The 144,179-nt window shown below is 39.9% G+C and overlaps 6 protein-coding genes, 2 long non-coding RNA genes, 2 other non-coding genes and 3 pseudogenes across 12 annotated transcripts; 7 read left to right on the plus strand and 6 right to left on the minus strand.

Annotated features, from left to right (window-relative positions):
- The first annotated feature begins 13,410 nt into the window (after window positions 1–13,410).
- On the plus strand, window positions 13,411–15,081 carry LOC104421218 (annotated as a pseudogene).
- Window positions 15,082–20,179: 5,098 nt separating this feature from the next.
- On the minus strand, window positions 20,180–24,243 carry LOC104423381 (annotated as a pseudogene).
- Window positions 24,244–27,357: 3,114 nt separating this feature from the next.
- Window positions 27,358–27,450, plus strand: TRNAY-GUA. Its single transcript has 2 exons — window positions 27,358–27,394; window positions 27,415–27,450. It is a non-coding gene; the product is annotated as a tRNA-Tyr (tRNA).
- A 3,610-nt stretch (window positions 27,451–31,060) lies between these two features.
- LOC120288956 lies at window positions 31,061–31,668 on the plus strand. Its single transcript, XR_005546885.1, has 3 exons — window positions 31,061–31,147; window positions 31,237–31,433; window positions 31,563–31,668. It is a non-coding gene; the product is annotated as an uncharacterized LOC120288956 (long non-coding RNA).
- A 1,510-nt stretch (window positions 31,669–33,178) lies between these two features.
- LOC104424158 lies at window positions 33,179–37,440 on the minus strand (annotated as a pseudogene).
- A 13,688-nt stretch (window positions 37,441–51,128) lies between these two features.
- On the minus strand, window positions 51,129–84,218 carry LOC104423382 (serine carboxypeptidase-like). Its single transcript, XM_018864277.2, has 12 exons — window positions 83,939–84,218; window positions 83,707–83,840; window positions 83,475–83,612; window positions 82,224–82,369; window positions 54,142–54,310; window positions 52,640–52,759; window positions 52,356–52,499; window positions 52,120–52,270; window positions 51,927–52,015; window positions 51,574–51,829; window positions 51,344–51,477; window positions 51,129–51,251 (listed from the first exon to the last, which is right to left on the minus strand). Exons 1-12 carry the CDS (start codon window positions 84,216–84,218, stop codon window positions 51,129–51,131), a joined length of 1,884 nt encoding a protein of 627 aa, XP_018719822.2.
- On the plus strand, window positions 60,400–64,119 carry LOC104421219. The gene is made up of 6 exons (XM_039303671.1): window positions 60,400–61,044; window positions 62,399–62,473; window positions 62,841–62,885; window positions 63,000–63,089; window positions 63,247–63,348; window positions 63,493–64,119. Exons 1-6 carry the CDS (start codon window positions 60,712–60,714, stop codon window positions 63,670–63,672), a joined length of 825 nt encoding a protein of 274 aa, XP_039159605.1. The 5' UTR covers window positions 60,400–60,711; the 3' UTR covers window positions 63,673–64,119.
- Window positions 84,219–98,832: 14,614 nt separating the features above from the next.
- Window positions 98,833–102,814, minus strand: LOC104421220 (alpha-L-fucosidase 1). 2 transcript variants are annotated; one of them, XM_039304000.1, is made up of 5 exons: window positions 102,474–102,814; window positions 101,903–102,397; window positions 101,230–101,466; window positions 99,297–99,893; window positions 98,833–99,216 (listed from the first exon to the last, which is right to left on the minus strand). In XM_039304000.1, exons 1-5 carry the CDS (start codon window positions 102,482–102,484, stop codon window positions 99,135–99,137), a joined length of 1,422 nt encoding a protein of 473 aa, XP_039159934.1. In that variant the 5' UTR covers window positions 102,485–102,814; the 3' UTR covers window positions 98,833–99,134. The 2 variants fall into 2 exon arrangements, with proteins under 2 accessions (XP_039159934.1, XP_010031404.2); XM_010033102.3 differs by having other exon boundaries at window positions 98,833–99,893; window positions 102,474–102,812.
- Window positions 102,815–107,009: 4,195 nt separating this feature from the next.
- Window positions 107,010–107,874, plus strand: LOC104421222. Its single transcript, XR_001981982.2, has 2 exons — window positions 107,010–107,123; window positions 107,241–107,874. It is a non-coding gene; the product is annotated as an uncharacterized LOC104421222 (long non-coding RNA).
- On the minus strand, window positions 107,722–110,852 carry LOC104421221 (serine carboxypeptidase-like). The gene is made up of 9 exons (XM_010033104.2): window positions 110,476–110,852; window positions 109,970–110,138; window positions 109,480–109,599; window positions 109,195–109,338; window positions 108,955–109,105; window positions 108,750–108,838; window positions 108,396–108,654; window positions 108,163–108,296; window positions 107,722–108,020 (listed from the first exon to the last, which is right to left on the minus strand). The coding sequence occupies exons 1-9, from the start codon at window positions 110,817–110,819 to the stop codon at window positions 107,898–107,900; spliced, it is 1,533 nt and encodes a 510-aa protein (XP_010031406.2). The 5' UTR covers window positions 110,820–110,852; the 3' UTR covers window positions 107,722–107,897.
- An 11,951-nt stretch (window positions 110,853–122,803) lies between these two features.
- On the plus strand, window positions 122,804–125,105 carry LOC104421223 (xyloglucan endotransglucosylase/hydrolase protein 31). Of its 2 annotated transcripts, XM_010033106.3 has the most exons (5): window positions 122,804–123,112; window positions 123,643–123,743; window positions 124,023–124,240; window positions 124,481–124,862; window positions 124,935–125,105. In XM_010033106.3, the coding sequence occupies exons 1-4, from the start codon at window positions 122,875–122,877 to the stop codon at window positions 124,833–124,835; spliced, it is 912 nt and encodes a 303-aa protein (XP_010031408.2). In that variant the 5' UTR covers window positions 122,804–122,874; the 3' UTR covers window positions 124,836–124,862; window positions 124,935–125,105. The 2 variants fall into 2 exon arrangements, with proteins under 2 accessions (XP_010031408.2, XP_010031407.2); XM_010033105.3 differs by having other exon boundaries at window positions 124,481–125,105.
- A 646-nt stretch (window positions 125,106–125,751) lies between these two features.
- TRNAY-GUA lies at window positions 125,752–125,844 on the plus strand. The gene is made up of 2 exons: window positions 125,752–125,788; window positions 125,809–125,844. It is a non-coding gene; the product is annotated as a tRNA-Tyr (tRNA).
- Window positions 125,845–128,673: 2,829 nt separating this feature from the next.
- LOC104421224 (probable glucuronoxylan glucuronosyltransferase IRX7) lies at window positions 128,674–131,727 on the minus strand. Its single transcript, XM_010033107.3, has 4 exons — window positions 130,967–131,727; window positions 130,502–130,860; window positions 130,033–130,286; window positions 128,674–129,723 (listed from the first exon to the last, which is right to left on the minus strand). The coding sequence occupies exons 1-4, from the start codon at window positions 131,295–131,297 to the stop codon at window positions 129,258–129,260; spliced, it is 1,410 nt and encodes a 469-aa protein (XP_010031409.2). The 5' UTR covers window positions 131,298–131,727; the 3' UTR covers window positions 128,674–129,257.
- Window positions 131,728–144,179: the final 12,452 nt, after the last annotated feature.

Genomic DNA, 144,179 nt, shown 5'->3' on the forward strand with positions numbered 1-144,179 from the left:
GGGAAAACAGGGGATTCGACGGGTACCACTACAGGGCATGATCCAGAGCATGACTAATCCGGGGCAACCCAAAGATGGTGTGGCTGCATAAATATATCCTCCACTGATAAGAATTGTCGATGATCCGATGTTGATATTGATGACTCATGTGCAGATGCCATCTTCTGGAAAGGGAATACATCTTCAAGGAAGACAACATCTCGGCTAACAAAGAAGCTGATAGTGCTAGTAAGTACACCTAGAAGGGGGATGGATAGGTGTTCTAAAATTCTCGCAAGACTTTAGTAAATTAATTCGCAAACTGAAGATATAAATGATTATAAGCAATTATATAAAGCTGCAAATTAATGAAAGGAGTTCAAGAAAAGAGAATTGAGACACAAGGTTTATAGTATTTCGGCTTAGACCAAGCCTACGTCCACTCTCCCGCGCTGACGGCCTACTAGCTGGAATTCACTATGAATCAAAAGAGATTTTATAGTCCGCATGTCCTTGACTTCACAACGTAGAAAGACTACTACACTTTCTCAAGGTTTCACAAGTATTTAATCTCTCTTTTGAGTACAGAAGGTAAGCTCAGCAATTAAGATAGCAAAGAACTAGGAGCTTCAGACTTTAGAATTTTTCTATCACACCTCTTCTCGAATAGCTTGAACATCCTCCTTATATACTCCTTCATGCCTATTCAACCGTTAGCACTTTCCAAAGAGTTCATCCAATCAACGTCCTCCTTATATACTCCTTCATGCCTATTCAACCGTTAACACTTTCCAAAAGAGTTCATCCAATCAACCCGTTGGACAGAATCACTCAAGCAAATCTCGAGTTATTTAAGGAGTGAGATGATAGCCCGCCAATCCTGTTCGCCCATACAATCAGGATTTAGGTTTCCATAAGTAGAACTTTCCAAGTCTACTTCGTCAATCAACGGTTTAATTATTCGAATTGATTTCGATAAGAATAACCAATTGCAAGATACTATTTCCAGCTGTAAGATCTTCAAACCAAACGAACCGAATCCTTGAGAATAATCTTTGCTTTGGATAGGCCTTCTCTTCGTCGGTCTAGAAACTATTAGTAATGGTAGACTTTAAATCTTGAGTCCAGACGTCTTCAGACTTTGACAATAGAGTCTACAAGCATTCAGACTAGATTAATGGAAACATTTTGTCAACTTCAAAATAATACGGGAGTTTTCTCCAATAGTAGGGACCTGTAGATATCTCCATAATGCGATAACCCTTCTGCAAAGCTGGATATCCCATAAAGATGCATTGAAGAGCACAAGGATCCATTTTAGATGATGTCTCATATTTGTCACATAGCAAAGACAGCTGTCGTGGCCTATTTTTCGAGTGCACTACCTAAAACTAGGTTAATGGACTACTAAGTCTTTAAACTTAGCTCGAGCTCTCCCAAACCCATACCAATTCGCGACTTAATGTTCAAATATTTAGCATGCAAAAGATTATTAATTAGGCGTCGCCACTAATCGGTTTATGGTAGGTCAATTAGACACCTAAGTAAAATAATGAGAGAGTTATTTTACTACTACGAACCAGAGATTAAGGGTACGGGGACTTGGTTATACTAGATTTCCCTAAAGCCCTTTCAGTACCATTCTTTTTATTTTCAAAAATATTTTTTGCAGGCAACTTGGGTTTATTTTAACCTAAATCTCTATCATGCAAAATGGTGATCACGCGGATGCTCAGTCACTATTAAACAATCAATGAAAAATACACAAATAAATAAATAAAATTAAACACACAAAGCAAACAATTACTTTTTGGGTTTTCTTGAAAATTAGAATTCTTTTATAAAAATGCATTTTTTAACTAAATGACTTAACCTTATTAATATGCAAATTCTAATTAAATGGGCTTATTATGCAAACTAGTTTTTATGCACCTCATGACCTAACTTCATTAATGAACAAATTCTGATTAAATGATCCTATTATGCGAATTAGTTAACATGCACCTAGTATTTTTGTATTTTTTTATTGAAATTCAAAAGTAATAAAAACCCTAATTAAACTATCTAAAAAGGGATAATTTTCTAATTTATTCTAGGAATTAATTTGACTTACACCTTATCCTATCTTAGAAAACTATTTTTTGAAAAATGAGATAATTAAAATGTACGAACATTATCTAAAACATTAATTTAGGTCCAACCCTAACTTATTTCTAAAAATGCAACCCTAAAAATGTAATCCTAAGAAAATTCTAATTTACTAAACCTACATGTCTGATTTACTAAACCTATATGCTCATGCAGAATTTTGATTTTTTGATTTTCTGATTTTTTTAGTTTTTTTTAAGATAAGTAATTATTAAATAAATATTAAATCTAAGCTATCAACAAAATAAAGGATTAAAATAATCGGAAAAAAAATATGTTGTCTCACAGGTCAAATTAACGATTATTTTAACCTTAATTATCACGACAAATAGATCAAAATAATTAAAAATCTGATCTGAAGTCTTACGGATCAAATTAATAATTATAATGATTTAACAATTAAAATTCTACCAAAAAGCCCAAAAATTAATATAATTAAAAGAATAATTCGATGTCTCTCGGATTAAATTAATAATTATATTAATTCCAGATAAAATCCTAGCGGATAATGTCAGAATATGCATAAAATGAACACTGACCCAATGTTACAACTTAAGCAATAATAACAAAACCAAAAAAATAAACAAATAAATAAAAATAGAATAAAATAATCAACCTAAGATGGGTACTCAAGGGAGGAAAAGATGACGCGTTGATGGGCGAACGGACTGGCAATAGCAACGGGCAGCGTTCGTGGCGTCGATGAAGCGGGCTAGCACGAAGGTGTGGCACGGCGACCAGTAGGCATCAGGCTAAGGCAGACCGGTAGGTGTCGGGTGGATCGGCACAAGCTGAAGTGTGGCGGAGGCACGGATCACTGAAGGGGGAACGCCGAGCTAAGGTGAGCAGTGTGGCGTTGCTGGTTCAGAAGTGTTGCCGATGTGGTGGCGGTTGAAGGCGTCAGGAATGGTGGCGAGCAGGCGAAGGGGAGCCGGAGGCGAGCTGCTACAGGTGGATGCGCAGGCGGTGGTGCTGTTGTGCGCTGGCAAAGTGGTGTTGGCTGAGGGACGGCTTGCTGCTAGCGTCGGGTTAGCAGATCACAGATAGAAGAAGGGCAGCAACAGCTTCGCCGAGATCTCGTGAGTTGTAGGTGAGGCGGACGTGACGGTGGCTGGCGAAATGGCGTCGCGGCGTCTGGCAAGGCAACAGAGCAGCGGTGCAAGCTCCTGTGGCATCGGGCAAAGGTCACAGGCAAGGCGAAGCAAGCTTGCGGGTGAGGGGAGCTCCGGCGGTGGCGCAAGCAGAGGCAGGCGTCGACGTTGGGTCACGGCTACTGGCGTCAACGACGGAGGCAACAAAAGTGATGAGCGGACAAAAATGCTGGTGCAATGACGTCGACTGAGTGGGGGTGGACCATCAAGTTGCTGGGCGCAAGTTGCAAGCGTTACGGGGCTGGCGGCTGCTAACGTCACAGGGAAGGTCGAGTGGCGATGATACAGCAAGCAACGTCAGGTGGGTGTCGAGCGGTGACGGCAGGGACGACGACATGGCGTCGGGCACTGGGTCGCGATTGGAGCTCGGACGCAGGCGACGGCAGCGGTGTGGAGGCAGTGCTGCGAGTGCTCAAGCGAAGGTGGCGTCAGCAGCAGGGCTTCAACGCGAGCAAGCGAGGGGCGTCAGGCACAACGACGGCGAGCACGTCGGGGCAGTCGTTGGGCGTCGAGTGCGGTCGCTGGACGTCAGGTACGGCGGTGCTCGGAGATCGCAGGTTCGGTGGCGCTACAAGAGTCCAAGGAAGAAGACAATCTTCTTCTTTTAAAAGTTTTTCTCTCTCTACACAATGGACTTTTTCTTATGCTGCTGCTAGCTTCTTTCTTTTCCTCTGCAATTTGTCTAAGGGGAAAAGAAAAAACACTTCTTGGACGACAGAAGGGAGGGGGCTTCCTCTCTTTTTTTTTTTTTTTTTTACTTTCTCTCACTTTTCTTTCTTCTCTTCTCTCATGATTGCACTTCTTTCTTCACGAAATTCTTTACGAACTTTTCTCTCAATTTTTTTTTGAATTCCTCCCCCCTTTGCTCGAAAATTTTTTGTCTCCTTTTATAATGATTCCGACCACCCTCTTCTATGGTAATTTTCAAGCTTCCTTTTTCCATTTCCTTAATTCATGTAAATTGGAGCAAAATCTTGTAATCGGTTTGATTTTTCCTTGGATGTTTCGATTCCTTTCTTTTTATCAAACTCCTTACTTTTTATTCATCTGATTTCTTTGATTGAGAATTTGCTTCCATATTTACTATGATTTAAATATTCACCGAAGAAAGAATGGTTAATCATAATTTCTACATTCCATTCATAATCAAATCAATTGATCCTTCCCTTATTTTCCTTTTTTTTATGCTATGCAAATTTTATTTCTTTCGGATCACCAAAATTTAGGTGTCAACAACAGCCAAAAACCCGAAGATGATCAATCGTCGGTTCTTTGCCAAAAAGCATTCCAAAAGGGGTGCGTCCTTCTAATATTCTAGTTGGCATGTGATTAATTAAATAGGCTACCGTGACCACACAATCTCCCAAAAAACATTCAGGAATGGAAGCTTGATATTTTAGTGCTCGGGCAACTTCTAAAAGATATCGATGTTTACGTTCGACAACACCATTCTGTTGGGGAGTGTAAGCACAAGAACTCTCATGGAGTATACCTTGAGATGATAGACTAGATTGACATTCATGGGAGAAAAATTCACCGCCATTATCTGTTCAAATCCTTTGAACACCTTTATTGAATTGATTTTTTTATCATGGACAAGAATTTCGACAAATGTGAAAAAGTCTAACTCTTGGATTGCATGAGAAATATCCAAGTAGCACGAGAGTAATCATCAACTATAGTGAGAAAAAAAACAGGCTCCATCACGGTGTGGTGTATGGTAAGGACCCTAAATGTCCATATGAATTAATGAGAAGGCACTGATGGCACGAGAGGTGCTATTTTGAAATGGTGCTCGTGTTTGTTTTGCCAAATGGCATATCTTACAATTAGGACAAGGAAAACGAGCACTATGACCAAGACGCTTATGAGAAAGGGAATTTTATTTCTAGTGATAACATTACAAGATATGGATAAATCGGAATTTCCAGAAAGATTGACCCAAAAATAGAGCCCTTATTCCATTCTACCCAAGCTCATTAGTTTCCCGGTCGAAAGGTCCTGAAAGGATCAATTTTTAGAATTGAAATTGGCTTGACAATGATTGTCCTCACAAACTTTGGAAACTAATATGAGATTAAATTCGAACTCAGGAATGTATAGCACATTTCTTAGGACAATACTTTTGCTAAGGTATACAATCCCAATTTTTCTAACACCAGTGACATTTCCATTTGGAAGGCGAACCGATATAGAGGATTTAGGCTTTGTGTGGACATCATAAAATAAACATTCATTGCAAACTAAGTGGTCACCGGCGCTGTATCAATAATCCATGTTTCGCATAATGAATTACCGAAAAATTGGCACTCTTGTCAACGGTTCTCAACTGATTTAGTGCCTTCATAATTTGCTCATATTGATCCTGGGTAAGTGGCTGATGAGCTGGATTATTTCCATATGCAGATACCTGATAAGCAGAAAATTCTTTCCCTTTCCTTTCTTTGTCAGCAGGCTTACCATGTAATTTCCAACATGTTTCAATAGTGTGATGCGGACGACGTCAATATCCATGATACTTACCCTTGAATTTAGAATTTTGTCCTCCCCCTATATATAATTCAGCACCATAGGGAAGCGAACAGGGGCCGTTGGATTTGTGTGAGCGGCACTAATCTGGACCGTCAGATCGCACAGCATAAGAGCCATCGGATCCATGTGGGTGGCGCTGATCAGGGGCGTCAAATCGCGTGGCATAAGGGCCGTCAGATGCTCTTCCACGCCTATAATCCCCACCGTCAATTTGGAGAGCACGGGTACCGTCTGATCCCTACTTCTAATCTTGATTGTTGGATCGGTAAGTTCTAGGGTTCCCAAAGAAGTCTTCTTCTTCCTCTCTGTCGTGACCTAAATTCCGAGTGCACCACCTAGGTTTTAGGCTAATGGACTGCTAAGCCTAGACTTAGCTCGGGCTCTCCCAAACCCATACCAATTCGCGACTTTAGGTTCAAGTTTTTAAACATGCAGATGAATTTTTTTAAAGAGTCGCCACTAATCGATTTTCGGTAGGTCGATTAGACACCTAAGTAAAATAATGGGAACCAGAGACTAAGGGTACGGGGACTTTGTTACATTAGATTTCTCTAATGCTCTTTCGATACCATTTCTTTTTAATTTCAAAAATGTTTTTGCAGTCAACTTAGATTTATTTTAACTTAGATCTCTATCATGCAAAAAGGTGATCACACGAATACTCAATCACTATTAAACATTCGATAAATAAAATAAATTGCATCACACAAAACAAACAATTTTTGTTGGGTTTTCTTGAAATTAGAAATTTATCATAAAACATGCATTTTAACTACATAACCTAATTTTGCTAACAAACTATTTCTAATTAAATACACCTATTATGCAAACTAATTAACATGCACCTAATATTTTTGTATTTTTCTTATAAAAATTCGGAATTAATAAAAACCTTAATTAACTATCTAAAATGAATAATTTTCTAATATATTTTAGGGATTAATTTGACTTAAACCCTATCCTATCTTAGAAAACTATTTTTTAAAGAAAAATGAGATTATCTAAATGTGCAAGCATTATCTAAAATCAATCCTAATCTATTCCAAAAATTATCTAGAAATGCAATCCTAAAAATGCAATCCTAACCAACACACTCTAATGCAAGATTTGATTTTTTTGATTTTTTTGATTTTTATGTTTTTTAGAGTTTTTCCAAGACAAGCAATTATGAAATTGCATCTAAACTAATCAAGATATCTACCAAATAAAGGATTAAAATAATCGAAAAATAACATGTTGTCTCACAGGTTAAATTAATGATTACTCTAACCCTAAACATCACGACAAAAAGTTCAAAATAATTAAAAATCTGATCCGAAGTCTTACGAATCAAATTAATAACTATAATGATTTAACAATTAAAATACTATCAAAATACCCAAAAATTAATATAATTAAAAAAATGATCCGACGTCTTACGGACCAAATTAATAATTACAATAATCTTGAACAAAACCCTTGCGGATAATGCCTACAAGATTCATGGGTATTGACATCCAATATTCCAATTTAAATAACTAAAATTAATAAAATAAATGAAAAATAAAAATAAAAATAAAATAAACAACCTAAATTGATTTTCTCTTCTTCTTTTTTTTTTTACACGAGACTTGGCAAGTGGTTCGCCGAGGGTGATGGGCATGGTCGTCGGAGGTCCGGCGAGGGCCGGTGGGCAGCGACAAGCGGAGGTTCGGGTGCAAGGGTGACACGGGCAGCTGGCTTCAAGTGCGAGTGGATCAGACAAGCAGAGGTACTGCGGTGCGAAGGCAGCGCGGTCAGCTAGTGCAGCAGCATCGAGGGCAGCAGAGGCTTCACAAGTGTCGTAGAAGGGCTGAGGGCGAATCGCGATGGTGCAGCGACGTTGGGTCATCGGCAAAGGAGATCGGAGGCGGAGGCATGGCGGAGCTGTCGAACGCTGGGTTGGGCAGATAGCATCAAAACAGGGGCTGTAGCGAGAGGCAGAACTTCAAACAGAGTAGGGGCAACGAAGCATCAAACGAAGGCGTCAACACAGGGGTGCGGTGGCGGGGCTGGGTCGTGGCTACGCCGGCAGTGGTGCGGGCTCGCCTGCGATTCGGTCAATAGGCGAAGACAAGAGGAAGATGAACTGTTTTTTTTTTCACTTTTCCTTTTCTTTTTTTTCTACTAATCGACGTCTCTTCCTCTCTGCCCCTTTTACTTTTCTGCAAAAGCTTGACTTTTCTCACTTTTTACTTTTGTTTTTTTCTCCTTCGACAAAGAGAAGCCCCCTTTTTCGATCTCCGTACACACCCTTTTATAGGCAAAACAAAATGTGATCTTTCCGTGAATATTTCATCCCACGAAGATTGCCTATAACCTCCCGATGACAAAAAATGCTTATCTCATGAATATTCTCCCATGATTTCATCATCTATTGCTAGAGATAAGATTGCAATGCGATTTTCTTAAATTTCAAAAATTCACCGTAATATCACATCAAACCTCCATTTAGATAATTTATGTCATAAAAAAAAAAGGGCTCGTGCCAATTTGATTGTTTCACATGAGGCTTAGTCCGATCTGTTAATTTAAAACTCAAAACCACTAATTCAACCCATCCGCCACTAGTCCAACAAATAAAATGCAAAACATGCAAATTAAAAATAAATGTACCTAAATTTATATGCTATGCAATTAACATTTTTCAGGGATAAAATTACCCCTAATTTTCTATGCAATAAATAAATTGCCGGATTGTCAAAACTTAGGTGTCAACACTCTCCTCCATTTGTGACCCAGAGCTGCTTCCTTGCTATGACGCTCGAAAAACGCCATGGGAGCGACCCAAGTTCTTTCCGATTCGCAAGCATGATGCTTTCTCCTCCCCTCTCTTGTTCGATGGTCACGAGGCGCTGGTTTTCTTCTTGGACAGCAAGTTCAAAAACGCGACCAAGCAGCGGCACCGGCTTCATGGCAAGGATCCGAGAGCGGAAAGGTATCCAACTATCATTTAGGGCTAATAGGAAGCGAATTACTTTCTCCCTTTCCTTAATCTCTCGTACTTCCTAATTGTTGTCTCGGGCCTTCGAGCTGCCCCTCCACGGCTTCGAGCTCGTTCCAAAGGGCTGATAGGCGGTTGAAGCAAGCAGTAACCGAGAGGTTCCCTTGCTTCAATTCCGTGAGGGCTTGGGTCAAAGAAAAAACTTTAACCAGATCAAGTTTCCCATACATTTCCCTAATGTTTTCCCACATCGTTTTTGCATCTTCTGTAGGAGGAAGTCTGGCGACGACCTCTGCCGCCACACAATTCTCTAACCAGGTTCGTACTAAGTGGTTGCACCTCCGCCAGTGGCGTTGCATGTGGTCGTCGACAGGAAGAGGGACGGATCCGTCAAGGAATCCGTCCTTGTCTTTTGTAACGAGTGCCCGGCGGAAGTCCCTTGCCCATGTCGAGTAATGATCCGGTCTAGCAAGTTGAAGCGTGATTAACTTTAATTCGAGGCTGTCAGCTGGTGAAATATAAAGCGGGTCGCCAGGTTCTGGACCCAGGGAGACGAAATCTGGATCTTCAGTTGGGTTCGGCTGTTGTTGTGGAGCCCACTGTTGGCCGGATCCGGGAGTCCACTGACTAGTTCCGGCAGCCCATGGCCTCTGGAAAAGGGCCCATGGCAATGGGATTGTAACTGGGAACCGACTCGTGATTGGAGCCGCCGGCTGTTGAGCAATTTGCTCAACTTCTTCCGAGACCTGGTCGGGTACAATGCTTTCTCCTCCCCTCTCTTGTTCGGTGGTCGCGAGGTGCTGGTTTTCTTCTTGGACAGCAAGTTCAACAATGCGGCTAAGCGATGGCACTGGCTTCATGGCGACGATCCGCGAGCGAAAAGGCATCCAACTCTCATTTAGGGCGAATAGGAAGCAAAGTAGCTTCTCCCTTTCCCTGAGTGTTGTCTCTGAGCCTTGGAGCTGCCCCTCCACTCTGAGCTGCCCCTCCACGGCTTCAAGCCGCCCCTCCACGACTTCGAGCTCGTTCCAAAGGGCTGATAGGCGGTTGAAGCAAGCGGTAATCGAGAGGTTCCCTTGCTTAAATTCCACAAGGGCTTGGGTCAAAGATAAAACTTTAACACGATCAAGTTTCACATACATTTCCCTAATGTTTTCCCACATCGTTTTTGCATCTTCTGTAGGAGGAAGTCTGGCGGCGACCTCTGCCGTCACACAATTCCCTAACCAGGTTCGTACTAAGTGGTTGCACCTCCGCCAATGGCGTTGCATGCGGTCATCGACCGGAAAAGGGACGGATCCGTCAAGGAATCCATCCTTGTCTTTTGTAACGAGTGCCCGGCGGATGTCCCTTGCCCATGTCGAGTAATGATCCGGTCCAGCAAGTTGAAGCGTGATTAACTTCAATTCAAGGCTGTCAACTGGTGAAATATAAAGCGGGTCACCAGGTTCTGGACCCGAGAAGGCGAAATCTGGATCTTCAGTTGGGTTCAGCTGTTGTTGTGGAGCCCGTTGTTGGCCGAATCCGGGAGTCCGTTGACTAGTTCCGGTGGCCCATAGCCTCAGAAAAGGGGCGATGGCCATTGGATTGTAGCTGAGACCTGGCTCGTGATTGGAGCTGCTGGGTTTTGAGTAGTTTGCTCAACTTCTTCCGAGACCTGGTCGGATGCGGGTAGGATTTCTTTACCGTCTGGGTTCTGCATGTTGCATGTAGTGTTGAATTCCTGTCGATGTGCTGATTTTGTTTTGCAGGTACTGATTTGCAGCAACAAATCAGAAAACAATCGAAGGCAATAAATAAATAAATAAAAACGCAAGGCGGATCAAGAACAGAGATCTAACCCTCTTTTGAGATGATGAAAAAGGAATTCCCACTCAGTGTGTCAATTTGTTTTGCAAGAAAAGCGTTGCAACAACAACGTTGAAAAACATCCGAGGGCAATTCGAATGATTTTGCGGAAGCTATATCAGAACCGAATGCTCTGATACCATGACAAGATTCATGAAATTGGAGAGGAATTTTTTTATTCTGTATTACTCTGCATATCAATGTACATGTATTTGTAGTACAGTAAAAGAATCAGAAAATATTTACACAATATTAATTTTCCTAAAATAAATCGTATCTACGATTATCTATGATTTGCTGAATCAATCTTTCAGACTAAATCAGATTCCTCCTCCAACAAGATTTGTCTGATTTTTGTTACCATTTGATACGACTGTTTTCATGTATCATTCCTTTTTTGGAAGAGAGAAATAGTGTCCACATTTATTGCCTGAGATACATTCCCAAATTTGCCGCATGTCCTTTTATTGTGTAGGTTTTAGTTGCCAATTAATCATCAATGGCAGATTGTTGTAAAAAAGGCACTTAGCTTAGCAATACTCCCTAGATTTCCTTCTTTTTGTTGCTTATGGAATGAATCTGGACAGAGTGGTGATTATGTCTTTACAAATGAATTTTATTTGTACCCAAAAAAATTCGTAAAATAGACCATGAAGGCAAGGGTTTGGTTTTTGCAGCTTATAAAGTTGTTGACGTGGGATTATCAAATTACACGGAAGACAATCGACTCATAAGCTCAACTCGATCCTCACTCAATTAACCAAGCCTGATGTTTATACAAGTAAAGGGAGATTTCGACGACAACATGATACAGTGAATTCAACGAAGAGCAAGAGAGATACAGTTCCTAGAAATTGAAATATAAAGGCTCATTCAATTGAGTCAAAAACTGACCCCAAAAAAAAATGGAGTCAGAAGGATTTGTTTCCTATTTGAATAGGTTTCCTTATTTGACCAAATTTCTTAATATAATGTTTCCTAATTGAACGTCTACTAATTTATTATTTCCTAATTTAATGTTTCCAAGTTTAATATTTCCTAATTTAACGTTCGTACAATTAAAAGTTTCCTCGTTTAATGTCTTAGTCTATCTATAAACAGGAAGTGCATTCTCAGTTGTAAGGCTGCGTATTTGAGTTGTAGTTCTTAATGCAATCCAATGGTGATCAACCTTCAGAATCTTTTTCAAAGTCTATTGGAACATTCTTTCATGCCTAGGTGGTGGAATTCATCCAAAAGTTATTTTCTCGCAAATACAACAAATACTTTCTTTCCATCAAACGCATTCAGCATTCTCACCCACTCACCAAGCAAAATTAGGAAGCATTAATTAAGAACCTTTGCTAAGGTTGCCGGAAAAATCTTTTGTCAAACAAGCTTAAAGGGATAGTAAAGACACTCGTAAGTATTTGCCAAGATTATTTGAAGGAGACAAGCCTCCCACAGTGCTGACATCGAGAATTTTGTGCCGAGGGATATTCATAGAACAAAAAAAAAATTAGATTTAGTAGTTCTAACCTTCTAACTTGAAGCATTGTTAGAAGGAGTCAAGACACTGTTTAATAACTTGCATTTGATCAATAGAGCCTTCAGCAAATAAAATGAGATCATTCGCAAACATTAATTGAGATCATAGGACTTTCTATTTTCCAAAGTTTCGCGCATTTCCCCTCTTGCACAGGCCCTGCAAATCCTTCCTCTTGCACAGACTCTGCAGATCCTTCGTTAATCCCACCCAGGTACTTCGGCTGAAGGCATGGCGAATTCTTCCGCTTTCGCTTTTTCTGCTGTTTTGTCCGTCTGCACTGGAGATTTGGTATTGATCGCATGCTCTGTTTGTGTGCGCGTTATCCTCAGCTTCATCTTGCGATACAAAATGGGTTCTCTTCTGCGGGTCCGAGTGCGACATTTTCCTTCTCTCGTATTGCTGGTGTGTGCTAAATTTTAGCAGCATAGCTATCCTAAGGTTGATCTTAGACGACCGATTTCTTACCAATGTCCTCTAGGGTTTTTATGAAAATGTTGATCCAGCACCTTGATACCAACAGAAGAGTTTGGTAAATATAGAAAAGCGTATTTCTAAAGTATTTCTAATCGTAACTAAATCTTCCATTTTTTTTTTCTTTTTCAATAGGAAAGATTGGAGCAAAATAGCTATAAATTAATAAAATTAAAAGATGATTTTAGTTTACTAGAAGCATTGACATATTCTATTTTTTAGTTCGGTGGAAACAAAATACTTTTCCCAAGGATTGTTTCAAATAGAAATAGAGAACGAAGTAACTAGGAATATTGTTAGAATACCCTATTCCCTATTCTAGAGGGATTGTCTAGAAAGCAATTTTTTTTTTTGAATTGAAATGCATTCAAACGAGCGGCATTTAATTATCGATCGTTTGTATGTGGATAATATGTACGTTTGCTGGATCTGCATATATAGACCGGCTTGTCTTCTCTGTGTTCCGTTGTGGTTTGTCTCAATACAAAGAAGCAAGAAGCATGAGAGATTATATCATTACAAAGAAAGTTTAGGTTCATAGCTTTTCATGCCATCGCTTCGCTAATGTATAATGCCCTGTTTGCCATCATGGGGAAATCAAAATGAAACACGCAGTTCACATAAAACGGAGGAACTTTTGCCTGGCATTTTACTGTCGATATGGGATTGATATAGATATTAGGCTTCGGCATGATGACTCTGTCAGAAAAGTAACCGTTTCTTATGATCATCGCTGTTTTCACCATCTCCCTGACTACAGAATTGTTGTCAATATCGGGTTTCACAGTGCGATGAAGACTTTCCTCTTTGACCTCAGAGTCTGTCAATGAAGGCCACCCAGACAAGATCTGTGACCAAGTCTCAGATGCTATCCTCGATGCTTGTTTGGAGCAAGATCCACAAAGCAAAGTTGCCTGTGAGACATGTACCGAGACATATATGGTCATAGTGTTCCGGGAAATCACCACCAAGGCTAAGGTTAATTATGAGAAGATCGTTCGCGACACATGCTGAGGGATTGGGTTCACCTAGGCTGATGTCGATCTCGACGCCAACAAATACAAAGTCCTAGTCAATATCAAACATCAGAGCCCTGACACTGCTCAAGGAGTTCACGGATTCCGACCAAAAAAAAAAAGGAGTTCACGGAAATATGACCAAGAAACCTGAGGAGATTGGTGCTGGAGACCAGGGGCACATGTTCGGTTATGCTACGATGAAACTCCCGAGCTTATGACATTGACTCACGTCCTAGCCACCAAGCTGACTGAAGTGAGGAAGAACAAAACATGCCCGTGCTGAGACCTCATGGAAAGACCCAACTGACGGTGGAATACCGTAATGATGGGGGAGCCATGGTCCTTTTGTGTTGTGGAAAGCAAACAATCGAACAATCCATAGACAAAACAAAAAAATAAATTAGACACCAGATTCATATGGTTCAATCATAAAGACTTCTGTCCATGAGGAAAACAATGACGAATCCATTGTAAATAAAGCGATATAACTAAGATTACACACTTGAATCACCCAATAATATACGCGGTGCTTAATCCCAAAAAAAAAATTGTGAAATAATCTCTCAATCACACTAAACATATTGAATGAAAATATGGTCAACAAAGCCCACAAACTTGACTTTCCTTTTTTCTGTCTTCTTTCTTCACCAAGTCAAACTCGTAAAAGGAAATAAATTACGCTATTGATCACAACACCAATATGGATGAAGTTTCCACATTATGGAAGATTCAATCTTGAACTTTGATCTACCAAGTTAATACACAAATAAACTTGGATCGTGTTCGTTCAATAGGCTTAAACTCAATATATATTTTAACACTATGAGGGTTCATACAGTCCTAATCTCAACTCAGCATAATGAGAGCATTACCAATTAGCAGATTGCGAAGGATTTAAAAGAACATGTGATCAAGCCCGTCATTCCACCTCAGTCTCTTGACAACAAGACGATTTTCTCCGTCAACCCCTCGGGGCGTTTTGTGATCGGTGGGCCCCATGGTGATGCAGGCCTCACTGGGAGGAAGATACTTATCGACACTTACGGTGGCTGCGGTGCTCATGGCGGCGGTGCTTTTTTGGGCAAGGACCCGACCAAGGTTGACCGTAGTGGTGCCTACATTTTTAGGCAAGCTGCGAAGAGTGTGGTGGCTTCTGGGCTTGCTCGACGCTGCATTGTGCAGGTTTCTTGTGCCATCGGTGTTCCTGATCCGTTATCTGTGTTTGTAGACACTTACAAAACTGGAAAGATTCGAGACAAAGATATTCTGGCATTGATCAAGGATAACTTCGATTTCAGGCCAGGAATGATCTCTATCAATCTTGATCTGACGAGAGGAGTTAATTTCAGGTATCAGAAAACAACGGCATATGGGCATTTTGGACGTGACGACCCAGATTTCACCTGGGAGACATTGAAGCTTCTCAAACCTCGCAAAGCATAGAGTTTTGCCATTACCTGGTCACAATGTTGTTCCTGATTTCTGCTTTCTCTTGGATTTTGTGTGTGTGTTCTATTCTTGGTACTAATGGAAGACAAAAGAGAAAGGATCTTGAATTGAAGTCGGCAGAGAAGCTGAGATTATCCATAAAAAGAAGCGTCAGACGACATCATTCTTTTCTGTCACAGTGTTCTTTTTTTCCCCCTCAGAATCACTTTGGATTTGTAGACCAGGTCGAATTTCACATATTAACTTTTGCTTATTTATTTGAGTATGACGCGTGCCCTGTCCAGTCTCTCAACTCTTTCTCTGTAACTAGATAAGGCATGTAAAGCGCCACACTCAAAATCATTTTTGCAAGTTATGCACCGCTAACTGGTTAGTGTGTTGTTACTGATTAAAACAATAAACAAGAAACAGAAAACCAGAAGCTATAGTTTTTGAATGAGGAAGAGAAGCACAGAGAAAACAGAGCACAAACTTGCGTACGTCAGTTTTCTAAGGAAACTGTCAAGTACATGACAACTTAAACAAGAACAATAACTGCTTACAAACCACACACATGTGCAGCATATAACTGCACCTAAATGTGCTAATTCACTTCCTAGAAAATAGCAAAAAACACTAAATGCACTTGGCTGTTTTTTAATATAAAAAAAAAATAGAGTAAAACAAAGGAAAATATGACAGAAAACAGCAGCTGAACAAATGCAACAAACTCCTCCTTGGATCGTTCTGCTGCAGACATTCCTATTTTCTCTCTTAACAGCTCAAATCTTCCGGCTGAAGTGGTTTTGTGAACATATCACGCAAGCTGATCTTCAGATCCGCAATAGACCAACTTAACTTCGCCACTTTGTTGCACCTCGCGTAGAAAGAAAAATTTGACTCTGAAATGCTTGGTTTTCCCATGGAAAACTGGATTATGAAATATTGCTAAAGCAGCCTAATTATCCACATTAACTTCAATGCAATTACTGGAATTCAACCACAAATCCTTCATTATCTTCTTCAGCCACAAAGCTTGATTTGCAGCTGCAATAGCTGCTATAAACTTAGCATCTGCTGTGGACTGAGCTACAATCTCTTGCTTTTTGGAACACCAGAAGAAACAAGCAGAACCAAAACTGAAATAATATCCATATGTACTCTTCATGTCATCTACTGAACCAGCCCAGTCACTATCAGAAAATCCTTGCAAATTAAACTTCTGACATTTCTTAAACTTCACACTAAAGAACAATGTTCCTTTGAGATATCTCAAGACCCTTTTTGCTGCAACCAAATGTAACGACTAGGACTACTTATAAATCTAGATAAAACACTCACAGACAAATAGAATATCCGGTCCGGTTCTTTGTAAGATACATGAGACACCCAATTAGACTTCTATACATAGAAGCATCTACGCATCTGTTCTATCATTCTTACGCAGCTTCTCTTTAGCAGCCATAAGAGTGCTTACACTTCGACAATCTTCCATCTGAAACTTCTTTAGAATTTCCTTCATGTATTTTTTCTGACAAATGAAGATCTCATACGAAGCCTATTTGACTTCTAGACCCAAAAAATAAGTCATCTTTCCCAAGTCTATCATCTCAAAAACTGCAAATAGATCTTGCTTCACCTTCTCTATCAATTCCATATCATTCCCCGTCACTAATAGATCATCTACATAAAGTGACAAAATTACAACACTGTGATTCACCTTCTTGACATAAAGAGTGAACTCACTTAAGTTTTTTACAAAGCTAAAATCCTGCAAATATCGATCTATCTTCCCATACCAAGCTCTTGGAGCCTGCTTCAGTCCATATAGAGCTTTCTTCAACCTATATACACTCTCTTCTTGCCCTTTGATACTAAAGCCTTCAAGTTGTTCAACAAAAATCTCCTCATCAAGCTCTCCATTCAGAAATGCAGACTTGATATCTAACTGAAATATAGGCCACCCCTTCTCTGCTGCAATAGCTAACAGTAACCTTATTGTATCAAGTCGTGCAACAGGAGCAAATGATTCAGAATAGTCTACTCACCATATTTGTGCACAGCCTTTCACCACCAGTCTAGCTTTGTGTTTATTGACAGAACCATCAGGATTAAGTTTTGTTCTAAACACCCACTTAACCCCAATTACATTCTTATCATATGGTCTGTCAACAAACTCCCATGTATGGTTTTTCTGGATCATTGCAATCTCCTCCTGCATTGCTGTAATCCACATCTGATCCTCCTTAGCTTCCACAAAGTTAGATGGTTCGAGCATTGCCACATTGCTTCTTTCATAGATTTCAGCAAGTGACCTTGTGCCTTTTACTGGTAAATCATCCACACTATCTTCCAATCCATCTATAAATTCATCAACCTCTACATCTGTTGCAGGTTTTTTTTTTAACTGCTGTTGTTCTGCACTCTTTCCTTCCATCCAATTCCACTCATCTTCCTCTAGAAAAACAACATCTCTGCTTACTGTCACATTCCCTGTCATAAGATGAAAAATTTTATAAGCTTTTGATTGGAGACTATACCCGATGAAGATTCCAAGCTCTACTTTCTTATCCAACTTGTCCCTCTTGACCTCAGGAACATGAGTGTAACACAAACACCCAAAAACCTTCAAATTTTTCACATAATGTTTAACACCATACCAGACTTCAAAAGGTGTTAACCTCTCTAAGGCCTTTGTGGGCAATCTGTTCAACAAGAACACTACAGTATTAGCTGCTTCAGCCCAGAATTTCTTAGGCAACATCTTCTCATGCATCATACATCTGGCCATCTCCATAATACTTCTATTTTTCCTTTTAATGACCCCATTATGTTGAGGTGAATAGGGAGCAGTGAACTGCTGCACAATTCCTGCTTGCTCATAATTCAACTTAAACTTGTGAGCAATATACCCAGAACCATTATCAGACCTAAGCATTTTAATTTTCTTCCCACTCTGATTCTCAACTAAGGCTTTAAACTTCACAAACACATCAGCAACTTCAGACTTGGCTCGCAGAAAATAAATCCAACACATCCTAGTCATATCATCAGTGAAGGTAATAAAATACCTGCTACCATTGAGAGAAGACTCAGACATAGGTCCACATAAATCTGTGTGGAATAATTGCAGCTTCTCACATGCTTTCCAACCTCCTCCTTTAAAAGGAAATCTAACTTGCTTGCCAAGAAGACAAGTTCTACACTGTGGAAATTCCTCCTCCAAACTTGGCAAGTTATCTGCCAAGTTATTTCTCTGCATAAACGACATACTCTTCCTGTGAACATGCCCAAGTCTTTTATGCCATATCTCTACATTTTCTTCTTTGCACTTTAAAGCCATTTGTTGCATCTCTTGTGGCTTGAACATGAAACTCTTGTCCTCCATTGGAATTCTTAGCACTTCTTTGCTATCTGCATTATTAATAAGGCATTCCTTCCCTTCGAACTTCACTTTATAGCCCTTCTCAACTAATTGACCAACACTTAACAGATTATGGTCAATATTTGGCACAAAGAGAACATCACTGATCAGCTTCACCTCCTGATTTCCTTCAATAGCCATTGTACCCTTCCCTTGCACTTCGATATACTGTCCATTGCCAATTCAAACTCTGGACCTGATTGACTTGTCTAGAATCCTAAACAGCTTCGAATTGCCAGTCATATGATTGGTACAGCCACTATCCTCTAGCCATGCATCATTCCCAACAAAAGATTTAGAAAAAGAACTACAAACAAGTGCTCTTCCTCAGTTTCATTCACTGTTACCTGGGCTTCTCCTACTTGCTGGTAATTTTTTCGCTTTGCAGATGGCTTCCATGTGACCCAACTTGTGACATCTTCTGCACCTAGCATCAAGCTTTCTCCAACATCTAAAAAACTGATGATTAGTTCCACCACAGTATTGACAAGGCTTTTTGTTCTTCTTCCATTTGCTAGACCCACCAGAATTTCCTTCTTTTGCTACAAACTTGGAGTCACCAGCATTTTCTCTAGACCAAATCCACTTCTTCCCTTTGCCTCCATCATTTGATTTCACTCTAGCTTGCAGCGCACCCTCTACAAACTCTTCTCTTCTCATCAATTGTCTGTGCTCCTGTGCCTGCAAAGCATTTAACAATTCCGCAAGCTTTATATCAGGTAAGTCTCTTGTATTTTCCGGAGACGCTATGGTGGCTTCAAACTTCTCTGGAAGAAACACCAGGATCTTCTGAACAAGCTTTTCATCCTTCAAGTCAGTCCCTAAAACTCTTATTTTATCAGCTATCCCCACTAGCCTATCAGAGTATTCCTTCACTGACTCAAACTCTTTCATCTGCTGTCTCTCAAATTCTCTCAAGAGATTCAGCACCTTCCTACCTCTTATCTTCTCATCTCCTTCATATTCTTCCTTCAAGAAGTCCCATATGGCCTTTGCGAGTCACACTTCATAAGTGCAGTAAAGATGGTAGGCAAGATAGCAGCATACGAGGCAAGATTTTGCCTTGGCTTTTCTTGTGGTTCTCTCTTTATGAAGTTTGATTTGATTCATGGTCGGATTATCTGGAAGTGGAGCAACTTCATAATCATCCTCCACAGCTTCCCACAGATCATGACCCTCCAAAAATGTTGTCATCTTAACAGCCCATGCTTGATAATTCTCTCCAGTAAATACTGGAGAAGCCATCACAGAGAAACCACTCGACCCTGTCTCCATCACCCTTTAACTTCTTTATACTTCGATACTTGCTTCACTTCACAATCCCTCAAGATCATACACGCTCTGATACCACTGTTATTACTGATCAAAACAGTAAACAAGAAACAGAAAACCAGAAGCTATAGTTTTTGAATGAGGAAGAGAAGCACAGAGAAAACAGAGCACAAACTTGCGTACGTCAGTTTTCTAAGGAAACTGTCAAGTACAAGACAACTTAAACAAGAACAATAACTACTTACAAACCACACACACGTGCAGCATATAACTACACCTAAACGTGCTAATTCGCTTCCTAGAAAATAGCAAAAAACACTAAATGCACTTGGCTGTTTTTTAATATAAAAAAAAAACAGAGTAAAACAAAGGAAAATATTACAGAAAACAGCAGCTGAACAATTCCAACATAGTGTTACGCACTTGGAGAAGTTCGTGTCGATTTGACGAAATTTGAAATGCAATGCACGAGTGAATAGTTGATAAATCTGTAGTGTTGGATGAACTTGAACAAATGAAACTCTTTTATTCTTCACCTTTCGTTCCCATTTTACTTGGACTCATCTTGTATCTTGTATTCTGGATATGAACAAGATTCAAATGTTGGGATACTGGGGGCACTCTCTTTTCATTAGTTATTAATCTCGCTATCTGCACCAGCCAGGGTGACTTTGCCCGCCATCCAGCTCTTTAGCATTTGTAGAGCAGCTTTCGGCTGATCCATCGGAACCATGTGCCCAGCATTATGAACCTGCATTTCGTCACACAGCCAGAATTGCACTTATAATTTGTCTCTCTCATCTTTAAACTATGTCGTGCATGCATGCTCGCGCATTGCAATTCTGTGTGTGCGCTTCTGTTAGAGAGAGAGAGACCTTCAAGAAAGTAAGTGGTCCATGGCTTTTCATCATTCCTGCCTCGGCACCAGCAACGACAAATGGAACAGTTGGAGATGTCCCAAACTGCTTTTGACCAGACCACCGCATGGCATTAACCCACCTGGAGTTTCCTGCTCAAATTAACATCAGGAAAGACATGTCATTCGCCAGGTAATGTTCCGTTTGATCCTGTCTAGCGTCTACCAACTTGAAAGATCAGGGTTTACCAAGCCAATTGCAGATGAGATCATATTCACCGGCATAAATGTGACGGCCTGAGCGGCAGTGCGCGGGGAGGAGGGATGGCGGTGCGTCCGCGCCTCGGTCCCCGGACGTGCGCAAGGAAGGGGTCCTCTCCCTCTTGTCCCACAGATGAGATCATATTCACCGGCATAAATGTGACGGCCTGAGCGGCGGTGCGCGGGGAGGAGGGATGGCGGTGCGTCCGCGCCTCGGTCCCCGGACGTGCGCAAGGAAGGGGTCCTCTCCCTCTTGTCCCACATCGCTTAGGGGAGAGTCCAGGGCCAATTTATAAGGGCTTGGGCCCCTTAATATGTGTGACGCGTTTTAAAGCCGTGAGGACTTAGTGTTCAAAGCGGACAATATTAAATGGTATCAGAGCCGACTCCCGACAGTGTGTGGGGCCACAGTGAGGACGTTGTTCTATTAGGGGGGGAGAGTGTGACGGCCTGAGCGGCGGTGCGCGGGGAGGAGGGATGGCGGTGCGTCCGCGCCTCGGTCCCCGGACGTGCGCAAGGAAGGGGTTCTCTCCCTCTTGTCCCACATCGCTTAGGGGGGGAGTCCGGGCCAAATTATAAGGGCAGGCCCTTAATATGTGTGACGCGTTTTAAGCAAGTGAGGACTTAGTGTCCAAAGTGGACAATATCACACAGTGGGCCCGGGTCGTTACAATAAATGAGCTACTTCAGCCCGTCCTCAAGAAGCGGGGGATACCCACTGCGAGATTCTTCATCCAATCCTGGCTCATTGCATTGAACACAGTGCTGCTGCACGACATAAACTCTATATCCCCGACCCCTAAAGCATCTCTCACCTTCTTTTGGTTCAGGAGTGTCTCCACGTTCGAAAGGTCGCAGCACAGGGGCCCCTCACATCTCTTTCGTATATCGTAGTACTGCAGGCCAATCATCAACATGTCAAATTCACGTAATCAAACATAAATTTTAGAAAGCTTCTGTCGGGGGAAAAATGGATACATTTTTGTTCCCTGTAATATTCAAGATCTCATTGAAAATACTGAAGCAATCGTTCCATGCTAAGTCACAGGCATCTCCGCCATTGGTAGCTGCACATGATTTGCAAAGATTAAAAGTAAAGCCTCCACTTTCAGAAATAAAAAAGAGAGCTTCCGGAATGTTTTAATGAAGCACAAACAGAGATTTAGGGCCAAAAAAGATACCACACTGTTCAGTCGCCCGTTTGCATTCTGGGAGCATTGTGTTTATGCTGTCGTGATCGGACTGCATGATTAACCTCATGTTTAAAGCATAATCTGTGTATGCTTCATACTGAATCTCAGGATTGGTTAGGCCATTGCCAATTGCAAACCCCTGTTCGAGATTCAGAAGTTAACTTTGTCAAAAGAGAGAACAAGTTGATAATGTCATAGCAAAAAAAAAAAAAAATACCATACAAGCATGCAGTACCTTCAGGTTTATGTGAATTCCTTCCTTCGCCTTGTTTCCTTGTTGAACACGAGCAGCCAAAGGAGGAATGTAATGCCCAGCATATGATTCTCCGGTTATGTAAAAATCATTCTTGACGAATTGAGGATGCGCTGTAAAGAACGCCTGAAGATTGCAGTGAGAGGTTAGTTATCATATGCTTGAATTCTTAACTTGAAAAGTATCCAATCCAAAATTGGATCGTCCAAAAAAAACAAAAGTAGTTAATCTAGTACTCAGATTATGATCAGTGAGCTCATGTACACCTGCAAGAAGTCATACAAGTCATTGCTAACACCCTCCTCATCATGCCGAATGTCGCGCTCGTCAATGGAGTAACCGAAACCAGTTCCAATAGGCTGGTCGACGAAAATGAGATTCGACGCCTGTGAGGAAAAAGAAAACATTAACAAAAGCATGAAATTTAACATACTTCAAAATAGAAATAGTTTATTCATCAATAAAATATGTTTTTTCATTGTCTGAATTTCCGTTTTAATTTAATAAGATACGTATTGTTTATTCATTCAATAATTAATTTTATCGACCATGATCACAATTATCACGCACAACCATCAATTTGCCCAATCAATGTTGAAGTCTTGTTTGATAGCAAAGCTATCGAAGGCGAAAGCAACAGAAGAAGTTGGCAACTGGTTTTTAAGAAAGAATACTGAAACGAACTAGGCCACTATCATATGCGATAATGTCAAGGAAAAAAACAACAGAAAAGAGTAGGAGGACGACGCTAACGTCGCATAATTCAAAAAATATATATATAATAATAGAGCAAAGAGAAAAATCCAAAGAATGACGCAACGTTCTTGGAAGTATTAAATTATGATTAATGATGCTACGATCAGTACAAAATTGTTACTCACTCACCTGGTCCCAGCCATAATCATTCCACACAAGAGACAAGTTGTTGGCAATATGGAAAGGGCCATTCTCATAGAACAGTGCCAATGAACCGCTACATCCAGGCCCTCCAGTAAACCAAATAACCACCGGGTCATTTGCGCTGTTCCATGATTCAAAGAAGAAGTAGAACATCCTGAAAAATTGGACAAAAGACAGGACAAAGAGTCGTGACCAGAACTTGATGAACTATAACGAGCTGAATCTCAGTTTGGCTCCCGCAAATCGAAGAAACGGATTTGAGAAAGAATATTTCTTGGCGGGTTTTACTGACCGAATTCTGTCGAACTTCTCGTTTTATCACGTTTCATTGATAACCCCATTATTTTTCCTATCATCTAGGCCTAACAAAATTAGTATAACAGGTGAATCTAAACACTTCTGGAAACCATTAATTAAGCACTAGATATTAATCGTATTCTATGTCAATCAAAAAAAAAAAAAGGGCTATCGAAGTTAATTCCAAGGCTATCTACAACAGGCTATGAAAGTTGGCTCCAGGGCCTCACCTTGCGGCATGGGAGTGCGGAAGTGGGTAATACCCGGCATGGTGACCGAGGTCCTGAATGGACGACCCGGAATCGCCGAGAACTGCGAGCTCAAAGCGCCTCTCACGATCTTCCTATCAGAAGCCAAAGAAGAAGTATCTTTGTCTCTAGTTTGGATGTTGACAGCTCCTTTGGGTTGCAAGTTGAGCCCTTTAATGAGCACATCTGCTTGTGTCATTGGCGATAAGTCGGCAGTTAAAGATGATGTCTTTGATGGTGATGCAGTCGAAAAGTGGAGGAGGAGACAGAAGAGACAGCAACATGGTGAGAGAAAAGTCAATGCCATCGTTAAGACTTTTGAGAGGCTCTGAAGTTTTAGGATGATGACGACAAATCGTGGGGTTTTTTCAGTGTTTGATGTAAAAGGATGCTGGTCCTGAGCAAGACCTAAAACTGCTTAGTCAAATCTTGTAGGAGTACCCTCCTACAAGACACGACTCAAAAATAGGATGAAATAGTCCAAAAGTGGGGATACAAAGGTTACCTCCCGCGTCTGTAAAACTGATCCTGGGTAAAGGTAGCTCTCGAGCCTTGAAAAATATATCGGTTGGGATAACATCCCGTAAGACTAGTACTAAGCAAGACCTAAAACTGCTTAGTCAAATCTTGTAGGAGTACCCTATCTACAAGACGCGACTCAAAAACAGGACGAAATAGTCCAAAAGTGGGGAGACAAAGGAGGAATTCCCAGGGTTACCTCCCACGTCTGTAAAACTGATCCTGGGTAAAGGTAGCTCTCGAGCCTTGAAAAATATATCGGTTGGGATAACATCCCGTAAGACTAGTCCTAAGCAAGACCTAAAACTGCTTAGTCAAATCTTGTAGGAGTACCCTGTCTACAAGACGCGACTCAAAAATAGGACAAAATAGTCCAAAAGTGGGGAGACAAAGGAGGAATTCCCAGGGTTACCTCCCACGTCTGTAAAACTAATCCTGGGTAAAGGCAGCTCCCGAGCCTTGAAAAATGTATCGGTGGGATAACATCCCGTAAGACCTGGTCCTAAGCAAGACCTAAAACTACTTAGTCAAATCTTGTAGGAGTACCCTGTCTACAAGACGCGACTCAAAACAGGACGAAATAGTCCAAAAGTGGGGGAGACAAAGGAGGAATTCCCAGGGTTACCTCCCGCGTCTATAAAACTGATCCTGGGTAAAAGCAACTCCCAAGCCTTGAAAAATATATCGGCTGGGATAACATCCCATAAGACAGGTCTTAAGCAAGACCTAAAACTGCTTAGTCAAATCTTGTAGGAGTACCTTGCCTACAAGATGCAACTCAAAAACAGGACGAAATAGTCCAAAAGTGGGGAGACAAAGGAGGAATTCCCAGGGTTACCTCCCGCGTCTGTAAAACTGATCCTGGGTAAAGGCAGCTCCCGAGCCTTGAAAAATATATCGGCTAGGATAACATCCCATAAGACAAGACCTAGGTAGGTCTTTAAACTGTCTCACCCTGAATGGGTTTCCTAGGGTGCCTCTCTCCTCATGGATGGGAGTTGGAACACGGGATAAGACCCCCATTGGGCTCTCCGGCCATGGCGCCTCTGGCATAGAAAGAGAGGATGTAAAGGATGCGCTTGATGAGGCTCCCGGATAATGCATAGAAAGAGAGAGATTTGTCTGCTTTATATAGAGATATGCCTGATTTTTGTTTTTGCTTTTTTTTTCTTTTTTGGAAGAGAGAAATGGTGTCCGCATTTCTTGTCTGAGATAGATTCCCAAATTTGTCCTAAGTCTAGCATGCTTGCCCTGGTGTAAACATCAGTAAGCTAGAATTATCATCCTTGACGGCCACATTTTGGTGCATCAGTGGGCACGCTTGGGCGTCTGGTCTCTGCATGTTCGATGAGAACGGCGACTTCTCGTGCAGTGCAGCGTCACCATTTGAATAACTAATGGCGTTGACATTTTCATGCCTTCGAAAGCTCATTTTGGCTCCGATGAAAGATATAATGAATTAAATTTTATGTGGACGGCACTCCTGTTGCCTCTTCAACCGTCATTTTCATTAGAATTCCAATCCTAAATTAGGTGGTTGTGATTGGGATTGGGAAAATACCAAAAAAGTCATAGACATATCGCATTGGTACCAATTCAATCCAAATCCTTTCAAGTTGACATATTTAATCCTAAACATTTTTATAATAATACAAATTCAGTCTATTTTGTCAATTTTAGCTAGTCAGTACTAAAGTGGACGCCAACCGTCTCACTAATACTAATGTGAAAATTTTTAATAATTTTTTTATTCTTTCAAATTTTTTGTCAATTTTTTTCTTTTTTCTTTTTCCTTTTCTTTAACCTTTTCTTTTTCTTTTCTTCCTCCTTGGATTCCTTGCAATGGCCAGCAAGCCTTGCTAGAGGCTCACCTAGGCTGCCAAGCCCTCATCAACCACCGGAAGAGGGCCACCAAACCCTCACTAGCTGTCGATAAGGGTCACAGCCCTCGTGCAAGGTTGCTCCCTTTATGGCTTCAACCTGATATGGGCGAGGTCAGCCTTGCTATGGCCTCACCACAAGCGAAGGTAGCCTTGCTCGCAATTGGAGGAGGGCTTCGCGGCCCTCACCTAATGACCAGCGAGCCTAGTCAAAGGCCGCTGGAGGCTTGCCAACCACTGCTAGAGAAGAAGGCCAAGAGGAAGAAGAGGAAAACTAAAAAGAAAAGAAAAAAGAAGAAGAAGAAGAAGAAGAAAATGAAAAAATTCTTTAAAAATTGCCATGTTAGCATTCATCAATCGATTGGCACTCACGTCAGCACTAGCCCGCCAATTTAGTTAGATGGACTAAATAAGTATCAATATAAAAAAGTTTAGAATTAAATTGATTCAATTAAAAGATCTAGAACCGAATTAGTACCAACGATATAGATTTATGACTGTTTTGGTATTTCTTTCAATTGGGACTCAAATGAGTCTGGTGGAGAGAGCATGGCTGCCACACGCCTTTGGCAACATGGGTGTTGATTGGGACTCTCTTGTCTAAGCTAGCTAATTGTGTCCATTCAATTAAGTGTAACCACAGATTTTTGGCTCGCTCTCTCCATTGAAAATGAAATGCAATCATCATTTAGAGTTCGTTTGGTAACATTTCTATTCCAATGAACAATTTCTTTTCAAAAATAGTCTTTTTTTTTTTTATTCTTCAGAATAATTTTTAAATGAAAGAAGGCGGTTTGTAATAACACAAAATTTCTATTCTTAAAATTAAAAAAAAAAAAAAAAAAGAACATGAATGTGTTAAGTATGATCCATAAATTCTTTTGTAACATAAAATTTCTTCACTCCGTGGCATCGTCTCTTGCAAAATATGGAGAAAATTATGAACTGATGAAAAGCACCTCCGGCTGGAGGCTGCGGAGAGTATGACTTCGTTCTTAACTTTTTTTTTCTCGCAACGAGGGCGCACTTTTGCTGGTACATTTACGTTTGACATAACTGCAGTTCAGTTCAAAATCAAAACAGAAGCTTCGGATTTTAATGTGGGCCAGCCCAAGGCCCGTACAACGAGCTAACGAAAATAGTCTCTTGTTTTAATAAATAAATTGAATAGAGACAATCATCTAAAAACCGACCTTAGCTCAGTTGGTAGAGCGGAGGACTGTAGTGGGGACCATCCAACAGCATATCCTTAGGTCGCTGGTTCGAATCCGGCAGGTCGGATTGTTTTCTCGTTTTTTTAACCTATACTGTTTTGCAATGCTGCTAACATTGTCACAAGTCGACATGGCTCCAAAATTATTTTCATCGGCCGCGATGATAAAAAAAAAATTATTAATTAATTATTTCAAATAAACAAATTCAATAAAATGTTTTATGAATAATTCATTTCCTACAAATTAAATTGAGCTTCGGCTACAATTCATGTACCTATCATATGTCGTGCAAAACCTATGGAGCTTTTCATGTGGGCCACTTCCTAATAAAGAGTAATGCATTTTAAACACATTGCAGAGATTCAGACTAAACCGTGTAGTATCTCAAATTCAGCTAAGGTTTAAAAATAGAAGCCCGAGCCAATTCATGTCTCTACATGAAAAGTCAAAACACCCCTCTCGGTCCCAATTGAAACCCAACACATATAATAAACCCCATTGTTCAAATTAACAACGGGCTATTAAAACCGCAGCATGGAACTCGCACTCCTTTGGACAAGCCATGTCCTAAACAAATCTGGGGTTGTGAATTCCTCTAATTAACAAGGTGATTAGAGAAAGATATTAAATAAGGGCAAATACTATTATAAAAATCTCTAATTATATATAGCATAAAGTACCGACTCGGCCTCTCCCGCAGCTCGCTCCTCCGGCCCGATCCCCGATCCCCGACTCCTTCTCCCTCCCTCTCAAACCTCGGGGAGCCCTACTTAGGCAGCCGCGCGCTCGAGGGCTCGACCCTGCTGCCGGTCCAGCCTAACAAGCTCGCCGGCGGCGAGTTGCCGGGCGGCGCCGAGCTCGCGCGGCGGAGGAGAGAGCAACGGAAGGGAGGGAGAGGAGGTCAGGGGGAGGGGGCATTCTGAAAAGGCGGGGGAGTCTAAAGGGGTGCTTCCTTTTTATGAAAAATCTTTCTTTCTTTCTCTGTCACGTCGTACAGAAATTGGAGAAAAGCAAATTTAAAAATAAATAAATAAAGGACGAAAAGGCGGGAGGAAGGTGAAATGAGGATGGTGTGAGGAGAAAATGTGGTTACGCGTACCGAATTTTCCCGAGAAAATATTAGGTACCCTCAGAGGACCACGTCATCCGTGCTCTGATCCATTCACGCGTCGACACCTGTCCGGTGGCAGGTCCACGTCGGCTCCCTCTTCTCTCTCACGTCGTTCTAATTTAAACCAACGCGCGGGCATTTAAAAAACCGGAAAGGGAATTCTCTCTCCTCTGTCTTCTCTCTCCTCTTTGCTCTCTCTTCCTCCTCCGACGCTCCTTCCGGTCTAGCGATTCCTCCGACGACCGTCGCTCCTCCCGACGACGGCCTTTCTCTCTCCACTCGACGGCCTCATCTCAGCAGGGCTCGATTTTCTCGGCGCACTCCTTCCTAAATCGCGCTCTCCCGACGGCCGATTTCGCTCGCCTCTCTCCGTCCCCCGACTCGCGACTGAGAAGCAATCGCTCCGCCCTGCTCGAAGCAGTCGCTCGACAAGCCCTAAATCTGCGACCGCAAGGCAGGTTCGATTTTATTTCCCGAGTTTTTATGTTCGCATCTTTGTTTTGGGGGTGAAAGCTTGGCCTAAATCTGCGATCAGAAGTTCACTGGTTTATTGCTTCTGATTCTAAGCGCAGCAACGCGAGAAGTGAAACTGTGACTGTCTGTCTCTCTACCCTTGTCCGGTTTTTCCGTTCTTGGCAAATCCGAAGATGAGCCCACTTCTGGATACATGATCTTAGGCCGACCCGTCAAGTCGAAGCCCGACGTAATCTCGCTGCTTCGCTCCACCGAGCTGTTGAATCGCTTGTGTCCGGGGGGTTTCAAGATTTTCCGCGGAGGCAATCGCCTGTTCCGTCATTGCAGACTTCCAGGCGAGAAGAAATGTGCCCACAATAATCACCCCAACACCGAACCGCCTCCTTTGTCCTCTCTCGGTATGTCGTCATCCCTTCTCCGCTTTCGTTTTTTCATTCGTCGTTTGGTTTCAGGAAGTGGTGGGGATGTTATAAGTAAAAGAAAGGAATCGGGCTGTGAGGTTTCGCCTGAATTGTGAGAGATTAACGCGGGAGTGGTCGACCCCGCGTCCCGTATATGGCGAACGGTATGATTTTTGAATGAAAGCGGGTTCGCATGAGCTATGAGCGTTGGTGGGGAACGAGCAAGAAAGTGGGTTTTGCTGAAAATTTTGATCTTGTTGAAGTTGGATTTAAGGGTAGGGATTTTCTTGGATTTTGGGCTCTCTCCGTCTTTCTTGGTCGCGCGAGCACGATCTTATGCGTGGAAATACTTGTGTTGATCCGTTCTTTTCTTTCAGTGGGACTTTGATTGTGTATTTTCCCTTTGGAAATTGTGACTGGACTTTCGATTATATGTCCCTCCGCAAGCTGAACTGTGGACCCAATTTTGCCGCACGAAGTGGACTTTTAGATCAGGCTGCCGTAACAAAATCATACATGGGTATCTATCTGTCTCGATTATTGACAAGTTGGGAGTCACGGCATTTCTGTTTGTTGAAAGCTAGTTAATCTTAGATGCTGTTTGTCAAGAAAAATTATAGGAAGAGTAGACACTGAACTAATGTGACTCTTTTGATGAACTGAACACATGGGGTAGCTGATATTACTTGAGATCTCTTGGAATAGTTGGTGGGTGTATCTAGATTCATGAACACCCTGGAATTGAATTAAATGGTTGCATTTCTTCTATTGATAAGCATTTTCTGCTCCTCTGCTCATGCTTTGTATCTGACTTTAGTGTCCATTTTTCTTGTTTTCTCATTCTCTTTTTTGGTTTTGCCGGAAAGGGAATTAGTCGAATTGCTTGTCATCAATGATTGCGGTTAACCTTTTGACCTTGTTTTTGCTCACACTCTGTCTTGAGTTAGTTTATCTTTTTAATTCTGTCGGTCTTACTGAGTTCATGGGACTTGGTGGTTCAAAGATTTTAATCTTATAATTTTGTCAATTTTGATTGTTCATATGGGTTCGTGCGTTGTGCAATATTATCTGAGAAGGCCATGCCAGAATGGTTAAATGGTTTATTTGTACGGATTTGTCACCTAATTGCACCTTTATGATTCAGCACTTTTCGTTACTCCTTTCCATGTGCTGCACGAAAAGCTTTTTGACTTTGGTTCCGTTTAGCTATTTTAACTTTCTCAGTATAAGCAAAGTATCAAAACTAACGTGTTTACTTCTTAATAGTGCTTGCATTCAATTGTTACTTGGGTCACTTATGTGAGAATTTAGTGAGCATGGCAATAATTGGCTTTCATTTGATTCCACTGTGGAAGTACTCCATTTAGGATGTCATGGCATATTTGCTTCTTTTGACAAAGAGGATCACTACTCTAGAGCGTCCTTGCCAAATGAATCTTTCATATGGTGCATGATCAGAAAAATTTCGTTCATGCTGTAGTTATATTGGATTCATAGCTTTTAGGCCGATACTGAGAGTTCTTTGCCCATCATATATGCCAGGTGCACAATTTTGCAAAATGCACGATCAGTTTTAAATCATCGTTATTTTTTCTCTCTGTAGAAAGCAATCTTTGTTATGGATTGATGAAGGCATGAATTGAAGAAATCCTTGTTGTCCCAACTGCTCAACAGTGCTTCCATGGATGGCAAAAAGTTCATCTGAGTTGAGCCTTCCTGGTTCTGGATTATTGAGTATTTGGCAAAATTCAAGCAAGTTAAGCCATCCCTCTTGCATGGTATTCACCTTCGACAGTAGCATTTTGCAAGTTTTGGTCCACTTTTCTCATCATTTTTGTTGGGCATTCATATGGTTTATGCTTTTCAGGTATCATTAAAGCGGCTCCAGAGTTACCTGCTCACTTGGGAAAAAATATGGAGGAAGTTGTTTCTTTGAGATGCTTGGAGGAGTTATGTGGCCCTAGAAATGGAAGCATGAACAGTGCTTGGTCCTCATTGGGATCAAAGGCGAAAATTGATACATCAAAGAGCTGCAAAAATGTCCGACAGTAAATGTTCCATAATGTGAGTTCTAATAAATGATGCAGTGAAAATGTGTTTTATTTTCTTCATGACATCTTTCCACTGGTTCTGTTCTAATGATTGCTGAAGTTTGGTGTCTATTCCCCTGTTTATGAATTTGTTATATGTTAGGGCTCTGCATCTGATCTTGAAGTAACTGCAAATGAGTTTTTGAAATGGGACCTTCACTCATTTTTAACGCACAAGAGAACCTCTGCCAAAAACTGCTCTAGAGGAGATAAGCAGATCTTTCATCCAGTGCTGTCTATCTTCATGATATCCTCTTTCATTCAGGTTTAAATTGGTTTTTCTCTTGTTTTTTGGCAGCTGAAAGATACAATACTTGCAGGTACCCATCCACATGCTGATTCTAAAAAAAAGAGGGTAGATTGGCAGATGTTTGTCATTTGAATAGGACCGTCATTCATAATGGTGGACATACTGGACTTACATGTGCGCCTGATGTGGGAGACACATATGCTCCTAACACAGTTAATGAACCAAACTTGGTTTCTCGATCCACCAATCATGTGGAGCCCTTGGTAGGAGATGACGGTATTAGGAAGTGTCTTCCCACGAAGAGGAACCATATTGATGTTCACGCTGAAAATGTTGAAAGGAATTGTAATGAGGATCAACATCATGATGCTCATTCAGATGCTAAAAGGGCCAAACAGCAAGATTCTGATGAAATAAAGGACAAAGAAGAATCACCAGTTGTTCTAACTGGAAGATTAGGTTTCGAGAGAAATGATGGATGTTCTGATAGAGAGGTGGCTAACCTTGTCAAGGATCATATGGGGGCTGTGGATGACGACCAGTCGTTAGAGGGAGATGGGAGGCATTATGCTCAGCCAAGGACTTGTGACGTACTTTCCGATGGAATGGAGTGGGGGTTTTCCGTTGATGATCCCAAACGCGTCCGTGACTCCATAGAGAAAACAAAGAACAGTGAATCAGCTCGAGCATCGGAATGGGGGCAGACTTTTACCAGTCATGCAGAAGATTACGTGGTCCACGTTGTCGGGGAGGATATGTCCAGTGATGGTGATGAATATAGAAAAGAGCAGACAGGATCCTATAACATTAATGTTTTCAAAAACACATTTTGGTGATTTATATGATCTGATTTACATGATCTGATGTCCGGGATTTGAGGATTCATGATGTTTTCTTTACAAAAGCAATAACTTGTTAGTACTGTCTCGTCAATAATCATTCATGTTGTCTCATCAATAACTTTTTATACATTAGTTGCTGAATAATTTTGATGTTCACTTTCTTGCCTAAATTCTTCTCCAATTTGCTGTTCTTCGAGGAGTGCAATGATACGTTGTTGATTACTTACCTAGCCATGCTCGCCAATTGCTCAAGGTATGAACAAACTCTTGAATTATTTACTTTTGACATATTTTGAGTATGTCCAGAGTCATGATTTAGGATGAAAATATTGCTCTAGACCATCTTCTGGGTGATAATGCTTGAGGATCGTGTATATAAATCAAACCACACAAGTCATGTGCTTGAAAGCTTATCCGATTCTGTGGCCGCGAGTGCCACGAAAATGAACTAAGAGACATTGTTTTCGTCAGCAGGCACAAATTTCCATAATTGGCAAAAAATAAGCACATACAACAATCACTCAAATTATCACTAAAACATGCAGCAAAATTGGAAGACACCATAAGATAATTTCTGATGTTCCCGTCCCGTGCATGGGGAGCTTATAAACTATTTTCATCTTCATCATAAGCCTATAGATGACATGAGTCCATGAAAGCAACCGTTCGCAACTAAATTGGAGGATACATCCCATTCCAAAAAGATCCAGATAAGGTTTCACAAGAATTGATCCCGACACACCTTTACATTGACATGATAACTCATATAAAGAAGAGTTCTTTCTTTAGCCAAAGGGAAACTATCAAAAAGATGCTAAGTATCAACAATTTGGCATGGAGTGTCAGCAGGATTGACTCGGGGTCCATGCCAAGCATATCGAAGCTCTGGGGCTAAATCGGGGTTGATCACTGTAACTCTTTTCATTGTCTCTCCAACACAAAGACACTGACCAACCTGTTATAAACAAGCAGGTAGAGCACAAAGCGGTGGCGGTGGCGGTGGTGGCGACAGCGGCGGCCAAGTAGGACCCTCCACTTTTTGCTCAGTGTATGAAAAGCAACACATTTAAATAAATACAATCAGTAGTCTTGCTTACTGGGGCATTCAGATGCCCTGTGCCCCGCACGCCCATATACAAAGCACGATCCTCCGAAGCTCCTGTCATGACACAATGCCATATCAGTGAGATTTACATGGCCATGTCAAGTATGTCATTGGTGATTGAAAAGAAATATATTTGCTAAACGATGGAGGATAATGTATCAAATCTCCAACACAAGTCTGCAATGCTACATCAATTCCATATGTACCAAGAGCGGACAAAATTGCTTAGGGAATACTCGCAAGATTTGCATAGGCAGAAAGATATACCTGTCCCTCGAAGATGGTCTACTGGATCGCCTACCACCTATAAGCCAATCATTATCATTGTTTCTTGAGGGGCGACTCCAGCTATTTTCAACTCTGGAACCGCGGCCACCACGTCTAAATAGACCAACATCATCATCAGCATCACGACCACTGCCCCAACTTTGGGACAATCTCGATCCTCTCCGGTCTCTAAGACTTGGCCGACGACTCCTGTCTCTGCTAGAAAATCTACCATAGAAATCACTAGGGGGCCCATCATCTTGCAGAGCAGGTAACTGTCAATATAAAAGAAAAGTGAATTAGCTCTGAAAATGCAATTAGCACCAAAACTGACGCTATGGCAATATCTAAGCATGGAAGCAACTGCATTTATGTGAACCATCGTAATCTCAACCCTATGAGGTATCTTGAGCCCTCACACAACCTTGGAAATTCTTGTAATAGTGTTCCCAGGTGGTGTTGGCTGACTCAGCAACTCCTTTGCAATCTCCTCAGGAAGATCAAAAACCGCCACTTGAACCTGTCATTGGCACCATAAACTATATGAAAAAATGTACAACCAAGAACGAAACTATAGTGGGAAAATTTATAAAGGTAGTGCTCTGGTTTGGTAGATACCCTTTCATCTGCAACCAAATATATCTTCCCCAGTTCATCTGCCGCCGGAGAATAGACATCAGATAGAAATCCAGTGACGGATCGGGCAGAAAGGAAACCTCTAGAATAAGATGGATCCCGAGTCAATTGCAGCGTAACCCAACCCTACAACGCATTTGTCCAGTAGAATATTATAAGATACAGCAGCAGGCACAATTTTCCATAATCTCTAATTACCAGTTAATCAGCAGAAACATACAAAAACCATGTTCTGAAAGATCAATTGGTATCAGTGGCTATATAAATGCACTTTCTCAAAATTTGACAGCACATAGGATCAACAAATTATTTTCCCAACATAAATGGTCCATGCTCCAATAAGCAACCACTTCTTTTCCTAAATCTTGAAATGAATCTTTAAAAGTTAGGGTTATAGAAGCACAGATGACTAACAAAATTGCCACAGATGTCTCTAATTTACCTGCTCATGATTTGTAAGAGACCGAGATGTAGGAGGTTGCGAAAAACCACTCAAATGAGCCAAAGCATCAGCTAGAGCATTTACACCTTGCTCTTCAATTAGTTTTTGTGCTGTTGGAGTGAAAAACCCTACAGACTTAGGATGAACCACTTTGAGGGTCGCAACAACTTGCTCAGCGGATGACTCCAAAACTTCATGCATTGCTGGAGGGCTAATAAACTCAAATGTGCAACCTACACCTCACTCAATGGATCTGACAGTTCTCCTTTGACTACTTGTATACATCAAGATAGCCATTCCTTCTTTCCCGGCGCGTCCAGTACGAACAGACCGATGGACAAAAAGTCTCTGAATCATTTGGCAGTTCATAGTGGATGACCTGGCATTAGGAGTTGCATACTCTTGTTAATCTTATACACGTAGCTTTGTGAGAGGACTAACTAATCGTGCAGGTAAACAAACATAAAAAACTAAATAACCTACGAGATCAACATTAGGGATATCCAGCCCATGAGATGCAATATCAGTAGCAACAAGAACAGTGAACTTCCCCTGCCGGAAACCATTAAGAGTTCTCTCCCTCTGATGCTGAGAGATATCCCCATGCAATGCTTCAGAGGCAATGATACTCGTTAATGCCATTGACACCTCATCTGCATCTCTTTTATTCTGTGTGAAAACAATGGTCTTCCCACCTTTCGCATACACGTAAGATAGATATACAAAAAGGTCATTTATCTAGTAAAAGCACAATCTATTAAAGCCTACCATAAAGCATGTAGGCAAGAACAAAATCAAAGCCTTCTTCCACTAAGCAGGAAGAATCTTAAGAAACAGCATGATAGAAAAATTCGGGACATATGCCTAATGGGAGACATCCATATGCAAATGTTAGCGAATCAAATAAGCATCTTGATTGGGGAAAAAGATATCAAGTATGAGGGAAGCATCTCCTACCGTGATGAGATCACTTAGAATGGTACGCTTTGAAGTTGGAGTTGCTGATATGGCATAAATTTTAATTCCCTCTGCGAGTTTTTCATCTTGTTCTCCAACCTACATCAGGAAAATAAAGAGCAGGCAAACCACATAAGCCATCACATGACATTTTGATGAGCCACACTCCTCCATTTCTACGACTGTACTATGCAAAAATTCAGGCCTATACCCAATATCGGATCATGCAAGAAGTTTGGGCAGACGGAGACAGAGAGATTGTTATTGAGAGAAGAACTTTACCAAGTCAATCGTCAAAGGATTGTTCAAGTGCTTTCTCGCCAGTTTCTTCACCCAACCAGGCATTGTGGCAGAGAAAAGCATGCTCTGTCGCTGTGAGGGAAGCTTTTCCAAGATCACTTCCACATCTTCCTCAAAACCAACGGCAAGCATCTGATCAACTTCATCAAGTACCAAAAATTCCACTTCTCCCAATTTAAGGCTGTTACCATTGATCAAATCAATGATTCAACCAGGAGTCCTGACAACTACATCGAACCCCTGGGAAAGGACACTTTGTTGGGTAATGTAAGAAACTCCACCATAAACACACACGGTGTTTAAGTAAGGTGTAGATTCCTTAATTTCTTTCTCTACTTGTTTTGCTAATTCCCTTGTTGGTGCTAAGGCCAAAACTCTAGGAAGTCGCCCACATCTAAGAGACATTTACAGTATAATCTGTCATTAGAAAAATGCTCAAACATTGGAGGTCACCAAGATAATTAAAATTATTACTCAAATACCTCGGACTTCTATGTTCATCACCATCGGTAAGACGCTTCAGTATGGAATCCCGAAAGCTAAAGTCTTCCTTGTTCCAGTCTTCGCATGAGCAATTAAATCACACCCTTCAAGCACAGGGGTTAACACTGCTCTAACAATCACAGAATAGTACAAGGAACATGAGTTTGCCATTGAAAACATGATGAAACTTTAGTAGAGTGAACAATGAAGGGGGAAAAGTAATGAGTGATGGGTGAACTATCCTAGTGCTGGCAAAAGTAAAGAAACAAAATATCGAGTCGATTAAAAAAACGAATTCTGCCTGTGTAAAGCCCTAGTCCCAACAACATCTTAGTGTTGAACAGCTCAATTTTCAGCATAGGATAGTCATCTAATGTAAGCTACGACAGAACATCCCAGAATACCTATTATGATTGCCTGCACTTAACTCCATCCGTGGTTCGCCTAGCACATTAACAAAGGTCAAGGTTTTCTACTTAATTTTCCAGCCAACTAAGTATGCTCAAACAAAGAAAACTCAGCCAGCAATAAACAACAGCAATTCATACCAAAGCGAAAAAATTGGATAACACAGGGAAGGAAACAAAGGATAAAGCATACTTGAATGGGAAAGAGATGGGTAATGCCACGTTTCTCAAGAAATTCCACGAGCCTCTGAGGCAAACCCAGCTTGGAGACAGCAAGCTCGTCCTCGCTCACTCTCAGCCTCGCCGCCCTCAGACACGAAGCCGCCTTCATCCTCACTCGCGTCAACCTCGCTCTCCGAGAACCCACCGGTCCCCAACTTCTTGAAAGCCTCCTCGCTCAGCACCGAGTTCGGCGTGGCGATGGCAGACGTCACGAAGCTGCTCAGGCTCCTCCTAAGGCCGCACCTTTTCACGCACCCACTTTCTAAAAGCCCAAAGGGTCTTCGGACATGGCACTCGCTGGACGAACAGAGCAAGGAATTGAAGTGGGGCTTCTCGGAAAACGACAGAGAAACCACGGCACCAGCCGAGCGATTGCTTCTCGGTCGCGAGTCGGGGGACGGAGAGAGGCGAGCGAAATCGGCCGTCGGGAGAGAGCGCGATTTAGGAAGGAGTGCGCCGAGAAAATCGAGCCCTGCTGAGATGAGGCCGTCGAGTGGAGAGAGAAAGGCCGTCGTCGGGAGGGAGCGACGGTCGTCGGAGGAATCGCTAGACCGGAAGGAGCGTCGGAGGAGGAAGAGAGAGCAAAGAGGAGAGAGAAGACAGAGGAGAGAGAATTCCCTTTCCGGTTTTTTAAATGCCCGCGCGTTGGTTTAAATTAGAACGACGTGAGAGAGAAGAGGGAGCCGACGTGGACCTGCCAGCGGACAGGTGTCGACGCATGAATCGATCAGAGCACGGATGACGTGGTCCTTTGAGGGTACCTAATATTTTCTCGGGAAAATTCGGTACGCGTAACCACATTTTCTCCTCACACCATCCTCATTTCACCTTCCTCCCGCCTTTTCGTCCTTTATTTATTTATTTTTAAATTTGCTTTTCTCCAATTTCTGTACGACGTGACAGAGAAAGAAAGAAAGATTTTTCATAAAAAGGAAGCACCCCTTTAGACTCCCCACCTTTTCAGAATGCCCCCTCCCCTGACCTCCTCTCCCTCCCTTCCGTTGCTCTCTCCTCCGCCGCGCGAGCTCGGCGCCGCCCGGCAACTCGCCGCCGGCGAGCTTGTTAGGCTGGACAGCCAGCAGGGTCGAGCCCTCGAGCGCGCGGCTGCCTAAGTAGGGCTCCCCGAGGTTTGAGAGGGAGGGAGAAGGAGTCGGGGATCGGGGATCGGGCCGGAGGAGCGAGCTGCGGGAGAGGCCGAGTCGGTTCAGCCTTCTCAGGTTGGAGAGAGAGAGGGGGAGGGGGGATGGGTTTCGGTTAAGTAGTTGCCTGAGAGGTGAAATCCCGGGAGATAGAGGCGAGTGGGTGGCCCGAGCGGCCGGCCCTGGTCGAGGCCGAGTTCGGCGAGCCGGCTCGCGCACGAGTCGTCTATGGTCGTCGCGGCGGGAGCGGCAGGTGAACTTACTTGTCACTGGAGAGGGGCGTCGCGGAGGAGAGAGACGGAGAAGAGAGCAACGGAGGAGAGACAAGTTGGGGGTGTCTATGGAAGAATGAAGGTTAAGTGAGAAAAGGGAGTTCTGATGAATCTTCTGGGAAATCACTGGTATGCAGAAAAAGGGGAACTTTTGCTGAATTTTTTGCTAGAAAAGGGAGCTTTTTGGGTTCCGAGGGGAAAAATGTCGACCTTGCAAGGAGGAGGGGCGACATGGACCCTGCTAGGCTGCCGGTGTCGGAGCCGGTGGCAACCTTGGAGAGTCCAGGTTTGGCGGTGAGGTCTCGCCATCTACGCTGGTGAAGGAGATGGTGCCGATTCTGGCTAATGAAGTCCAAAGCAGCAACCGTAGAATGGCTTATATCTGTGTGTGGTTTAACTTTAATATCTTTTGACTTCGCACCTTATTCAGCGTATCTGCGTTTCTAGCTTGACAGATTTTTTATTATGTGAATTAGCTCCCCTGTTCCTGGATTTTTTTGTTCTTTCTTTTGTTTCCAACTTTGCGCTTGCTCTGTCACTTATTAGTAAAGTGAGCTCATGCGGCTTTATGTCCGAGCCGCAGTGCCCATGGGTCTCTCTACTTGTGGCGAAGTTGGGGGTGTCTATGGAAGAATGAAGGTTAGGTGAGAAAAGGGATTTCTGATGAATCTTCTCGGAAATCACTGGTAGACAAAAAAGGGAAACTTTTGTTGAATTTTTTGCTAGAAAAGGGGAGCTTTTTTGGGTTCCGGGGGGAAAAATGTCGACCTTGCAAGAGGAGGGGCGACCTTGACCTGCTAGGCTGCCGGTGTCGGAGCCGGTGGCAACCTCGGAAAGTCCAGGTTCTGCGGTGAGGTCTCGCCATCTTCGCTGGTGAAGGAGATGGTGCCGATTTAGTATCTTTGGACTTTGCATTTCATTCAGCATATCTGTGTTTCTAGCTTGGCAGATTTTCTATTATGTGAATTAGCTCCCCCGGATTTTTTTTTTTTTTTTTTCCTTTTGTTTCCAACTTTGTGCTTGCTTTGTCACTTTTAGGACTCATTTGGTTCGGCTTTTGGGGAATGCATTTGTTAAAATGCAAATACTTTGGGTGAAGAGGGGTTTTCCGAAATGCAAATATCGTTTGGTAAAATTTGCATTTGTAAATGACTTCTATTAAATTAAAAAAAAATCTATTTTCTTTTTTGAAGTCCGACCACTAGACCGTCGGATGGCTAGATCTGGCCGCTTGGGGTCGTGCAACTCAGGCGCCACGACCCAAGCGGCCGTCACCTGGTTCACGCGACCCAGGCATCGCCTGAGGTCCGGTGATGGTCGCAAGCACGTCGCCGGCGCGCACGACCCCTTGGCCGGCGGTCGTCAGCCTCCGATTGGCGTGAAGATGAACAGTGATGAACAGTGGAAGTTGCATTCCGAAAATGCAACTTCCCAATGAACCTCTCCCCCTCCATTCCCCCAAAGCCCCTTCAACCCCCTTGGAGATGCAATTGCATCTCCCAGAGTCCCCAAAAAAATGAATCAAACACCACAGCATTTGGCCAAACCTCTTTAGAGCCCAAATGAGCATTTCAAATGCTAAACCAAACAGGGCCTTAGTAATGTGAGCTCATGCAGCTTTCTGTCCAAGCCGCAGTGCCCACGAGTCTCTTTAGAACAAGAGAGAAAGAGAAAGACAAAAATTGTTCCCTTAGAACAAGAAACAATTTTTTTTCTACTTTTTGTTTTTGTTCCCTGGAACAAAAAATCAATTTTTTTCTACTTCTTGTTTCTGTTTCCGGAAACAAAAAATCTATTTTTTTTTTCTCAGGAACAAAAATTTTATCAAAGGCGTTTTTGTTCTTTTCTTTTGTTCCAAGGAACAGAAATTTTTGTTCCCTAGGGAACAGAAACAAAATTTGCTAAACAGGCCCTTAGTTGTCAACAATATGGATAGACTAACTGATATGAGATGCTAAGTTTGTAAAGGTCAAGGATGTTCATGATTTATCTGATTACAGAATGTGTATTTGGTATGGTCATGATTCTTTGGCTGCTACTCTAACGGTTAGAAATGCAGCTTGAAGATATATTGTAGTCAATCAAAGAAAGATGACTCATTTCCTCTCGACGGTCAGGGAAATGTTGTCTTTATTATAGCGGACTGTTTGAAATGGTTTCGTGTGTAATGGGGAACTAAAATCTTGAATAGTGCTTGTTTAATCTTCTTTCAGTGTGAAGAGCTAAAAGATAAATTTGCATCCAGCTGACTATTTGCACCACACATAACTTCAACTATCCTTTTGTAATGCGATCATTGTGCAGATAATTCAGATTCCTCTTACCTTCCGAGTATGTCTAGCTATTTCTAGTTAGTCTAACACACGTAAGATGCTAAGTCTGTACATGTTGAAGATATCTTTGTTTTTTCCGCTCAAGTTAAGTGGTTTTTAGCTATTGCTCTGAACTTTTGACTTTAGCAAGGGTTTCAGTATTTAGGATTTGACTTTTATTGAATTATTCACTACGTCGTCTGGTGACTAGTGTTTATATTGATCACCTCAAAACATATGAATATATTCATATGAAGCTCTAAGCACAAAGGAGCACCCAAGAGATGATTGGTGACTGTTGGCCCAATGTCAAGCAGGAGCTGACATAAATTCATGTATGCGGTCTCATGTCAGCAGTATGGTATTTATAGAAGATCTGCCATGTCAGCAATATGGCATTTATAGAAGATCTGCGCATCAATATACAAAGAATATTTTAAGGCTTGTGGCCGCGTGTGCATGCATTCTTGCTTAAATCTTTCAGCTTTGACAAGTTGGTTACTTTATTTTAACAATTTCGACTTTTGCTTAATTGCAAGTACCCAAACGTCCATGTGGTTCATATCAATGAGGTCAAAGAACCTAGCCTGGACGAGACTAAATTGATCATCCGAAAGGCTTACTATTCAACTCTAGTGAAAGCTGCTTTGTTGAGTTCCATTAACTCGACAGAGGCAGTTCCAGGTGAAGTGACTTAAGCGAGAAGAAGACAAACTGCAAGCACAGTCTTGAGATTACTCTGGCTTTCATTTAGTTCCATGCTATTTTTAAAAACTAAGACTGTGTTTGATAACATTTATGTTCAAAAGTTGTTCTTGGGAACAGAAATAGAAAAAAATTATTTCTGTTCCGAGGAACAATTTTTCAATAGAAAAACACATTTAGTAACTGCACAAAAAATTATACAAATTTATCAAACGTGTTTATGTTCTTTTTTTATTTCAGGAACAGAAATTTTGTGCAGTTACTAAATATGTTCTGTTCAAAAATTGTTGCCGAAAACAATTTTTAAACAGAAACGTTACCAAAGGTAGCCTTAGTTTCTAAAAATAGCATGGAACTAAATGGAAGCCAGAGTAATCTCAAGATTGTGCCTACAGTTGTCTTCTTCTCGCTTAAGTCAAGAGCAAGCTTCACCTGAAACTGGCTCGGTCGAGTTAATGGAACTCGGCAAAGCAGCCTTCACTAGAGTTGAATAGTAAGCCTTCTGAATGATCAATTTATTCTCGTCCAAGCTAGGTTCTTTTGACCTCATTGATATGAACCACATGGACTGTCGGGTACCTGAAATTGAGCAAAAGTCAAAATTGTTAAAATAAAGCAACCAACATGTCAAAGCTTTGCATATTGATGCGTAGATCTTCTGTAAATACTATATTGCTGACATGAGACACGCATACATGAATTTATGTCAGCTCCTAACATAAAAATCTCTAGATGACAAACAGGAAATTAGCTCTGACTTTTTGTTGGCCACAAGAAACAATGACAAACAGGACATCATAACCCTATTTTCATTGTTTTTGATGGTTAACAAAAGGTGAGGGTTGATTTCTTATTTTTCATCAAGCTAATCAAGTCATATTTGTTCTTGACTTTTATAGTCATTTTGGTTACATTTATTGCACCCATGCACATGACAATGTAGAACATATGCTTTGCATTGTTGTTTCCTAATCGGTGGGTAGGCAAATGCTTTCGGTCAGTGAGTCACTCTCTTGCCCTTATTCTTTTGGAGTAGATATACAATTGACAAATTTTTTGTTATTATTGAGCTAAATGCATGAATACTTGTCACTAATGAACGTGGTGATTCTGTTCACTTGCTTATCTTTACCCAAATTGCACGTACTTGCAAAGTGCCAATAAGACATTGCAATATCAACAAAGCTCACGTTACAGTGAAAATGTGCTCCTGAAGTCCAAAAATTGTCGCCTACCTCACACCATCATGCTTTTTGAGAAATTGTTGTAGCAAATTCCTCATTTTTAGTGCTTCTTCCATGTAGTCATCCTAAGAAAAAAAGGAAGATATGAAGTGAACTCAAGGAATGGACAAATTTTCCTATTTCTTTCCCCATAAGTAAAATGAGTTCATATCAATCGTTTGCAACCCTTCTCCATGAGAAAATATAATGGCATGATTCTGATTTTCAGGTTTTCCTTTACTCAAAAATAGCGGGTCGAAGTTTTATCCTATATATAACTTGCCCCCAACATTAGTGTCGAGCATTTTTTTTTTCCTCTTTTAGCAAACAATTTAAGCAACATAAAGGTTAGGACAACACAAAATGGCAACGTATTGTTAATCATCTAGAAGCAACGATCACTGGCGATTGATGTTTCTAGAAGCAAGCATAGGACGCCCACAATAGGAAGAATATAACTACATTAAAGCTTTTAGCCACTGTAGGCTTGGGATCCTTTTAATGTAGCCTAATTCACAATCAGTAGACCCACAAGAATGGGTATGAATCCCTGGTTATATTCCTCCCTCCTAACATTTTTGCCCTAGCTAACTACATTTTCATTTTCTTTTCATTTATTTATTGTCTCTTTCTCATTTTCCTTCCTTTGTTCGTTTCAGAAACCTTCAGATGCAAGAATTATACGTTACTTAGACTCAAGTTCTACAGTGTATGGACTTATTTGTTTTTGTCATATATTGAATGTGAAGCTTGTTTCCTTGTCCTACTTTCTTTTCATAAGGCTCTAAGGCTCTTTGTTCAATACAAGAAGCATTTCACCCTATCAAAACAAAATGACACCTAAAAATAAATAAAATAGAAGATTGGTTCAAGTTGGTACACTATCTAAACCAAAATCATCTCTCTCAAAACTTTACCTAGAAAGTCTAATATATCAGTAGCTGAGTTTACCTTGGTCCTTCCCATTACATTAGTGTAAAGTTTTGCTAGGCGTAGGAAGTGAAAGCATTGCAGATTATTAGGCTCTGTTTGTTTAATTATGTTTCTGTTCCCCGAAACAAAATTTTCTATTCTTTTGTTCTGGGGAACAAAAAAAGAACATAAACGTGTTTGTTTATATTTTTGTTCCCGGGAACAAAAAATCTATTTTTTTGTTCTCAGGAACAAATTTGAAATAGAAACAATAAATAGAAAAAACTTATTTCTTGTTCCCGGGAACAATTCCGAGAAACACTTCTTTTTCTTCTTCTTTTTTCTTTGGCCGCCATCGCCAGGTTGGCGTCGCTCAACGGTGCCCCAGCTCAACGTCGAATCTAGGTGAGCTCTATTTTTGATTTCCCGGAAACAAAAGCTTAAACAAATGCGTTTCTATTCTATTTTTGTTTCCCGGAAACGAAAGAACATAAATTTTTGTTCCAAGGAACAAAAACACAATTAAACAAATAGGACTTAATAATCTGCAATGCTTTCCATGAAGCACTTCCTACGCCTATTAGAGAATGGTTAGTGTCTCACAGAAGTTCAACTAGTTGAAACTTTACACTAATGTAATGGGAAGGACCAAGATAAACTCAGCTACTGATGTATTAGACTTTCTAGGTAAAGTTTTGAGAGAGATGATTTTGATTTAGATAGTGTGCCAACTTGAACTAATCTTCTATTTTGTTTATTTTTAGGTGTCATTTTGTCCTGATAATGGTGAAAGTGCTTCTTGTATTGAACAAAGAGCCTTAGAGCCTTGTGAAAACAAAGTAGGACAAAGAAACAAACTTCACATTCAATATACGACCAAAATAAATAAAAAGTCCATATACTGTTGAACTTGAGTCTAAGTAACGTATAATTCTTGCATTTGAAGGTTTCTGAAATGAACAAAGGAAGGAAAATGAGATAGAGACAACAAAGAAATGAAAAGAAAATGAGAATGTAGTAAGCTAGGGCAAAAATGTTAGGAGGGAGGAATATAACTAGGATTCATACCCATTCTTGTGGGTCTACTGATTGTGAGCTAGGCTACATTAAAAGGATCCTAAGCGTGGCTAAAAGGCTTTAATGCAGTTATATTCTTCCTATTGTGGGCGTTCTATGCTTGCTTCTAGAAACAGCAATCGTAAGTGATTGTTGCTTCTAGATGATTAACAATACGTTGCCATTTTCTGTTGTCCTAGACCTTTATGCTGCTTAAATTATTCGCTAAAAGAGGAAAAAAAATGCTCGAAAGTTGGGGGCAAGTTATATATAGGATAAAGCTTCTAGGACCCGCTATTTTTTAGTAAAGGAAAACCTGAAAATCAAAATCATGCCATTATATTTTCTCATGGAGAAGGGTTGCAAACGATTGATATGAACTCATTTTACTTCTGGGGAAAGAAATAGGAAAATTTGCCCATTCCTTGAGTTCACTTCATATCTTCCTTTTTTCTTAGGATGACTACATGGAAGAAGCACTAAAAATGAGGAATTTGCTACAAAAATTTCTCAAAAAGCATGATGGTGCGAGGTAGGCGACAATTCTTGGACTTCGGGAGCACATTTTCACTATAACGTGAGTTTTGTTGATATTGCAATGTTTTATTGGCAAGTATGTGCAATCTGGGTAAAGATAAGCAAGTGAACAGAATCACCACGTTCATTAGTGACAAGCATTCATGCATTTACCTCAATAATAACAAAAAATTTGTCAATTGTATATATATTTCAAAAGAATAAGGGCAAGAGAGTAACTCACTGACTAAAAGCATTTGCCTACCCACTGATTGGGAAACAACAATGCAAAGCATATGTTCTGCATTGTCATGTGCATGGGTGCAGTAAATATAACCAAAATGGCTATAAAAGTCAGGAACAAATATGGCTTGATTAGCTCAATGACAAATAAGAAATCAACCCTCACCTTTTGTTAACCATAAAAAATAATGGAAATAGGATTCCGATGTCCTGTTTGTCATTGTTTCTTGTGGCCAACAAAAAGTCAGAGCTAATTTCCTATTTGTCATCCAGAAATTTTTATTCTTTAACTTTTGTAGTCATTTTGGTTACATTTGTTGTATGTGGCCCACGTATGTGACAATACAAGACATAATGGTTTGCGTTCTTGCGTCCAAATCAATGGGTGGGGAAATGCGGTTAGTGACAGCTATTCTCTTGCACTTATCCTTCTGTGCTGTACATACAATTGACAAATTTTTTGTCTTCTTTTAAATTTGTTATTATTGAGATAAAAGCATGAATGCTTGTCATTATTACATAGATGTGGTGATTTTGTTGGTTGGTCTGATTTTTCAATCTTGAAATTGCTTGTGGGTATAGCACTTGCGTTTTGCGTCATGTTTAAGCTTTATTTATTATTCCGAATTTACATCTGATGACTTTACTTGCTTATCTTTACCCAAGATTGCACAAGCTTACAAATTGCCAATTTTAATATCTTTCTCTATTGTTGAATTGCACCCAAGACAATACTTTTAACTGCGGTAGGAGTGTGATATCATTCTTAAGGTACAAGCAAAGTAAGATTTGTCAGAACCTTCTCATCTCAAGTCATAGCATCTTGGTCTATTATTGCCATCATCATGCTCATTTGTTCTGCTGAAGATTCCAACTACTGTTATTTACATCTATTATTTTGAGCCAATCCATTTGTGCTGAAACCGGCGAAGTGTGGAGGTTAGACAGACTGAGTTTACCTCATAAAGTTAAGGACAAACTTTATTCTGGAATTTAAGCATCTCTGGAACTTCTTGTCAACACCAGCGGTGGGAAGTCAATTGAAATCAGGATACTTCTGTTCAATTTGGATATTTTTGCCGTGAACAACCCCGCATTGAAGAGTGAAGCAGAGGCGTTTCTCACAGAGGAATTTTGGACTTTCAAAGTCTGCATTATCCCTGAGAACAAAGAAACAAATTAAGAACAGAAAAAAGTCAACATGCAAGTGAAAAAGGTTGACTTGAGTCAGCAAGGTAAAAAGTTCAAGGAAAGAAACTCGGTTTGTTTGGTGCCTTGCTACATTTTTTGTCTTTACCATTTATTCTTTAATCGTCGCAATTATGTACGTGCGGTCAAACACCATTCATACAAATAACATAGCATGGATGTAGGTAAGAGTGTACAATTTGGTTGCACTGTTATTGCAAGAAATTAGTCGAGCCGTTGATACCGAAAGCAGCCGAAGGATTATTGACGTGATTCATAAAGTGAAAGCCAGGTCAAAGGTTTGACCGGATTGCAGATGAAAGTATACTGCGAGGAATGACCATTCATGCATGACTTGGTGAACATGGGAAATTCATGTTTGTTTGATTGGATCCTTAATATTTCAGATTTTGGCCTTTTAATTCCTGAAACATTACGAGAAGTGTTTAATCAAGGCTTAAGCTGGTTGCGGGGGGCAATTTGTTTAGCCTAATCAATTTTAAAAAAATTAAGCATAATTTTGACGATGATAAAGTAGGATTGTTTAAACACGTTAGTCCCTCTTAAATGACATTGATTGAGGACTTTGATTCCTGAGACTCAGTCTTGATGATATAGGTAGTCCTATGTCTATGCGAGGACGTGGGAAAAGGGTTGGTGTGTCCTCTCTCTCCCCCCTCTCTTCTCACACACACACACACACACATAACAAAATAGAAAGTATTGTAAAAGAAGCAATCGATTCTAACAAATAGATTAGCTATTTTAATCTAAGACGACTGGTTATATTAGAGAATAACGAAATATCAAATAACATCCTTAATATCTAGGAATATCTTTGACAATATTCTCTCATGGGAAATTTTATTATATAAGAATATATATGACAATATCAAGTGAATATGCTTCAAAAATAGGCCCAAGCAGTGCTAATTAGTCTGCATTTTGGGGTGATCACATTAATCGTCTATCCCATTGTCAAAAACATACTCTGATGTATTTAAATTGGAAGTAATTTAAAATTACTAGGGTGTCATCGTGATTGTCAAAAACTTGAAGGGTATCATAATAATTAAATTATTCTTGCCAAATTGAAGTTTTTACATGGCACAAACTCAGGACTCGTTAGCAACGACTAGGACCAACATAGATACCTCCCTTGAGCGGGAACTCCATTCACACACATCCGACCCCAGAATGTTTGATTTGTGCATCAGCCGCCTCCAAAATCGCATCGTTCCCACCGGATCATTGTGCATTAGAACTGTATATTCATCTTCGAAAGGATCTTCCTAGAAGGGATAAGCCTGTCACCATGACTCAACAAAAGGTAGGAACTGAGTATGAGCCTCTTTTAATGTGGATTGGCTTGCAGTTAAATTCGGAACTCGATAGGATTCCTAATTTCTAGCCACCTAGAGCAAAAACCCCTCGACAATAAGCCATTATACGGGCTACCACCTTAGAGGTCCTCATTAGCAATGACTCTATGGTCCAACAAAAAATGCATCAATCGATCACTACATACCAATCGCAAAGAAAGATGTATCCTCCCTATTTAAACATCGTCTAATTTCCCTGACATCGAGTGCAGTAATCTAATGATGAATACGACACTTGCTTTTTCATGCAGTAACAAATTTGCGCTTGTTATTAGTGAATCTCTGGCTTATCCTTGCCTTAGACATTTTATGACAAGATGTGGAGAGACTTCTAATTTCGAGAATGTCAGCGAGGCTACATTAAAGACGTCGTCAATCACGGTCCTTTAATTACTAAATAAATATAAACAATTATGACTCAAGCTAAACACATCATAATGTGTGAGAGAACGTCGAAAGGAATAGTTATATTGATAGCCTTTTTTTATAGTTTTACTTTGAAAAAAGAAGAGAAAGACAGATAAATGATCTTGGATATTTGAGATGGTATGGATCGCATCAATGTTAATATGCACTCACAAAGTGCGAACAGATGAAATCAATTCAACGACAAATTAAGGGGAAAAATGGAAAAAGGCGATGAAAATTCCATTAGCCTAAAAACTCGGAATGGAAGGTCTAAGCTTTAACGGCTGTTTCTTACATGCCACAGGACTACCGAGAATGATCGCATGATGTCATGTGGACTTTTTCACGAAGCATTTGACTTCTCTCACTTTGCTTCTTCTCAGCAAGAATTAAAGTCTCATGCTCCATTCTGGCGTCAAAATGATCCCTTTAGCCAGTTTTAAGATGTTCCAGCGCCCTTTTTATGTAATCATCCGTCTCCATCCTGACCCTCTGTAATTTTTCCTCCATGCTATGTTTGAGCTTTTCAAATTCTTCTTTTTGTCGCTCTGCATCCATCCTTTCTTTCTCAATCTGGGTCCTTTTCTCATCAAGCTCATCCTACTCCTTCTCAAAAGCTTCCTTTAGCTGCTTCAAGTCCTCAGCTTCCTTCAAAAGAAGCTCCTTTAGAAGCCTGCACCGGTTGTTCTCCTTTCACAAGTTTATCCTCTTTGTGCTTAATTTCAGCTTCTTTCTTCCGCTCATATCTTTCTCTTATTAAGTACTCGTCAAATTTTTTCCGTGATTTGATTAAGTAGTAAAACATCCTTGAAAATCGAACAAAAAAGAGGACAGAGTCATGACCAGAACTTGGTTAACTAGAATGTGCCGAATCTTGTTTGGCTTGCTCAGATCGAAGAAACAACTTCAAGAAAGAAAATTTCTTAGCGGGTTCTACTGACCGAATTCTGTTAACTTCTCATTTTATCGTGTTTCATTAACAACCCCGTTAATTTTCCTATCATCTAGGCCTAGCATATTAATTAAGGACTAGATATATGAAAATCGTATTGTACATCAAGAACATCAATATCTAGCTACCAAAGTCTATTCCAAGGCCTCACCTTGCGGCATGGGAGTGCGGAAGCGGGTAATACCCGGCATAACGAATGAGGTCCTGAATGGAAGCCCTGGAATTGTCAAGAAGTGGGAACTCAAAGCGCCTCTTGACGATCGTCCCAACAGAAGCCAAAGAAGAAGAATCGTATCGTTATCTCCAGTTTTAATATTGATGGCTCGTGTCTTTGGTGATAAGTTGGCGGTTAAAGATGATGTCCTCGATGGCTCCCTTGCCGTCCGCTGCCTAGTGCCTGCCCGCCCGCCATCCGCCCGCCCACCCCGCCATCCGCCCACCACCCACCCGCCATCCACCCACCACCCGCCATCCGCCATCCGCCCACCCACCACTCGCCCACCACCCACCACTCGCCATCCGCCCACCACCCGCCCGCCATCCGCTCGCCCACCACTCGCCATCCACCCACCGCCCACCCGCCACCGTCGCCAGCACCCGAGGAGAGAAATTTTATGTTATTATTAAACGCGTATTTTTATTTAGAAACTCATCCAGGAATAGAAATTAAAAAAAAAAAAAAATCTATTTCTCTTCTGAAAATCAATTTTTTGCCAAAATAGTTATCATTTGTACCCTTATTATGTACATGTGTCCATTTCGATGCCTTTCCTATATCTTCTTCGTAAAGATAATAAAGATTCACACCAAAGTTCCAGTTTGATTTTCAACCTTTTCTTGCTCCATTAAGATAGACATGATGAGGCAGCCTTCATGTACTAATACAAGCCTATTTTCCATGCCATCATGTTTCATCCACATGTTGTCAGGAATCGCTCTGATACCAAATGTAATTCTCTGAATCCATCACTATACATATATTGTCCACTTTGAGCCCCATTGGCCCTTACTAAGCGATGTGAGACAAGAGACATGTCCCCTCCTTATGAATGTCCGAGGACGGAGGTGTGAATGCACCATCATCCCTCCCCGCGCAATGCCTCTTGGGCCGTCACAGAGAGATCAACTTGAACACGCATTTGAGTTATGTGCCAGACTAAGGAATCATGCTTCTGAGTTATGCAGGAATTTCGACCCAAAGAAAAAAAATAAGTTATGCAAGGCAAACTAGTAAGTGTGTTACACTTTAAGAGAAGTTTATATCGATATAACGAATATTGAAATGTGACACACAAATTTATCATTTATAAATCTATAGCAGTGGATGAACTTAAACTAATGACTCTTTCATTCTTCGCCTTTCGTTTCCATTTTCCTCTCACTCATATTGTATCTTGTATTTCTGGATATGAACAAACTTCGAATGTTGGGTACTGTTGGCACTCTCTTTTCAATAAGTAGCACGCCCAACATCTGCACCAGCCATGGGGACATCGGCTGCCATCCAGCTCTGTATCATTTGAAGAGCAACTTTCGGCTGATCCATCGGAACATAGTGCCCAGCCTCATTAACCTGCAATTCATCACACGGGCCAGAATTGAACTTATAATTCGCCTCTCTCATCTTTAAAGTATGTTGTACTTCTGTTAGAGAGAGAGAGAGACCGTCAAGAAACTAAGTGGTCCATGTGTTTTAAGCCATCCTGCCACGGAACCATCAACGGCAAATGGAGCAATTCCAGATTTTTTAAAGTCGGCTCGACCATACCATTCCATGTCTTCAACCCACTCGAAGATTCCTGCTCAAATAAACATCAGGAAAGACATGTCATTCACCAGGTAATGTTCCGTTTAATTCTGTCTAGTGTCTACCAACTTGTAAGATTGGGGTATACCGATATAATTACAGCGGAGATCCTCTGCACCGGCATAAATGAGGACCTTCAGCCCGTCCTCAAGAAGCGCGGGGATACCCACTGCGAGATTCTTCATTATATCCCCATGCATCGCATTAAACACTCCTTCTCTAAACATCTTAAACTCTATATCCCCGACCCCTAAAGCATATTTCACTTCCTTTTTGTTCAGGAAGGTCTCCACTCTTGAGAACCCGTCACTGCAATTGCTTCCACATTCCTTTCGAATATCAAACTCCTGCGGGCCAATCGTCAACATGTCAATTCACGGTAATCAGACGTTAATTTGGGAAAGCTTATTTCAAGGGAAAAGTAGACTATCACTACCGTACATATCTGTTCCCCACAATTTTCTTAAGCTCTTTGTAAATTCTTTCACACTCGTGATATGCAAGCACACAAGACCAGTCGCCCCCGCTCTCTGCAAAGATTAATATTAAAGTCTCTGCTTTCAGATAAAGAAAAGAGAGAGCTTCTCGAATGTTTTTATGAAGCATAAACAGAGATTTAGGCCTAAAAAGATACCACACTGTCGAACCAATTTTGTGCATTCTGGGAACATTGCGTCAATCCGAATTTTATCATTCCGCTTGATTAAGTTCTTCCTTAGAGCATACTCTGTATATGCTCCATACTGGATCCCGGAATTGGTTAGGCCATTGCCAATTGCAAACCCCTGATCGAGATTCCAAAGTGAACATATCAAAAAAAGAACAAGTTAATATATCATAGCAAGAAATCACCTTACAAACATGAAGTACCTTCAGGTTTATGTGAATTCCTTCCTTAAACCTGTTCCCTTGTTGAACACGAGTAGCTAAAGCGGGAATGTAGTGCCCAGCGTACGACTCTCCGGCTATGTAAAAATCATTCCGAGCAAGTTGATCATACTCTGTAAAGAACCGCTGAACATCGCAGCGAGAGATTGGTCCATCATATGTTTGAATTCTTAACTTGAAAATTACCCAATCAAAAATTGGGTTGTCCGTAAAAACAAGAGTAGTTAATTAAGTGCACAAATTATGATCAATGAGCTCATGTATACCTGCAAGAAGTCGTACAAGTCATTGCTAACATCATGCAGATCCTGCCGAATGTCGTGCTCATCAGTGGAGAAACTAAAACCAGTTCCAGTAGGCTGGTCAACAAAGATGATATTCGACACCTGTGGAGGAAGAAAACATTAACGAAAGCATGAAACGTAATATACTTGAAACAATAAATAGTTTATACATCAGTACTAAATGCTTTTAAATTGTTTGCTTTCCCTTTTAATTTAACGAGATACGTATTGTTTATTCATTCAATAATTATTTTTATTAACCATGATCACGATTATCATGCACAACTATCAGTTTGCCAAAATGATGTTGAAGTTTTGCTTCATAGAAGCTATTGAATGCGAAAGCATAAGTGCTTCTCAAGAATAAATACTGAAAGGAACGAGGCCAACATTAAATGCAATAATGTCAAGGTAAGACACAACAAAAACGAGTAGGAGGACCACGCTAACGTGGCATAATTCAAAACCAATAATAATAATAATAATAATAATAATAATAATAATAATAATAATAATAATAATAATAATAATAATAATAATAATAATAATAATAATAATAATAATAATAATAATAATAATAGAATATAAATTGTGATTAATAATGAGGAGAAGTACCAAAGAAGTCATAAACCTAGGGTATTGATACCAATTCAATCATAAACCTTTCAATTAGACCAATTCAGTCCTAAATTTTTCACACTGATAATACTTTAATTATAAACCTTTCAATTAAATCAATTCAGTTATAAATTTTTTTATATTGATACCAATTCAGTTCATCCAACCAAATTTGGCCGATCGACACTAACATTGACGCAAGCCGACCAACAAACGCTGACATGGCAATTTTTAAATAATTTTTTTATTTTTTCGAATTTTTTACTAATTTTTCCCTTCTTTTTCTTTTTTTCTTTTTCCTTTTTCCTTTTCCTCTTCTTTTTCCTTTGCCCTTCTTCTCTAGTAGTGGTTGGCGAGCCTCCGATAGCTTGCTGGCTAGTAGGCGAGGGCCACAAAGCCCTCATTGAGGCTAAGGCAATGCTAGGCAAGGGCCACGACCCTAACTGGTGGTCGGTGAGGGCTTCACAACCCTCGCCCAATGGCCCGTGAGCCTTGCTGGAGGCTCACTGACCACTACAAGGAATCCAAAGAGAAAGAAGAGAAAAAAAATTAATAAAAAATTCCTATATATATTAAAAATTGCTACATTAGCATTGGCAAGACGGCCATCGTCCACGTCAATGCCAGGTGATCAAAATTGACTAAATGGACTAAATAGGTACCAATGTGAAAAAGGTTTAAGACTACAGTGGTCCAATTGAAAGGTTTAGAACTGAATTAGTATTAATGTGAAAAAGTTTATGACTGAATTGGTTCAATTGAAATGTTTATAACTGAATCGGTATCAATACCATAGGCTTATGACTATTTTGGTACTTTTTTTCATTAATAATGCTATCATTTGTACAAAATTGTCACTCACTCACCTTCTCCCAGCCATATTTATTCGAGCAAAGAGTCATGTCGTCGCTAATATAGTAAGGGCCATTCCCATTGAACAGGCTCCCTGCACCGCTACAGCCAGGGCCTCCGGCTACCCATAGCACCACCGGGTCACTTACGTTTTTTGGTGATTTGACGAAGTAGAAGAACATCCTGGAAAATCGGACAAAAAACAGGACAGAGTCATGACCATTGTACCTCAAGAACGTCAACAACTGGCTACCAAACTTAATTCCAAGGCCTCACTTTGCATGGAGGGAGTGCAGAAGCGGGTAATACCCGAAGGCAAGATCAACGGGGTCCTGAATGCAAGCCTCGGAATTGCCGAGAAGTGGGAGCTCAAGGCGCTTCCCATTGGAAGCCAAAGAAGAAGAATCGCTGAATGCTTGTGTCTTTGGTGATAAGTTGGCGATTAAAGATGATATCCTTGATGGTGATGCAGTCGAGAAGAGGACGAGGAGAGAGAAGAGAAAGCAATATGGCGAGAGAAAAGTTGACGCCATTGTTAAGAATTATGAGAGAGATTTGAAGTTTGAGGATGTTGAAGATAACAAATCATTGGGTTTTTATAGCATTTGATGTCGAGAAGGGGCTCACATATGGGGAAAAGTACCAAAAAAATCATAAACCTAGGGCATTCGTGTCAATTTAGTTCTAAACATTTCAATTACATCAATTCAATCCTAAACTTTTTTACATGGATAGCAATTCAGTTATAAACCTTTTAATTTGACTAATTCAACCCTAAATCTTTTAACATTTGCTGACCGACGCTAACATGAATGCCGGCCATTCGGCCAACACTTACGTGACAATTTTTAATATTTTTTCGATCTTTTATTAATTTTTTCTCTTTTTCTTTGTCCTTTTTCTTTTCTTTTTCCTTTTTCTTTTTCCTTTTCTTTTTTTTTTCTTCTTTCTCCTTGGATTCCTTGCTGTGGACGACAGGGGCAAAGGAAAAGGAAAAAGGATAAAAAGAATAGAAGGAAAAAATTAATAAAAAAATTCAAAATAATAAAATAAAAATTATTTAAAAATTGCCACATCGCATTTGTCGGCCGGTTGGAGTCTACATCAACATCAGCTAGCCAAATTTGGCCGAGTGGACCGAATTAGTATTAATGTGAAAAGGTTGGACTAATTAAAAATTTTATAACTGAATTTACATCAATGTGAAAAGGTTTAGAACTACATTGATTTAATTAAAAGGTTTATGACTGAATTGGTACAAATACTATAGTTTTATGATTTTCTTGGTATTTTTCTCCTCACACACACACAGAGTATTATTGTAGTACTTCTTTTTTATGACGAAGAAGTGTACCGAAATTTAGGACTTGGTTTTCATAATTTTTTTAGTGGACTTAATTGTTACGTTTGCGAGTCATTTGATGTTGAACGGTGAAAAACTATATATCTAGGGCAAAAGTATCGGTTTGCTCACTTTGATTTCTCATTTAACCTTTACAAACTCGTTTATATAATCGTAAAGCAAAGAGCATGTAAAATTAATAAAAAAAACTTATGAAAAGGTAAAATATAGAAATTAACCACCCTCATTTCTCAAAGGAGTTGCGGTGGGGACGATTTAGTTTCAAGTATGGGTTTCGACTCCCACGCTCTACAATGAGGTAAGACAAAAGTCTGAGAGTTAGAGTAAGAGTAGAGTAGGATCGACAAAAAAATAATAATAATTAATTGTCTTTATAGTGCAATAATCAATCTCAACCTTACACTATGTGTGAGAAATTTAGAATGATTTTCTCATTTGGTTTTCAATTTTGAATTTTAAGTAAATGTTTGTTTACATTATTGAACAAATAGCAAAATGTCCATTCAATGATTTATTTCTAGAGTAGGATTACAAATAAAATTAATGACAAGCTTTTTATTTCTCCTTTAAATCAAATTTATAATTTTTGATGCTTTGGACCAGACCCGGGGGAGGTTTCGGGTTTTAGTTTAATGCCCGAAAGAAAGGATCTTGCAAGAATACGGAATCTCTTCTTGATTCTCGAAGGGCAAATCGTAACCCTAAATACGGCAGACCATCCGGTGGTGTCTGATTTTTAAAAACTAAGGATCCGCTCTTCGGTGACGGATCTCAATCTCTTGACCGTCGGATCAAAGAAAGAGCGAATCTCAACCATCGATTCTAAAGGCCAATATTCCTGAATTGCCACGTGCATGGGGAAATGATGGGTAAGTAGTGCAGCTGGACATTTCTGTCCATTTTTGGGTACTTTGAATATGTAATATCCGGCTTTTTGGCCTTTTCGTACTTGCACGACGTCGTAGCCAATGCTCTCTCAACCTTTTTTTGGGTCATAATCAATTTCCTCTCAACTGGACACAACGAAACTATTGTCTCATTAGTGATTCACACTAAAAAACAACATAATATTTACCTTTTACCAAAAAAAAAAAAATTCAACATGTGAACGGAATTCCGATTCAACGTGAGGTGTTTTGGTTTGTATGAACTCACCCTGCCCGAACGTGCCGAGCAACTTACTTCTCTCTCTCTCTCTCTCTAATTAATTATAATTAATCAAGAAATGGATTATTGAATGATATGTGATATATGTATGGTCGACGAGGGTCACCATGTTGTGTCAAATCTCTACTCTGCCAATTCACAAATTTTTATTTTTATTTTATTTTATTTTCTCTAAGTTTGGTTCCATTGAGCAAAATACTAATAATAAAATAATCTATCATGTCGGCGGGGTTAAGGGTCGAGATAAATACAGGATTTTCGATCGAAATGTGAAATCTCGCATTCGATCTTTCTGCCAATGGGATTTTATGACAAACTAGTCGCGAATCTATTTGTACGCGTTTCGATTTGATTAATCTATCAAAGAGATGGAGATAATTTACTTTTCTGGCTATTATATTACACTGAAGGAATTAAAATCTCCTTTTTTTTCCTTTTTTTTATATATATTTTCTAAGTTTAAAATCGTGCGTATCTTTCATTAATTTCTAAAAAATCAAATTATTATTTCCCATTTTGGCGAGTAAGTCAAATTAGTGAAATAACATTGATGGGGATTCTAAAGTGGTCACAATAGCCGACCCAAAAAAAAAAAAAAAGTGATCACAATAGAGAAATTTCCCGATATTGAATTGAGCAAGGACCGTGTGATAAACATTTTTTTTAATGGTAAAAATAAGATATATTGACTTTTAACCAAGAAAGCTATACGGCAAGAGACTCGACACCAACAAAACTTACACTCAAGAAGACAAACTAAACATTTATATATAGCCAGACATAAGTTTTAATAAACATAATGTGTATGATTCTCTCGTGCTAAAAATGCTACTTCCAGAGGAGAGGTTTCTCCACACAAGTGTAAACCGAACTCTTGAGAGTTTATGCCAAATAGGGATGGAATTATTTTCACATTGCAATTAACTTTTTTGCCATGTCACTTTGAGTAAACCATGTGATAGACATTTATATATACCCAAGCATAAGTTTTAATAAACATAATGTATATGATTCTCTCGGGCTGAAAATGGTACTTCCAAAGGAGAGGTTTGAGACTCAAGAGATCTCTCCACACAAGTGCAAACCGAAGTTCACACCAAACAGGGATGGAATTTTTTTGACACTGCAACTAACTTTTTTGCCTTATCATTTTAAGTAAACCATGTGATAAACATTTCTATATACCCAGATGTTGGGAATAACAGATTTTCTAAAACCGGTTCCGATACTCTAAAACGAACGCGGAAGACGGCCTAGAAAACACATGTATCACCGATTAAAGATATATTACGAAATCGAACGTACCTTATTTGTAACAGATTAAATGCGGATAACGTCAGCTGGCACGTGCCACGCGCGTGCGGGGATGACATCATTCGGCACGTGCCACACTCGTGCAACTAACGTCACGATGACGTCGCACGCGCTAGCAACCGCACACATGCGTCGCACGCACTTGGGACCGAAACAGCGCGTGCATCGCACGTGCCCAGTGGGACCGTACCGGCACGTGCGTTGCACACACCAACAACCCCAGTCCGTGTAATGGGGAACTAAAAACTTGAATAGTGCTTGTTTAATCTTCTTTCAATGTGAAGAGCTAAAAGATAAATTTGGCATCCTGCCGACTATTTTGCACCACACATAACTTCAACTTTCCTTTTGTAATGCGATCATTGTGCAGATAATTCAGATTCCTCTTACTTTCCGAGTATGTCTAGCTATTTTTATTTAGTCTAACACACGTAAGATGCTAAGTTTGTACATGTTGAAGATATCTTTGTTCTTTCTGCTCGAGTTAGTGGTTTTTAGCTATTGCTTTGAACTTTTGACTTTAGCAAGGGTTTCAGTATTTAGGATCTGACTTTTATTGAATTATTCACTACCTCGTCTGGTGAATAGTGTTTATATTGATCACCTCAAAACATTTGAATATATTCATGAGCACAGAGGAGCACCCGAGAGATGATTGGTGACTGTTGGCCCAATGTCAAGCAGGAGCTAACATAAATTCATGTTTGCGGTCTCATGTCAGCAATATTATTAAAGTATGTCTCGAGTTTGAGTCTAATGTGAAATTCAAAATATTCCGAATTTGATATATTGCAGACGTTCGAAATTGAGCAAAGAAGATCCGAAGATCAACTACCCAAACTTTGAATCTGCATTGGAGAATTTGGCCGCTAAAATAGGAAAGTTCAACTTTGACTTGAACTTGGATTTTGTTTAAAATATAGTTTTGGATAAAATCGGGCAAGATAGGAAACAAAACCCTATGAAAAGTTGGCAAAAGAATAAGGGTCTCACTTATATATATATAGACTTGTGGCCATGGGTGGTAGAAGGTTGATCATGAAGAAGTGTTCTTGAAGCGCCATTTAGTCGTCGAGTGCTTGGGAGGAATTTTCTTTGTCGTTCTTATCCGTGAATTACATCCAAAAAGATTTAGTATTCAAGCCAATTAAATTTTGTGATAAGATTTCGTGTAATTCCTTTTTGAGATTGAGATATTATTTCTTAAGAAATTTCGGAGCTAAACACTGCGTGCATTATTGGGTGTAATTGGGACTTGGGAAACATCGAGAGGGAGTTTAAGAGCGTGCATGGAAACGTTTCTAAGAAAAAGAACACTTCTGCATTTGGATTTTTGAACAAAAAGAACGAAAAAACAACGCGTTTGGTTGTTTAAATAGAAAAAGTGTTTTTTCCGGAACAATTTTTGAACAAAACAACGCGTTTGGTAAGAACATAAAAAATAAACGAAACATGTTTGGTAAATTTGGATAATTTTTTATTTCTTTTATTTTTTCTATTTTTTTCTTATTTTTCCTTTTTTTCTTTTTTTTTTCTTTTTCATTTTTTTTTTTCTTCTTTTGGCTCGGCCGCCGCCAAGGCCTTGGCCGGCGACCCACGGCTGAGGCCGAGCTCGCCTGGGCGGCAGGCGAGGCGCGGCCTCGCTCCGGCCACCGCCAGCAACGCCGACTCGCCTCTGATCCGGCGAGGCCGAGGCTCGCCGCCGGGCGAGCTCTCGCCGCTCGGCCTCGCCGGATCTGGGGCGAGATCGAGCTCGCCTGTGGCGCGAGGTCGCCTCGCCTTGATCCGGCGAGGCCGAGCTCGCCAGCCGGGCGGCGAGGCGCGCCGCGCCACCCGGGCGAGCTCGGCCACGCCGGATCTGGGTGAGATCGAGGTCGCCTGTGCCGGCGCGAGGTCGACCTCGCCATGGTCGGGCGAGCTCGAGCTCGCCCCGACCATGGCCAGCCGGGCGCGAGGCCGCCCTCACCGGCTACGGCGAGCCTCGGCCTCGCTAGGGCGAGGCCGAGGCTCGCCGTGGCCGGGCGAGGCCGCCGTCCCTCGTCGGGCGCCGACCATACGAGGCGCGACCGCCAAAAGAAAAATAACAAGAAAATAAGAGAAAAAAAAAAAAAAAAATAAGTGTTTCTCAAAAGTGTTTTAAACAAAGAACACAAAATTTGTGTTTTTTTTTGTTTGGAAACAAAAAAGAACAAAAACAGAAAAAGTGTTTAAAAACAAAAGAAAGAAACACAAACAAACGGCCTTAGTTTCCTAACAAAATAAGAATAGAAAAAGAAACATAAAAAAGTTGTTTCTTTTGAAAAGAAACACTTCTTGGAAGGCACAAAAGAACAAAAACGAAAAGAACAAAAAAACAAAATCGGAACAAAGGAAGAACACCGGCTGAAGCTCTTCTCCTTCGTGCGTGCTCGTGGCTCTCGTTGGCTGAAGCTTCGTTCTCCCTTTTTCCGGCGTCTCTTCCATCTCTCCGGCGGCTCCCACTCGGCTGACTCTCCGGCGACTCCTCACTCCGGCGACTCCAGGTACGTTTCCGGTGCTCCTCCTTCTCCGGTAAGCGTTGCTCCCCCTTCGGCGCTCCTCCTCCGGTCAGCGTTGCTCCCCTTCGGCGCTCCTTCTCCGGTCAGCGTTGCTCCCCCTTCGGCGCGACAGATCTGGGACGGCTCGCTCGAGAGCGAGCTCGAGCTGCAGCTCGATCTGCAGCTGCTCGAGCTCCCCCTTCGCTCGAGCAGCAGCTCCAGTGATGCGGCGGCGCAGCTCGGAGACGGACCGAGGCGGCGGCGCGGGATCGAGGGAGGGAAGTGGGAGTGGCGGGAGTGATGCGGCGGAAGGCGGAAACTTGGGCGCCGAAAAGCCGGCGCGGTCCGGTGTGGAAGAGGAGGAGGTGCTCCTAAGCGGCGACGGCGGCGATGCCGGCGTCGCGTTGAGGAGCGAAGAGGAATCGGAGAGTAAATTGAGGGCGAGGGGTGGGCGACAGGTGATGAGGCGATCGAGCATGGTGGCGAAGCAAGTGATCAGCATCGAATCTGCTCTTGGCTTGGGGTTCGTCTCTCAGCTCTGGGTGGATACCCTCTCGGTAAGTGACGGAATTCTTCATCTTGGTTCGTGTAGCAAAACCTCGCGTGCCTGCAGAAGATTGTCCATTGAAAAATTTAGGTGGGTTGTGCTGTAGCAGGTGACTTTGAACGGTAACGAAGGCTTAAAAGTGTTGTCCTTATAACAACTCCTGGAGTTTACTAGTATTCGTCTTGGTTCTTGTAGTTTTCTGTTGTCTGTTGTGGGAAGCAAAATCTCTGTGCCTGCAGAAGATTATCCAATGAAAAATCTAGACGGGTTGTGCTACATTCGGTGACTATGAATGTTAATGAAGGCTTAAAAGTGTTGTCTTTATATACCAACTCCTGGAGTTTACTAGTATTCATCTTGGTTCTTGTAGTTTTTCTTTTATCTGTTGTGGGAAGCAAAATCTCTCGTGCCTGCAGAAGATTATCCATTGGAAAATCTAGGTGGTTTGTGCTTTAGCATGTGACTGTGAATTGTAAGGAGGCTTAAAAGTGTGGTCTTTATAAACCAACTACTGGAGTTTACTGGTATTCAATTTGAGTCAATCAGAGCGAACCACTTCAACAAAAAGCTAACAAGACAGATAATAGTAAATGTCATGTTTTTTTTGGTAAAGATAGTAAATGTCATGTTGGTCTGTGCATTTTTTTTTTTTTTTTTTTTTGCATTTGGTATCTTATTTGTAGTTATCTAAATTTATTCGATAGTTGGAGGAAGATAGAGATGTACATAAGTGAACGCATTTGCTTTCGCACTTGATTGTACTACTTAATCAGCCTTCAAGTCAAGTTTGCCTTGTGAATCACTTAATAATGCAGTATCCATTGGAAAACCAGTGATTAAGGGAAGAATCAAGTCCATTTGCAGTCTTGATTATTCTCATATGCTATAAGGACACATTGCATTGCTTATGGGAATTGGAGATTGTCATCTTTAATATGAGATTTTTCTTTGTACTAGTGGAACGTTGTGATTGTGGAAGTGAGGCCGAATTTGCTTTCTGGTGATTCAGAGATTTCTTCTTGAAGATGTCTGCCAGGTGCTTTTTGTTTTTCACTTTTTCTTTACTGAGTAACCTTGCATTTCCCTTTTGTCTGCAAATCATTATGGTGGATGCATTTACTCTGTGAAATAGTGAGATGTTCGTTGTTGTTTGTTGTGATGTATATCATTCACAAATTTAAGGTTCCACCACTTTGCTTAGCAGTTATCCAGAGTCGTTGCTTGGTAGTTATTTGGAGTAAATTTGACTATGAACATACTTGATATATTGGTCAATGAGTCTGAGCGTTCGATATATTATGGCCCTCAAGTTCTCGCTTGAGTAGTTTTTTTGATGGTTAATATCGCCCAAAGTTTTGTGGCAGGTAGGTGATGTTGTGCTTGTTGAGAATGAGAGGGTAATGGAGAATGAGTTGAAAATGGTGGGGCTGGAGACATTGGTATGTTTCTGTACACTAGAGTTTCTTTTTCTCTTGATTTTCAAATTATTTATCTGCGTAAGTAGTGTTCAACTTGTTATGGAACTTGTCTAAGGAAGGTCTGAATGAGGTTTGACGACGTGTTGGGTTAAATTCTCCTCGTAAAATTGACATGTTCCGGAGAAACGTGCACAAAACATAGTCGATCAACTCATCATATGCACATATAAAAAGGATGGTGGAGTTTTGGTTGGCTATTGACAAGCGTGCAATATTTAAGGGAACATGAATTCTGTACCTGAAAACTGTTATTTTTCTGCATCAGTTGCTTGCTTGTTTCAGGAGCTTATGCATAAGTTTGCTATTAAGAGCTTTCTATTTCTGTTAGGTAGGGTATGAAGTTGTAACTCCTGGCAGAAGAAGTATTGGCAAGGTATAATGATAATTTGCACTATTTATATCTTTTTTATAGCTATGTTTGCAGGAGCTACAGCATGTCATCATAAGTGTTATCTTTCTTAAGTAACTTCCTTTTGGTATTTGCTAGGTCAGAGGTTACACATTTAATGTTAATTCAGGGGCTCTCGAGTCCCTCGAGCTTGATTCATTCGGTATCTCAATCATTCCATCAAGTTTGGTATGTGAAGCATTCCTTTTGATCTTGCAAACTGAGTGTTCTACGTGTGCCTGGGCCCCTGTGCGTGCATGCGTGCGCGTGGGGTCTTGATGTGTATTTTTACGGAATATGTGTCAACTTCAACATTCATGTTTGTATATGCTTGCTGTTGTTTCAGGTGAGTACTTATGCTTTGTTTGTTGAGGATGTGCTAGAAGTTGCATCGGATAAAGTGTTCGTGCATGAAGCTGCAGCAGCACGCTTACAGAGGCTAACAAAGGTACGTCAGAGTGACAAAAACCAATCTTCATGGTCTCTAGAGCATCTCTGACATCAACCTTTCAACTTGCTTTTTGGTCCATTTCCCCTTTGTTTCAATCTTATGCACATTCCCCTACTTAGCAACTTTCATCTCATGTGCCAGGGTTGGTGGGGTGCCCAGAACGTTGGGAAATCCTTCAACGAAGTGGAAGAATATTATGATCTTGAAGAAGATAGATTAGCTAATGATCGCCGCACGAGAAGAGAATTCCGGCGCAGGAGATCCCGTCCTAAATCGAAGGAAAATCAGGACGACTTGGACCTTCCAATGGACTTTTTATGATCCCTGGGCATACGCACTATCCCGGCATTTAGCGTACAACCATTACTCTGTGGAGGACCTTCCAGTCGAAGTCCATAAAAGGGCTCTTTGGTGATGCTCGTTACCCGTCGATCAGCTCGGAAGTGCACACAAGAGTCTTTTCTGTCGAGTACTATAGTGATTTCGACGGAGCATTCGACAGATCTCGAGGAACGACAGCTGCAATTGGATGCAGGTTTGGATGAGCAAAAGGAGGCCAAAAGAGTAGGCGATTAAAGATTGACTTGGTAGCTTTTTCCAATCTTTGCTCCAATGCGTTAAGGATTCTTAATGATTTGAGGCATGTATAAAGCCTTGTATTGCGCCAATACCATGAGGTCTGATGGGCCCTGCACTATGGCATTCCGTGGAGCACTCTGAATAATTCCATATTGTTGCTAATTGCTGTCGCAACAGCCACATTGCGCATCTCGCGAAGCTACTCAAGGCGGCGTATGTTTCAAGAACAATTTCATGATTAAAGAAAATAATTTTTTCGAAATAATTTTTCAAGAAAATGTCCATTTTCAAGTTAGAAATTTTATTTTTTTAACTTTGAGTATACATGTATCTTTGACCATAATCATTTTTAGCCAACTAAACAAATGAAATTTCAGAAAACTAGTTGGCAGCGAATATTTTTACTTGAGTAAAAGCAAAAAAGAACAATTATTCGATTGGCTGCGTTGCCTAGAAAAATAAAAAAAAGGTAACTAGTTCATGTTGAGATGTATGAAATTTTCGTTTAAGGGTGCACATATGAGCATGTTGAAAATATTTTTCATTTCACACCCCATTTTTAAAAAATTAAATTTATAAGCATTTAATGAGAATGAGAAATCAATATCAAGTTTTTTTTTTTTTTTTTTTGGTAAAAGAAATCAATATCAAGTTTATATGCTTTAAAACTAAAAAATAAAAAAAATGTACTTGAAAAAATTTGATACGAACTTTAATTACAACATTTTCTACGAAATATGCCATATGATCATGCTAAAAATGTTTGTCTTTACTAACCATGAACAAAATAAAATTAATGAGCATTTCATAAGAATGAGAATTCAATATCAATTTTAAACTTTATTAAAAAAATTTATAAAAAATAAAAAAAAATAAAAAAAAAAATAAAAAAAAAAAAATAAAAACAGAAACTTTTTTTTTTTTTTAAGGGTGCGTTTTAACGTTCGTTTAAAAATTGTTCAGGAAACGAGAAATAGAAAAAAGTGTTTCTGTTCAGGGGAATAATTTCGAACAAAAAACGCGTTTAGTAAGCTGTATAAAATTTCTGTTTCGAAATAGAAAAAGAACAGAAACACGTTTGAGTCGCAAAAATTTATGTTTCTAGAATAGAAAAAAACAGAAACCCGTTTGGTAATGTATAAAATTTATGTTCCAATTTTTTTTTCAATTGTTCTTTTTTTAAATAAAGTGTAAACTTGGTATTGAATTATCATTCTCATGAAATGCTTATCAATTTAATTTTGTTCATATTAAGTGAAAACAAACATTCTAAACTTGATCATATTTGCTTACTTGGAAGAAATTTTTTTAAGTTTGTACCAAAATTTTCCCTATTTTTTTTTTAAATAAAGTGTAAACTTTGTTTTGAATTCTCATTATCATAAAATGCTCATCAATTTAATTTTGTTCATGGTGAGTAAATTCAAACATTCTGAACATGGTTATAAGTGCATACTTTGAAGAAAATTTTATAAATAAACTTTGTACCAAATTTTTCTCACCATTTTGTTCACAACACACATGACTAGAAGTTCCTCGTGTTTTGCATACAAAGACAGGCATGAACTCCCACTTTCGACTGTGGGGGTCTCTTACATTTTAGTCCTCCGCGCTCCAACCCGCCAAAGCGGGGCAAAAGAGCGGGGAAACATGGCGAGAGACAGATGTATGTTTCTTCGGGAGCAACAAAATTTGTTGAGGTTACGTGCTATTAAGTGTAAAAGTAAGCTAACATGACCTATGGCTCTCTTCCAATGAATGACGGCTTGCTTCGGCCATTTAAAGGCATATGTATGGACTGGACACTGCCGTTCAGAAGAATCCTCCCTCTCCTCAATCAAAATCGCAAAAGGAATCGTCGGCCCTCTACACTTCCTCGCTCATCAGCGAGCTCCAGTTGCTATGCTCCCGGTGGTTCCTCTGATAGTGTACCAGTTACACTAGGCGTTGAGGAGGAAAGAGGAAGCTCAGGTCTGGCACCATGATTTACCAGCGCCGTGGAACCTCACCTCAATGCATCAAACACGTTTGATCCCAAGCAGCCTGAAAGAATCCGGACCCACTAGAAACACATGCCGTGGTGGTGAATACCGGGAGATTACTGCTCCTTCATATGCTGTCCTTGGTACACCATCCTGCACGTGGGAGAAAGCATCATATCTTTTGTGCGAGTAAGAGAGAAAGAGAGTATCCAACTCTAGAATCATTAATACAAGCAAGGACAATGCGTAAGGGAGCCGTTATAAGCCCTCTACCATGAGCATGGCCGTGAATAATCAGTTATAAATTTACATACTATATTATACATGCAAAACTTGCAAAGTAACTGCACAAGACTGAAGTGACCACACATCAGAGTATACGTGTTCTGGCCGAATAAATTGTCAACCTTGGTGGTTCTCTTGTAGCCTCAACCAGTCATCCCACAAAGTTAGTGTTGTCAAAGAAAATTTCGGGAGACACATGAGCTATAAACATATGTGATCTAAAACCAATATATCAAACCAATAAGGATATGCCTTAGGCCACTTTGGGGATAATTCCTTCCATGTAGATCTGGTCAACAGCCATCCTAGTCCAGGAAAGAAATCAGATCGATAAAGGATTTCCGCAAAATGTATTTAAAGATTACAAGAAAAGAGAGATGGAGAAGGAAACACATATCTTCGACAAGAAAAGGTTGATAAGGCTGTGAAGATGAATAAAAGAAGCTTCAAACTTGAAATAAAATGAACTATAGCATCCCTCTGTCTAAACAGGTCCCCCATTAAAACTTCTTGGATCAATCATTAAACACAATACATGGGAATTACTAGCATCATTTAAGTGTGAATCCTCTCGAAGCTACTCCTCCCTGAAGGACAGCAGCACAATAAAACCATCCGAAGACAAAACTAACCAAATAATGTAATGGATCCACCATTAGTACTTCTTGACTAACCATAAAAACACAATATATGAGAATTACTACCATCATTTGATGGGGTATAATATTCTCACTTGAACGGATTGACTCTTCCCAATTGATATTTCAAGCAAGACAGTAAATTTACTAAACGTTGGATGAAAAGAGATTCAGCACTCAGCGTTTTCAAAAATTTTGCTCAATATGACAAATTCAGAAAGGTTCCTCCCACACAGCAAGGAAAGGGTTCCACCACACACTCAAATTTCTTTTTCAAATTCACTAGGCAGAGTGAGTTGCAGATCTAAATTCACCTAAGCTTATAATTACATAACTTAAAAGTCTAGATGCTAGCTGCACATGATAATAACAAATTTACCGAGTACATATCTTAATAACTGAATGTGTATCTCTTGGAACAAAGCTAGAGGTTCAAATGGCCATCGATCCAGAAGTAGATACCAGGATGAGGTAATAGGATGGAGACTTCCAGCAGCAGCAAGTTGATCGGCATGTTCCAATTGTGTCGTGAAAAGACACATCTGTGGGAGAGAGGGAAAAAAACAAAAACAGAAAGATAAAAGTCAAACGAGGGAACATATAATTTTGGTGGATAAACAAATGAAGTAAGGACAACCATTGGATAAACATACCAACGCAAGAAGAATTGATCACGGAAGCCAACATGACTGCTACATACATATGTACATTGCTTGATGCTTTGGAGCATCTCTTTAAAGCCAAAAAAGACGATAATGTTGGGGAAGAAACTGAACTGAAAGATTTAACTGAAACTGGAGAAAACAAAAGTTTAGCACAAATCCTTTTTCCTGGCCAAGAACCGTTTTGGATATCTGTTTGTGATAATCAAAAGATAAGCATCTCCCTAACCATCGAACAACAGTTTATACATGAAATTGGAGAGCTAAAGGGCTAAAAAGGCAGCAATTGAAGGTGAATCGACAAAAAAGATAGTTTAAGTGTGGTTATAGAAAATAGTATGTTTTAGGATTGGATTACTATAATTCTTGATGGTAACTTGATGAGTTAAAATTTATGAATGGGGCACAAGGCCATACAATTATGTACTCAATCATAAGATGTCCTGTCCTTTACTAGAAACCAGACCAGCAGAGGAAAGAAAAACGAGTTTCACCAAAAATACTACAGCTACAGCATCAAATACCTGAGTTAATGGACCCATATTTTGCCTCTTGAATCAAAGCATCTCTTAATTTTCCTGCTGAAATTCCTAAAGTACCACATGTCCATGGTCATCAAAGCAAAATTCCTACAAAGTAACCCCACAACAGAGCACAGAAGGCAACGAACATCTAAAATCACGCTATTCTATAGTTACGAGACTTTCTGCAATTAATAGACGGCCCACAAACACTATAATTTTCTACATCTTTACTAGAAGTAGACAATCTAGTGCTATCAACCCCTTCTCATTTGTTCTACATCGAACACTTCTTTCACATGTTAGGAAAGAAGCCTTAGTCGTTCTATCTCGCATGATTTTGTAAATTACTTTAGTTCAGCGACGGATGCAAGCACGCGCAAAAGGAACAGAATCTCTGGTCAAAATACATAAGCTAAGATAAAGGTGCAATTGAATTCGCCCGCATTTTCAGTCCATCAGCATTAGCAAACTGAAAATTCAGTAGACGAAACAACTTTTGTTCCATTTATTCGCATCGGTCTTCTGTTTTACACGCGAAATGGCGTTTAAGAAAGAAGCGAACAACAAAAACCTACAAAAACCACACAAAAGCAGCCGCGAGCACATAAGCACGTGGATCGGTCACACAAAACCGCAAAAATTCCAAATCGCGTGAGAATCGGGACCAAGGAATCACCTGGATGTGGATCAACGCCACCGTCGCGGCGAGGAGGAGGAACCACCGGAAGTCGCAGAGGAACTTGCTCACCATCATCTCTCCGGAGCCGGCGGGGGAAACCGCCGTAGCAGCTGAAGATCACGCGGCGAAGGCGTCGCGAGCACCGAACATGGCCGAGCTAGCGAGAGGAGCTTGAGGATTTCGAGAAGGCTTTGATGGCGAATCTCGAGCGTCGAAGGTGGGGTGCTTCGTTCTCCTTGAAGCGACGACGGTGACGGCGAGCGACGACGGCGACGACGACTAGGAGCGGCGAGTCAACAAAGCCGAGCCGAGGCGGGAGACCGGCTTCCGAAGCCGGACGATCGGCGCCGCCGACCGAAGCCTGTTTGGAGACGAGGCTCGCGGGAGAAGAGGCGGTGTTCGAAGGGAGCAAGAAATAGAAAAGGAACACGATTTTGTTCTTCTTTTGTTCCTCAAATGTGTTTCAGAAACAAGAAACACAAATTTTGTGTTTCTTGTTTTGTTTCTTTTTGTTTCTAGGAACAAAAGAACAAAAAGGAACAGAAACGCACCCAAACGCATTGTTCCTTTTTTGTTCCCAGGGAACAAAAAAAATAGAAAAAATGTTTAAAAACAAAAAAGAAGTGCAAACAAACAGGCCCTAAGTGACTCGAGTGTGTAATCTTCTTGTATTGCTTGATTTATAATGAAATTCACTGCTACTCTTCCCGTGAACGTAGGTCTTTACGACTGAATTACATAAATCCGATGTTCGATTTATTTTCTTCTTCTATCTATATTATTGTTCGATCGCTCGCCTTTTGCAACAAGTGGTATCAGAGCTAGGTTTGGCTAAGTTGAAGTGAATCGATGGTGACAGAAGAAGTAAAAGTGAGAATCGACAGATTTGATAGAAAGAATTTTAGTTTCTGGAAGATGCAGATTGAAGATTATCTTTACTAGATGAAACTACACTTGCCCTTATCTAGGGAGAAACCAGAGACGATGAAGCAAACTAATTGAGATATGCTGGATAGACGAGCTATGGGTGTTATTCGGCTGACGTTGGCTCGTAACATCGCGTTTAACATCTTGAAGGAGAAGACCACTGCTGATTTGATGCAAGCCCTATCAAATATGTACGAGAAGCCCTCTGCGATCAACAAGGCCTATTTGATGCAACGCATGTTTAATTTGAAGATGAACGAAGGTGCGTCAGTTGCAGATCATATCAATAAATTCAATATGATTATTAGTCAATTGAGTTCAGTTGAGATTGACTTTGAATATGAGGTACATGCTTTGATTCTATTATCATCATTGTCTGATAGTTGGAATATTACTGTAATCGCTGTTAGTAATTCCTCTTGGTCAACAAGTTTGACGTTTGATGGGGTTCGAGATTTAATTCTGAGCGAGGACATTCGTAGAAGAGAATCTGGCGAACATATATCTACTACTTTAGTAGGTGAAAATAGAAGATCTAAAACACATGTGGGTAAGAGTAGTACTAATATGAACAGACGTAGTCAATCTAGAACTGTTGATGTTGTCTGTTGGAGTTGTGGCAAGAGGAGACATCTTAGAAGGAATTGTCTTAAGCTGAAGAATGAAAAGGGAAAGGAAATTGTAGTTGATTCTGCAGATAATGTTACAGTTGTAGCAGATAATACTGATTATGTCTTATCTGTCACTAATGATTCATCGTTTAATGGATGGATTGTGGATTCTGGTTGTCCTTTTCATATCACACCAGATAGAAACCGGTTTATCACTTATCAGTGCACGGGTAGTGGTAAAGTTCAGTTAGAGAACAACGTTGAGTGCGATGTTGTGGGTGTTGGTGATATTAAAATCAGAAATCACGATGGCATTGTGAAGACATTGACTGGAGTAAGACACGTTCTAGAATTGAAAAAGAACTTAATTTCCTTGGGTGTCCTAGATTCAGCTGGTTGCAGGTATTCTTCAGAAGGTGGACTTCTAAAAGTTGTTCGAGGTGTTTGGAATCAAGCATGGAGGCCTGTATAAACTTCAAGGTGAGACAGTGACAAATTTCGCTGCGGAGACGTCGGATGCATCTGTTCGAGAGTCTATTGACTGCTCGAGGAAGACTTGGGTGTTTGTGCCAATGCACAAGTTTGATGCTGGTGTCAGGATCACGCGGTTAAGAGCTTTGATCGAGACGGAGACTGGTAAGTCGATCAAGCATGTGCGGACTGATAATAGCATGGAGTTCTGCTCGGAGCTGGCAAATAAATTTTACATGAAAGAAGACATAGTGAAACACCGCAGTAGTACTAGTAAATCACAATAATTTGCAGAATTGATGAGTAAAACATTACTAGAGACTACGGTGTACTTAGTATTGCTAGGAGAATCCTAGCTGATGTGCTTAGTAAAATAAGTGTCTGGTGAATAAATCACCATCAACTGCTATTGAATGGCGGACTTCTGAAGAAGTGTGGTCAGGTAACGTTGCTGATTATTCTATTTTTATAATGTTTGGTTGCCCATGTTATATTTCGAGTGAGTGATGGTAAGCTCGATTGAAGGGCAAGGTGCATTCCATAACTATGCACAAGGTGAGCGGGGCGATCGGTTGTGGTGCCTAGATATAAATTCACCTGTTGACAGCAGAGAAATTACCTTGATGAGTCTCCGATACTTCTGGTAAAGAGTGTTTGTGGCAGTGTTAATACGGATCTGGTTGCCGTAACTACTAAAATTAATGAGGTACGTATTCGATCTCCTAATAGATATGGATGCAACAATGGTTTTGTTTTATGTGCGGTTAAGGAGATTGCATCGGAAAATGCTTGCGGAGCAGTTAAAAGTGCATGTGGAGTTGGTATTCTGATGAGGTCCTCGGTTATGGTGAAGTTCAAGCGAGGTTTGGACTTGGATAATATCTGTGGCGGTTGAGCCCATCGGGGGCTATGGAAAAGTAGTAGCAGAGTTTGAATTTTTGCGAAGCGATTACGACTTGGCTCAAACGTACATATTTGATCTCCTGATAGATATGGATACAACAATGGTTTTGCTTTATCTGCGGTTAAAGAGGTTGTGTCAAAAAATACTTGTAGAGCAGTTAAAAATGCATGTGGAGTTGGTATTCTAATGAGGTCATCGGTTATGGAAAAGTTCAAGCGAGGCTTGGACTTGGATAATATCTGTGGCGGTTGAATCCATCAAGGGCTATGGAAGAGTAGCAACAAAGTTTGAATTTTTGCAAAGCGATTGCGACTTGGCTCAAACGTCAAGCCAATGTGAAAATTGTTAAAATATGTTTCGAGTTTGAGTCCAATGTGAAATTCCGAATATTCCTAATTTGATATGTTGCGAACGTTCGAAATTGAGCAAAGAAGATCAGTATATCAATTTCCCAAAATTCAAATCTGCATTGGAGAATTTGGCCGCTGAAATAGGAAAGTTCAACTTTGACTTGAACTTGGATTTTGTTTAAAATATACAGAGATATGTTTTGGATAAAATCGGGCAAGATAGGAAACAAAATCATATGAGAAGTTGGCAAAAGAATAAGAGTCTCACTTATATATATATAGACTTGTGGTTGTGGGTGGTAGAAGGTTGATCATAAAGAAGTGTTCTTGAAGCGCCGTCTAGTTGTCGAGTGCTTAAGAGAGATTTTCTTTGTCGTTCTTTTCTGTGAATTACATCCAAGAAGATTTAGTGTTCAAGCCAATTAAATCTTGTGGTAAGATTTGCGTGTAATTCCTTCTTGAGATTGAGATATTACTTCTTGAGGAATTCCGGGGCTAAACACTGCATGCGTTATTGGGTGTAATTGGGGCTTGGGAAACACCGAGAGAGTGTTTGAGTGACTCGAGTATGTAATCTTCTTATATTGCTTGATCTATAGTGAAATTAAATGCTACTCTCCTCGTGGACATAGGTCTTTATGACTGAACCACGTAAATTCGGTATATAATTTATTTTCTTCTTATGTCTATATTATTGTTCGATCGCTCACCTTTCGCAACAATTATGGTATTTACAAAAGATCTGTGCATCAATATGCAAAGGATATTTTAAGGCTCGTGGCCACATGTGCATGCATTCTCGCTTAAATCTTTTAACTTTGACATGTTGCTTTATTTTAACAATTTCGACTTTTGCTCAATTGCAAGTATCCAACGGTCCATGTGATTCATATCGATGAGGTCAAAGAACCTAACTTGGATAGGACTAAATTGATCATCCGAAAGGCTTAATATTCAACTCTAGTAAAGGCTGCTTTGCCGAGTTCCATTAATTATACAAAACCAATTCCAGGTGAAACTTGCTCTTGATTTAAGCGAGAAGAAGACAAACTGCAAGTACAGTCTTGAGATTACTTTGGCTTCCATTTAGTTTCATGCTATTTTTAGAAACTAAAGCTGCGTTTGGTAATGTTTCTATTCAAAAATTGTTCCCGGAAATAGAAATAGAAAAAACTATTTCTGTTCCGGGGAATAATTTTTTAACAGAATAACACATTTGATAACCGCACAAAGTTTCTTTTTACGTAATAGAAAAAAAAAACAAATACGGTAAACTTGTATAATTTTTTGGTTTCTTTTAATTTTTAATTTTTTTTTCTTTCTTCCTTTTGGCTGATCATTGGCCATGGCCGAGGCTAGCGATCAGCCAAAAGGAAGAAAAAAAAAAAGATAAAATAAAAATATTAAAAAATTAAAAGAAACAAAAAAATTATACAAGTTTACTAAATGTGTTTTGTTCTTTTTTTATTTCAAAAATAGATATTTTGTGCAATTACCAAACGTATTCTTATGTTCAAAAATTGTTTTCGGAACAGAAATAGTAAAAACTATTTTCGGAGACTTTTTGAATTTTTAATTTTTTTTTTTATTTTATTTTATTTTTTTGAATTTTTAATGTATTTTTAATATTTAACATTATTACATTTCAAGAAAAGGGTTCGGACCGGATACACCCAATCCGGCCCATGGACCCGACCCAAACCCGGATCCAATTTGGATTTTTTTATCGTTTTCATTTTTTAAAAATTTTTTTATTAATTTTTTTTCTTTTGTCTCTTCTCACTGCGCCCTTTCCCTCCAGGCTCCACCGTCTGCTCAATGGTCATTCCCGAAGCCAACTCCTATTTTCTTTTTCTGTATTTTTGTTTACTTTCCTTTTTTCCTTTTCTTTTTATTATTCTTCTCTGTGCTCATCTTCTACCCGACGCCTCCTTGCACAGCCGGAGCTCCCTCTGCCACTTCATAGTTTTGTTTTATTACGTTTGCTTTTTTTTTCTTTTTTATTCTTTATCTTTTTTTTTTTTTTATCCTTTTTGCTTCATCCCTTCCCTGCACTTTCCCTTCTGCGACTCCTCCTTCCGAAGCCCCTTTTATCTTTGCTTTCTGCATTTGTTCTTTCATCATTTTTTTTAAAACAAAACTACTTTCACTCTCACGCCCCACTCTTCACCGAAGCCATACTTCAACCCAGACCTCGCCCAAACGATAACACCAATTGGTGTTGACACCTAAAGTTTGGTAATCCAATCATTGATTTTTTTATAAAAATTAGGGATTAATTTTAACCCCTAAAAAAATTACATTAGAACAAATAAAATGAAAAAAAAGGAAAATTTGATTTGATTGATTATGCATAAAAATTTGAAATTCTGATGAATATTTAGATTTTGTTAAATGCAAAAATAATTTTAAAAATCAAGTGAATAAAGGGTAAGGATTTTGATAAAATTTAAGGAATCGATGCAAGATCGAGCTGATTGCGAAATCATGCTCCGATTTGTAGCCATAATTTAATGCAATAGAGGATGGAAGTTTGAAATTTACCATAGAAAGCGGCGTTTAGAATCACTATAAAGGGAGTTGACCTGCATAGGTTAAAAGAGACTTTAGAAAAAAATTGAGAGCAAATTCGAAGAGCAAAAAAATTCGTGCATGAGAGAGATCTGAAAAAAAAATACAAAAGAAAAAGAAGGGAAAATCGGGTTAAAAGCTACGTCTGCGAGAAAGGGGATAGCAGTAGAGAGAGCTCATGTGAAGGGACGTGCTGTAGCAGGAAAAAAAAAAAAAAACATTGTTCATCGGGAAAATATGGATCCTACCGGTGATGCTCGCCGCCGACCGCGCCCGCACCGTCTCTCGCCGACGCCCACCTCTTCGCCTGGTGCCTGACACCGCCTGCTGCATCACCGCTGCTCGACCTCCTTTGCGACGCTAGCAGCCGCCAGCCCCGCAACGCCTGCAACCCGCGCCTCCCTGCCGACGCGACCCTTGACGCCGCCTCCGCCGTCGATATTGCAGCTCGCGAAGCCCCTCACCGCCCGACTCGCTGTCCTAATCTCACCGCTCGAGTGCCCCGACACCTATAGATCTCCTGCTCGCCTGTCACCACGCCGAGGTGCCGCTCGATTCGTCGTACCCCTGCGCCGGAAGCTCGACGTCGTCGCCGCCCAACAGTCCGCGACGCCCCGACGCCCCCTGGGTCGCTGCGCCGAACCTCGCGACGCCGTCACCGCCCCGCCCTCGGCGCCGCCGGCCCCCGTCGCCGCCCGGCCGCTGGAGCTCCGACCGCGAGCCCCTACCGGACCGCCGATTAGCCACTTCTGGCCGGGCCCCACAGCTACCACCCCAATTTTGAAAAAAAAAAAAAAAAAAAAAACACATTAGGTAGTTTTTTTATTTATTTTACTTTATCTTGTTTTTTTTAGTATAATTAGTCCTTAGTATATGATTGGAAATTTCAACATATTACCCGATTCCCAACCACACATGAATTTTTTATTTTGCTTTAGATGAAATAATTAATCAAGCGAGAATAAAATTGATATTTTGATCTTTAAGACTTAAGATCAATTTATCGATTTTATTAGTGAAATATTACCCTTTGATTTGAGCGATATATGATATTTTTAATAATTGTGAATGGTCTGTCTTGTCTTGATTACTTTATTTATCTTGAAATATATTTAAGTTAGAATATTGCATGTTTTAAGGTTATTTGCATATTTAGACTAAACATTTTATTTATCATGAATTTTTGAAATAAAAAATAAAATCAAAAATCAAAAAAATCAAAAAATAAATAAATTTAGGATGTTAGATTTTTGTTTCATTAGCTTAAATTCCATGTCTAATTATTTGACATTTCTTAATTTTGAAATTAATTAAAAAAATAAAAATCATCATGTATATGTCATGTAGAATTAAGGCATCCTTTTGTACGTCATTGCACAATAGGATAAATTGCATACTTCATTTTAAATTTAGATTGATTTAGATAGACTGCATCTTAGGTTAGAGATTGCTAAGTTAAGATAATACCTTGGTTTAAATTAGGGTTTAGCCTGACCTAATCCTTAAGTTGGTTAGGATTTTAATTTAGCTAGATAATTTTCACATTTTTCTAATTTCAAATTTCATAAAAAATACAAAAAATGTCTTATGATAAACTAATTCCATTTAGAATTAGATTCATGAAATGCATGTTATTTAGTGATTGTTGCTAAGTCCATTTAACTAGAAATTGCATGTCATTAGAATTAGGTCATATTGCATTGCCTAAAGCATGATTTTCATTGAATAAGTTAAAACAAAAAAAAAAAACAGAAATTGCGTGTTAATTAGAAATCATATATAGGGTTGTTGATGTAGGATTCTAATTTAACATTGCAGATGCTTTGGTTGCTTTAAGGTAAGTTTTTGCAATTTATTCATTGTTTATCTGGGTGTTAAATTGGTGGTTTGCGCACCCATATGATCACCACATATTAAGGAAATAGATTTAAAATCAATTTAAGCTGCTTGCAAAACATTTTTGAAAATAAAAGAATGGTACCGAAATAGCATTAGAGAAATCTAGTGTAACCAAGTCCCATACCTATAGTCTCTGGTTCGTAGGAGTAAAGTAAAACTCCTGTTACTTTACTTAGATTTTTAATCGACCAACCAAAAATAAATTAGTGGCGACTCCTAGATAAAATCTATCTGCATGTTAAGAATTTGAACATAAGTCGCGAATTGGTATGGGCTTAGAAGAGCTCAAGTTAAGTCTAAACTTAATAATCCATTAGCCAAACCCTAGGTGATGCACCTGAAAATTTGGCCACGACAATTGGTGTAACCATCGTCCCTTCCATTACCGAACCAACACCGTCCACCAGACGTCCATCACCATGGTGCCGACCACCTACTCTAGCCATCATCTCCGATGTCCAAAATAACTTCGTTGATTCGAAACACACGAATATTTCACGCAAACTATATAGAAACGCAGCATAAACAATGAAAGCTAAGCTAACATGATTTAAGAGAGATAGCAACAGTCACTAGTCGATTCCGAATTAAAAAAAAAACACAAACTATATTTCGGCTCTCTTTGAAGCATTTTGTCAAACATTAGGTGTTGAGCAGGCCATACGGGCTCACTCGAGGCTCGGATTCGGGAAAGATCAACACAAAATGCACAAGCAACACTCAAGATCCGCTCATGGACAAGTTAATGATAGTCGGAACAGATATGAACAAAGAACAACTATCTCCAAGCTTCAACAAACTTGCAAAACTTAGATATCGTTTAGGCATTTCCACAAGCATTTGGTATGACACGGTGAATTTTCCACTTGATAGAGACGTGAGACAAATCTAAACCCCTACGACGCATACTAGAATAGCTAGGGAGGACCAGCTCGGACCAAAACTTGCGCGAATTAGTCGGCACGAGCTCCAGCCCGACGCCTCCCGAGAAACAAGGGACACACGATCGAAACAAAGCCTACTTGGTTCGAGAGGAGGATTGCGGCGAATGGCGACTGATGAACGGACCTCCGGCGACAACCAACCACTCCCTTGAGCTTGCGCTCTCTCTCTAGGTCGCTCTCTTGCCCACCCTCCTTCTCAGTCTCTCTCTCCTAATCGAAGACCTCTCCCTCTGGCTCGACCTCCATTCTCCAAGCTCTCTGGTCTCGCTCTATGTTTTTCCCTTGAACCCACAGAACCCGTCCAAAACCCCCCACTCCTTCTCTTTGCTCTCTTCCTTTTAAGCTCGACCAACAACAGGTGCGCATGGCTTCTGCCACCGCCAGCCTGTCGCAGCCGCTTGATCTCCGACCCTGGGATCACGCCATCCTTTGCCCTCGCGATCCTCTGCCATCGCGATCCTCTGCTCCTCTATTTGTACTCTCCTCTTTTCTCATTTTTTTTTGCAGAAGCATGGATGGTGTGAGGGGAGGAAGATGATCTGCACACTAGTTAGGTTGAAATAAAAGGAGATGGGCCAGCCCAAGTGCGAAAAAAGAAAAGGAAAAGAGATAGGTGGGCAAGTCCACACACGAAGAAAGACCCTATACTCGGCCTCATTCGATTTTTATACCTTTTAATGAATCTTTTTTTAACCTTTTTTTATGACAATTTTGGAAAAACAAAGACCATTCAATACGCTGTGCAAACACGATACTTTTTAATGATTTTTTTACTCTTCTTTCTTCTTCTTTTTTCTTTTTTTTTAATAATTTTTTTTAATTTCGAAATTTTTTTATTTAATTTTTTTTGTAATTTTTTTTTTTGATAAATTTTAAAACTAGTGACGCAAATGCTCATAATGTCTATATGTGATGCAATTTTAATGAAAACTTTTATTAAGGAGTTAAAATTTAATCCATAATTTTTCAATGCAATTAATAAACACTTAAACAAATCGCCAAAATATAGGTGTCAACATCAAAGTCTACATTATCCCTGAGAACAAAGAAACAAAGTAAGAACAGAAAAAAGTCAACAAGCAAGTGAAAAAGGTTGACTTGAGTCAGCAAGGTAAAAAGTTCAAGGAAAGAAACTCGGTTTGCTTGGTGCCTTGCTACATTTTTTTGTCTTTACCATTTATTCTTTTATCGTCGCAATTATGTATGTGCGGTCAAACACCATTCATCCAAATAACACAGCATGGATGCAGGTAAGAGCGTACAATTTGGTTGCACTGTTATTGCAAGAAATTAGTCGAGCCGTTGATACCGAGAGCAGCCGAAGGATTGTTGACGTGATTCATAAAGTGAAAGCCAGGTCAAAGGTTTGACCGGATTGCAGATGAAAGTATACTACGAGGAATGACCATTCATGCATGACTTGGTGGACATGGGAAATTCATGTTTGTTTGACTGGATCCTTAATATTTCAGATTTTGGCCTTTTAATTCCCGAAACATTACGAGAAGTGTTTAATCAAGGCTTAAGCTGGTTGCGGGGGGGCAATTTGTTTTGGTCTAATCAATTTTCAAGAAATTAAGCATAATTTTGACGATGATAAAGTAGGATTGTTTAAACACGTTAGTCCCTCTTAAATGACATTGATTGAGGACTTTGATTCTCAGACTCAATCTTGATGATATAGGTAGTCCTATGTCTATGCGAGGACGTGGGAAAAGGGTTGGTGTGTCCTCTCTCTCCCCCTCTCTTCTCACACACACACACATATATAACAAAATAGAAAGTTTTGTAAAAGAAGCAATCGATTCTAACAAATAGATTAGCTATTTTAATCTAAGACGACTGGTTATATTAGAAAATAACGAAATATCAAGTAACATCCTTAATATCTAGGAATATCTTTGACAATATTCTCTCATGGGAAATTTTATTATATAAGAATAAAATATATATATATATATATGACAATATCAAATAAATATGCTTCAAAAATAGGCCCAAGCGGTGCTAATTAGTCTGCATCTTGGGGTGATCACATTAACCGTCTATCCCATTGTCAAAAACATACTCTGACGTATTTAAATTGGAAGTAATTTGAAATTACTAGGGTGTCATCGTGATTGTCAAAAACCTGAAGGGTATCATAAGAATTAAATTATTCTTGCCAAATTGAAGTTTTGACATGGCACAAACTCAGGACTCGTTAGCAACGACTAGGACCAACATAGATACCTCCCTTGAGCGGGAACTCCATTCACACACATCCGACCCCAGAATGTTTGATTTGTGCATCAGCCGCCTCCAAAATCGCATCGTTCCCACCGGATCATTGTGCATTAGAACTGTATATTCATCTTTGAAAGGATCTTCCTAGAAGGGATAAGCCTGTCACCATGACTCAACAAAAGGTAGGAACTGAGTATGAGCCTCTTTTAATGTGGATTGGCTTGCAGTTAAATTCGGAACTCGATAGGATTCCTAATTTCTAGCCACCTAGAGCATAAACCCCTCGATAATAAGCCATTATACGAGCTACCACCTTAGAGGTCCTTGTTAGCAATGACTCTATGGTCTAACAAAAAATGCATCAATCGATCACTACATAGCAATCGCAAAGAAAGATGTATCCTCCCCATTTAAACATCGTCTAATTGCCCTAACATCGAGTGCAGTAATCTAATGATGAATACGACACTTGCTTTTTATGCAGTAACAAATTTGCGTTGGTTATTAGGGCCCATTTGGTTCGGCTTTGGGGAAATGCCCTTGGGAAAATGCAAATACCTTTGAGATAAAGGGGTTTTCTAAAATGCTAGACTATTTGGTAAACTATAACTGAAAATTGCTTTAGGGAAATGCAAAACTGTTTGGTAAACATATATTTGAAAAGCTCTTTAGTGTAACCAAATTAAGTTTCTTAGTTTTAGTATTTTTAAAATTGCAAAAAAGAAACAATGACTATATAACATTTTATATTTTCATGTTGAGAGTAATGTAAAAGATATATATTAGTAAATTTATTTAAAAATTATATTAAAAGAATTTGATTATAGAGTAGATGCAAAGCTCAACTTTTGACCTAGGGTTCTTTTAGGTTTGTTTTCAACTTTGAATAATTTTTTTAATTATTGTAGTATTAATCATCTTCGTTAATTAATGATTATTCTAGTGTATTGATAAAAAGTTGGGCTATTGATTGTCAAAAGATAAAAATGACAAAAAAAAAAAAAGGCGAACCCAACATTTGCGAGAGAGTTTTTATTATTTTTTAAAATATAAAAATAAAATCCGATGAAACTCCGTCGCCGATCAACGGCGGTTGGGGTGTAGGGAAGATAATCGGTTTAAAAAAGAAAAAGAAAAAGAAGTCAACGGATGAATAGTAGAGGTAGACTTGCATCTTCGAAATGCTGAAAGCCCAAAGCAGGTCCCCACTTGCTTTGAGCTTTCAGCATTTCAAATGCTAGTATTTGGACAAAGATACCTCCAAATGTCAAACCAAACACCTAAATTTTTTTCCAATGGGTTTTCGGGGCTGAAAGCCCCTTGGGAATGCTAAACTAAACAGGGCCTGAATCTCTGGCTTATCCTTGCCTTAGACATTTTATGGCAAGATGTGGAGAGACTTCTAATTTCGAGAATGTCAGCGAGGCTACATTAAAGACGTCGTCAATCACGGTCCTTTAATTACTAAATAAATATAAACAATTATGACTCAGGCTAAACACTTCATAATGTGTGTGAGAACGTGGAAAGTAAGTTATATTGATAGCCTTTTTTTTATAGTTTTACTTTGAAAAAAGAAGAAGAGAAAGACAGATAAATGATCTTGGATATTTGAGATGGTATGGATCGCATCAATGTTAATATGCACTCACAAAGTGCGAACAGATGAAATCAAGTCAACGACAAATTAAGGGGAAAAAAAAAAGAAAAAGGCGATGAAAATTCCATTAGCCTAAAAACTCGGAATGGTAGGTCCACGGATTTTGAACTTTTCTTGTCCGTACAGCTTTAAGCTCCAACGGCTGTTTCTTACATGCCACCGGACTACCGAGACTGATCGCATGATGTCATGTGGACTTTTTCACGAAGCATTTGACTTCTCTCACTTTGCTCCTTCTCAGCAAGAATTAAAGTCTCATGCTCCATTCTGGCTTCAAAATGATTCCTTTAGCCAGTTTTAAGATGCTCCAGCGCCCTTTTTATGTAATCATCCGTCTCCATCCTGACCCTCTGTAATTTTTCCTCCCCGCTATGTTTGAGCTTTTCAAATTCTTCTTTTTGTCGCTCTGCATCCATCCTTTCTTTCTCAATCTGGGTCCTTTTCTCATCAAGCTCATCCTACTCCTTCTCAAAGCTTCCTTTAGCTGCTTCAAGTCCTCAGCTTCCTTCAAAAGAAGCTCCTTTTGAAGCCTGCACTGGTTGTTCTCCTTTCACAAGTTTATCCTCTTTGTGCTTAATTTCAGCTTCTTTCTTCCGCTCATATCTTTCTCTTATTAAGTACTCGTCAAATTTTTTCCATGATTTAATTAAGTAGTAAAACATCCTTGAAAATCGGACAAAAAACAGGACAGAGTCATGACCAGAACTTGGTTAACTAGAATGTGCCGAATCTTGTTTGGCTTGCTCAGATCGAAGAAACGACTTCAAGAAAGAAAATTTCTTGGCGGGTTCTACTGAACGATTTCTGTTAACTTCTCATTTTATCGTGTTTCATTAACAACCCCGTTAATTTTCCTATCATCTAGGCCTAGCATATTAATTAAGGACTAGATATATGAAAATCGTATTGTACATCAAGAACATCAATATCTAGCTACCAAAGTTTATTCCAAGGCCTCACCTTGCGGCATGGGAGTGTGGAAGCGGGTAACACCCGGCATAACGACTGAGGTCCTGAATGGAAGCCCTGGAATTGTCAGGAAGTGGGAGCTCAAAGCGCCTCTCGACGATCGTCCCAACAGAAGCCAAAGAAGAAGAATCGTATCGTTATCTCCAGTTTTAATATTGACGGCTTGTGTCTTTGGTGATAAGTTGGCGGTTAAAGATGATGTCCTCCATGGCTCGCTTGCCATCCGCTGCCTAGTGCCTGCCTGCCCACCACTCGCCATCCGCCCACCGCCCGCCCGCCATCCGCCCGCCCACCACTCGCCATCCGCCCACCGCCCGCCCACCATCCACCCGCCCACCACTCGCCATCCACCCACCGCCCGTCCACCGTCCGCCGGCACCCAAGGAGAGAAATTTTATGTTGTTATTAAACTCGTATTTTTATTTAGAAACTCATCTAGAAATAGAAATTTAAAAAAAAAAAATTCTATTTCTGTTCCGAAAATCAATTTCTTTCCAAAATAGTTATCATTTATGTACATGTGTCCATTTCGATGCCTTTCCTATATCTTCTTCATAAAGATAATAAAGATTCACACCAAAGTTCCAGTTCGATTTTCAACCTTTTCTAGTTCGATTTTCAACCTTTTCTTGCTCCATTAAGATAGACATGATGAGGCAGCCTTCATGTACTTCATGTACTTATACAAGCCTATTTTCCATGCCATCATGTTTCGTCCACATGTTGTCAAGAATCGCTCTGATACCAAATGTATTTTTCCGAATCAGCCACTATACATATATTGTCCACTTTGAGCCCTATTGGGCCCTCACTAAGCGATGTGGGACAAGAGACGTGTCCCCTCCTTATGAATGTCCGAGGACCAAGGTGCAAATGCACCACCATCCCTTCCCAGCGCAATGCCTCCTGGGCTGTCACAGAGAAATCAACTTGAACACGCATTCGAGTTATGCACCAGACTAAGGAATCATGCTTCCAAGTTATGCAGGAATTTCGACCCAAAGAAAAAAAAAAAAAAAAAAAAAGTTATGCAAGGCAAACTGGTAAGTTACACTTTAAGAGAAGTTTGTATCGATATAACGAACATTGAAATGTAATACACACATTTATAATTTATAAATCTATAGCGGCGGATGAACTTAAACTAATGACTCTTTCATTCTTCGCCTTTCGTTTCCATTTTCCTCCCACTCATATTGTATCTTGTATTTCTGGATATGAACAGCTTCGAATGTCGGGTACTGTTGGCACCCTCTTTTCAATAAGTAGCACGCCCATCATCTGCACCAGCCATGGGACATCGGCTGCCATCCAGCTCTGTATCATTTGTAGAGCAACTTTCGGCTGATCCATCGGAACAGAGTGCCCAGCCTCATTAACCTGCAATTCATCATACGGGCCAGAATTGAACTTATAATTCGCCTCTCTCATCTTTAAAGTATGTTGTGCTTCTGTTAGAGAGAGAGAGAGAGACCGTCAAGAAAGTAAGTCTTCCATGTCTTTTTCCCCATCCTGCCACGGAACCATCAACGCCAAATGGAGCAATTCCAGATTTTTTAAAGTCGGCTCGACCGTACCACTCCATGTCTTCAACCCACTCGAAGATTCCTGCTTAAATAAACATCAGGAAAGACATATGTCATTCGCCAGGTAATGTTCCGTTTAATTCTGTATAGTGTCTGCCAACTTGTAAGATCGGGGTATACCAATATAATTACAGCGGAGATCCTCCGCACCGGCATAAATGAGCACCTTCAGCCCGTCCGCAAGAAGCACGGGGATACCCACTGCGAGATTCCTCATTATTTCCCCATGCATCGCATTATACACTCCTTCTCTAAACATCTTAAACTCTATATCCCCGACCCCTAAAGCATATTTCACTTCCTTTTTGTTCAGGAAGGTCTCCACTCTTGAGAACCCGTCTCTGCAATTGCTTCCACATTCCTTTCGTATATCAAATTCCTGCGGGCCAATCGTCAACATGTCAATTCACGGTAATCAGACGTTAATTTGGGAAAGCTTATTTCAAGGGAAAAGTAGACTATTACTATCGTACATATCTGTTCCCCATAATTTTCTTGAGCTCTTTGTAAATTCTTTCGCACTCGTGATATGCAAGCACACAAGACCAGTCGCCCCCGCTCTCTGCAAAGATTAATATTAAAGTCTCTGCTTTCAGAGAAAGAAAAGAGAGAGCTTCTCGAATGTTTTTATGAAGCATGAACAGAGATTTAGGCCTAAAAAGATACCACACTGTATGATTCTCTCGTGCTAAAAATGCTACTTCCAGAGGAGAGGTTTCTCCACACAAGTGCAAACCGAACTCTTGAGAGTTTATGCCAAATAGGGATGGAATTATTTTCACATTGCAATTAACTTTTTTGCCATGTCAGCTGGCACGTAACACGCTCATGCGGGGATGACGTCACGATGCCACACGGGTGTGTGGCTGACGTCACGATGACGTTAGCTGGCGCGTGCAACCGCGCACGTGCACTGCACGTGCCATCGACCATGCGCGTGCATCGTACGCGCTTGGGACCGAAACAGCGCATGCATCGCGCGCGCCCGATGGGGACCGTATCGGCACGTGCGTTGTACACGCCGACGACCCCAATCCATTCCGACCGCACGCGGCAGCATGTCTGGCCCCCGGCGACGATCCGCTACTCTTTTTCTCGTATCGACGAGAGCTTCGACCATACGCTATCAGAAACAAACTTCAATTTACAGGGAAAAAAAAAAGAGGGGGAACGGTACGGTGTCGGGATTTTTCGGTCCCCAATCGGCCGACGGCAGTGTTTCATGAAAATTCAATCATAAACAAATCATAAACATGAAAAGGGATCGGGAAACATGAACAATGGCTCTGATACCAATGTTGGGAATAACAGATTCCCTAAAACCGGTTCAGATATTTAATCGAACCCCTAAAACGAATACGGAAGACAAGCCCAGAAAACACATGTATCACCGATCAAAGATACACTACGGAATCGAGCGTACCTTATTTGTCACAGATTACGCGGATGACGTTAGCTAGCACGTGCCACGCGCGTGCGGGGATGATGTCACGATGCCACACACGTGTGCGGCTGATGTCACGATGACGTCAACTGGCGCATGCGACCATGCACATGCGCTGCACGTGCCAGCGACCGTGCGCGTGCGTCGCACGCGCTTAGGACCGAAATAGCGCCTGCATCGCACGCGCCCGATGAGGACCGTATCGGCACGTGCATTGCACACGCCAACGACCCCCAATCCATTCCAGCCGCGCGTGGCGGCACGGGTGGCCCCCAGCGACGATCCACTACTCTTTTTCTTGTATCGACGAGAGCTTCGACCATACGCTATCAAAAACAAACTTTGATTTACGAAAAAAAAAATAATAAAAAGAAAAAAAAAAAAAGAGGGGAACAGTACGAGTGTCAGGATTTTTCCATCCCCGATCGGCCGACGGCGGTGTTTCATGAAAATTCAATCATAAACAAATCATAAATATGAAAAGGGATCGTGAAACATGAACAATGGCTCTGATACCAATGTTGGGAATAACGGATTCCCTAAAACCGATTCCGATACTTAATCGAACCCCTAAAACGAATGCGGAAGACGAGCCCAGAAAACACATGTATCACCGATCAAAGATACACTACGGAATCGAGCGTACCTTATTTGTTACAAATTAAACACCAATGTTGAAGTTCGAGGAAGAATCCTGATCTCGTTCTATCGAGAAGCGTATTGTTTGTTGCTTTGAGGGGAAGAAAATTCTAATATTTGGAAGCATGTTGTTTTGGAGGAGGAGAAAGCGACTATTAGGAAAAACGTACGTTCACTCAAAAGGTACGTCCCTTTTCTTTCTTTCCCTTAAAGCGTCTCCTCTAAATGACGCAATCCCTTAACGTAACACCCCTTCCAAAAGACAACCCCTCAACGCACCCTTTCATATCTCAACCCTTCATTCATGGGCCATTAACTTGCGGGCCGAGTTCTTAGGCCCATCATGGGCAGACGGGCCTACTTAGGCCCATCTACACATAGAAAAACCCATCACCAGACATAAGTTTTAATAAACATAATGTGTATGATTTTCTCGTGCTAAAAATGGTACTTCCAGAGGAGAGGTTTGAGACTCGAGAGGTCTCTCCACAAAAGTACAAACCGAACTCTCGAGACTTTGCGAAAAATAGGGATGGAATTATTTTCAGACTGCAATTAAATTTTTTGCCGTATCATTTTACGTAAGCCGCGTGATAAACATTTATATATACCCAGGCATAAGTTTTTATAAACATTTACTTCCGTGAGGGACTTTTGCACAGCGTTTTCTCACGAAAAAATCTGAGTTTTCCTTATAATCGGGAGAGCGCGCTAAACACGAAGTTAATCGAAAGTCAGGGCTTACCCACGCAAACCCGCTCGCGTTCTAGAGAGCGCGTCAATGTGGACTTCTAGTAGGCATTACATAGTTGAAGGTGTTTTTGTCTCTGCATTTAGTTGCGGTCTGGACAGACTACGCGCCTGCAAAGTCTGATTCATTTTTACCAATTTAGTATACATTAGATGCTTCTTCCCTTGACTTGTTTGCATAGGACATATAGGTTGGGAAAAGTGTTAAAAAAAAATTTAACCTTTTATATTTATACCAATTTAACTCTAAATCTTTTTTTGGTGCTAATTTATTCATAAACTTTTTCTCTTGATGCTAATTTAGTCATTTCTAGATAATTTTGGTCAGATTTTGCTGACAAGGCGTCGGCTAGCTGACGTGGCATGATTAGTGCTGACATGTGTAACTTTTTAATAATATTTTAATATTTTTGAATTATTTTATTTTATTTTATTCCTTTTTTTATTTTTTTCTTTTTTACTTCTCCTCCTTCCTCTAGCCGATGACTGGCCCAAGGCGACGACTAGTGAGGTCAACCTCAATCTCGCTAGTGGCCACGAGGGCGGCCTCACACGGGGTGGCGAGGATCGAGCCTCGCCCAACCTTTGGCGAGGCCTTGGCAGCGAGGGCGGCCTTGCGCCAAGATGGTCGGCGAGGCTTGCCCTCACCAAATCTAGTGAGGGTCAAGCCTCGTCGGTGCCCAGCCTCTAGCGACGCCTTGGTCGCAAGGGCAAACAGCCAATTGCCGGGGTCCGACAATTGGCTAGAGGAAAGAGGAGAAGAAGGAAAAAAAGAAAAAAAGAGAAAAATAAAATATTAAAATATTAAAATATTAAAATAAGAATTCAAAAATATTAAAATATTATTAAAAATTGTACACATCGGAGCAAATCGTGCCACGTCAACTTGCCAATGCTTAGTCAATAAAATCCGACCAAAATTAGTCGAAAAGGATTGATTTGGCACCAAGAGAAAAAATTTAGGACTAAATTGGCATAAAAAAAAGATTTATGACTAAATTGGCACAAATATAAAAAGTTTATGACTTTTTTAACTCTTTTGCCCATTTAGGTTCATTATATGGTAAGGATTAAAGATAATGCCATGAAAGAAAAGGGGTCTTATTCCCTTTAAAAAAAAAACATGGCCACTTTAATTCTAATCCTAATTTTGAGCCCAAACTTTTCCTTTAATCAAAAAAAAAAAAAAAAAGCACCCACAAACTCTCATCCGGCCACATAGTTGAAGGTGTTTTTGTGTCTGCATTTAGTTTCGGCTTGACTTATTGCATAGGACATGTAGGGTTCATTATATGGAAAGGATTAAAGATAATGCCATAAAAGAAAAGGGACCTTAATTCCCTAACAAACATCGCTACTTTAAGACTAAACCCAACTTTGGGTCCCAACTTTTCCTTTATCTGAAAAAAAAAAAAAAACCCACAAACTCTCGATATGGTCTCAAATCCGACCCCGCGTCCAAAAGGTGTCCCCAAACCTATCAACGTTAGGGCCAATCAAACGTTCATTATCGAAACTCATGCATTGCATCTTTTCTAGTACCCTCACCTTCATATATAATAATGACGACCTCCCGATGTTGATAATTTTAAGAAACTAACGGCGATTTTTGGATGCAAGGCAGATAAGGGAATAGAGTAAAAGATTGTGATTTTGCTGTTAGACAGGAAAAAAAAATAGGACGGATTGGGATTGAACCAAAAATTGAGAGTTTTTTTTTTCTTTTTGTTGGAGAATTAGGCCTAAATTAAAAATAGCCCAATTTCCAAATAGAGCCTATATTACTCAAAACAAAGTCTGCAGAGTCCTCTTCAATTTCCATGGGAATTTCAGGGCTATTACCCATGAGGATTTTACGCTATGACGGACAATGCCTTTATTTTTATTTTTTTGCCAATCAAGTTGATCTTCCTCTTGCTGTGAAAGCCAGCGGAACAGCAAGAGGGCGAGGGAAAATTGGCCATGGCAAGAGACCAAGCATTGAGCTTTTATGCCCTAGCAGGTCTTTCTAGTCCCTTCGCGAAGATGTCCTATTCTCCTCATTAAAATTGTCTTTGTGTTGAAAGAGCCTTTCTTCTTCAATTTTTAGAAAATCTATCTTGGACGCTAGCTCCCTATTGGACGCATTGGACCTTATCATGGCCGAAATTCCCTTTGCATGCATAAATATCAAAAAGGCTTAGGTGATTGATGAATCTTGAGTTGAGTTTATAAGTTGAGTTTCCGATGGAATTTGATGCTCCCGCATCAGATGGGATATGATATCATTATGATCCTAGCACATCATGAAATTGAAAAGGCAATTTTCCCTAGTTTTTGCTCGGATTTTATCATGGATTATTTCTCTTTAAATGGAAAGTATCCAGTTACCAAAAGGCAAAAAGAAAGAACCATGTCTATCAAATTGTAGATGTATTAACCTTTCAAATAGAGATATGTTGATTTCTCCTTTGCGACACATAATCCCTAATAATAAGTTTCATTAGGCTATCTGTACATTTGATATATAAAGATACTTTCTCAATTTCTACTAGATTAAAATTGTCAAAAGAAGAACTCTCTAATTGCAACCAAAAAGAGGAAAACATAAATCATATGAAGCCATCTATGTATAGCACGATTTCTTGAATTTTCATGTTTGATACAATATTTAGGGGAGAAGTACACTATCAGTACCATAACTTGTGTATGGCGCTCATTTTGGAGTCAAAAATTTCTGTCGGATCACTTAAGTGCCAAAAAGTTTGAAAAACGCTCACTTTGGTGCCAACTCCAATCTAGTTGGCCGGAAATCTGACGTGGCACTTTTTTATTAATTTTTGAAGCTGATATAACTCGTCGGAGTGTACAGTCAACATTTAAAAAATAAAACAATGTCGTTTGGTGTGTTTCCCCCAATTCAAAACCCTAAATCTCCGGCCAGTCGCCATCCTTGACAGCACCTATGCTCGGCGGCCGCAACTCCGACCCCGACCCGACCCCGACCCCGACCTCGACAACCGCCACTCGGCGGCCAAGTTGAAGGCCGTGATCTAGTCGGTGCTCGAGGAGGGTGCCTGGCTTGTGTCTTCCAGTACTTAGGCTCCAGCGACCCAATCCGGTGCTCCCTCGTGTGCCACCATTGGCTCACGATCGAAGGCTAGAGCCGCCAGAGGCTCACCCTCCACGCCCACTCGAAGCTGCTGGACACGGTCCCGGCTCAAAGAATTTGAGGACGTTGAAGCTGGTGAAATGTTACCAAGATTGGGACACGATGCTACTACGACGGAGGCTGAGCGATAATGGCCAAGCGACAGAGGCTGAGTGACTTTGGCTGAGCAACGGCGGCCGAGTGACGAAGGCTGAGTGACTTGGCCAAGCGACAACGGCCGAGTGGCAGAGGCTAAGCGACTTTGGCCGTGTGTCCTCTCTCTCCCCCTCTTATATATATATATAACAAAATAGAAAGTATTGTAAAAGAAGCAATCGATTCTAACAAATAGATTAACTATTTAATCTAAGAAGACAATTAGTTATATTAGAAAATAACCAAATATCAAATAACATTCTTAATATCTAGGAATATCTTTGACAATATTCTCTCATAAGAAATTTTATTATATAAGAATATTTCTGACAATATCAAAGAATATGCTTCAACAATAGGCCCAAGCGGTGTTAATTAGATTGCATCTTGGGGTGATCACATTAACCATCTATCCCATTGTCAATAACATACTCTGACGTATTTAAATTGGAAGTAATTTGAAATTACAAGGGTGTCATCGTGATTGTCAAAAACTTGAAGGGTATTATAAGAATTAAATTATTCTTGCCAAATTGAAGCTTTGACATGGCACAAACTTAGGACCCGTTAGCAACGACTAGGACCAACACAGATACCTCTCTTGAGCGGGAACTCTATAGTTCACACGTGTCCGACCCCAGAATGTTTGATTTGTGCATCAGCCGCCTCCAAAATCGCATCGGTCCCACCAGATCATTGTGCATTAGAACCGTATATTCATCTTCGAATAGATCTTCTTAGGAGGGGTAAGCCTGTCACCATGACTCAACAAAAGGAACGAACTGAATATGAGCCTCTTTTGATGTGGATTGGTTTAAAGTTAAATTACGAACTCAACAGGGTTTCTAATTTCTAACCACCTAGAGGAAAAAACCCCTCGATAGTAAGCCATTATAGGAGCTACCACCTTAGGGGTCCTCGTTAGTAATGACTCTATGGTCTAACAAAAGATGCATCGATCCATTAATACATACCAATCGCAAAGAAAGATGTATCCTCCCCATTTAAACACAGTCTAATTGCCTTGACATCAAGTGCGGTAATCTAATGACGAATACACCACTTGCTTTTTATGCAATTGTGGCACCCCTCGACGACCCCTGATCCGATTGGGGTCGCCACAGTTCGCTTACCTTTCACTTTCCCTAATAACATGATACTCTGATACCATTTCAATTGCAGCGGGTCCATACAACCTAGGGGTTTACATCTTTTAGATCGGTCCCTTGCGCAATTCATGTAACGGAAGCATATTCAACAACTCCCTTCCTTATATTCAGAAAATGATGCACACACACTAAACATTTATAGGTAAAAGCCGAACACTTTTATTTACTTAAACCAGATGGACATCATTCATCGGAACATCAAAATGCCATGGTTTTATATACTTGGCTATACTTCAAAAGATGACCAACATCTCATCCAACAGTCTTATACTTAAAGTCCATCGATCAATATCGGCGTCCAAAAGTTCCTTCCTTTGCTATCCTCCTCCCTGCAGCCATATCCAATCACTTGATCCATCTACCGGTGGCAGTGGCAGCAGAGATATCTTATCTAGTCTGAAATGTTATCCCTAAAAGGGGTGAGTACAACCACTCAGCAGTAAAGATCCACCAAACTACTCATTGTGTCACACAGAATACTCAAGGCATCATAACAAAGCACGTATCATTCATGCATTCAAGCATAACTTACCTTGCAACCATGCATATGTCATGAGGCAAAATGGCTGAGTTTTGAGGGGTGAAACCCTCCCTCTACGAAAATGTTAAATCTAAAGCTGTTTTGTTGACCTCTTAGTGGTATGCACTCATCATCAAGCATTCATGCATATCCATGCCATATGTGCATATACCACCATGTAGTCATGCATATCTCACCATGCCATTGTGCATATACCACCATGATTCATATCATCCATGCTATCAAGCATACATCACCATAAGATTCATTCATGCCTTCATAATCGCATTTTCAATATCAAATAGCACTAATTTACTTTCATAAGCAGATCGCGCATCATGCCATATACATATACCCATGCACGTGATTCATTTTCAATTCTTATCTTTTACAAGGATCTCATCAGTTTTTCTTTCTAAGGACCAATGTTTGCATCCCACAATTTATCGCTCGCACCCAACCTGGCATCGCGAGGAACCTCCGAGCATGTATTCAAAATACTACCGGGCATCCGGTACCCCCACATTCCGGACATCTCACATACCAACTAGCATCACGAGGAATCTCCCCCGGGCACACACCTCCAGGGCTTCCGGAATTACGTACCGCCATACCTCTAGGCATTCCCCCTAGAATTATGTACCGTATACCATCGGGCATCTCAAAACTCCCGAGGACCCTCCGAAATTACGCCACTAGGCCACCGAGCATTCGGCCCCCCACATTCCGGGCATCCCCACACTCCCAGGGCATCGTCGGCTCACACCTCCGACGGTATCCTCATTTATCACAATTCGTGTTCACAATTGTGTCTCAATATTAACATGGCACATGATGTGATGGCAACAAAATCAATTTCAGCTTCTGATTTTATACGTAATGCCATATATCATCACATATGCAGCAAGATCAATTACTATTATTTTAGAAAACAGAAAGCATTCTTTTTTAATTTACATTTCCTAAAATTTAGTAATTATCTCTAATAATTTCTAAGAATTTAGTACATCATAGACAAACTCTAAGGGCATTCATCTCATGAAGAACACAGCACCACCAGAATTTCATACAAAACAGGATAGTCCATGCATCACAGCTTTTGAATTTGCACAATCCAGCTAGCACGGTTTTAGAAAACATTTTCATTAAATACCCAAATGACATTCAAAAATTATGAAATTCGAAAATGTGATATTCAAGACATAAATTCAGATACTTCATGAAGAACACTACACCAAAAGATCCCTATATAGTTCAATACAGACCACGAATCACAGCACTACTAATTTTGTCCGTTCCACTTGCACAGTTTTTGAAACATTTTTTTTTAAATAGGCAAATGAACTTCAAAAATTACGGAATTTGAATATGTTGTAGGAAAGACATAAATAAAGGTATTTCATGCAGAACACTTTTCCAAAAGAATCTCATAAAAAACGGTGTAGACCACGCATTGCAACATTACCAAGTCCGAACACATCAGATCGCATAATTTTAAAAACATTTTCGATTAAATACCCAAATGACATTTAAAAATTATGAAATTCGACTATGTGATATAAAACACCATAAGGTAAATACTTCATGAAGCATAGAAGTCAGATTCGTCCTAGGAAATTAAATATAGGCGGTTAAAACTTCTGTTCCTAATACCGAAATTTCCAGATCTAACCATCTCCAAAAAACCACGACTTCACCTACCTAATCTTGTTTGTTTTCTCTAAATTTTTTATATGTTCTACCTTAAGAAGTAAACTACAACTTTCATTAAGAGATCCAAATTCGAAGGAAACACAAATTCGAAGGAAACACAGCAAGACAAGGCGGGACTAGGCAGGCTCGACGGCGTCTCCTCTTCCTCTCTTCCTCTCTTTCTCTCTACCTCCCTTTCTCTCTTCTTTCTTTGGATGGTACTCTCTCTCTCTTCTCTCTCTTCTGGTCGAAATCCCCCTCCCCATTTTCCTTTTAGTTGAATTAAAACCCTTGCATGCTTTACTTCTTGCATGGAGGGACACTTGGCTACAAAAGGGGCAATACTTGGCAGGCTTTTCTTGCCACCTGGCATTTTTGCCATACACATGATGGGCCTTCATTTGGCTGGGCTTGGGCCAGCCATTGGTCGACCACTTCATGGGCTCCTTGGGCCGAGCCTCTTGGCCCACTTTAGGCCAACACTGTTGGACCTAAAGTCCAAGCTTAAATGGCCCATTTTTTTTTTTTTGATAATCCATCTTAATCCCACTTATACAAGGTACCAAATTACAAATTTAAATGGCCATAATACTTTGTAACATAGTTTAATAAAATCCAACTTATAAAATTCATGGCCAAAAACATAATTTCCTCATCAAATAAAATCATTGGTCTCACATGGACATGGGACGCGTTTCCAACAAAATAATTATCCATTTATATAAATACCAGATCATTCTTATTCACTTGCCCATAAATCTTGAAATCATAAATCAATAAACTTCTACTTATAAAACACATGGCCATGAGTTATTTTTGGGATGCCACAGCAATAACGAATTTGCACTTGTCATTAGTGAATGTTTGGCTTATCTGTGCCTTAGACAATTTATGACAGGATGTGGAGAGACTTCTAGTTTCGAGTATGTCAGAGAGGCTACATTAAAGACATTGTCAACCACAGTCCTTTAATTACTAAATAGATATAAACAATTATGAGTCAAGTTGAACACTTCATAATGTGTGTGAGAACGTCGAAAGGAATAGTTATGTTGGTAGCCTTTCTTTATCATTTTACTTTGAAAAAAAAAAAAACAAAAAGACAAATAAATAATCTTGTATATTTAAGATGGTATGGATCGCATCAATGTTAATATGTACTAACAAAGTGCGAACAGATGAAATCAAGTCAACGACAAAGTTTTAAAAAAAAAAAAGTGCAATGATAAAATTCCATAAGCCTAAAACTCGGAATAGAAGGTCCAGGGATTTCGAACTTTTCCACTAGTCCATACAGCTCTAGGCTCCAACGGCTGTTTCTTACATGCCACGATAGTATTAAGCATGATCGCATGATGTCATGTGGACCTCCTCATGAAGCATTTGACTTCTCTCCCTTTGCTCCTTCTCAGCAAGAACTAAAGTCTCATGCTCCATTCTGGCTTCAAAATGATCCCTTTAGCCAGTTTTAAGATCTTCCAGCGCCCTTCTTATGTAATCATCCGTCTCCATCCTGACCCTCTGTAATTTTTCCTCCACGCTATGTTTGAGTTTTTCAAATTCTTCTTTTTGTCGCTCTGCATCCATCCTTTCTTTCTCAATCTGAGTCCTTTTCTCATCAAGCTCATCCCACTCCTTCTCAAAAGCTTCCTTTAGCTGCTTCAAGTCCTCAGCTTCCTTCAAATGGAGCTCCTTTTGAAGCCTGGACTTCTCTTTTTCTTCCTTCAATTCAGATTGCAAACGCACAAATTCTAACCTTTCTTCTTCCCTCACTTTCAGTCGATCCTGCTTCATGTCGATCTTCACCAGCTGCTTTTCAATTTTTGCTCTTTCCTTCTCAAGCAGCCCTAAATCTGCGCAACTGATCTTTCTCAAAAGCGAATTTCAACTTCTGAGTCTCCAATTTCTCTTTCTCAGACTTGAGATATCTCCCGTTCTATAAGATCTTTCAGAAGGTAATGCTCTTTCTCCTCGAGCTTTTAAGTTTTCTTCTCCAGTGGTTGTTCTCCTTTCACCAGTTTATCCTCTTTGTGCTTAATTTCAGCTTCTTTATTCCGCTCATATCTTTCTCTTATTAAGTACTCGTCAAATTTTTTCCTGTGATTTGATTAAGTAGTAGAACACCCTTGAAAATCGGACAAAAAACAGGACAGAGTCATGACGGGAACTTGGTTAACTAGAATGTGCCGAATCTTGTTTGGCTTGCTCAAATCGAAGAAACAAATTCAAGAAAGAAAATTTCTTTGCGGTTTAACTGACCGAATTCTGTGAACTTCTCATTTTAACGTGTTTCATTAATAACCCATTAATTTTCCTATCATCTAGGCCTAGCATATTAATTAAGGACTAGATATATGAAAATTGTATTGTACATCAAGAACATCAATAACTATCTACCGAAGTTAATTCCAAGGCCTCACCTAGCGGCATGGGAATGCGGAAGCGGGTAATACCCGGCAGAACGACTGAGGTCCTGAATGGAAGCCCCGGAATTGTCAAGAAGTGGGAGCTCAAATCACCCCCGACGATCTTCCCAACAGAAGCCAAAGAAGAAGAATCGTTATCTCCAGTTTTAATATTGACAGCTTGTGTCTTTGGTGATAAGTTAGCGAATAAAAGATGATGTCCTTGATGGCTCGCCCGCTATCCGCCACCCGCCCGCCGGCTATCCACCCGCTAGCTATCGCCGTCCACTAGCGCCTGGAAGGGAAAAGTTTTGTATCGTTATCAAACATATATTTTTGTTCAGAAACTCATCTAGGAATTGAAATTTTAAAAAGGAAAATAAAAATTATTTTTGTTCCAAAAATCAATTTTTTGTCAAAATGATTATCATTTGCTCCCTTATAAGATACATGCTTCCATTTTGATGCCTTTCTTGTATCTTCTTTATAAAGATAATGACGATTCACATCTAACTTATGCCTTAACCAGAGTTCTAGTTTGATTTTCAAACTTTTCTTGCTCCATTAACATAGACATCCCACAACTAATGGAAAAAGTATCAAAAAAGTCATAAACCTATTGCATTAGTATCAATTCATTTCTAAACATTTTCAATTTGACCAATTTGGTCCTAAAACTTTTTGCATTGGTATTAATTCAGTCAATCTCGCCAATGTAGGTCGTAAATCATTGAAATAGACGCCAACCATCCTGTATGGCGCAATCAGCACTAATGTGGATATTTTAAATTTTTATTATTATTTAAAAAATAATTTTCTTTTTTTTTTTTTCTTATTCTTTTTCTTTGGACTATGGCCAGTACCAACCATGACTGGTGACCGGCCACAGGCAAGGGTTGCCCTCACCAAATCTAGCAAAGAGTCGACCTTCACTAGATAATGGAAGGGCTTGACGCTCGCCACCTAGGCTCCCTCGCCGAGTTTGGCGAGGGTCATGCCCTCACCCATGGCCGGTATGTACCACAATCCAAAGAAAAAAAATTAGGATAAAAAAAAAAGAAAAAGGAAAAATAAGAAAAGAGGAACAAATTTAAAAATAAAATAGAAATCAAAAAATTATTTAAAAATATCACGTCAACACCGGTCTTGCCACATAGGACGGTCGGCGTCCACATTAGCGATTTCCTGCCTAAGTTGGTACCAATTAGGATTAAAATTGTTCAATTGAAAAGTTTAGGTTTGATATGGTACCAATACAATAGATTTAATACATTTTTTTGCACTTTTCACACCTAACATATGCATTAACCAATGTTCCAGTTCCACTTTCAACCTTTTCTTGCTCCATTAACATAGACATCCCACGACCGACTGATGAGGCAGCTTTCATGTACTAATACAAGCCTATTTTCCATACCATCATGTCCCCTCTTACAAAGAAGCAAAGGTTTGGGCACCGCACAACGAGATCCCTTTTGATTCTCATCAGGATTATCGCGAAAACCTCGACAACCATCATCCAAACTCGAAATCTTTCTTACCTGGTTTTGGAACGCTAGAGGTTTCTTTTCTAATTAAAACATTTTTTATTTTTATTTTTTTGTGCAAGAAACGTTTCTACATGCATAGCTCCCTCAGGCACGATATTACCTTCGCACTCTTTAGTTTTATGCCCATTACAAACACACTGGAAGCCTATGAAGTGCAGGCCTTCATACTTAATCCTGCATCTTCGACCACTAATGATGATCATGGGCGTAAGGGGTTAGAGAGAACAACTTGAACACATTTTCTCGCACGCTTCCTCTTTCAGCGGCTAAGTGTTGTGGCGTCCGCCTCCTAGGGAACGCCAACCTAATTGCCTAGCCTGATTAAAAATTCCTCATCGACATACTCCATCGATAGGTGGGGAACACGAACCCAAGCATCCACTCTGTTTATAGTAGCCACATCTGGATCAAAAATTGGGAATCCAAGAAAATCATCCAAGAATCATTTGCTCAAAACAAAGTCTGCAGAATCCTCTTCAATTTCCATCGGAATTTCAGGGCTATTACCCAAGTGGATTTCACGATATGAGGGACAATGCCTTTATTTTATTTTTCCAATCAAGTTGATCTTCCTCTTGCTGTGAAAGATAAGGGGAACAGCGAGCGGGCGAGGGAAAATTGGCCATGGCAAGAGGCCAAGCATTGAGCTTTTATGCCCTAGCAGATCTTTCTAGTCCCTTCGCGAAGATTAACTATTCTCCTCATCAAGGTCGTTTTTGTGCTGAATGAGCCTTTCTTCTTCAATTTTTAGAAAATCTATCTTGGACGCTAGCTCCCTATTGGACGCATTGGACCTTATATGGCCGAAATTCCCTTTGCATGCGTAAACATTAAAAAAAAAAAAAAAAAAAAGGTGGGGTGGGGGGGAAAGTGTTAAAAAAGTTATAAACATTTACTATTTGTGCCAATTTAGTCCTAAACATTTTTTTTGTCAATTTAGTCTTAAATATTTTTACGTTGTGCTAATTTTGGCCGGATTTTGCTGACTGAATGTCGGCTGGCTGGCATGGCCTCATTAACACCGACGTAAACAACTTTTTAATAATATTTTTAATTTTTTTCTTTTTCTTTTTTTCCTTCTCATCCTCCTTCCTCTAGCCAGTCGCCAGACCTCGGCGACCAAAAGGTTTAAGACTAAATTGGCACCAAAAAAAAGTTTAGAACTTTTTTAGCACTTCTCCCTCAAACAAATTAAAAATCTAGGAACAACATTGTAAATTAAATTAAAGTTTAGAGACTATATTAGACAAATAAGATATTCAGGAACACATTACACATTCAACTAAAATTTAGGGACTCTTCATGTCATTTCTAGTACATATATCCATAAGGACAATAAAATATTGCGAGAAAATTCTTGTAAGCAATTTATCCTAATGATTATATTGGAGATAAAGGCTATATAATATCCATTTTATCAAAATATTTATGGTGCATGTCGTCATGACAGGCTACATATTAGATTCGATGATCGTGAAATGATTCAACCTTTTCTACACCGTTTTCCTATAAACATTCATCAACAAGCGCCGCTACTCGCGATAGCAGAGATACTGCAGTTATGAACTAGAATCGCCATCATTGTAGATAAAAAAAAAACCCTCGAGTTCGCCATACAGTGGCAAACCAATCAGGCTTAACAATGATGAATCCAAGAGGTAACTACATTTTCAGAATGTCTGCAATTCAAAGAACATGACCATCTGTATATAATTCCGCATTGGTCAACAAAAGAAGATTAAACTTCCAAGCCAACGCTCCATCACGAGTTCAGCAGAGGCTGTGCGATACTCTTCATGTATGGAATTCAACGCAATGCCGGCGAGTGTTGCAGAAGAGACGTGCTTTAAATTTACGTACTCTACAGTGTGGCTGACAGATTGTTGCGGGCAGTTTTCATAACATCCAACTTCCATGTGTTTGAGAAGTACTCGTAGAAGTTTCTGTCAAAATTGAAAAGGTATCTACATAGAGCCCCAAATAAGAGATAAGAGGGTCAGCCCGAGATTTGTCGATCACAAACCTCAACTCCTGCGTTTCAAGCATAGGAAATTGCAGGAGCCTCTGGTATCCCACCGTGGTGCCGTTGATCACTTGTCTCCACTCTCCTCCGTCGTTCAGGGTCTCAAGATGGAACTCTATAACCCGCTGGCCCAATTGGATTGGCTCTTGCACTTGCAGAACATTGAACTTCACCTTCTCCTGAAACCTTAGATATAATGTCCAATCTGACCAATTCTCCTCAGGTGCCCAATAGCTGTAGATACCCTCTTTGAGGACATTCTCTGCGCTAAAATGGGAATTGTTCATCATCCCTCCTCGGGTACTGCTGGCACTGAGAAGAGCACCCTTGGCTAGATTTTCATCAAATATCGACCTCCGAAGCTCATTAAATTCTTGAAGCACTTGTACGTCTTCTTCGGATATGAGACCCGAGGAGTTTGGAGGTACATTTAGTAACAAGAGACAGTTTCTTCCAACGGATTTGTAATAGATGTCAAGAAGGGTTCTCGCAGACTTAGGAACTTGTGATGCATGCCAAAACCAACCGGGTCTGATGGAGACATCACACTCAGCTGGCACCCAGTCATGCCCGACGGGGTCTCCACTCCTCGAGTATCTGATTTATGTAATTAGCAATTCAGCAACAAGAAGTTAGAAATTTTCAATGGCTTTTGTAGAAGGAAAGCAATGAACGGCAAGAACGGCAGACCTAATTGGATGAAGACATCTCTCTCCTGTCCACAACAATCTAACCACCACTTAAGAAACAGAAATTAGGTGTCGAGGAACTATCTTCCATGATGTGAAGCCACTTGGTAAAGACAACCTCAAAATCATGCCCGTTTGGTTCAACTTTGGGGAAATGCAAATACCTTTGAGATAAAGAGATTTTCCGAAATGCTACACCGTTTAGTAAATTACAATCTCAAGTAGCTTTGAAAAATAATTTTAGCAAAAACACCGTTTGGCAAAACTTGCATTTCTAATTAGCTTTTGCTATTTATTTTTTTTAAAGTCTGAAAATAAAATCCGGTGGCCGTGGCGTCGGACCCCAGATCTGGCGGCCTGAGGTCGCTGAGGCCAAATTTGGCTTTCGGACCACCAGATCTGGCCTCCCGACGACTAGATCTGGCCACCGGACCGCCAGATCTGGCCTCCCGATGGCCAGATCTGGCGGCTGAGGGCGTGACCTCAGGCGGCGTCGCCTGGTCGCACGACCCAGGCGGCGCCACCTGGGTCGCGGGTCGCGATGCCGCCTAGGTCGTGGTCGTGCCACCTGGGTGGTGGTCACGGGACGCGCAACCCCCACGCGGTGGTGGTGGTTCTTGGGAGAAGTCGAACTCGAGGCGGCGGGGAAGAAGATGAGCCGAATGGAGAAGAAGATGAACAGTAATGACGATGAACAGTGATTTTTGCATTTCTGGAATGCCGAATGCCCAATGCCGCCCCTCTCTAGCTTTCAGCATTTAGCTTTCTGAATGCTCATATTTGGGCAAAAGGGCTTTCAAATATTTCGCCAAACACTCCAAATTTCCCTCAAGGGGCTTTGGGCCCCCAAAGCCCCTTGGGAATGCCCAACCAAACACCCCCTAAAGACTCTAGCAATTTGTCTGAAAAGAAATGGCCTAGCTCTTTTTCTCTCTTTAAATAGCTAGAAATGATCTTTTATCCAACAATTGACAAATTCAATCTACTCTTTGCTATACTATCTTAAACTGGTGAAATTGAGAAGGCATTTGAACAGACGAAATTCTCTCACATGAGCTAAAGATATCTTCTTTGAGGAAAGAACTGATTCACTGGTCATTTGACCTTCCTTCTTGCCTTCTAAAACGGATAATAGCAAGCATGCTGAATTAGTAACCTAAAATGGAAGCATCACTCTATTCCTTTTCTCTAAATAGTACCCCATCAAACTGAGATATAGAACAGAAGCTAGAAATGGAACTCACCGAGGATCAGTTCCACCAATCTTGGCGCTACTCCTATTGAATGTAGACCAGCAAGTCGACCCGGCTATGCCAGCCTCGTTTCCAATCCACCTGGTATCAGGACCAGCATCAGAAAAAATGACGGCCCTCGGTTGGAGCTGGCGGATTAGACTAAACCAACTCTCAAAGTAATAGTCCATGTCCTTCTCTCCCTCTCCTTTGGCACCATCTAACCACACCTCCTTTATCTCCCCATATCTGCACAATTTCACAGCACGTCAACCTCAAAGCTTCTCTGGATGTAACAACGACCTCTCAATAATGAGATAATCAGACCAAAACAAGACTTTCCAGTAAAAAAATCTGCAAGCTAATCCAGCTTCAAGCACTTTCCCAAGAGTCAAGTGTCTTAACACAAATAAGCACAAAGCTACAAAATGTAAAGAACGCAATAACATTGCATTTACTAAGATTACAACATCAAGTGTATATAATTCTTTAGAAGGACTCAATTCTAAATTTGAATGTAATACTAATCTGAGAGGGGCATTCAAATCAACAAAAAAACAATCGATTTACGAAAAGGACTATCCCCACTGGCAAATGAACAACCGGAACTAGACCAAAAAACTACCCAGAGCACAAATATGAGCAAATTCAGGCAAAACGAACGGTAATTTCAAGTTCTTTTCACCTGGTGAGCAGCTCGGTCATCTGTCCCATGAAGAATTCATTGTACTCCACCGTCCGTCCATACGACGGCTCGTGCCGATCCCACGGCGAGAGGTACAGCCCCAACCCGATGCCGGCGTCCCTCGCAGCGTTTGAGAGTTCCGCGACCACGTCGCCGCGGCCGCCTCGCCACGGGCTCGACTGCACGGAGTAGTCCGTGTACTCGCTCGGCCACAGGCAGAAGCCATCGTGGTGCTTGGCGGTGAGGATCACGCGCGAGAACCCGGCCTGCTTCGCGACGCCGACCCATTGGGCGGCGTCGAGGCGCGTGGGGTGGAAGACGGAGGGGTCCGCGCGGCCGTCGCCCCACTCGGAGTCGGTGAAGGTGTTGGGTCCGAAGTGCAGGAAGAGGGCCATGGAGTCGGACTGCCATTCGAGCTGCCGCGAGGTGGGTATGGGCAGAACCGGGAGTGGCGGAGGTTTCTGTGGCGAGTCAGTGGATCGGACGAGGCAATCGCTGACAGAAGAGAAGAAAGGAGACAAATTGATAGTGCGAAGAGGCTCAAGAATGCGTTTGGAGAAATGGGTTATACCTTGAGGTCATCGTCTTCTTCTTCGTCGTTCGCCGATGTGGTCGCCACAGAGAGAGAGAGAGAGATCAGAGGAGGCAGTCAGTCAAGGCGAGTTGGGTGTTGACCCCACCCGACCCCCATCGAAGAGACCGATTGGTGCATGGTTCCGGCGAAGTCAAAAGCCGATCAACACGTTGGACAGCAATCTCGTTTCGTATTTGATCGGTCGGTGAAACTCAAGACATCGTAGATTCACAGCAGAGGACTGTATCGTAGAGGCCTCTCTTCAATAGCCCGAGCAAGGATCGATCGCTGGGACGACAGATTCACTGTCGAATCCTTTCTATAACTAATGCAATGAACCATCGAGATGTGTTATTTTGTGATCAAATTCAACTACTGAAAAACAAGAGTGGCATAAGCACAGCAAACTTTTAACTCCATCAAAATTAGATGATTCTTTTAGTCAAAATAATATTATTTTTATTTTACTGGACATGTCATTATTTACTTTTTCAACGTCTATATAAGCAGATCTTTAATTGTTCTTATTGATAGCTATGTATAAATTTGAGATTTTTTATATCTTAGAAAAATTTTAGGGTAAATATATTATAATTGATATAATTTAGAAATTTTGGTGGCCTTTGCCCCACGTATACATGGCAAGAAAGAAAAAAGATGTGGTGAAGAAAGAGCAGTTGGGGTTACTCAAAAGAGAACCTTGACCCCTAATGTTAACATGGGGTCACATTAAGATCATCCTCTTCCATATAGTAAAGATATAGAAATATGATGACAACTTCAGTCATCCATCTTGTGCATGTAGAACTCGGTATATTCCACTATCCGTCCAATATGTTGCGCCAATACCACAATGAGATACATAAAGGCACGAACGCACATCCTTGCGGCTTCCATGCAATGGACTATACCACATCAAGCAGCCCAAATACGACATAAAAATGAAGATTGTTTCATTCATATCGATAAACTTGCAGCCCAAATACGACATAAAAATGAAGATTGTTTCATTCATATCGATAAACTTGCGCTCAATAATTAGTGTCAATTAAGTAATTAGATTAGAGAAAATTTAAGTAATTAGATAAATTTCTATGATGCTTATTCAACAGCTCTCTTTTGCTCAACATCATATTGAATGAATTCATTTTTCTTTTTTTTTGCCATTTCCAAAGAAATAAAAAGAGTAATTGTCTAAGCTCACGTCCAACTATTGACACCATGAAGGGGGTGAATGTCAACATCTGAAGGATGAAATGAAAGGGAAAAATTGAAGTTTCACGACAAGCAAAACGATCATGTTTTATAAAATTGGTCTTGGATGATGATAACTGAAATAACATAGGAAGGCATAAGATATTCTCATAATTCCAATTGATTGTCTTAGGTATTTGGATAAAACTCTTGGAAATGATTTATTTAAGTGATGTGACGGATTTTATTTAGTTATTGGATACACTGATTCAATTATAGTTGGTCACACTTTGTAAAATAGTTTGGAATGCCAATATTAGTGTACTAGGCAACATTAAGATCACAAACAAGTTTCTCGAAGGTATTCATGGCTGGAAGTGGCAAACCCAACACCCCCGCAACGCCCTTTTCTCTCCCATCCTTCATAAACAAGCAGGTTTCTCTTGGTGGTTCACCGGCCCCAAACGTTGGCTCTCCCCACCCAAAGTTTGTGGAGCCATACTCGAGCCTTGTCCATGAACTTAATAATAGTCTGGCCACAGGGAGTCGCTCAAAAGGATTAATGTCATAATAGTCGATTCTCGACTGTACGTAATTGTTGGTCACACTCTCGATTGTCTTCTTTTATTCTTGTCACAGGAGAAGTGCTAAAAAAAGTCCTAAGTTTTTTGTATTTGTGCCAATTTAGTCCTAAATATTTTTTTGTGTTAATTTAATCTTAAACATTTTTACGTTGTATCAATTTAGTCATTTCCAGCCAATTTTGGCTTGATTTTACTAACTAAATGCCAACCGGCTAACACAACCTCATCGGCGCTAACATGGAAAACTTTAATAATATTTTAATTTTTTTGAATTTTTTTCTTTTTTTTCTTTTTTCTTTTCTTCTCCTCCTCCTTCCTCCAACGACCAGGCCGGAGGCGACAGCCGACGAGGTCAACCTCGCTAGCCACCTCACCGGTGGCCACAAGGGCGACCTCATCTTTGGGCAATAAGGCTTGACCCTTACTAGATTCAGCAAGGGCCAGCCTCACCCGCCCAGGCCGAGCGGGCCGCCCTTGAGGCCTAGGGGGCAAGGGTGAGCCCCGCCAACCCGGCCCAAGGCCGCCCTCGTGACTTCGAGCTGGCCTCACATCGAGCTAGGCGGGCTTGCCCTCACCAACCATGAGCGAGGCTCAACCCTCATCAGATCCGGCAAGGGTGAGCCTCGCCACCCATGCCTCGAGGGCGGCCTGGGCCGGATCGGTGAGGGTCGAGCCTTGCCACCTAACCCGAGGTCGACCTCGACCTAGCCGGCCATCGCCTCTAGCCGGTCACCGACTCGACGACCAAGCGGAGGAAGGAGGAGGAGAAGGAAAAATAAAATGAAAAAATTCAAAAATATTAAAATATTATTAAAAGTTGTCTATGTCAGCACCGATGAGACCACGTCAGTCAGTTGGGGTCTAGTTAGCAAAATCCGGTCAAAATTGACCGAAAATGACTAAATTGGCACAACGTAAAAAGGTTTAGGACTAAAATTGGCACCAAAAAATGATTTATGACTAAATTGACACAAATACAAAAGATTTAGAACTTTTTTAACACTTTTCCCTCAAAAGAGCTTACTTGATTGATGAATCTTGAGTTGAGTTTATAAGTTGATTGTTTCCGATGGAATTTGATCCTCCCGCATCAGCTGGGATATGATATCATTATGATCCCAGTACATCATGAAATTGAAAAGGCAATTTTCCCTAGTTTTTGCTTGGATTTTATCATGGATTATTTCGCTTTAAATGAAAAGTATCCCATTTACCAAAAGGCAAAAAGAAAGAACCATGTCTATCAAATTGTAGATGTATTAAACAATCAAATAGAGACATGTTGATTTCTCCTTTGTTTCACATAATCCCTAATAATTAGTTTCATTAGGCCATCTATACATTTGACATTTAAAGATACTTTCTCAATTTCTACTAGATTAAAATTTGTCAAAAGAAGAACTCTCTAATTGCAACCAAAAAGAGGAAAACATAAATAATATGAAGCCATCTATGTATAGCACGATTCTTGAATTTTCATGTCTGATGCAGTATTTAGGGTTATATGAGCATGCTTTGCCATGTTATTTATTTGGATGATTCTAGGATGATAAATTAGTGGATGCTTATAGTTCCAAAAAGTTCAATCATTCGGGATCTCGCTGAATAAATAGTAATATTCGTGGAAATGGAATTTGAGGGAAGTTGAAGCAAGTTTTTCATGCTTGTGATATCGATTGCCTGGAATTAAAAAAAAGGTCTCAAAGAATACGGTATCCATTTACTAAAAAGGGGGAAAATGATAAAGTAATCTTGAAACAATTGATTTCAGTAACGTTAATTAGAATTTTGCGAAAAAGGTTTACCTTTCATCTTTATACATTCGCAATTTTTTAATCAAATCACTAAACTTTTAATTTTTCTAATCAAATTCCTTCATCGACGCATTCATCCAACGTAGTTGTGGGGCAATATCCTAATGTGACATGGATAAAACTTTCCCAACACGAACATGCACGTGGGCATCCTCATAGGTGAAATTTTATCCACGGTAAACTTAGATGTTGCATATATTCGTTGGATTTAATGTTGGAATATGGTAAATGTATAAAATATGATTAGGCAAATTAAAATTATAAAGACTTGATGAGAAAATATTATGGAAGAATATGGACGAAAAGTAGGAACTTTCAGATTTTATATTATGTTTTTGGAGTTTGGGACAAGTCAAGTCAAGCACTTCCGTAGATATATTAAAAGAGCAAAAAAAAGGGAGGAAAAAGAGGAAAAGGCCAAAAAAATAAAAATAAAAATTCCTCCCGACCAGCTCAGAACTAGATGAATATGCCTCGAATGATTGGCGTAATTGTGATCGATTACTTCTATGTTTTCCCGTCTTTAAAGGGAGGATCTGCAAGTTCTGTTTTGTAACAGATGCGTACTTTGGACACTCTTCGCAAGAGAATAAAGAACGTTTTGGAATCTCACAATTTTCTGACCAAGAAACCTGAGGAGATTGGTGCTGGAGACCAGGGTCACATGTTCGGTTACGCTACGGATGGAAACTTCCGAGCTTATGCATTGATTCACGTACACTCTAAACCACCAAACTCGTAGCCAAGCTGACTGAAGTGAGGATGAACAAGACATGCCCGTGGTCCCTCTAAGGGTCCATACAGTCCTAATCTCGACTCAGCGTGACAATACCATTGCCAGTGAGCAGATTGCGAAAGATTTGAAAGACCATGATGATGAGGGCCTCACCAGGAGGGAGATAATTATCGACTCATACGGTGGTTGGGTTGTCCATGGTGGTGGTGCTTTTTCAGGTGAGGACCAGACCAAAGTTGACCGTAGCGGCGCCTACATTGTTAGGCAAGCTGCAAAGGGCGTGGTGGCTTCCGGGCTCGCTCGATGCTGCATTTTGCAGGTTTCGTATGCCACTGCTGTTCCCGAGCCCTCATCTCTGTCTGTGTACACTTAATTAAACTAGGAAGATTCCAGACAAGAATACTCTGGCATTGATCAGGGAGAATTTTTATTTCAGGCCAAGAGTGATCTCTATCAATATTGATCTGATGAGAGGATGCAACTTCATGTATCAGGAAACAGCAGCATATGGGCATCTCGGACGTGATGACCCAGGTATCACCTGGGAGAGAGTGAAGCTTCTCAAACCTCACAAAGCATAGATCTTTGCCTTCCTCTGGTCACACTAATATTCCAAAACGATTTCTGATTTTGTGTTTATGTTCTATTTGTGGTACTTGGTAGCAGATTCTCAAATAGTTTTTCACCGACTTTGGTGAGATTAATGAAAGACAAGAGAGGGAATCCTGAATTGTGTTTATGTTCTATTTGATAATGATGTTTGCCTCATACAATCAACTCTTCTGAAGCTGGATAAGGCATGTCATGAGCCACACCAAGAATCATGCATTCAAGTTATGCAGTGCTAATTGATCATGTTTGGAACTAGGAGAAGTTTCCGTCGATTTGATGAATTTTGAAATGTAACATACAAATGAACTGTCTGTAAATCTGTAGCATTGAATTAACTTAAAAATCAACTGTCTTCTATTGTTTGCCTATCGTTTCTTTTTTCTTGAACTTTTCTTGTATCTTGTATTTTGGGGATGTACATAGTTCATGTCCAATGTATATGAACAAGATATAAATGTCAGGTACTGTCCGCACACTCCATTCATGATGGAGCAATCTCACTATCTGCACCAGCCATGGCAACTTTACCCGCCATCCAGCTTTTTAGCATCTGTAGCGAAGCTTTTGGCTGATCCATCGGAACCATGTGCCCCGCATTATGAACCTGCATTTCATCACACGGCCAGAATTGAAATTATAATTTGCCTCTCATCTTTGGAGTGCGTTGTGTAAGTGCGCTCACACACTGCAGGTTCGCACGTGTGCCCTTCTGTTAGAGAGAGAGATAGAGAGAGAGAGAGAGAGACCTTCAAGAAAGTAAGTGGCCCATAGCTTTTCATCAATCCTGCCTCGGCACCATTGACGACAAACGGAACAGTGGCAGATGTTACAAACTGCTTTTGACCAGACCACCCCATGGCATGAACCCAGTTGGAGTTCCCTACTCAAATTAACATCAGGAAACACGTCATTTGCCAGGTAATGTTCCGTTCAATTCTGTCTAGAGTCTACCTACTTGAAAGATTGGGGTTGTTCTTACCAAGCCAATTACAGATGAGGTCATATTCACCGGCATAAATGAGCACCTTCAGTCCATCCTCAAGAAGCGCAGGGATGCCCGCTTCGAGATTCTTCATCCAATCTGTGAGCATGGCATCATACACAGTGCTGCTGCACGACACGAACTCTATACGCCCGACCCCTAAAGCATCTCTCACACTCTTCTGGTTGAGGAATGTCTCCAGATTTGAGAAGTCATAGCACAGGTTGCCCTCACAGCTCTTTCGAATATCATAGTACTGCAGGCCAATCATCAACATGTCAAATTCACGCTAATCAAATGTTATATTCAGAAAGCTTCTGTGAAGGAAAAAACTATCTGTCACTGTCGTACATTGATGTCCCCGGCAATGTCCATGATCTTATTGAAAATACTGGTGCAATCTTCATATGAATTCACACAAGCATTTCCGCCCTCAGCAGCTGCACATAATACGAAAGTATCGATAACAAAATCTCTGCTTTTAGAGAGAGAAAAGAGAGAGCTTCTCCGATGTTTATATGAAGCATAAACAGAGATTTAGGACCAAAAAAGATACCACACTGTTTAATCGCTTGTTTGCAGTCTGGGAGCATTGCGTTTATGTTGTCATGATCGGACTGTGTGATTAGCCTCATCTTTAGAGCATAATCCGTGTATGCTTCATACTGGATCTCAGGATTGGTTAGGCCATTGCCAATTGCAAACCCCTGTTCAAGATTCAGACGTTAACTAATGTCAAAAGAAAGAACCAAGTTAATATGTCATAGCAAAAAATTACCACACAAACATGAAGTACCTTCAGGTTTATCTGAATTCCATCCTTTGCCTTGTTCCCTTGGTGAACACGAGCAGCAAAAGCGGGAATGTAGTGCCCAGCGTACGATTCTCCGGTTATATAAAAATCGTTCTTGGCAAGTTGAGGATGTGCTGCAAAGAATGCCTGACCATCGTAGTGAAAGATTAGTCTATCAGACGCTTGAATTCTTATCTTGAAAAGTACCAAACTGAAAATTGGATACTCAAAAGTAGGCAATTTCATGTAATCAGGTGCTCAGGTTATGATCAATGAGTGCGTGTATACCTGCAAGAAGTCATACAGGTCATTGCTGACACCCTGCTCATCATGCCGAATGTCGCTATCAACAGAGGAGTAACTAAAACCAGTTCCAGTAGGCCGGTCAACGAAGATGAGATTTGACACCTATGGGGAAAAAACATTACAAATGCATCAAATGTAATGTTTACGGTCATCACACGCAACCATTAGCTCATCAAAACAAGCTTGGGAATTTGTTCACTGGCTGGCTATCGAAGGCGACAGCGATAGAAGAAACTGGCAATTGCTTTTCAAGAAAGAATACTCAAACCAACTCGACCAACATCATATGTCACTATGTCAAGGAAGAAAACAACAGAAAAGAGTTGGAGGACAACTGGGCGAACACGCTAAGGTTGAACTATTATACTATTATAAAAAGATGACAGAACAAAGGGTAAAATCCAAAGTTTGATGCAGATTTCTTTGGAACATTAATTACGATTGACAACGCTATGGTCCGTCGCTCACTCACCTTGTCCCAACCGTAATCATTCCACACAAGAGACAAGTTGTTGGCAATGTGAAAAGGGCCATTCTCGTAGAATAGTGCCAATTCACTGCTGCAGCCAGGCCCACCGGTCAGCCATATCACCACCGGATCGTCTGCGCTGCTCCGTGATTCGAAGAAGAAGTAGAACATCCTGAAAAACCAGACAAGAAAAAAGGAGGAAGAATTATGAACAGAACTTGATGAATCATAAGGTGCCGAATATGGTTTGGCTCGCATGAATCGAAGAAACGGATTATGAAGGGAAATTTCTTAGTGGGTTTCCAGAGTGAAGTCTGCAGACTTCTCTTTTTATGAGGTTTAACTGATAACCACCGTTAATTTTCCTATCATCTAGGCCTATCAAAATAAGTATAACAGGTCAATCTAAATGCTCCTAGAACATCACAATTAAGTACCAGATATAGGAAAATCTATTCTACATCGAGAACATCAAGAATTGGCTATCCTGGTGAACTCCAAGGCCTCACCTTGCTGCATGGGAGTGTGGAAGCCGGTAATACCCGGCGTGGTGACCCAGGTCCTGAATGGACGACCCGGAATTGCCGAGAAGCGGCAGCTTGAGGCGACTCTCAACGATCTTCCCACCGGAAGCCAAAGAAGCAGCAGAATCAACATCACCAGCTCCAATATTGACAGATTCTCTGGGGAACAAGTTGAACCCTCTAATGAGCTTCTCGGCTTGTGTCCTCGGCGATACGTCGGCAGCTAAGGACAATGTCTTTGACGGCGACGCGGTTGAGAAGGATGGAGTCGAGAAGAAAAGGAGGAGGGAGAAGAGAAAGGTGTGCTTTGGGAGAAAAGTTGATGCCATGGTTGAGGAGGAGGAGGATGATGATTGGTAATGGCCAATCGTGGGGGCTTTTATAGTGTATGAAGTCACGGACGTGCTCGATAAGGCTCCCGGAAAATGTGGCTTACGGAGAGAGAGAGAAAGAGAGAGAGAGAGAGAGAGAGAGGTATGTGTCTGCTTTTCATCATTGTTTGGTACGTTGTCTTTTGTGTTCTTGTTTCCCTGTATTTGGTGCTTTATTACGACAGATCGAACCGAGACAGAGGTGGTGGTTATGTCCTTTTTTGAGGTGAACTGCATTTGCACGATAAAGTATCTGCGTAAAGATCGGTGGGAATAGGCGATGACTGACGACTGTTCGCATCTTGCAGCTCTCCATGAAGTTGCGGTATGACATCGATTCGATCCCACCTCAACATGAAATTGAGAAAGGACCAATCTTCCTTTAGTTTTTGCCCGGTTCTTTTGCATGAATTGTCTCTCTTTAAGAGCAAAGTATCCATTCCGCCAAAACAAAACAGAAAGGAAAAAATGGAGAAAGAAAGTCCCGTGTCAATCGAGTTCGATATGTGTTGATCAATTAGAAAGAGACTTGTTTTCCGATTAGTCCTAAATTTAGAGTATGGATATCAATTCAATCCTACACTTTTCAATCTTTTCAATTGAATTCTAAAATTTTGCGCAAAGTTCCGATATAGTCCTTCTGACCATTTTTCACTAGAAATCACTTATGTTGTGATGTGCCACGTAGAATAGTAGGCGATGATTGGATTGCCACTAGCGAACATTGACCGGAAAAACTATATTAGAATTTCGCATCGAGGTTTAAGATTAAATTAGTAAAATTAAAAAATTTACGATTAAATTGATATTCGTAGAATGAGTCTGATAATTTTCTCCATATAATCTCCATTAATCAATTTTATACATTCGCCATTAAGATGCTTTCTAATATTTTTAAAATTAATCGATATTTTTATAAAGCCGTGTCGGTAAAGGACGATTCAATGAACTTTCATGCTAGATGCAATCATTAGGGTCACATGAACATGATCGGAATATGAATACTTTAGTTGCCATGTTATTAATTAGCATAATTCTAGGATCATAGTGCATGCATGTTTTTAAGAAAAGTTCAATCATTCGCTATCTTGCTAAATAAATATTAATATCCAATGAAATGAAATTAAGGGAAGTTGAAGCCGGTCATTTTCATGCATGTGGTATTGCTTACGTGGAAATATATATACGCGTGTGTGTGTATGTATGTAAAAGGTCTATGTAGCTCGCCAAAACCGAAAAAAAAAAAAATTAAAAAGGAATCTTGTGGACAATTGATATTTAGTATCATTGATTAAATTTTTTGGTGAAAAAAACTCCAATATATGTTTTTATACTTTCGCATTTTTCATAGACATCTCTGAATTTTTAGTTTATCTAATTAAAGTCTTTTTTTTTAAATTATCTAATTAAATCCCTCCTACATTAGATCTAGTTTTACGTTATCATTTAACGATGCTATAGTGTGACGTGAACAATTTTTTTTCAAACATGGACGTCCATTTGCTCATCCACAATAGCTTAACCTATTCATCCACGCAGGGGTCTTTACCGGCTTAATACTTTAGTAATGTTCGATGGTCGCGTCAGTTGAATTTAATTGAATTTTATATTGAATGGACTGAATCAAAAAGATCATGAAAATAGAAGGACGGAAAAAAAGAATTCCCAAAATTATTATGTTTTTTGAGTATGGAACAAGTCAAGTCAAGCACTTCCGGAGATCTATCAAAAAAGAGTAAGAAAAATGGACGAAAATAAGGGGAAAAGGAAAAGAAAAACAGGAAGAAAGGAGAAATTTCCTCCCGACCAACTCAGGAATAGTTAACGTAGGGGACGTACATGACTTGAACAATTCGCATGATGGATGCAACATTGCTTCTGTTCTTTCCCATCTTTAAAGGCACGATCTTCAAATTTTTTTTTTCTTTAACGGATGCATACCTCTACACTCCACGCAAAACTTTTTTTTTTCTCCCGAAGAATTACTATATCCATATTTTACGAGATTAATTAATTACAAAGATACATCGTTCAATGATGGACGGAACCGTATCTAGAAAATGGGGAAGAGAGAATACGCCCCGTGATTTTTCATCCATTCTAATTGTCCGCGTAATTCTTCGTCGGGATTGCGCATGTTTTTAAATATATTGGAGACAATTTTTCTGTGCTCTCATTTGAGAAAATATATGGATCCTGGCATTTAAAATAATTATTAATTCTTACTCGTTGGGTTGCTGTTCTTGGGATGAATAATTGCCGTGGAAGTCAACGCACTCCTGACACTTCGTGGATCTATGTGGAATGCTAAACATTTTAGGAACCTGCTTACGTAGAAAGCAAAATTAAAAAATAAAAATAAAAGGATCAAAAAATTACAAATTTCCAATTTAATGTATACAACGAAGGTCCCGAATTCGTAGGCGGAATAGTAGGTTGATCCTTGAAAGTTAATTCTTGCTCTTGTTTTAATTAATAAGATGTGCTTTTTATAAAAAGACATCGTCACATGCTGTTGATACGGAAGCGTACAAGGAAGAGCACTCACAAGGAAGATGTGTATACGAAAGCGTACAAGGAAGAGCACTCACAAGGGAGATGTGTAGTTTCAATTAATTCTGAAGAGGGTATTAGAAATATAAATTCATTAAGTAAATTCGTACAAAAAAGAACATATCATAGTAGTTTTCCTCATTTTTATGTCGAAGAAGTCTACCTAAGTTCAGATAGGAAAACATTTTTCAGTGGACTTAATTGTCATGACTACGAGTAATTTTAATGTAGAATAATAAAAATATAGATATATGAGAAGAAAGTATCATTTGTCTCACTTTTATTTCTCATTTAACCTTTACAAACTTGTTTTTCTAAAGGTTAAACAAAGAGAAAAAAAAAATGTAAAATTGAATGAAAAATAATCACAAAATGGTAAAATAAAGAAATCAATCTCATCCTTGCACTCTATGTGAGAAATTTAGAATGCGCCTCTCATTTTTTTTTTTTAATTTCGAATTTTAAGTATATGTTTGTTTACATCTATCGAGCAAATAGCAAAATGTCTATTCAATGGTTTTTTTGCCAAACTAGCATTACAAAATAAAATCAATGTCACCCAACCATGGGCAACGCAATTAGTATAAGTTCTCTCCCTCATCATAGAGGTTAAGGATTCGAACTCTCTTGTTGCTAAAGTGTGTGAAGTGGGGGTCCTAGTGTTGGGATCCTGGGCTAACCTCCTCGGAAATTTACGTCTAAATAGCCGCTTGCGGAAATTCATTGAAACCATTATCACCCACCAATCCGTAGTTGCAAGAAATTTTCTTCAAATATAAAATATATTTCTATTTTATATTTATATCATCAATTTTGGGTACAGATACCACAATAAAATATAATATTACTTATCTGTCATTATCCATGAAAGATTTTAATCGGTAGGGTTTGTTTGTTCTTACGTTTTTTAAGGTAAAAGTAGCTTCTTCTTTTTTCCTCTAAATTTCGAAGTCGGAAAAATAAAGTTCTAAAATTTATAAGACTGAAAAATTCTAGATGACTTTGCATGTCAATAATTCTACCTTTCAAGATATTTCACATACTAAAGTAAAGATCAAAGGAAAGTCAACTCCAAATCAGGCATGAAAAAAAGAGAAGAAATAAATAATAATAATAACTCCAAATAATATATATATCATGGAAAATGCCTTCACTTTAGTGGTAGCTTAACTAATGAAGAATTTATGGATGCCAAGTATGATTTTGCTTGCAAGACAATCAAATGCTTGATGACTTAAAGTCTAAATGGATAAAAATTTGTGGCTGTCTTTGTCCAAAGGTAGCAAAAAAGAACACGTCTTTATAAATATAAAAGGAACAAGATGCAATTCGAATCGACTAAATGACATGAAAAGGATTTTATTTTATTTTACGGCTCCAAGGGGTGGGAATTTAAAGACTCGGGAGACCTTCCACATCAACTCTGGATCCCAATAAACTAAAACTATGCAAGTACTACAGAATCTCTTTTGGATCAAAGGTCAAAAGGTAGGTTGGGGTACATAACTAAAACCATACAAGTAGCTCAGAATCCCTTTAGGATCAAAGGTCAAAAGGTAGGTTGTGACCAAATTTAATGACAAATGATGTATAATGCGTTGGTTGTACCTATTGTTAGATCGGTAAATCTATGAAGGTGAAAGTATTAGTGACCGCCACGTAAATGATCATCATGGCTCATGGTGACGTAGTGGTATCAACTGATATCATAGAGCGTGGGGCCGTGATTTTGCACCCACTTATGATAATAGTGCTTGTATCTTTGCTTTGATGGCACCTGAAGCTTTAGTATCTCGGTTGAGTGATGGTTGGTTGTGGTCATGAAAAATCAAACACTGAAAAATGGAGCCAAACTAAATCATTGAGTTCATCTTATCGATTTATTTGGTTCTTTGTTTCTCTCGATAAAAGAATGTTGAAAATCGATTGTGTACAAAAAAAAAAAAAAAAAGTGTTAATTTTTAGATATATCTCGAATTCCACGTCGTTGAGATATGAAATATTGTCTCGATTGATAAGTCTGCGCAACCTCAATTAGCACAACGGCTTCTGAAGCCATGCAGCCACGGACGAGTAGTAACAGAGGGAATAATATCGTACCTGAGTCGGGACAGAATTACCTAGAGGGGTGAATGGCATTCCATGGACAAAACGCTTTAACAGAGCTGGCCATAATTCCTGGGACTATGTTCACATGCCTTTTTAAAAAGGTGCTGAGGACCAATGTCGAACAAACGTAAGAAACAAAACCAAAACCAAAACCAAAACCAAAAGCGAAATCCTCTCTCTCTCTCTCTCTCTCTCTCCCCCCACCCCCACCTCCCCCCCAATTATATGCATGTTTCTGTTCTGATGCCTTCTTTTGTGTCTTTCCCATAAAGATAATGATGATTCACACCTAACATATGCATTATTTGAAGCCTAATTAGATTCCTCTCTTGCGTGGTGGAGATGGCACGGTGCAATTTTAATTATTTGAGTTCCCAACAAGATTTCATTAGTATGTTCTTATGATGGGCCCTGAATTCAAAAACTTCTTATCCTTGCGAACATATTTTACGCGGTTCAACTGATGTAAGGAAAAAGATCCTACTAGATCCATTGAATGCCGTGAGAGATAATGTGACAAAAATCCACACAATCAAATCATGGCCGTTCCACAATTGCGTTTGATACGGCTAGGTTATGTGTTTTAGAGCTGTGGAATACTATACGTGACTATGGAGCTGTGGCGTGATAAGGTACTTGCGGAATACTGGTGATAACGAGTGGCCCTAGTCGGATCAGCTCGGCTCACGTGCTTTTGTGCCGGCACTTAAAAACGTCGCTCTAGACCCGGACCACCCATTATTCTGGCGGGCCTGTGCCATGCCGACTCGTGCCTCGAGCCTTGAAAATCAATGAACCACGCGAAATTCACTGCAAACCGAGGTTTTTCCAAGCAATTTTCTCGACAGGATCGAAGGTTTGTCCCCAAATTCTTCCTGGGTATTTTTTTTAGGCATAGCCCGTGATATACTTTGTCTTCCGTTGAATCGAAGGCCGATTATAATGATGTGAACTTTTCGGCCCACAAAATCGATGTGAATTGAGATTGTCTCGATTCTCAAAGATCAGCCCATTTAAGAAGTACCCTCAAAAGTAGAGATTAAGCCCACTATCAAGCAAGCAGATTCTTAATCAGAATGGTGGGAAACCAAACAACATATGTCCCGACAATTGCTACTTGTGTTTTTTGAGTTTTGAGGGCTGCAATCCCTCCATTGAAAGATCAAAGTTGATTACAAGATCGTTTGCGTAGGAAACTTGTCATCACGACAACGTTTTGCATATCAATTATTGGCTGAGTAGTTCCACCTCCCAAATGAGAATAAGAAATTTATCGGGACCACTGAAACATGGAGTAGTCCACCCAATTTAACGGCATATTGTCACGTGTCTTTTTATCAAGTTGTGGTCGCCCCAAACTCAATGGTTTCAGTGATTAATATTGAATCAAATCACCCTATAATCAATTATAATATCAAATCTAGCCTCAGATGAAAAGCTACTGGATTCTAACATGTCTTAAAAAGCTACACAAATGTTTAAAAACAAGCAAAACAAATTGCAATGGACTTTTACCGTATCAAAACACATGGCTTACAATCTTAGATGACATGCTTGATGACTGAATTTGAACTCGAACTTATGAATGGAAATTAATAAAGTGCGAAGGGAAGGTAAAATGCTTACAAAAGAGAGCTACAATGCTTTTATAATTAAAGACGGGTACTGAAATTAGAAGATCTAGTCTAATTCAAATTCATAGCTTAAACAAAATCTAATCAGGACGATCTTCTTCAAAATTTGATGGGATTCGTTAATTGGTGTTTTACAATTCTTCTTCAAAGTGCAGTGCCTATGTCAAATGTCTCGAGAGACAGGTGTAGATGGGTCTTTCATTCCTCCTGTATCTTTAACGTACCATTCTCTCGAGCATCCTGATCTTCTTCAACAATAAATTCTCTCGACTTGCACCCAATGATGACTTGTGTAAGCGTGTTATTGTGGGTTGATTTGGACCATTAACTTCCTTATGTTTTATAAACAGATTTTGAGTCTGGCGTCAACACATATGCATATGCATCAAGATTTAATTATGCCTATTGTTGGATATGGGACCAAGGCCTTATGCAACATACTTAGACCACTTTAAAAGGAATGCCTGCTTGAGCTCACTGGTTGAACTTCACTAGATTGTCGGCACACTTTGCCTTTAAGGATTTTCAATTTTCATGACTTGCTACAATCATTCACATTTCTACATCAAATATTTAACACTTCATTTTGGAATCTTGCATGATTTGCTCTGGTTGTTTTCGTGAATACATATTATAGAATTTTAAGATAGTTAATTTCGGCATGGAGATTTGCATATCTATGGGTCATGTCCCACAACATGAACATGGATCTTCTCCCTAACAAAGTTCACTAGCTCTAATCGTCTTCATTTTTTTTCTTTATGATGATTCTTCCACACTATGACTATGAGCATGCCAAATACAAGGTGAATCGAGCTAGAGTTAAAAGTAAATTCAATCTTCCGCTTTTTGGGATTAGTACTATTTTTCATAGTTTTTACAGTTCAATCGAACTGAAATTTGAGGCATATAGCCCACGATGAGTCCAACGAAATCATAAGAGATATGTGCAAAGAACTAAGAAAAGGATGCTAATATACTATCCAAAAAATCTGTATTATTGTTTATGAAGGAAAGCTCAACAAATCCCGTCATTAATGTAAATTACAAAAGCCGTGACAGGTCCAGAACAGTAGTTTAATAAAAAAAAAATACTAGTGGATACTAATGCAAATATTTAAGACGGAAAATGGACGGACCTCATCTTTTACAGAAAAGACTTTAGAGTCTTAGTGTCGGCAGGGTACACAAGTTCATATGCCTTTGTCATATTGCCGCCAAGAAGAGATTGTGAGGCCAAATACTGGATTCTCTTGATGTTTAGCGTTCATATATACCAATTTGAAGAATAATGTAATGTTGAGGTCATCTAGTCCCATTTCTGCTTGCCCCTTATTTGGTGCATGAGACTTGTACAGGTGCATTAGAAAGGATTATAATTTTCTCCATCTTTCATCAGAAATAGTATCTTCCGACCTGAATTATTGATTGGTGGGTCACATATCTTTGTATGGCTGCACACAAAAAAACACCAAAAATATATAGAGAGGATAATTCTTGACAAGCTACCCAGATGTAAAATATGTTGAAGGAACTCATCAATCAGAAATTGGTAAACGAAAGTATTTTCCCCAACAGAGATGAAAGAAAATAAAGCCTTTTTTTCATTTGGAACAAAAAGAGGAAACATTTTATGTTCACATTAAACCCCTACTTCTATGCACTCGGTGGGTTTCCTTCGCTCTCATTAAAAGAGATTAATGAGAGCAAACTGCAGGTTAATCCGGTGACAAATTTCGAACGCAACGACAATTATAAAAAGCCACTACAATGACGAAGATTTACATTAGCGACAAGTATGACAATTCACAGTGTCATGGAGGAGGTTAGCATGCAATCTTCGGGCATTTTAGCTCGGATTCGGACGTCATGTCGGCTTAAAACGGTAGCCTTGATAGATCTTGCTTAAAAGATGTCTGAAAGCTATGTCTTCGGTGAAATGCAATGAGAAGCGTGCAAGCGTGGACTAACTTCTGTCTTTTTCTTTAATATCCAAGTATCTTTTCGACCCCATTTACGGTAATTAATCAATTGATGGATTAAAAGGGGAGACACAAAAAAAAGAAAAAAAAAAAAATTAGAGCATACATAGACTGTCTGTGTAATGAATATTTTACACAAGCGGGCATCATCCAACCCCTAATTAAAGGATTATTTCCGTCTACTCTCTTTAATAATGTCGTATGGGGCCGATTGTGTAAAGCAAAAAGACTACAGTAACGGTTTATACAACTTATATTTATATGATATATAATAATGTGCTCTAATCAGGCACGCATGCACGTGCAGGGTCTATACGACCCTGTGCGTGACCGGCAACATCGCCGGTATTCAAGGACGGATTTGAGCATCCCTTGCTTAGCAATTACCTCCACGTCTCCTTGTCGGTGCATCATATGGATTCTGTGTTCAACTTTGTCAAAGTAGATATCTCTTTTTAGTTAGATGCAGGTAACAAACCGTTGTAGATAGATATTCCTGAGTTTAAGGCTAAAGCAACGTGGTAAAGTTATTAGGTGGTCAAGCGAGACCAATGACATGTTTCCAACTTTTACATGTGTTTTGGAGCTAGTAGAGGGGGTGGTTGATCAAATTGAGACTTTATACGCATGCAATTATGCATGGCCAAAAGCAAATCTTATGATATGAAAGCATTTTCTTTTGAGATTCTAAACATTTCATACTCAATAAATGATAAAAAAAAATCAATATATGAAATGATGTAGTGAAATTCGATTGGATGCATGATCGGATCCATTTGTCATGTCATTTTGTATAAAAATATTGTAGATATATCTTAATATGTTAAGATAGTTCAACGCCACACATATGAATTTGGAATTCATTGTTCTCATATCATTACCGAGTGGATTCCTTTTTCATTTTTTCTTTTTCTTTTTCTTTTTGATAGAACAAGGGCATGAGGTATGGAGATTCAGTTACCTAGAGGTATGTAAAAATCTCATGTGTCCAATGAACTGGTTAAATTCAAACCTGTGACCTTGCATATCATCCTAATCCAAAGTAGTTTGCACATGACATGAATGATGGAACGGATGACCTCTAGTTTCTTATTTTGAAACCCATCGAAACCCCAATCAATTACGGCAACCTTAGATTTTTAGCTAATCCTTGGAGCTAATTGCGTTTACACTTCCCCATACTTTAGTTTGGACAAGAGCTTTAATTGCTTATTCCTTCAATCGATTGAGGCAGAAATGACTTCTCGAACAACTGATTGACGCGAAGATGTTCCGAGCACGTTTACTATTAATAATTGAAGGACTCGTATTATTGATGAACCGAGCTAATTCTCAGTTTAGGATTTTCTTCTTTTTTTTAAACATTTCTCGTAATAAAATTCATATTTCGACTTGGATTATCCGAAATAGGAACTCTAACAAAGATCACTAGGCTGATGTTACATATTTCTCAATTTCACGACAACACGCAAGATATCGTGAACTGTTGACATGTATTGTTCACATTTAATCAATTCTAAGTCAAGTCTTCGGGTTTTGTCAAACAGTATCGTTCTTAAAATTTTGCAATCTCTTCAATTCGAGTCACGTCGAGTTCAGAGCTTGAGTCGGATTCAAGTGCGCATCTGTCGGGTTCGGCTCTGCATATCATTCAGCCATTCGGATCTCATAATTGACATCAGATTCATCAATTGCTAAAGCCGCTATCAGAGTACATATTGCTGTGTCTGCAATCCTGTATTTAGGACATTACATTTAGCTCGTTACTTATGAGAGCAAACAAATCCACCGGCAGGATCCTCATGAAACCAATCTTAGGTATAAGGACAGAAAGCGGTATGACAAAAGGCGAGGGTTGATATGGAGAAAACGACGTCAAAATCTCTCATGTCGGCATAATATTTTTGTGACGCCTCTTCTTGTTCTTCCTCAAGTGAAAGGATTGTCCATGTTTTCCTATCGAAATGATTAATAATTGAACCATTTTAATAAAAAAGTATAAGGATGATGCCAAAGAAGATGATGCAAGATTGTCCATTCAAATATTGCTAGCCCTATATTGTATTGGTTGAGCATGGATTCTTGTCGTAGGGGAGATAGGGCCAAGTATATCCCCAGGTTCTGACGTTAGCATGACGATTTTAGAGACAAATAACATACGTGGCGAAAGTTTAGCCACGTATGAATGAAAGATGCCTTTTCTTCAGAATGTCCTCATCTACAGCATCAGACAACATTTCATACATTATCATACGTGGTCGTCCGGATGTACACGGTGTGCTATTTGTGCATGTTGAACATCACATGTGAAAAAGTATAAGTATCAGCGTTATGAATTTTCCCACGGCATAACCGTAAAAGCCGGACATATACGAGACGTAGTATTTATTCCAATGTATGTTTCGTAGCATTGTGCGTCTATGCTACGACTAATGTATCGCCTCTTTTCACCTTACAATGCAAATGTGGGAAAAATTGGTGCATACGTTGTATCTTTAATTTGATGGTATTTTCTTGTTATTTTTAAAATATCATCAGCCTTATCTTCCCAATCTCAACAATAAATTAAGTGTACGTACCATATTAGGTAGGTTTCGGGTTTTTTTATGTCCATTATGATTGAAGCTGGCTAATGGGGCCATTTTTGGTACGTCTGGGACCCGAAAAAATCTTTACGTTATACACTTTTCCACTTTCAGCGGAATGAATATAGGGATTACAAAACCACGACCCATAATCTACGGCCGTTTGCCTCTGTCGGACTCATGTATACTTGCCAAGCTTAAGCGTAAGAAGTTTGATTTATATGTATACCTTGGATATCATGATCTTAAGCAATGTAACATCTTCGTATTCTAAAACAACTTGAGAATAATGCCCTCATGTATGACTCATCGGTTCGACATTTTCTACGTAGATACGTGTGTCGATATATGAGTGAAAAAAGTCAACGACGGCCTCAGGTACAGGGCTTTGACTTCGTGCAACTGTTGGAGCGTTGACCTAACTGCTCTCCTTTGAGCAATAGATGAATTGCTCTTTAGTTAACCTTCGGGGAAGGAAAAATTATATTTCTCCACTTCAGTCATTAGAGAGAAAAAGTCGAAGAGATCTGCATGTGATTTTATTGGATGGAGTTGTCAGTAGAATCTAGGATGATACAAAGGGCGTGTCTTTTTTAGGATCTAGTGTGTATATGGAGTTGTCAGTAGAATCGAAGGAAAAATTATATTTCTTTCCTTTTGGGACTCTAGATGGGAGCGACCCTTATTCCATGACAGAAAACAAACTTGGAGAAATGCTAGATGTGCTTATAAATTTTACTAAAACTACTTTCCAAGTTGATATATTGGAACAAGGTAGATGCAAAGCTTACTTTAAGTACTCAAAAGGAAATTTTTGGGTCACTTGTTAAAACTATTCCAGTAAGAAATTTGAATATATATCTTTGGCTCGTCATATTATTATTTTAATATAATATTTGATACAAGAAAGAGAATAATGGAACACGCCATGTAAAAGGAAACAATTTTACTCAATACCATATCAACACCCCACCTATTTTGTCCCCTTCTAGAACTCCCATCAACCACCTTATCACCCCATCATAATTGGGGTCCATTTATCTCTCTCTCTCTCTATTTATACCCACCACACATTGTTGCCATACACCTCTCCACATTGCTCAATCTAATACCTTCTCACTCTCTTATCTTAGAACCTTATCTTGGGATCATGTCTCTGCATTCTTTTTTCCTCTTCAAGTCACTCCACTTCTCTCTCCTCATCATTATCATTATGATTGGTTTTACAAGTCCTTCCATTAGTGCACAGGGTCCACCTTCACCTGGCTACTATCCAAGCTCTAGGTTTGGGTCCATAGGGTTTGATCAAGGATTTAGAAACCTGTGGGGCCCTCAGCACCAAAGGCTCGACCGGGGCTCGTTGACAATTTGGCTCGACAAGAGTGCAGGTCTTCTCATCTTCATTTCTTAGTTAGTGTATCATACCGGTGTTGTGGCATTAGTCATCACAAATTTCTAGTAATTATAAGCTTGCTCAAAATTGTTGGTATACATATTTTTACCTACCCCTTATTTTAACAATCTAAACTTTTAGAATTGCACTTCATTCTCCCACAAAAATTTTTATATCATGATTATATGAAACCTGATTTCAATTCATTTCAAGCCTCTATTGATATTTTCTATTATATGTTTCAATGCTTTAGTCATAAATAAAACTCTACTCTACACATGAGGGGGAATGTTAGAGTATATAAAAATTGACGCCTTCTCCTAATAGTATAAGGCTTATGAGCAATTGGTTGTGCCTCCCATAGTAAAATCAGCCCTAGCATGATAGCATATTTGGATAGTGCATCTTCTTTAATGGACTTTCATTTATTTATATACACTGATTTAGAAACAGCTTCTTAACTGTCGGTCCATTGCTTTTTTTTTCTCCTAACTTTAGCTCCTTTTTTTCATTTCTTGGAAGCAGGAAGTGGGTTTAAGTCTCTTCGCCCATATCAGTCTGGTTATTTCAGTGCATCCATCAAGCTACAACCTGGTTATACTGCAGGAGTTGATACCTCTTTCTATGTAAGAGCTAGCATAACTCCTGTTTTTCTTTTTCTTTTCTCCTCAAATTTTTCTCCTTAAGAAAAGATATCAAAAATGCATGGGACAGCTTATGTGCAACTCCCCTTTGATCCGATTAAAAGAAACGTGAAATTTCAACCTGATTATACTGCTAAAGCTTGCGTGTGACTTCTAAATATTCTTCTTCTTCACTAAAATATTATTGTAAGGAAAGAGTATTGGAAAATATACCTTACAAAGTCTTTTCTGAGAGACTAATGAAGTTTTGGATATCATCAGCTCTCCAACAATGAAGCCCACCCAGGCAACCACGACGAGATCGACATCGAGTTTCTGGGAACAACACCAGGCAAGCCTTACACTCTTCAGACCAACGTCTTCGTCAGAGGAAGTGGCGATGGAAACGTCATCGGAAGAGAGATGAAGTTCCACCTCTGGTTCGATCCGACCCAAAATTTCCACAACTATGCCATTTTGTGGACGCCTAGTGAGATCATGTGGGTCTTCTTCTTCCCCTCTCCTTAACTAATTAGACTACTAATCTGGTTCGATCCAACCTAATAAATGTCTCAACTAGTCTATTGAAAAACCCTTCATGTGTTAATGCAATATGAAAAGACTAGTATAGGTTGCAACACTGTTCTTTGAAACATGATTAGCATGATTTATATGCATAAGGACAGGTCTAAATGAAATACTCCGTCTGATCTTCTTCGTCGTAACTGGAGCATTCGCAGATTTCTTGTGGACGATGTACCTATCAGGAGGTACCCGAGAAAGAGCGACGCGACATATCCCTTAAGGCCGATGTGGGTGTACGGATCGATATGGGACGCGTCACCTTGGGCCACCGAGAACGGCAAGTACAAGGCGGATTACCAGTACGCACCGTTCGTGGGCAGGTACACCAACTTCAGGCTAAGCGGGTGCACCTCCGGCGGCTCCTGCAACCCGCCCTCCGTCTCGCCGTCGGGAGCTGGCGGCCTGAGCCGGCAGCAGAACTCGGCGATGGCGTGGGTGCAGAGGAACCACATGGTCTACGACTACTGTTCGGACCCCAAAAGAGACCACACGCACACGCCCGAGTGCTGAAAAGGAGCCTGGAAATTCGGACTCGGAGTGAGCCAATTGTATTTTCTCTCCTCTTCTTTTTTTTTTTCCATTGATTGCTAGAAATGGTTTGGTTTTTAGTTTTCAAACAGTTTGACTTTGGAGGCTCGTGAGATGGGTCCAAACTTGCCCCGACAGAGAAAAAAAAGTAGGTGCAAGAGTGGGGTTGAGCGTCCATTGCCTTCAAGAATTAAGGGTCGGTCGTATTGCGTGTTCGAATAAATTTATGATTTGAAGTGTTCGTTTGCTGCCGAAGAACAATCTGAACTGTCCGTACCTGAGCCACGATTGATTCAAAGAGGATGAAAGTATTATGTCTATAGTTATGGAGAATTTATGTTGGTCAAGTCCCATAAAAAACGATGGATATGTATAATTATCATACTTGAACAGGATTCAATTACTAAATGTTATTGACGATATACCATTCCATTAACATTTCTTGTTCTTTCTGATATTTCCTCATCCAGAGGCCGGAAACTTTGATCGAATTGCTAAGTTAAATTGTACATTTGCCGCTTTTGGTCATGGCCTTGGAATTGGGTACGGGGAAACTGTCTCGAGAGCCCAGCAATTGAGCCTTCTTCGCCACCCCTTCGAGAGATTAAGGGAAAGAGTAATGAAGAGAGATGGAAAAGAGAGGAGACTTTGGTAGGCGTGCTTGGTATCTTCTCTTCCCAAAATATGGAGAAAGTTATAATTGAAGCACCTCAGGATTTGGGCCTTGGGGAAAGGAGGACCCCGCCCTCAGTACGTTCCCATTTTCTAATGTAAACTGAAGTTCGGTTCGAAATTAAAACAGAAGCTTCGGGTGGATCAGCTCAAGGCCCATATATGGATCTCGCGCAAATAGTCCTTTTATTTAATAAATATTTTAATATGGAAACGTAAGCCAAAACCGACCTTAGCTCAGTTGGTAGAGCGGAGGACTGTAGTGGGGATCATCCGACAGCATATCCTTAGGTCGCTGGTTCGAATCCGGCAGGTCGGAATTGTTTTTTCCTTTTTTCTTTTTTCCTTTTTTCTTTTTTTTTTTTTGTTTTTCCCTTTTTGGCTTCTTATTCTTATATTATCTTGTAATGAATACCAATCTCAGACTTTTAGCTGCCGTAATTAGCACAATTAAGCTACATTGATTTCTCATCACGATTGGATTGGATAAAATAGGATATGAAATTCATAAAATTTTGTTATACCCTATCAATTATTTGATGATTGTAATAATAAAATCATATATATTTATATTATATTATATTATATATTGTATGGTATAAATGCTTATATGAATCACAAATTTTACAAATGGAAATTATAAAAATCTCTCACGATACTCTTATCTATTTCATTTTTAATTTCATTTTTATTTCTTTCTTCCCCTTCCAACATTCTCTAATAAATTTTTATTAAAAATAAAATTGTGCTAATATACCTAAAATATTAAAACACCCGAAATAGGTCATAAATATATATTTATATATTAAATTTATATTATAAGATAAATTAAATTCAAATATAAATAAAAATAAGATTAAATTAAATATATTTTTATTTTTTGTTATTGAATTTTTTATATTAGAATTTATATATTATTTACATTGAAATATAATTTTAATTTGTTAATTTAAGAAATTTGTTATTTGAGAAAAAGTTTCATATTATGGATATTAGAAATCCTATATAACTTTGTTCCACCTCCCTTTGAAATAATTTTATACAATATATATCCTATTTATATCTGATTTTATCCTATCTCAAACAAGCACTTAATGCAGAATAAGATAAATTTTATTATATATTTTGAATTTTATGTTGCTCACCAAACACAGATTTATGGTCATAGAAAAACCTTTTCTTTTTCTCCCTATTGTCCAATTAAAAAAAAAAAAAGAAAAAAAGAAAACCATCTCAACCTTTTTTTTTAGTAAAAAGATAAACCAAATTCTTTTACTCCTTGATACTATGAAATTACCTGGATAAATTTTGTCGAATAGAAATAAGGGTTATTAACTAAGGTCCCGTTTGTTTCACGTAAAATTAATGATTTGAATAACATTTTTTAAGATATTATCTCTTGTATCATTTGCAATATTTAGTCAATGATTTTTTTCATTATTGACACTAATTGTAGACGGTTCTTCCCTTCATTTCTTTAAAGGATTATTTTACGAAAATATTTTCTAAATCATTTATTTTTGGTAAAATAAATGCACCTTGACATTGCTAATCTTGGTTTCATTCATGGACCCATCATATGTAGTGCAAAACCTGTGGAGCTTTCTTTGTGGGCCTCCACGTCCAAACCCCAATTAAGAGTAATGCTCTCAAGACACCTTACATAACCCCAGACTAGACCCCATGATATCTAATGTCCGACTTAGGTTTGGAAACAAGAAAAGTCGAAAGCCTTCTCAATCCCAATTGAAATTGACCTGTCCCAACGCATACAGTAAACAATAAATTATCAAATACATGTGCCGAAAAGAAGAATTTGACAATTCCACTTCCAGATACCACGAATATACGTCCAAACCCCAGTTAAGAGTAATGCTCTCAAAACACCTTACATAACCCAAGACTAGACCCCAGGATATCTAGAGTCCGACTTTGGTTTGGAAACAAGAAAAGTCGAAATCCTTCTCAATCCCAGTTGAAATTGACCCATCCCAACGCATACAGTCAACGGTAAATTATCAAATACATGTGCCGAAAAGAATTTGACAATTCCACTTCTAGATACCAAGAATATTGATAGATAGATATATATATATATATATTGAATAAAAAAATAAGGTTTTTCCACTAGTATTGTAAATCTTTTAGAGGTTTCACACTCGTCCGGAAACCCCTTACTTAAGGAGTCCATCAAAATCTACGGACAATGGAGCACGAGAAGATCGAACACCCGACTAATCCCAAAGTCGTTTCCATCTCTAATTTGATCCGAACCCTATTAAAAACCATGCTGAAGCATAAATAAATTCCCTCAGCACGAGTTGCAAAAACCAAACAAGCCCGCCATGGAGAAAGGGCTGTCGGAATGGCCCGACAGACCCACCGGTACCAACTCCTGCCGAAAACCCACGCAAGGTAGTTACGTACCATTCTCCAGGTCCCATTCCGGTCCCTGAGAATCCAAGGACCAAGTCCTCGACCTGTCGCCTAGACGTAGTCGCTACGCCACAACATGATCAAAACTACAGATCGCCCCCGTAAAGATTCGGTCATTTCCCTAAGTTTTTACTCGTCCGGGGACAAATTTAGGGTTGCGAAGTAGGCAAATTGGAGAAAGCTAATCGATGACGAGTTTTGAATTGAATGTCAGACCATCGAAGCATGAGAAAGACAAGAGACAAAGACAGGGTAAAAGCTAATGGGGGAAATGGTGGGGGGGTAGTGGGGATTCGCGACCCGTGACCCGTGACCACATTCTGACAGCCTCCCCCATTTAAGGTTCTGACAAACCCTCCAAACCTGTCGCGTTGCTCCCGCCCTTTTCGTCCTCTTCTTTTTTTTTTCTTTTTCACAAGAGAAAAAAGAACGACTTTTGATGATAACCGCATAAAAAGAGGAGCTCCCCTACCCTTCCCACCTCACTTTTCAAACATTATTCATTCCTTCACGGGCTTTCTGTCCATTCCCCATTCCCCATAAATATAAGCAGGTACCAATCGAATCACACGACTTATATAAACTCCTCTCCTTAGGGTTTAGGTCGTTCCAGTGCATAAGAGACTTTACTTCCCAAAAGCAAACTCCCCCAGTCCCGTTCGGTTAATTAACTTCTCCGGAACACCACCTAGACAAACTTCAGAGACATGAGTTGGCACTCTAAAAAGAGAGATGAATTGAAAAATGTGTCCTGGAAAGGACATTAGGAGGTCAAGATGACCCCCAAAAAATCTGCATTTGTCTTCCTGTCTGGCCCTGCCCCTCCCATCTTTCCAAAAACTGAATACTGCGTTATCCACGCATAAGCTCTCAATCCCATCTATACAAGTGACATTACTTTTATCCTCCCGACGATGCTCACAGCCTGTACAGTGTCTAATCTAATCATATCTACGACATTTTATTATATTATTTGCTTTTTACCTCAAAGAACCCAAAATTCTCCCCCTTTTTTTTTACAATCAAAAATGAAAAATATCTCTCCAAAATCTCGTGCTCCGCCGGTTTTAAAAACGAGTGGGGCCCCCCCTGCTCCACCCATTCCCTTCGTACTAAATTTTTGCCTCCAACGGGGCCCCACCATGCCTGCCTGCATATCGCAAGAGCGCTGTCCAGCTGTCTCGCGTTAGGGGATCGTCCACGCTGGACCAAAAGCCGATTTTGCCTAGCTGGCGCCCATCAACAGCCAGCCAATCCCCACCCCCGGCGGGCCCCCACCTCGAGCGCCTCTCGCTCTCATTGGCCGTAAACCCTGCTCCTCCTGCACGAGCGGTCCAGCTTCCCCGCCAGGGCCCGCAGCACGTGCCACGTGGCGTCGCCGCGCTCGACCCGGTCGTGGTACAGCAGGGCCCGCCGGACCTCCGGCCGCAAGAGGTTCCGCTGGATGTCGCTCAGGTTGGTCGCCGCCACGCGGTCCAGGATCGGGCCGAGCCGCGCGGCGTCCCGCTCCGCCACCGCGAGCGATATTTCCGGCCACGGCACGGCCTCCTGGAAGGGGAGGCGGATGCCGTCGGCGATGACGACGGGGACGCAGCCCAGGGCCACGGACTCCGCCAGGCGCGGGCTCCACGGGGCCCACCCGAGCGGGCAGAGGCAGAACACGGACCGGGCGATCTCCGACTGGTAGCCGGCGAACCTGTGCCGCCGGAGGTAGAACCGCGGGTCGCCGCTGTACTTGTGCCAGATCACCGATCGCACCGCCCTGGTGGAAAAGCAATGAAAAATCAACACGACAGCGCCGATAAAACCACCAAAATGCCAAAACGTTTCGCATTGGTCAAACGTAAATCCTAAACATTCACATGGACAGATCTTGCGAATCTACGCCAGGAAAGGACACGTAAGATCCATACACTGTTTGAGGAAATCATCATTACAGATCGGACCAATTTAGGGTTTCTTCTTAGCCTATAGATTCGGATGAGGGTAATATAGTAAAAGTGTAAAGGGCGGTGCAATGATTAGGAGTTTGATTAAGAGCGGAAATGAACTTGAGGAGACGGGGAATTACTTGCTGTAAAAGCGCCCGCTGATGTTCTTGGGGTGGACTTCCATCTTGCCCCTGAAGAAGACCCAGATGTCGCGGCGGCCGCTGTTCGCCGGCGACGACTCCAGCGTCCTCCGTAAACTTTCCGGCGGAATGTAAGGCGGGATCACCACGTGCTCGACGTCCTGACACGGGTGGTCGTAGTTGACCCCGAACGTCTGCAGTATGATGGACTTCTTCAAAAATTCCGGCACCCCATCGGCGACAGCTCGATCCTCCTTCATAGATTAACCAAAAATTTAACCCACGATCAATCATCAGCCAAACCAAATCGATAACCCGTCTAATCGAACGTGAATAAAACGTTAAAAACACTGGGGAAAGACGAACTTCAATCCAATTTCCAACGTTGGAAACGAGATTGAGCGTCAAACGCGACGATTTGCGTGATTTATGAATAATCATTATGGCTTCTTTTGGAAGGGTCGCTTACCATGGCGTGGAAGCAAGCTCCGTAATCGTGAGAGGCGACGAAGACGTGGTCGGACCCGGAGCTCCGGTTCCAAAACGGCTGCTCCGACGAGATTAGCTGCACGGCGGAGAGCAGCAGCGACCTCGCGTGGCCGATGGCCGGGAAGCCATTGGTGGTGCTGAAGTTGCAGGACACGTACACGGGGACGAAGAAGAAGTCAGCTTCGTGAGGGTCGAGCGTCCGGACGTCGCTGGTCAATAGAGCCCTGTGGATGGCCACCTCCGACGCGAACAGGTGCGTCCGGCATCGCTCGTTCGATAGCCATTCGGAGTTGTACTTGGGCGGCAAATCGTAGACGTATATCTTCAAGCCCCTCAGCTCTGCAAGGTACAAAAAACAGAGAGGTTGCGCCAAGGTTAACGCCTCCTGGGGCCAGAAACAGGTGAAAGGAAAGGAAAAAAAAACGAAACTTTAGAGGTTCCCAACCTTGGTCAATCTCCGGTTCTTGCGAGCGCGTGGAGCTACTATTGCTGAGCGACAACGATGACTCGAAGAGCGCGCGGGAGGAGTGAGTCGACCCGGCGGAGCCGGTGCGGAGAGGCTTGAGCCTCTGCTTGGGGCTGTGGCTGAGGAGGTAAGGGCAGAAGAAGTAGAAGGAGAGGGAGAGCCAGAGGACCCACTTGTAGTATCTATGGAAGAAGCTCTTCTTGTCTTGGGCCAGCCTCTGGTGGTGCTTGCCGTAGCCGTGCAAGAGCCTCATCCTGACGTAGAAGCCCCTGCTCTTGGAGGTGGGTGGCGCTCTCTTGAGCTCCGCCATATCTCATTTAATAGCCTGCGAAACGCGGAGGAAGAAACGGAAGACCTTGATGAAGAAGGAGAAGAAAGATGGTGGTGATGGTGATGGCGATGGCGGTGATGATGAAGGCGAAGGGCAAAGCGTTGAAAGCTGGTGGGAGGGGGCTATCGGGTTCTGGTGTCGCTGTTGCTAGCGTAGAGAGTAAGGCACAGAGATGGGTTTGTTGGTGGTTCGTTTTTCGATCTGGGGGGAATAAACAAAAACAGATGACAATAACTGCTTGCTGCTTATCTTTTTTGCTCGCTGTCCTGCCCGTTTGGTGGTTTTAATAATTCGTCCGGTCGCAGCGTCGAGACCCAGGACGGGAAGATGAATGAAGGGCATTGCAAGTTTTATTATATGAGAGAGAGAGAGAGAGAGAGAGAGAGAGTGCTCAGAGTCAGAGATTCACATGGTGATGGAGGTGATGGAACAGAGTGAAAAACCTTTTGACAGAGTTGCAGGGGTCCTCGGTTTCTATGCCATCTTTGGGTTCCCTTATGGCTCGTTGAATTTCACGATCCAATTTCTATGCCATCTTTGGGTTCCCTTATGGCTCGTTGAATTTCACGATCCAGTGGAAATTAATTGCGACGAAATACCATTATCTTTCGGGAATGGCCAAAAAAAAAAAAAAAAAACATTATATACTAATTTATTTAGGGGATAACTAATACAAAATTCGAAAGTTATTGGAAAAACAAGACCGAATGGATATCCAACCCCCTGCTTTATTTGATCTTTTATGCGCTGATGTTCTTGGTGTAATATTTCCTCATATGAAATAGTAAATCGAGTGCTGCTGTTTGCTATTCAAAAAAAAAAATGGATGTAGAATCATTACCGTCTCTGATGGGAAAAAAAAAATATCAGAGTACTTGAAGATTAGTGATTATTAATACGTTGGGAGTTACTAATGAAAAGTGGATGTTTTAGAATTTTGCCATTGCTTGTGAAAAATTATAAATCGTGAGTTGAAAAAAGTAATATTGTCAACCTATTTAAGGAAATATTGATAAAAGGAAATGGAAGATCGGTTATACAGGTAAATATTCTAGAGTTAATATTTTAAGACAAAACACGTAACCTTTTTTGGAATGTAACAAGTCCTAGCTCAAAGCATATACTGATCGAAATACTTCCATTATTATCATTACCTTAGGAATTTCCTTATATTTTAGAGCATATACCAAGGGCCGCAAGAGATACCTTTCTAGACTTGTCTAGTTTAATCAGTGTGTCTTGAGTTTAGTTTAATTCAAGGCTATGTGAATGGTTGTCATCATTCATGAGCTTAGCCGAACTTGTGTCTTGAGTTTAGTTTAATTCAAGGCTATGTGAATGGTTGTCATCATTCATGAGCTTAGCCGAACTTGCGTCATGAGTAAATATCAAATACCAATATTCTTTTTCTTTTTTTTTGTGAATCCATAATGATATTAATGCATCGATGTGATGATAAGTACAATCACTATGAGAGCCTGTGAAAAAGTACATCTAAGAAATCATTGCATGAAATTATAAGATGGGCCATTATTACTCGCACAAGGTATATCGCTTTCGAATGGATTTTAATCCTACAAATTATGTGGTGATCTAAGCAAATCCAAATGTGCTTGAGGTACTGTATTGGTCACGCAGAGTAATTACTCTGTTTCAAAACCTCATGCTATGTTTAAGAGAATATATCATGATAAATCGTACTTTTGATCCCAATGACCATTTACATATCTCTATTTTTGCCAATACCATTCACATACCTCTTAAAAGAATGTCACTATGAAAGATTGAATTGCTCCTCCTTAGGAACTTGTCTTGGCATCTTAATCAAGGTTTATGGTTTAATCTTTAAATGATTTTCACAAGTAGAGATACGTAAATAATCATTGAGTAAAAAATGAAGTATATTTCCATTTTTTTCATGTTTTAATATTGAGCTAAGTATTATGAATTGATAAATGGGTTGCAGTTGTCAAGTTAAAGTTGACTCGTAAGGAACATATTCACAATTTTAAAAAATGTATGATGACATGGGAAGAATAATCTATTTTGCAAAAGAACTATCCCTTTTGGTGTAGATTATGAAGAAGATAATTAAGAAATTAGGCACAATCTAAGAACTGAATAAAAGAGTGAAAATATTGTGTTCATTATAGATGGAAAGAAGAGAAAAAGAGTTATGCAATACTAATTTGAGAGGAAAGAGAAAATAGAGCAGTTGAAAAAATCGAGAAAAAATGACTCACATAAATTCTTCCCAAATCAAAACTAACATATATTGCGCTTCAAATTACAAAATGTCCCTACTCGAACACTTAAATGACATGGCTAAAGAGACATCTTGCATGACACGACAGCAGCTCTAAAGTTATTTTTAACTCACTTTGCTCTGTTTATTTATTTATCCTCCCACTATTAAACAAAAGAAAAATTGACATTTCTCTCTCCCTCTACATTTATAATTTCCTTCCATTTAATTCCTTCAAATTGCTTTCTTTTTCCTATAAAATATTCAAAAATTAAATGCACCGTTACTCTTTAGTTCGAAATCTTATGCATGAATATATTGAAAGCATTTGGAAGGTCTGATGATGCAAAGTCAAATTGCAGATGCAAACGAAATAAATAAAAAAATTATATATATGCGAAATATGCAAAGTGCTTCACGTGATAAGAATCGAGTGGAAGAGCTCACTTTCGGACAATATTCTGAAAATACATGTGATTATATTTATGAGTAACATCATCGTCCTCCTCTTGTAATTCGATTTCTCAGCAAAGCAGGAAGGGGAAAAAAAGACAAAAGGTAAATTAGAATTTCTTTATATGTTCTGCTTTTTTCCTCCTATTAATAATTCCCTTTTGGTGGGGGCAATCACGTGATGGCGAATAAATGCAGAATTTAATGAAGAAAGCGGGGTAGGCGAAAGGATCAAAATAAAATTGTTGACCGGAGGAACCGGTCAACGCCAGCCGAAATTGAGCTGCTCTCTCTATTCTATGGGCAAGGTCAGCCTAAAGACAGCATGCGTTTCGCTCCAGAATTTATCTAATGCTCCCAAAAATAAGAATGCTTATCAATTTTCAGGACGTCTTTCTTTTTCGACCAAACAACCATCGATCACCAGACAGGAAATAAAAAAATGATCAATTAGACCCCCCAAAAAAAAAAAAAAAAAAAAAAAAAACGGTTAATTATGATCGAAGGAAGAAGGCTGTGAATCATAAAGAATTGTCAAATGGGTAATTGTCCTTTTTCGGCTTCAGAAAGTTTTCGACAGATTTTACCATCATGGTGTTCTCTACGTATCTCATGCTCAATTAATGAGAAGAAGGATAAAAAGCTTACCTTTCAAATGCCTCTGCGCCATGCCGTCTCGAGAGATTCGAATGGAATGCATAGCAACACGTTGGAATTCCTATTGAAATTCAGTTTTTTTTTTTTTTAAATTAGTCATTCGAAAAGTCGTAAGAGGATAAAAATATTTCCTTTCCTAATTGCAATAGCAAAGAAATGGATTCGAAGAGGTGAGCTGACCTGATTTTCCCTTGAATTCGACCGCACGGGAGAACCTTCGAGCCGAGGAGAGTCTGCAAATTCCGTGGCTTTGCTTTTGTGGGTTTTTTACATGAACGGAAGGGAGGGAGTTGTCAAAATCCAGCCATGCAAAAGTCTTCCACTTTTTGCTGGTCTTTTCTGTTGGATTTGCCCTCTTTGGAGGATGGAAGATAAGAACCTTGGCAAAAGCCAACTCATCTCATCGCCAAAACCCTCGTCATCCTCACAAATTCTGCCCAAAAATTTGGCAATACCATCCTCACAAATAACTCGGCTTCATCGAAGTCCAATGTCCATTAGGGAAAATGATACAAATAATTTGTAAATTTTAGTCTAATATGCAATATGATTCATGAATTTTTAATTTATTTAACGTGATATTTAAACCGTAATCCAATATGTAATGTAGTCCCTAAACATTCAATTTATTCAATGTAGTTTGTAAAATTTTCGTACATATTCATTTTAGTCCATGAACTATATAAAAATGCTTGATATTATCCCCAATTAAATTAATTAAAAGACAATATTAAAATTTTCATATAATTTGGGAATTGAGTTAAACACGCAACAAAAATCCACACACTATATTGAATCGTTATATTTTTCATAAATTATATTGAACAAATTAAAATTTTAGTGACCACATTACTTACTGAGTCAAAGTTTAGGGATAATTTGTCTCATTATATCTATCTATTAAGGCTGATATTTTTTCCTCTGAGAATACATAGATTCCTGATTTTTGACAGGTTCCAAACATATGAATATCATTCGGAAATAAAATTATGGTGATATATGAATAATAATAACACGAGCCTATCGAATATATGAATATGTTGTATCCAAGAATATCTCTTCCCTTTCCATAGCACGAAGTATCTGAAAATTTAGGCCACGATTAACGTCCGTAAATACACACAAATTGTTTCGTTCTCGTCCATCAAATAAAAGCAGCACCCGCCTACAAGTCCGCCGGTGATGGATGCGGCCCTCGAGGTTAATACGACATCAACATCCATTCAAATGAAATATCTAGAGGAATTGGGAGGAGAGAGAGAGAGAGAGAGAGAGAGAGAGAGAATGAAGGGGGGGTTTGGATGAATCTGTGTTGGGGAGAGAGTGTCGTGCACGGCAAGGCGTGGCCAATGGCTTATCAGTTCCTCATGTAATGACGGCGACGCCTCTGTCTCTGGTCCGCCTCTGTCGGAGCATCGTCCTGAAATCGGCGCCAACAGCACGGCCCCCCTGATCAAGCGACGGCCACGACCCGGTCTCTCTATTGTTTCCTCCGAGCAATCCGAAAACGAGAAGGGAATTTTTTTCCTCTTGTCAATTTTAAGCGTACTTATCGCGGGAATTACGCAACCGGAATTATTTTTTGATGTCTCGGCAATTTGGAAAATATTTCTTTAGATTATATCATTTTTTAGGCTTGGATAATTGAATTGATGAAAAATGGTTATCATTATTTTTAACGATTAGGCTCCGTTTTTTTCACGAAAAATAATTTACAATAAAACATTTTTCAGATTTTCTGACATTTATTTCATGAAAAATGAACTAGTCAACAAAATTGTTTTTTTTTATTAGAAAAAACACATTCAAAAGTAAGAAAAATATTTTTCACTTTTGAAAAGTGAAAAATATTTTCTACAATTTCTTCCACCTCTCTTTCTTTTTTACCAAACACATTTTATTTCATTTTCTTCTTCTTCCTCAGGGGAGCCCAGCTTTGCCAAATCAAGTGAGGTGAAGCCTCGCCACAAGCCAGAGCTTGCCAACAATCGGTCGCCAACCATCGCTATAGCTAGCAATTGGCCAAGGCCAAGGAAGAAGAAGAAAAAAGAAAAAGAAATTGAAATTGAAAAGTAAAAAATCGATTTTTTAAAAATAAAATAATGAAACAAATATTGAAAATGAGTACATGCAAGAAAAGATTTCTTTATCGAACAGTAGAACACCGGAAAATATAATTATTTTGCTTGTAAATGGCTTCCTGGAGAATAATTTTTAGAAACACCACATTTTTCGTGAAATGAACAGAATCTTAATGTCTAAACTTTTTTTTCTTTTGATAAAGACGGAAATCTTTTTCATTGAATCATTTTTCTTTTTAGATTGTTGATTTTTCCATGAAGTAAATGGATCCAATTTTAGCTAGGATGTGATTCACTTTAACCTTATTGCGAGACTTTGGTAAAGCAAAAAGATGAATATAAATTGAGTTTCTTCTCTTAGATCTGATTAATGTATTTTTTTTCCCAATCAATCGTTAATGTAATAAAAACTAAATTTCAATTAATTAGAACTCTTCACAAATTGTTGTTTGCTATCTATTTGTTTTTTTTTTTTCTCTATTCCCCGTGAAAACTTTCTTTCAAATAAATTCTATGGAAACTTAGACAAGTAGGTAACCTTATGGCAGAAGATTTGTGAATTACCCATTGAAGCCTCCTAAGTCTTAATAGCAAATTTCACCGTACCTAACACGATCGTTTTCCAAAATTACCAAACACTCGCAATCTTCACAGCAAGAGTCAACCCTAAAATCCACTTTCTTCATACATTTTCCAATAATTAATAGTTGATATGCTTATTTATCCTATTCTCTCAACTGTCGTGTCTCGACTATAATTTTATCCAAAGCATTTGAAATTATGATTCCGACTGTCTAACTCCTGAGCTCAAACTTCCAATTTGAAATTTTTCTAGGCTAGCGTTATAGCGTCGTTTTCAAGTCGCAATCAAAATAACTTACCTAAGTTGCCAACCTTTAGGTAAAGATCTTTAGTGGGTTTGGCAATGCTTTGGATTTGTGATCAAGGGAGTGGGCAGACGCGTGCGTCCAAGGTTGAATGATTTGATCTTCCTGCTTTATCTTTCATAGTAGTTCTCGATCAGATTAGATTAAATTAAATCAGACTTTAGTCTAAGATTTTTGCTTTTCGGCAGGTGGCGACGCCACGACCAATCGATGAGGAGATTCAAGTGGAATTGGCTTCGTCTCCGATGGAACAGTGACGAGTGGAATTTAGACCACTTCATCGTGGGGCCATTGGTGGACTTCCGTGACAGCTTTTTTTTTAATAAAGTTATGTAAGTGCGCATGATTAGAGATTTTTATTACGTTCATTGCCGATCAAAAAATGAAATATCATGACCGTTTAATTAATAAATTTTAAAGTCAATTCGATTTGCATAGTACACATGTCGCCCATCTAACCATATGAACTTAGAAAAGGAGAAATTATATTGCCGGCGAATGTAATAATAATTCAATAAATAATAAAGAAAATGTTGTTAAATTCTAATTGGTGATGGGGGTCGGCGAATTTGCACTCAATGAAAGATGGGTTCCAAATTCCAAAGGGCTGTGATGGTGGGGGAGAGATCCTCTTCAAAGCGCTGCCGCGTGTATGCTCACATCAATCGCTTTTTCCAATTATTTTCCCCTTAAATAAGGAATAAAAAATTGTGAATTTGCTTCAAGCTCCGCCTGTTATTTTCTCTAAATTAGCAGTCCACTTATACGTAATTACAGCTTAGATTTGTGCAATTCGTCGCATAGAAAATGGAAGCTAGACAGTTTTCTTCTATATCGATGATTATCACCCAACAAAGCGAATATATCTTCTTGATAATGTAATTCATTGCACTTAATCGAGTGGAAAACAAGAAAATTATTCAAAAAGTTCAAACCATATTGTATGATGGCCAATTTAGTTATAAACTTTTTAATTTAGCTAATTTAGTCCTAAACCTTTGAATGATTTACTAATGTAATTATTTTAGCCAATTTTGATTAATTGCTATCAAAGACTATTTTTGAAATCTTGTTTTACAAAAAAATTATGAATTTTTCCTTTTTTTTTTCTTTTTTTCTCTATTTCCCTCCACTGGTCACCAAGGCCCTATGGAGGGAAATAGGAAAAGAAAAAGAAAAAGAAAAGAAAGAAAAAAGAATTCAGAAATCTTGTAACAACACAAATAACATGACATATGCTCTAATAGTTGATTTCCTCTTATTTTCTAGGAGCTTCATTTTTACCATGAGATCTCACTCGAAAAGTTATGCATAATCAAAACAAAGATGTTAAAAAAAGAAAATGTTAAGAGTGATGAGACACGCTCCCAAAATTCAGCCATTGCAAAAAATAAAATAAAAAATGTAGGATTGATGGGATATACACTCTTGCAATTGGGCCCTCTCAAATTTCTTGCGATAATTTTTTTTAAAGAAATTACAAAAATCGTCTATGTCATCAACAATCATATCACGTAAAACGGTCGGTGTTTATATTAACGATTTTGAGTGAAAATTAACTTGATTTTGGCCAAAAGGGACTGTATTAGCAACACGTTAAAATGTTTTAAGATTAAATTGGTTAGATTAAAAGTTTTATTCTTCGTGCACCTAGACAAGTAGTGTATGGCGTAGTGTTTTGGCACAAAATGGAATTTGGTGTTATGTAGGAGGTTGGAACTTAGAACTTCAATAAATGATCGAAGCCACCAAGGGCAAAAATTTGGAGGCGAGACTCCTCAAGCTATCTTTCTTAGTGACAACCTATTGTCTTTGGATTGATCGCAACTACAGATGGTTTCAAAACAAATTGATTGAGTCCCGTTTTTCGTTGGTTAGAATTCAAAATGTTATAAAAAGTAAGGCATTACTTTTATCAAAAGTGTAGGCTTTCCCAGGTAAATGTTTTATTGGTTACCATATGAAGGCTTTCTTCCTCCATCTTCTCGCACAATTAGTCTCTTTGAAATGCTGGGGGATTCTTCTAAGTTTTCGTAACTCATATGATTATTGATATTCACATATTTACACACAAAGAAAAAAATTTAGACCACCCATGATGGTGGCATAGTGGTTGAGCACAAGTTTCTTTCAGAAGAGGTTCTGAGTTCGAATCACTGTGTCGTCTCCTTTGCGAGAAAGAACCCACGACTTACCCGGAGCATTAAGGGCGGTGGTGACTCTACTGCTCCTCCAGAGTTCTTTCCGCCGCGGCAAGACACACTGGAGAGGTTTCCGCAGTGCCAAAAAAATTAGGATTGAATTGATTTATGTATGATAAATTTATGATTTTTTGGATAATTATTTGACCTATATTCGATTCGACCCTAATAATTTTTCCAAAGCATAATGACCTAAAGTCCAAGAAAAGCAAAACAAATGGTCGGCTTTATCTATTTAGGACGTGAGGCCTGAATTATTGCTTGAGTCAATTAGATGATGGCACACGGAGGACCCACGTCGAGCCGATCACCCTATTAACATTAGATGGCACCATGTGTGGTACGGTGTCGTCGATGATCTCATCATGGGAGGCAATAATGGAGCTTTGATTGGACTCTGGAGTGGTGCTCAAGATTCAAGATTTCAATCATTTTTTGCTTTGCAATCTAATCCAAATCACCGAAATCCAGCGTAATAAAGAATGTTTTGCTTTTCACTCCACAGACAACATAAAGCTTTGTCCGTATCAAATTCTTAATCAACCGATGGGGCTGTAATTCTTCATCGAGTACGACCCGTGATGGCTGAAAACCCCTCTAAAAGGAGGAAAAGAATAGGAGCAGTGATCACCCATCGTAAAATATGATGAGGCCATGTTGTTGCTCGTCGATCTTTCAGTGTTTGTGAGTTATGTCATTCGAGATCAATTACTTCTTGACTATGAACGCATTTGAGATCATACCCACTTTCTAGAATTTAAGATATGCGCAAAACTAGCTTGTGCGATGAAAATTAAAATGGATTATCGATAGGAAGTAAATGGAGCAATGGTGATTCAATCGATTGACCAAGAGTTTCCCAGTATGTACTCTAAACGGGTGGCGTGCAAATATGCATCTAAGAATGAAGTCTTAGACCATACCGCAATTATTGATCTGAACTTATTAGGGGCGGATGGTTAGTTGGTTTTTCGACTGTACGAAGAAAGAGGACGGGAGCAAAACCGGACCGTCTAATTATTTAATGGGTGATTGGAATGCCGATCGATGGGCTTTTAATGTACGTTCGATCAAACTATAGTGGGGCAAATTGAAGTACTGGCCCCATAGAAAAGCGAGGAATCCGAGGGTCCGGTTGCTAGTTACCATTTTCTCTGTCGTCCACTTTGTTTTTTTTTTTTCTTTTGTTCTTTTTCTCATTGTTTTTCAACTTTCCTCCTATTACAGAAGAAAAATACCACATAATGCACATGAACAAGAGAGACACCCTCTTTGAAAAGCGCCTCGGTATAAGTAAACAATTTTAGTGGGACAAAGCTTTTAAATCATGTCAAATGTCCTCTATTGAGTCTAGCAACATGATCTAACAACATGAATCTCATGTTTCCACAAAATGTGAATGCGATTACCAATGCCCATGTCGACCAAGTTACAAAGTCAAGTGTCATTGCAAAGATTGTGTTGGAGGAAACCCTAAAAAAGGAGATCCTTCGCTTTAGAGTTTGAAGAAAGGTTGGGGCATTTTCCGGCTGGGTGCATTGACCCTACTCCAGCATTTGAAAGATGGATCGATCATCGAGCTGTCGATGCACATGCGAATGTGGCCCTTGCATCTTCAATCGGGAAGCAAATCCAAAAGCACATGGCCTTAGCTTTGCCCTTCGCTTTTGCCCATGTGCCCGTTTTTGGAAGTGGGGGAGCGTCAGGACAACATCGAATTTGGCCAGTTTTCGTGGGAGACAGTAAGGGAAGGTGTTCTTTTTCCATGTGACAAACAAACGGACATGTTTTGGGTCGGATTAATTCGATCCTTGCTTAGAAGTTAGGCTTGCCCGTAATTAGAATTTTTTTTTAAATTGTCTGAATGAGTACCATCTTGCCTCGGTGGGTATTGCCTGGTTGAGCTGAAGAAGGAAATAGCTCGCTCAAACGGACAGAATACATCTCCAAAGGCGTTATTGAACTCTAGTTACTATTTTTGTCACAAGGGACAAATATGCGTCCAGAAAAGAAAAATATGATATGCAGCAATCTTTTAAAGTAAAGGTAAAATACTAAAAACTGTCTTGACCATTTGATCCCAATAGCACTTCACCTCCATTAATTTCATAGAACGCCATTTTGGATCATGAGTTTTCATGTTACACACCAAATCACGTCTTGAATTTACTTAAACATCCTAGTCTTCAATACCAAATTGCCATTTCTCTTCCTAAGTTACCCCTTTAGGTTTTAAGCTTCTCCTAAGCTCCTTCCAATCAGAAAAACCTTAACCACCCAGTGTAGTTTTTGATGGTGCTAGATGTGAGCAGCTTTTGAGAGCCTCTTTCAAGTGGCGAAAGAACACTTTGTACTCTTATCTATCTACAGCTGAATCTGTATGTAATTGGGAGCTTGATGAGTAGCATGATTCGGTACCAGGAATGGATTTTGCTTCACAAAAACTAAAACATTTATTGAATGCATGTCTTCTTTGCTAACCGATTATGCCCGTTATGCGTCCCTTCTGTGCGGTAAAACTCGCCTATGTCCAAGAATAGCCTTTCTATTGAAGGGCGTCCAAGGTTGTCTTGTCTGGACTCTTGTCTTGGGATGTCTTCTTTTTATCCTACTTCGGGGTTGGGATGTTAGGAACTATGATTCTTTACAATGCTGTGGATAAAGTAACTAGCTAATCCTGTTTCGAGTCTCCATGATGCTCCATATTTTTGTCTTTCACTAAATGGTGTGTCTATATATCGTGAACATTACTCAACCCCGGTTACTACTCAAGCGGCATTCTGTATAATGGCTCGATAAGCTTCTCAGTGAAATAGAGAGATGATACGCCGTTGGAAACATATCACGATCGCTTACACTAGTTTCACTTTTCTTGTCTCTGTGTTTCTTGCAGATTGCAAACGCTGGTAGTGCTTGAAAGACTCATCACCATCGGGCACCTTATTTGGGTCATTGTCGTGCTTTCTAAAATGTCATATATCCTACAGAATACGACCACAAGCAACATTAAGGGACACCTTGTGGATGCAGCAGAATACCCATTATGAGCTAACTGGAAAAACGGAATCCGACAATTTCAAACGCTGATGACTAGATTTGTACATTGGACATAAACTACGGAACTTCTTCTTCGTCTTCTTTTCTGGGATTGAGTTATGTTCTGCATCCAGGAATAAGTGAATCTACCAAGCGATGGCTAATACAGAGATGGGATGTCCCAACTCAAAACTCAAATCGTGATCCCTAAAAATTGAGCTAACGACCCGCTAAACTCAGCCGCATATGTCTAGTTTGTTTGTTTTGATTATCTTTCATTTTGTTTTTGATTCCGTAAACAGACGCTTGTGAACAATGCATGTATACAGTTCACAACACCTTATAGAAAATCATCTTCTGATATAGCTATTCATCTTGGTTACAAAGGCTTACATAAGCAACATGAACCTCCTGCAGAATTAGCTAGTAATGTTTTCACATGACAAGCAATCCAAAAAGAACTCATAGTGAGATTATAATTACTTTTTTGTGGAATAGTTAAAACAAATCCCTCCTTTAGTAAAAAAGCAGGAAAATAACTAAAAAAAAAAATACTTACTTTTCTGGCTAACGGGAAAAAAAAATTAGTAAAAGGCTGGGTTTGATTAGGAAGGGGAAGAGCATGAGGGTCAAACTTCCAAGAGCCAATGGGCCACGACCCATTCATTCTATGGTTCAAAGTTCCACACAAGTAAAAAGCCATAAGCCCACTTGCAAGTTCTGTCTCTCAAATTATACGTGTATGTTGTCTAATCTTGAATATCAGATAAAAAATATCTCGATGGACCCAAAGCCTCTCATATAGGAATTAAAATAGATTAAAGAGAATATAACGAATGTCTTACTTTCAAATATCATACGCCCAATTACATCTCCACTTGTCTAGACTTAGAAATGCAAAAATCCCCTCAACTTACCAGGAGTCTCCTTGACAACTCAGATAAGCTTAGATAAGATGTTTCCTTCCTCAGGTCCGACTTGCTCCATGCCTAATTTACTTCAGATATGGATAATTTTAGCAACTTTTCAACCATGGTTGGGCTTTGGATGAAGGGGTGAATTTAGAACTTGATCCTAACATATCTTGTGATGCAACATTGTGATCTGATATTACACGGCACCTAAACGTTATGCAATGTTTTGGTCTGAATTTTCTGTGTCTTTTTCGGTGACCTTCATGCCACTAAAACTATGTGGACCAACTCTCCAACCACCAGTCGCAACCGCGTTTTTGAGTTGTTTTCAAATCGGAGCAAATCAAAGAGCAGCCCATGTTCTCGTAGCTGATGCATTCCTAACTC

Source organism: Eucalyptus grandis, chromosome 10, assembly GCF_016545825.1.
Source record: "Eucalyptus grandis isolate ANBG69807.140 chromosome 10, ASM1654582v1, whole genome shotgun sequence".
NCBI lineage: Eukaryota > Viridiplantae > Streptophyta > Magnoliopsida > Myrtales > Myrtaceae > Eucalyptus > Eucalyptus grandis.

Excerpts from the sequence above, each read along its gene's own strand:
- LOC104421219 (XM_039303671.1), top strand. The coding sequence starts at position 60,712 with ATGCGGCGGCGCAGCTCGGAGACGGACCGAGGCGGCGGCGCGGGATCG. Across the intron at positions 61,045-62,398 it reads TCTGGGTGGATACCCTCTCG|GTAGGTGATGTTGTGCTTGT; the intron begins GTAAGTGACGGA and ends GTTTTGTGGCAG. Across the intron at positions 62,886-62,999 it reads GCAGAAGAAGTATTGGCAAG|GTCAGAGGTTACACATTTAA; the intron begins GTATAATGATAA and ends GGTATTTGCTAG.
- LOC104423382 (XM_018864277.2), bottom strand. The coding sequence starts at position 84,218 with ATGTTGACGATTGGCCCGCAGGAATTTGATATACGAAAGGAATGTGGA. Across the intron at positions 52,271-52,355 it reads GAATTCACATAAACCTGAAG|GGGTTTGCAATTGGCAATGG; the intron begins GTACTTCATGTT and ends AATCTCGATCAG. Across the intron at positions 52,016-52,119 it reads AAAATTGGTTCGACAGTGTG|AGAGCGGGGGCGACTGGTCT; the intron begins GTATCTTTTTAG and ends TAATCTTTGCAG.
- LOC104421220 (XM_010033102.3), bottom strand. Across the intron at positions 101,467-101,902 it reads ATGACCGAGCTGCTCACCAG|ATATGGGGAGATAAAGGAGG; the intron begins GTGAAAAGAACT and ends GAAATTGTGCAG. Across the intron at positions 99,894-101,229 it reads ATTGGTGGAACTGATCCTCG|ATACTCGAGGAGTGGAGACC; the intron begins GTGAGTTCCATT and ends TACATAAATCAG.
- LOC104421221 (XM_010033104.2), bottom strand. The coding sequence starts at position 110,819 with ATGGCATCAACTTTTCTCCCAAAGCACACCTTTCTCTTCTCCCTCCTC. Across the intron at positions 110,139-110,475 it reads CCACACTCCCATGCAGCAAG|GATGTTCTACTTCTTCTTCG; the intron begins GTGAGGCCTTGG and ends CTGGTTTTTCAG. Across the intron at positions 108,839-108,954 it reads ACAAGCGATTAAACAGTGTG|CTGCTGAGGGCGGAAATGCT; the intron begins GTATCTTTTTTG and ends TATTATGTGCAG.
- LOC104421223 (XM_010033105.3), top strand. The coding sequence starts at position 122,875 with ATGTCTCTGCATTCTTTTTTCCTCTTCAAGTCACTCCACTTCTCTCTC. Across the intron at positions 123,113-123,642 it reads TTGGCTCGACAAGAGTGCAG|GAAGTGGGTTTAAGTCTCTT; the intron begins GTCTTCTCATCT and ends TCTTGGAAGCAG. Across the intron at positions 123,744-124,022 it reads GAGTTGATACCTCTTTCTAT|CTCTCCAACAATGAAGCCCA; the intron begins GTAAGAGCTAGC and ends GGATATCATCAG.
- LOC104421224 (XM_010033107.3), bottom strand. The coding sequence starts at position 131,297 with ATGGCGGAGCTCAAGAGAGCGCCACCCACCTCCAAGAGCAGGGGCTTC. Across the intron at positions 130,861-130,966 it reads AGAACCGGAGATTGACCAAG|AGCTGAGGGGCTTGAAGATA; the intron begins GTTGGGAACCTC and ends TGTACCTTGCAG. Across the intron at positions 129,724-130,032 it reads AGCGGGCGCTTTTACAGCAA|GGCGGTGCGATCGGTGATCT; the intron begins GTAATTCCCCGT and ends CTTTTCCACCAG.